This window comes from Anoplopoma fimbria, chromosome 1, assembly GCF_027596085.1.
Source record: "Anoplopoma fimbria isolate UVic2021 breed Golden Eagle Sablefish chromosome 1, Afim_UVic_2022, whole genome shotgun sequence".
In the NCBI taxonomy this organism is placed as follows: domain Eukaryota; kingdom Metazoa; phylum Chordata; class Actinopteri; order Perciformes; family Anoplopomatidae; genus Anoplopoma; species Anoplopoma fimbria.
Window position 1 is genome coordinate 19,042,756 of NC_072449.1, and position 131,100 is coordinate 19,173,855.

Consider the following 131,100-nt stretch of genomic DNA (forward strand, 5'->3'; position numbering starts at 1 on the left):
TTAACCAGCTAGCAAAGCGACACTGAGAGACAAGAGTCCGGTCTACTTCCATGGAGGTGAAGTATCCATGGCATATTATTATTCCAACTATGGTACAGCCGCTCTTGTAGTATTGTTGGTATTTTTTTAGTTTGTTTCATTTCACCTCTTTCCATCTCTGCTAACAAAACCGCGGTTAACTGATATGATATGATGATAAGCAACACTTGAAAAACTAACGTTAGTTAATTCTCCTGGTCGTTTCACTTGCAACGTTTGCTCAAAACTATGTTGTTATCATTTATTTGTGACACCAGAGTGTGACTGGCCTCACAGTACAGGTAAGAGAGTTTTTACTCCAGTAAAATGTCCATTCACAATTTCTTCATGACATGAAAGTTAACACACCTGGAATATTTCTCAACTTCACCTGACGTCCACTAGACTTGTCTCGACTATAACGGTGTAATATCACATTTGACCACACGGCCAGATCTTATATCTTAGGGGGGGCGCTGTTTCACTCTTTTTCAGGAAATTACTGAAAACGGTGCTGTGTGTTTCAAAATGCATTAACCCTTTCCTAACGCCATGTGTCGCTGTTGGCACGTGAGTGTAACCTCCTGTGCTGCTCCCTTTATATACAGGCTATTGCTGCTCCATCCTTTCCTAGATCGTGACTGGACTGCTGATAAGTAGTTGACATTTCAGAGGTTCCCCTTGAGATTCATAATGTATACAGTATAGGCTCAAATACCGCTGGTCACATCAATGTGAGCAGTTTAGACTGTTAAGGCACTGTTCAATTCCTACCTATTAATCAGTAACCTAACAGTCTAGACTTACATATCTTATCTAGGCTAATGGAAATTAAAATTCAGTAGCAGCAGTATGAAATGAATGTTTCTTTTTTTGCATGTGAAGTTCGCCTCAGGCTAGATAGAATAACTACAGTGCAATTGATGCTTTTACCCTTCAAAATAAATGCACTCTGGGAGTGGTGCAATCCATCTTCTGCTCGGGTTTGCTAAAGATGTTTTATTTGGAAAGACATTACCGGATGTACCGTTTTCTTTTTTCATTCAGTCTAGTTTGACGTCAATTTCGGCGCACAGGCATCCTCTGCACTGCGCGCGCTACGTGTGTGGACTGACGGTGTGTGTGAAGCGTGTGTGCGTGTGTAAACACAGCTCGGTAGGGTCTGCTCACGTTAGGAGCGAGGGGGGTGGGGGCCAGATCAGGTCGGTCTGACTGCAGCATTAACATCACCGGGGGCTGACTTGTGATCGGTGACCGCTCAGATGAGGAGATGGCAGCCGAATCGACCCGGAGATTCACCAAAAACCTGCTGAAACCGGGGACCGCGGCGGAGATACGACAGACGGCATGCAACGCAGTCAGACACTCCGCAGTGACGGTGAGCAGACCCGTTTTGAAATTGTACAAACATGGTGGTAGTGAGGGGGGGGGGACGCATCACCACCTGTGGGCCCCGACGCCTTCTTACTGCGCCGCGGCCACTAAAATCTTTTGCATCTGGAATTGAATTAGATTTGTTCTCATCTGCACCACTGCACCGCAAAATCTGGCAGATCTGACATTGACATTCATGCTGCATCTGTCTTTGCAGTGGATGAGCAGAGCGCAGCACCGCTGTTCAGCCTCTGTCTATTGATCTTGCAGGGGGGGGAGAAACAATTCAATACGTTAAAAAAAAAAATGGGTAATGCTCGCCACATTTCTTTCGACCATTGAAAAGAAACCCCTCTTATTGGCTGGTAATGTGGCTATAAAAGTCGTAGAGCCTATCGTATTCCCCCGTGGGTTGGAGTTTTTTTATTTCAGTGTGTCTGGCTTCAGTGAATGAATAAATAGCGGCTTGGTAGTAGGAGAGCGGGATGCGGCATGACACAGGCAGCGGTTTACATCTGCCCAGCGGTGCACAGAAACACGGAGGGAAGGACCAGGGAGGACGTGGATGCGACCACCGGATTGATTTATCACAAATTCTACATTCAGGCTATTTTTAATATCATGAGAACTCTTTGTGAAATGCATGGTGGGTGTGTCACGCCTTATAATGAGAGGCTCTGATTGACACTAAGATAATGGGAGGAGGGGTAGTCCAGGAAAAAACACATCCACTAGCACGCATGCACACACACACACACACACACACACACACACACACACACACACACACACACACACACACACACACACACACACAAGGAGAAGGATCTGTGTTTTGATGATGTCCTTTTGATTCATCTGGCAGAGGACAAACCCTTTACCTTACGTTTTGCATGTGTGTGTGTGTGTGTGTGTGTGTGTGTGTGTGTGTGTGTGTGTGTGTGTGCGTGTGTGTGTGTGTGGCCATGCTGTAGAGATTAGCATAGAGAAAGGTCACTCCACTCCAGACGCTTTGCTGCTACTCTGAATCCTCTTCACTCTGGTGTTAGTGTGTCAGTGGGACACATGCGTAACAGAGCGCAGTGAGAATTGATTGGAATAAAGAGACACAATCTAATATTACTGGGCCGCATGGCAGAATACATGATTAAAAATAGAAAAGAATTGAATGAATGAAACCTTTCTTTTTCACTGAAATATAGAAATTTGCCTTGAGCAGCCAGATGTTACAACCGGCGCTGGGTCAGCTGAATAGAACAGAGTACAATAGAATAGCATGAGCCTTATGCATGTGCCATGTCGCCAAATGGAGCACAACAGAGCAGTGTTTATTGATTCCTTTATTGGATGTAGATATCGACTGGTGAGTCACCTTGTGTTGGTATCATTTAGGGCACTGATGCACGGGTTTTACTGAAGAAATATCACACTGAGCTTCACTTGGTATGTGGTTTTTTAAGCAAAGATGCAAAAAACAAGTGAGAAGTTACATTACTTTACATTACATTACAGTCATTTAGCAGACGCTTTTATCCAAAGCGACTTACAATCAGTAGTATATTACATATCATTCACCCATTCACACACTGATGACAGGCTACCATGCAAGGTGCCACCATCAGACTCTAACTAACATTCATGCAACATCCAGTCCACACTGATGGCAAGCCTTCAGGAGCAACTTGGGGTTAAGTGTCTTGCCCAAGTTAAAAGAAAGGAAGTGAGATATGTATATACAGGAGATAGATGTAGAAAGATAGTCACTGAGTTTGAACATGTACTTGGCTCAGTATGTTTAGAGTTTATTCAAGAATATTTTTATTCAAGAATATAAAATATTCGGTGGATTAAATAGATGCTGAATGAGGGGCGGACACTATGGATAATCCTGTCTGTCCCCGTATATGTAAGGGTATGTCACTATTTTAATATTTTATATTTTGATGCAAAACGTTTTCTAGATAATCAGATCAGAATTTGTTAGTGAATAAGATATTAGCTAATACAGTGGATTAAATACCTGACAAGTCAGAGTACTTTATCACATTGGTGCGAAATCATATAAAAGTACAGTGTTGCAATAAATACATTTCACTAATTGATATAAAGCCTCAAAGATATAAATACCACAGTGTAAACTGTATGACAGATATTCCAAAGGTTAACATGTTCATATTCCCCACAGTTAACAGAATTTACCAGAACACCCAATCAATTCCTTTAAAAGGTGTGTTTTTGTAAAAAGTGAACTGAAATGGAAAGCCTGACTGACTGGTTAGTTTCAATTCCTTCCTTTAGCTTGAAAAACCAATGTCTCTAAAGATGAAAAAAAAAGCCTTGAACAATTACTCATAGTCATTCTATGAGCAGATATACGAGCTTGATGGCGGGATAGAAGAGTAAACATGTGTGTGTAAATGTGTAGCTGTGCACAGGTTTGGGTTAAGTGGGTGTGTAAATGTTCATAGGCGTGTTGTGCATGTGCATGGATGTTTTTTGTGAGTGTGTTAATGCATGGCCTTTGTTGGTGAAAGAAAACCAGGTCAGCAAAATCAGGCCCTATGGCATAACGCTCAACGAAGCGTGAGCCTCTTTATCTCTCCCTCATTGACCCCTGTCTCTCTTTTCATAGTTGCCCCCCCCCACTCACCCTTGACTTTACTCCCCATCTCTGCATGCCTTCACTGCTTTCAGATTCTTCCATGTTTGAGTTGCTTCTGACAGTTTTCCTTTGTGCTTCCTACCGTTCCACTGCCCTGCATGGGTCCTCAGTCAGCTTAGATCAGTTTTCTGAAGTGTGTGTGTGTTTCGGTTAGTGTATAGCATACATGATACCAGGTAAATCCCCCTGGTGCGTGCTGCATTTTCCTTTTTGATGAGGCGCTCTGTGAAAGCAATCATTGCTTTCTGACTACTTCACTCTTTCTCATAGTGGTCAGCCCACCCATCCCCAAATATGCATGCAAGGGTGGATGGATACAAGAACGAAGGATGTAACGGTGGTTGAGTTTTTTAGTTTTTTTTTTAAAGAGCTGCAGTTTGTTGCTTCAGTGACCATGAGATCTTTTCCATTACATCTTGTCTGGCAGCTATCTGCCTCTGAGCTGCTGGACAACAAATACTAATGGAATTAAATTATAAACAGATTGACATATCCAACATATGTTAAATATTAAAGATAATGAAGCAGGATTTGTATCAAACACACCTGAAGTGCAGCATTTAAATCACAATACCAACAAAATGAACACTGCATTTTAGACCCTTTACTGCTGCTCATTGGCACCAGAGAGTGAGAGTGTTTATTATGACTCTCAGCTAAAAGTGAGCAGCATAGCAGTGTGGACACAAGTGCCGTTCTTGTTGTGACTCTGGCTGCCTGCTGGGATGAACCACATGTCATACCATGCCTCGACGATGCCAGCCACACTAAACACACAGCCAGATATCGGGGCCAACATACCCACCCCCGGCATGTGGCATCCCTCTATAGCTCGGTGTATTGGCCCGGTAGCACAGGGTTGCTTGTAATGTCACTCTCACTGGCTTCCCTAAGGTCATATGCATGCACATACATTTTCTACATGATATCCTAATAGTTCTATCATCGTTGTTGTGTCTTTCCTTTGGCATCAGATCATGCTACATCTTGAACTTGGCGTCCTCGGTGCCCTTATGGTACTACCTTCACGCCTGATCAAGTATTGACTATTTTGGTGCCCAATCTCAGGCTTCAGGATTTTACTGAAATTTTCCGTTTTGTTACCAACCAGTGTCTGTTGTCCAGTCATGTAGACAAACCTGTAATCCTATAATGCCAAGGTATCTAGAATCATTATACATCTTTTTTTCATGATTAAGCTTATTAACTTCCAATCACTGTATGATATATATATATTTTTTTACGTTGCTACTGCTGACCTGACTGTTTACTGCAATTGTCTGTTTCAAGCAAGTTTCAAGCCTCTGCAGTTTTTCATACACATCATACTGGCTATGGCTGCAACCAACAACTATCTTTATTATTGAATCAATCATCTGTCGATAATTGCGTAAATTATTGATTAATATACTTCCTGTTTATTGATTAGTCTACACACAGTATGTCAGAAAATTGGGAAAATACCCATCACAATTTCCCGGTGCAAAACATTTGAGACACGTGCATGAGTATTTATGTTACTGTTGCTCGAAGAACTACTTTAGGAACTAATACCTTTAGTAAATTAACAAAATAATGTTGTGTCGATCAACTAAATGATCACTCAAAGAATGATTTCAGCACCATGCTGACACCAATTGCTGCCTTGAAGGCCTGCGAAACAGTCACCGAGATCATAGAGGCTCTTAATTACTCTCTGCACCAAAGACACTAAAAATTTAGATGATTCATATTAAGATCATTCAAATAAATCAGTCATCAATGTCTGCTCTGCTTTGAGAACTGCTTAAAAGGTAGGAAATCACAAAACACATGTAGTGCATTGGAAATTGTCTGACAGTGATGTAAAATATATGTGACTTATAGGTAATGGGCTTAAACATGCAAAACCGTTTGGGATGGTGGTTCTCTACCAATGCGGTTCACCTTCATGCTCGGGTGCATGCTCTCCTCGCCAGACACTCACACATATGCAACATATTGAAAGTAGTCTTCTAGTTCAAGTGATTTCCTTCCTGTATTTTTACCACATTTGATAAATGACCCAAAAAGCGTCTACAGGCCTCCCTTTAGCTTGTCCTTTTGATATTTCACTTACCTGCATGCTTTATTTGTTTTGAACTCATCTCTATTTAAACTGTGAGGAAGAAAGGAAGGAGGATGGATTTTTCAGTGGATTTGTTAGGGTCTCCTATCTTCTCTTCTCCTCTCTTGGAGAATGGGACTGTTTTTTGCTTGTCTCATTACGTTAGTTTAATTTCCTCTGCATTCTGTTAATCCGTATCTACATCAGCCTTAATTTCTCTTCCTTCTGGGCTTGTTCCAGCCATGCTCTGTTTGTATGTTTCTGTTCTTTCAGTAAAACACCACCACTGGGCACGTCTGTCTGTCTGTAGCTAAAATGTGTGTCAGACAGCGAAGAACAGTCATTTTTTGTCGGAGGGGGCATGTCTACCCAGCGTGCCCCAGCGATGTGTTGCCGGTGTACATGGTCGTTTGGGGGGGGAATGCTGTCAGTCTGGCTTTGCTCTCTCCTCATGACACATCACGTCATCTGCCTTGAATGCATTGTGCATGACCTGCCTATTTGTTCAGCATAACGTATATTGGGCTATGTGTGTGCGTGTGTGTGTGGTACTTGTGGTTGTTCTGAGAAAGACTTTCAGGCTGCTTATAGCTGCTTTAGATCTGTTTCATTGTGGTTTTATCTTGATTCGACCACAGTTAGCTGCTGCTCTGTTTTAAGAAAAAGAGTTGTCAGTCAGTGTCTCATTAATCAGTTGCTGGCAGCTTGTTACACAAACCAATACGCCCGTCACCAGCGAGTTAGTCAAAATGATAATGCTGAAAATCAATTGTCCCAGAGTCTAGAAAACCAGTTAGATTACCAGTGATTAGCCTTCTCTCCCACAGCTGTGCCTCTGTTACCACGGCAACAGACAAAGGTCAATTAGGATGGAATTCTAACAGGAAGCACTCCTGGTATCTCTGCTTTTCCCCTTCTAGTAAATCTTATTCATCTCATCTAGTGTTCCCACGCTACCAAGAGTTTGATAGATTAATTCACCTAATTTGTGTAGCTGCTTACATTATACACTTATTATTTTAATTGTCAAGTCTGATAAGGAGATCTGCAACGGTGCTTACATTTCTGTCACATGCTTCTTATTGCATCTGGACAGGGCAAGAGAAGGACAGGGACATGAGTGGAGCTGGAGACAGAATCAGCTTATAGTTGGGTCAGACATCACCAGTCTTATCATTTTAGAGAGTTGATCGTAAAGAGGGGAAACCCAAGAAAAGAATGAGGCAGGAAGGGAGTCGTTAGATCTGTCTCATCTCCCAGAGGAGTGGAGGCTTTACTGCAGATAACTTGTCCTCTTATAAACTCTGTCTTGTGCATGAGTTACAGTATCAAATCACAGAAGATATGGTCTATGTGTGTTTTCATGTACAGTATTTGTTTTTATGTACGCTGTCTCATTAGCATTGGCATGATCATCGTTTTGTGTACATTCAATTGTTAGTATCTTTGTGCAATATTCAGAAGTTTGCGTGCCAGCAACTTTACAGGTCCCTGATGATATTCATGTAAGTGTTCCAGTTCTTGAAGAAAGTTGGTTTCTCAGCACCCCAGGACAGAAAATACAAAGTCTGTGCTGTTGTATTTATTCCCATAGAGTCACAAATGAAGCTGCTTCACAAATCAACAGAGGTAACATTCCCCTGCCTGCCAATACAGTTATTCTCTTACATAAGTTGAAGTTTTGGAGATCATACCACAGTCTGATTGTATAACCATGTAAATAAGATTGAACAACAGAGACTCATGCACTGAGAACAATGAAGAAAGGAGCTGTGGGCCTTTTATCATTGCAATGAAACAATTACAGTAGGACTTTGCAGAATGATTTTCAGGCTTTTATGAAAGCTAAAGTCATAAAACATACAATATACCTAAAGGATATCAATATAAGCTAGATATCTTTTGCCATATTTTGTCTGTGTACTGTTTAGGCAATTATCTATTACATAAATTGCTCGCAAAACAAGAGTGATGATGATCCCCCTCTTCTAAACAATTAGCTCTGATACATGGCACTATATGACATTTTTCATGCTCAGTAGACGCTTCATGAAAGCAAAGAACTGAAGTAACAACAAAGCTGTTTTATAAATTTAGGATTCATCATCTCAAATTTGTATATTATTTGTTTTGCATCTCAGTCACCTCTTGGGTCCACTTGTATATGACCTTTTGAAGGCGATGGATGTGAAGAGTCACAGACATCTCGCATCGTGTTTCAGTTCTCCGTCTCGGTTTTTTGTCATATTTACACTCTGTATATGTGTCAAACCGGGTTGTGAAAGACTCACCTCCTAGATTAACACTCTGACAATGTGGGACAGGATGTCATGCTCGCTTTCTATCTCTCTCACACGGTTCTTTTTGTGTCTCTGAACAACTCAGCGTGCAGCTTTTCTGAGAAGCCATGTTGTGGAGTATTCTGGGGCGCCTTCATCACGGGGTGCAACCTAAATGTGTGTTTATTTCACTTTAGAGATTTCATCAGCAGGTTGATACATACTTATTCTCGTCCTTCTGTCAAACCTCCCCTCACCCTGTCTCCCCCTCTTGTCTTCCCTCCACCTTCTGCCTCCTGCTCATCTCCCTCTGCCTTTTTTTCTTCTCCCTTGCCTTTACCAGCTCTAAATGAATTCCCTAATTCCCTGCACTTCCTTTCTACTCCCTCACTCCTTTTCTAAATCAACTGGATTACATTCATCGCTCTTCAGTTCTCACTCTTTATCATGTTTGAGTGAATGCTTCTAGTATCTCCGGTGTGTGCGTGTGTTTATGCAGACAGGAGAATAGAGAAAAGGGATTAGAGGAGATGAATAGCTCTTTGACATTTGTTATGACTGTGCTGCAGACGACTCAGCCGTGTTTGTAGGAGCGTGCACTGCCAGGCCTCGGTGTGTGTCTGTCCCCATCTTCTCCATGACTCATTCAGAAAGGACCAGTGAACTATAAAGCAAAGAGAAGAGAGCACAGGGGGGAATCTGAGCCTGTCACTGTCACTACTGACACTGTCTCTTGCTGAATTCCCCTACTGTTTGAACTCTGCGTGAGGCTGCGCAGTGATCTCACTAGTGTGTGTCTGCTGGATGTGTGCACAGGAAATTCTTCCCCCCCCACCACTGAAATACATGTAACCTTGTAGTTTCACGCTGCCAGTTGTTGAATTGTATTAGAACACAACAAAAAGGCCTGTTTAGTCTAGGTAGGAAAACTTGACAGAGAAAAAGTATGTGTGTGCCTTTTATGCCAGTGTTTGTGAGAGGTCACATGAGAGGAGAGAGAGAGAGAGAGAGAGAGAGAGAGAGAGAGGTCCCCGGGGCTCCATGCATTGTGCCAATGTACGTTTACAATAGGCTCTTTGGAGAGGCAGTGAACTGCTCCATTCAGACTTAGCTGACCGGGCTTTGCCTCACTGGAGCTTAACTTTTATCCTCTCCCTCTTTCCCTAATGCTCTCCGTCCAGCCTCACCAACCTGCCCCATACCTTAACAGACACCATGTCTTTTCACGGCCCCCAGGGAAGGGGTGAGGGGGGGGGGGGGTTCCCACTTCACTTCACTTCACATACTGGACTAAGAATAGTTCAGTGACTCTTGGCGAGTGAATTGCAGTGTTGTGTCTCTCCCTCACTCTGCATTCCAGAGTAGGAGGCCTGAATATGTTACTGCCATTACCGTCCGACCCCCGTGCCCTGCTGCCCTTGCCCTGTTGTATCTGCACACACACACACACACACACACACACACACACACACACACACACACACACACACACACACACACACACACACACACACACACACACACACACACACACACACACACACACACACTGTGTTGCAGTCATGTGTGATGTGGACTTTCCCTCATTAACTGTCTTCACTGGCTGGACAGGGAGTGACAGAGAGAGATCAGGGTCTAATCAAGCAAGGATGTAAAGAAAGTGTGTCCACCATTTGTACGAGCCGTCCTTAAAATCGTATAAATCTGTGTTTTTGTTAGACGGTCGAATCCTCTTAAGATCTTTTTGTCCCTTTCTCATCTGCTGTCTAACTGTTCCCTCATGGCTTTGATCAGCCCGGCTGACCCGACAATAATCCCGTCTGACCGTGTCCGTCCTCTTGGCCCTGGTGTCAGAAAGTAAATCAGAAAGAGACAGAAACAAGTAGCCATTATTAATATTGCACCACCTGCATCCCGCTTCAGTTACCTCCATCCTTCCACACATACACACAAAGAGCCTGGGCCCCTGTGAGGAATAGAACAGATAGTTTTCAGTTACAGATAATGTGTCTTGTATAGCAGGCCACAAGAAGAAATAGCTGGCATAACTGGTGATAGCAGAAGATAACTGGCTGAAAAAAGCCCACAGGCTCAAGATATATCAACATACTCAGTTGGTGAAATGATAGATTAATACAAGGAGAATATATGCTTAGATTTTGTTACTTTTTGACAGGACCAGGTTAGCTATTTCCCCCCGTCTCCAGTTTTAGCGTTAAGCTAAGTGAAGCTTGGCTGTAGCTTCATATTTAGCATAAAGACAGGAGAGTGGTATCAATCTTTTCATCTAACTTTTGGCTAAGGATGGGACAATAGGATTTTATCGCAATAAACACTCAAAATAAATTGATATTGGTGAATTTCTATTATTGAGGTCTTTGGGAATATCGTCACGAGTGACTTGAACAAGGTGTCTAACTCGCTATCACGATAGAGAAGTGAAAAACAGAGCCTGATTTAAGAAATACAGGAATCATAATGTACAAAGAACAGACTTGCACAATGTTGCTAATTTATTTTACAATAATAAATTCTTTATTTATGCAGGGGGACCTTATGATTAAGGATTAAGCTACCAGTTAAGTTTTTTTTCATTATTTTTTACAAAATAATATACAGTTTTGTGTCTTCGCATAATTTAAGGTAAAGTAATTCCAGTATGTTTTAGTTCCACTTTAAGAGTTTAAAGCATTTCCTGATTGGGATAATATTGTGAACTGCAATTACATTGGCCAGGATATTCATGAAATTAAACTTTTATATCATCCCACGTCAACTCTCGGCAAGAAAGTTAATGAGCGTATTTCCCAAAATTTCGATTTTAAACTGGTAATAATGTAATAAAACAGCACATATAGGTGCACATCTGAATTTCAGTTGGAGAGGAGAGGGGTGATCATTGAGGAGCTGATCAGCCTTTTTAAGAATACGGTCATTGTACAGCTGTGCTACAGACACCCGATCAACCCAGATGATTCTACTCACTGTCTTGATCATGCGCTGCAGTTTGGCATGATCTTAAACACGCATATTTCCAAAGGTGCAGTTCAGGCCAAATGACAAGCGCTCTGCAGGACAAATTGGTTTAACATCTGGAGGACACGGCTGTCTACTCTAAAGTGATACAATTTCAACTGAAAGAGCGGCCTCTGTTGTAGTTTCATAGACTTAATCACTGTGCATTTATTGAATCTGAAGTGGTTGTCAGTTTCTACTCAATGCTACAGTTGAGAGTTGAGACCTGCTCAACTAAATCCCCATTAATCTCGGAGGATGGGACCAGTGAGTTGACATCAGTAGGAATACACAAAAATAATGACTGTTGCATTTATTGTTTTCATAGGAACTACGATTTTGTTTTAGTTCCAGTCTTTACTTCTCTCTCTCTGAGTTATTTACTTGAGGGTGTAGTTAGTAAATGGTCTCAAACTTTTTTTCAGCCAAGTGGCAGGAGTGGAGATAGATTTGATTCAAAGATGCCAGATCCACTCATTGCTCTTCCCCCTGACTGACACAGGAATACCCCCAGCACAGGAATACCCCCAGCCAAAACGCTCAATAAGTGAAGGGAGTTAAGGTGAAGAAAACCAGATCCATGATTGTCTGTCATGCTTGTGGATGCTGATGTTAGAGGGCAAGAGTCTTCTGATTTGGATTTAAAGCCTTTCTATAAGTCTGCGCTGGCTCACTGTATGCGTGTCATTCTTTGCGTGTACATCAATTCTGTGTGCCTTTAATGTCGGCCAAAGAGCTGAAAGGGGATCTGCAAAAGAAATAAGGGAGGGAAATAACAAAGGGCATAGAGGGAGACAGAGGAGGGATTTTTTTTAGTCTGTAAAAAGGGGGCAAGAAATCATGGGGGATGGAAAAAGGTAAGGGAGGATCATAGATATGAAAACACACAAGAAAAAAACTTCGGAACAGCTGCGTCCTCGGTCTAAACTGGGACCTTAGGGAGACGGAGCTGTGCTGAGTGGGCGTCTGGTAGATAGTTAGCGCTGGTATGGAGGTCACACAGAGGTTACATGTAGGCTTTGTGAAGGTGTCATGTAGGCGTCGCGACTGAATGATTTATTGCAAACTAGGCATTCTAGTGGGCTTTTTCTTCACTGTGAGGGTGTAGATTGGGGATTGGCATGAAGTCTTATGATTTCTTTTTCACTCGGGCTGGACTGATGTGACTATAGTAGCTTCTAATCATAGCCTCCATTGGGCTGGTATGTGATTCTGGCATGTCTGCGTGATACTAAATATTGGCTTGGGCCCTGATTTAAGGTGAATATGGCAGGTTCAGAGTGAGGACACATTTTTCAAGCAAACAGAGTTACAGGAAACAGGAATCATCAGGGATAATTGCCTGAGGAATAGCTACGGTTTCAGAGGATCAGAGGATCAGACTTGGAGTGGAAGCAGAGGAAGAGTTTTGAGTATTTCAGAGTTTGACTTGGCCAGCATTAAGGAGTACGTGAACTGTCTTATTGGTTGGAGATTCTCTTACCTGGACAGGAAACAGGAGAGGTCTAACAGCTGTGTAAATTACCCCGATACGATCACAGAGAAACAACGGATACATGGCAGTGCTGAGAGAGAAATCATGACTACCGTACTGGAGTGGTATTTATTATGTTGCTGCAGTACTCCTTCCAGTAATATCAGGTTTTGATGAACAGAGTAATATTGGCAAAAGTGACTTTTTCTCTTTATTATTAATCTACTCTCTCATGGATGAAAAAACACAATATGAGGAAAAGCTCAGTCTTTTGCTCTGCTTGCTTCTCTTGCCTTAAACCTCCCCTGTAGTATGTGCTGACTTTATCTGTGTTTCTCATTTAAACAGAATAAAACAACAGCACTGAATCCAATTTTAAAAGTATACCCCTGTTACCCCCCAAAAAACTTCACTACCTCATGAAGGATGGGTATTATCGGAAATATTTATTGCAGAGCACATTAGAAGCCGGTGACCTCAGCCGCCTGCGCTTCACTGCTGAGTCCCGAGCTGGAACGGGAGGGGGCGGGGGGAGAAACAGCAGGGAGATATGGGGAGATGCCACGTGGGAGAGTGAATTAATGAGGCACCAGCTCTGTGACAGTACAGTAGCTGTCTGTGTTTCTACTGCTTTTGCTGCTGAATGGATGCTAAATTATACCAGTCATCTGCTTTACATGTCTCACAAGCCAGAATCTTTATGAATGTGTGAGTCAGTGACTGAATGTTGAAACAGGTAAAAAAAAAAAACAGGTATAAGCTATAGTTTTATTGTTGTTATTGCCATTAAGTCATAGCTGAAAAGGATCGGTTCAGTAGATCATGGACCAATAACTTAGTGCAACATCACAATGTAGAAGTCTAGCTCTTTTCCCCACAGTGTTTTATTCTGGATGTGGGTCACGTCTCCTGAAACAGGGACCACCTTAACCAATAATTATGAAAACCTATCTACTTTTATAAAATAAAACATAACATTTTAGTGGAACATGAGCAAATGACATGCATTTAATGAGTGTGACTACTAATCTACTAGTTAAATTGACCATGATGCCAGATGTATCAACATCTGGGTGGCATACCACCTCGGCAAAACAGTTCCTGAGACGGATCCTGCTGATGTTGAATTTAAAACCATATATAACATTTGCAGTGTCCCACTTATCTTTCATATGAGTTCATAAAGTATGCAATAAACAAACAATGAATATTTATTTATTGCCTTTTTTTAAAAGATAAAGTAGAGTCTGCCCTTAATTTGTTACCATTTAAAGCTGCTCCTCTGTAAGGCTCTATTTGACCTAATATGCTGCCTGATTGTCCGTTATGTTAAATATATGCACATATACCATTTCCCATAAAGCGTGTATGTTTTTGTGTATCTGCATGTTGTGTTTAATTGTTGGAAAAAGTAAAAACATTGTAAAGAAAATAGTTATTTTCGATGGATGGACAGGAGAAAAGGTGAAGTTGGTTGTTGTTGTGGGTGGGTTGGTAAATTTTAAGAGGGAGGTGAGTCTAAGGAGAATGAATGGAATTTTTTAACAAAATCCAGGCAGTTGCTGCTCGCCAACTCCCCCTTTCCCATATTCTCCACCCCATCTCCCCCTCTCTCTCTCTCTCCCTCCCCCAGCATCCCTCCTGCCTCAGGACTTTGGTTCTCAGTTAAAGACATTTTAATAGCTTCCTTTTCTAAACAAACCAGCTGCCAGAGGACCAGATAGTATCTCTGGCACAGAGCGCCCCCTGGAGGTCCTTCATTAAAGACGTGGCAGTGAGGGTACACTGCTACACTGATTGGTGGAAACTGGCACCCTCTCATCCTACACACACCCTGCTGTGTTCAGTTCTCAGCACTAGATGGCATTGGCAGTGTGCTGTGGCTCTGAACTCTGTTCTTCCTGTTAACTCCTCCGGGGGAAGAACTCGATTCAGAGCCAGATATTACACAGTCTTCAGGTTACAACATGGTCTTGTTACAGTAAGGTTATACAAATAAGTCATAGGTTTGATTCATATCTGCAATTGCATTCTCACATGAAAACATTTTCTGCAGTGTTTACAGTAGTAGAGCGGTCCATTGCATTAGGTTGCTTCAACAAGTAACAGGACAACTGTGCATCATGTGACAGCCCGTGGCAGTGGGGACAGAAACAAAAACAAATCTAACAAGCGAAAGAGAAAAACAGAAGAATAACGCAATGAAAGCAAAAGCTCTGGAGAAACTACTAAATCAAGATGAAATGAGTCAGAATCAAAGGAAACCCTCCAGTTCAAACAGATTGTGTTGTGTTTGAACGGAAAAAGTCTTTCATCTGCTCAGAGGAACTTTTCAGAATGACAGTCAAAAGCACATACTTTTCTAGCACTATTTTGCCTGCCAGCTGTAGCACAGCAGGTTAACATCATAAATGTATACAACCACCTGAAACAACATCACAAAATACAATATGATGAAGCACTCAGGACCATAAAAATGACCAGAAAATATCTGCCATCTGACAATTTAAAGGTACAAGTATAGTAGACATACATAGGGATTTTCCCTAATCGATTCTTAGCACGGCAATTTTGCCTTCTTTTTATTGAATCAAACAGCAATACATTTATAGAGTATGCAAAGTTTACAAGGTCTTTCTTCCTGTTTGTGCAAGAGAATGTGTTTTGTGGTGTTGCATCCGCAGGCTGAGGTTTTACTGAGAACGGCACATCAGGATGAGTTTGAGACAAACGTAACACTATTATCACTAGCCACACTGGAGAGTTGCATACCTAGGTACACCCTGACCTGCAAACTCAAGTTTTTCAAGTTCTGAGCATTTGTAGAAAAATACTGGTTCGTTTGACCCAACAAATCAGATCACAGCTTTAGAAAATCATTTTGTACTTCAGTTGAGTTTCAAAGAAAATGACGCCAGATTAACTTTATCTAAAAGTTTGCAGATTACTACTCCTGACTGTATTTTTCTTCTTCTGCTCAGTCCTTTTTTTTTTTTACAGTCCAGTCAGTGAACTTTCTCCATCTCTGCAGCCTGAAACAAAAAAACACCATGTGTGTGCTGTCTGAGTAACGGGGGGGTAGTGCAGCCAGAAAGAGGTTGACCCTGTGTCCCTCTTGTTGCCCTGTGAGTGCCAGGGGCCAAACCGTAGTTTGCTGAGAACCCAGCACCCTTGAGTGACAGCATCCTTCCTGTTGTGGTCGCCATGGGAACAGGAGAGTGTTTTCCCAAGTAAACTCAGTGAAGCTCTGCACCACATCAAATGCCGCTGCCATGAGTCAGCCCTCCAGCACTACAGGGAACCTAACTATAGCAGAGCTAAATGCTTACAAGGCAGTGTGCAGAAGTTTTAATGGACTGTGGTTTCCTTCTTGGCCTAGTTGGCTGAGGTATTTGTAGTCAGTAAAATGGCTTATGTTTGTCTTTTGTCTAAATAGTTAACCAACATGCAGCATGCACACACATCAAACTCCTGCAAATCTAGTGTACATAACCACCACTTTGTCCCCGTCACTGTTGTTCAGCAGAGTAACAGAAGGATTACAGAGGCCAAGGCTGTACAGCTGGAAAACATTAAATCCACAAATGATGGCAGCACACCGCCACATACAGCCCAGTGATGTCATCCTTTGCAGAGGTTCAGACTTACACACAGTTTAACCCCATTAACACAAGGAAACACCAGCGAGCAAAGGGAGGACACATACTCAGGAATACCGTAGGTCCAAACAATGGCAAAGGTGCAAACAATTGAATGCTAAAGCTTTATTGAACTCGTCAATATGATTCTTAATAATATTGTAGAAATTACCTGATATAACTGTTTTTTCTGGGAAGTTTCCTATTATACAATTTCGGTTTTATTTGGTGTTGATTAGGTTGGCAGAGCATATTAAATTAAAAAGCCACTCTTCCATGTTTTGAACTTAACATTTAACTTACAAAATATATGGTTAGCTTATAAATGATGTAGCATTGTTGTTAATTACCAAAGTAGCTTTGCCTCCACATTGAAATGCTGCTAACTTGTTTATGTATGAGTAAGAATACCGACTCCTTTAAGTCAAGTTACATTTTAAATGGAGTATTATTTCAATGGTAGTATTGCTACTACTTTAACATAAAGAAATGACATATAAGCATACAATTTACAAATACTGTATGGGCAACAATGCATTTCCAATTCTTTATTTATTTATTCATTATCAAATGGATCCCCAGAAGTTTTTAAAAATATTGAAAATATATTTTTTAGAAATGTCTTTGTCACTACTGTATAATTTCTTTGTTAATTTTCCTGAAATCACAGTTTAAAAAACCACGTATTTACCAAGTGTACCAACTGAGCACTTTCTCCATTTTCTCAAACAAAGACCACCATTTTACATAGAACTTTCCAGGGAATGTCTAAGAAAAAGCATTTACTTATCAGTTGCTTGGGAATTATTTGAACAATAAAGAAAACATAAAATAATCCATGACCAAAGATACAGTTTGCATTTATTATGCGCCCAAGGGAGTTCAGGAATTGGATATGTCATGATGATGAATTGAGAAGATATAGGGAGTGACAGAGGAATTTAAAAGAGGTGGCAGAATGAAAACCAGACCATATTATTCCATCTCATTGTGTTCATGGTGTTACGGGTGTTTGTGGTTTTGTATGGGGATATGTAACTATCCTTGTAGAGGTTTGTTATCCCATTTCATTGTGTGATTTATTTATTCTCCTGACCGACTCTAACTAAAGGACAGGTGTCCTGGGATCTGAGATGCTTTACACTGTACCACTGTCGGTTTCCTCCTTCCCCTCCAAGGAAGATTCAAGGTCCTCATCACTTATTCAACACTCACCACCTCATTCGCTGAAAGTTGCCTCGGGTGTTTTGCTTTAAATTCACCTCTCCCTCTCCTTCTATTTAAAACAAAAAGAGGTGAAGTTGAGCAATATCAAAATGCAGAGAAGAATGTCCAATCAGAGGGTCGGTGGTTCGATACCCGGCTTCGGCAGTCGATGCGTCCTTGGGCAAGACACTTAACCCCAAGTTGCTCCCGAAGGCTTGCCATCGGTGTGGACTGGATGTTGCATGAATGTTAGTTAGAGTCTGATGGTGGCACCTTGCATGGTAGCCTGTCATCAGTGTGTGAATGGGTGAATGATATGTAATATACTACTGATTGTAAGTCGCTTTGGATAAAAGCGTCTGCTAAATGACTGTAATGTAATGTAATGTAATGTAATGTAACTATTGTATTTGTCCTCAGTGCATAACATATAAACTCAACGGTGAAAGACTCTGCATGAATGAGTGGTAAACAGGCGTTATCATAACACAATGACATAAAACATTTAAACCAACAGAGTACACCTTACCTAACATCAAATAAAAGTATAATCCTATTACTCTTAAATACAGTTTTATTTTGTATTTCTGCATATAAAAACATGTAGAGATAAAAAAAGTTATTTCCACTTTATACTTTTTGAATATATAGTAACAGGATTTGCTCCTGCTTTCTCATCTTCTTGTTTCTTTCATAGTAGTGTAGACACATCTTCAATATATTACTGCCACCCAGTGCTCTACCGCAATATACTGTAAAGATACAGATAAAAATGCCTTATAATGTATGTGGAAAGACCACATCAGCATCAATTCAATTCTTCAATGTGAGGTGCTCTGTAAACAATCCCATCTTGTCATCCTCTCTTGTAAATGTTTGTATGTCACCAGATAATGAAAACATTCATTGATTAGTTTGAACCTTGACGAACATTTGTATGAAAACATACTTACAGCGACCAGCGTGGTGATATAATCTGTGTATGAACGGGCGGAGTGAATGAGAGCTCAACACCAAGCGGGCTGTGTACCACAGATACTTTTGCTGGCGACCACAGGGCATGTCTGTGTGGGCATATTTGCATGATAGAACCATTGTGGAGGCCTGGCATACAAACAAAGCCCATCTCTGTGTTTCCTGTGTGTTTTAGCTGCTGCTATCAGGCATGTTGCACTATAGAGCCTTTAGTGAGAAGTAATGGTTTTGGAGGCGTTGTGTGATGGTGGTGGGTGTGGTTATGTTTCTCTCCAATTTGAACATTGCAGTAGACATATGCACTGTCATTATGCGTGTCGTTCTGTGTGTTTCTGCTGTTTATATTTAGCTATGTAAAGCATTATAATAATGACCATATATGTGGGTGGAGGGTGGGACTTTCTGCCACTTTGACATGAACACTATTGACCTTAATCATGACCTAACAACATCACCATGGTTACCTCCTACTCTCTGTTGGAAGCTGAGAGTGTGTTAATGCAATTGCCTATGCATTATGTGTCACTTGATTACAGCCTTTGAAAACAATGCAAACAGTCAGGCTAAATATGTGATGGGTAGATTATGTAAAAACCTTTCCTCAAATGACCCTTAGTGTGGGTCATTTCTGTGATGTTTTGGGTTCTGCATTTATTAGTTTGACTTTCTTTGTATTAATGTTTACTCATTCTGTTCCTTTTGTGGTTGTTAAAGTCAACTCTCATCGTTTATATGTAGGCTCGGTGGGGTCATGTGAAAACATGTATCTCCAAAACATCAACTTTCATAAGCTAAGAAAAAGAAGCCCTGTTTTCATCACTGTAAAGCTGCATTTTTTTAGATTGAAAAAAAACAAAAAATCTTAGTTTCTTATCTTAATCTGTTCAGTTTTGGAGATTATGTAATGTCATATTGCACCAATAATAAAGAAAGACACAAGTGATGACATGCGTTGATGTGCAGTTTCTCTAATAGTTGGGTGTAAACTCACTGTGACGAAGTCAATGGAGAGAATCTTCCAACTTCTCTGTTTTAATGCAAAAAAAATAATTTTATTTGGGTTTTTTTTTCACTTCCTCTATTGTGTGTTGGTGATGATTTTGACAACCATTATCCCATTTAGGAAATATTAAGGCTTATTTGAGAAGTATGCTTTGGGCAGTGTTTGATTGACAGTCGTCTCTGCCTGTCATATTCAGTTTGTTGTGCTTGTTGTCCCTGTCTTGCTTGACCTCCCCCCCATTAACTAAATTGAATTAAATTCCATTAACTGATAAAGATGGCAAACAACAGTAAACCAACGCTTCAACGTGTCCTTTCAGAATCCTCTAGCTGACAAAACTGGTGCTGCATACATCATTTTCTAAAATCTATGTTTCAGACAACCTCTGGTTGTGCAAGTACAACTGGCGATGAATAAAAAGGGGAATTTTATAATGAGAATAATCAAATGGCTGCAAAACATATGTTCTCAAAATGCACATTCCTTGTTTCTTTCAATTTAGCCACACACAGTGAAAATGGAACATGAGGACTAAAGCAAGACCAGATGTAACGGTGACGTGGGAACAATCAGAGTGGTTAAATGGACTGTCGCTGGCACTTGGGGACCTCAGAGCTGTTGTAATGGAATTTTATAATTTAAATACTAGATTTCAACCAAAAGCCCAGTCAGTGTCCCGTTGCCTGTGTATTTGCTGAACCAAAGTCACAGGTATTTAACATGTAAGCTCTACAGAACTAAAACCCCACATCCACGCTTCATCTATAAAGCCGCCCACTCCCCACTTTCTATCCACTTTCTGTTCAATAGCCTCTCTCACCACGCCCCAACACTCTCCCTGGAGCTGCACAACCAATCTGCCTACCTCCACTCTTGAACATTAAGCTGAAATTACTGTGGGGAACACATGCATTTGCATAAACAAACACATTTTAATCTTCTCCTTTATTTTTTCCCTTTTGTAAAGCAACAGTTTATTTGACCAAATCAGAGTGCGGGACAGCACGTCTGGGCTTCATGTGCATGTCTTCAGTGCACCAACCACGAATGCACAAACACAGCCAACAGAACTGCGACTTGAAAGGACTGGTGTTATTGGGAGAAAAAATGGTGGAGTAGAGTGCTGCATAATGAAAATCAGAAAAATGATGTAGGTTTGTATGTGTGTGTGTGTGTGTGTGTGTGTGTGTGCATGTAGCAGCTGGTTCTGGTCAGCTGACAGCTATTGCAGACTGTGATTTGTTGGGTGAGCTGGGCTGGGCTGAACCGTGCACAGCTGCTGTCAGTTTATGTGTGTGTGTGTGTGTGTGTGTGTGTGTGTGCGTGTGCGTGTGTGTATTAGAGAGAGAGAGAGAGAGAGAGAGGGAGCCATGTAAGGCTGCCAGTGTGTAAGCTCAGCAACATTAGGAGCTGGAGGCTGGAGTAGAGCAGTGCAGGAAAGAAACAAAAAGCTTGCAAAGCAGGACTGGTGAAGTGAAGTAAGACAGGGGAGGGCTGAGTAGGATGGAGTCTCAGTTCTCCTTCTGGGCTTGAACAGAACACAGCACCACTGGCTGGACCAGGGGGCTGACTGGACTGAACTGGACTGTGTCATCAGGGCAAACACTTGAGTTCAGGTCGACTGGGAAAAACAAGGAACCTCAGTGCAGGTGAAGCCTAAACTGCTGGACAGGATCAGGCTGGACTAGGAGTCAACAGCAGTGGATTATGGGTTGTTCAGCCAGTGTGGTCCTGCTCCTACGCTCAGTGGGCGGGGCTGACTGCGGTCACATGTGTTCACGACAGGACCAGATGTCATTGGATGCTGCCACTCCCACCTTAGAGGGTTACACCTCCACCACCTCACCTCTGACCATCATTGTAATGGTAACCAGCACTTATGCACTTGCAGCTCCCATTAACTCTTGCAGTTCTACAGTATGCATGTGTGGAACAGGTAGAGGGGGCTACAGCATGTGGGTGTAGAGTAATTGTGTGCACATGGCATCATATTTGAATTGCATTAGCATATATTTTTCTACATTTTAACTGCAATTATGGACGAATGGAAGTCCTCAGCCAAAAAGTTAAAGTAATTTTTACCATGTGAATAGAGTTTATTTTCTTAATTTTGGCATTCTGCTATCTCAACATCTCCTACTTTCCCTGTCAACTTCGTCTTCTTAACTGTCTCTTTCTTTTCCTCTTTGCTGAGGTTGATGTATGATCAGTTTTTGGGGCCTGGTTGTTTCCATTCACAGCTGAGCGGCAGAAGGACGGAAATGGAGGGAGGAGAATAGAGGGGGATGGTGGGGTCAGACATGAGGAATCTGGTTTCTGTGGGAAAAATCTGCAAACTCTGCATATGGTCAACAGAGAAGGTGATAAAAATAATAAAAGGTTATTTGCTTGACTGAGTGAATGAATGACTGGATAAAGGAATTGATGAAGGAGTTACTCAAAAGCACGTTTGTTTCTCCTTTCCAACTTTTTGTCTTTGTACAGTCAGTACATCTGTTTGGAATCTGTATCCACTAGTGTTGGCCAGATTTTTGTGTTCCCCAAAAGACCCTGGTTTCTGTAAACCCAGTGGAAAAATTGTCATAGTTTTTGCATGGTGGGATCTTTACACTCGCTCCTTCTGGTTCCCCTTTCTGTCTTTTCCCTCCATAAACTTTCTGGTGCCTGTTTTTCTGCCCTCTTTGGCAAACTAGAGTCATAATGGTTAACCCTCCAAAGTCATGCCTGATGATTCTTGTACTGTAGGCCAGTCTTTATTAGAATCTAGTGCACTAACTATGCCTTTTGCTGATCTTTTGTAGCATCAGATATTTTCCATCTTGGAGTAAAGCGTGATTTATACCCGCCGTAGTATAAACGGTGGTTATAAACCCGGCTGTTTTTTAGTTGCATTAGAAGTCGGAGGTCTTAAAAATCTACATTTTGAGTAAATATTATTTTTTCAGCCAAATCAAAATGGTGAAAGGATATTCAACCATTGTTTCATTATAATGCATTTAGAACCTTGATGGAAGGTTGCTGGATATATACAGAGAATCAAGTGAAATGTAAAGCTTGGTGTCATCCGCATAAAATTGAAAATCATGTAAAATTGTATAAAATGATGTAGCAGCAGCATGCTGACAGAGAATAGTAAAGGTCCAGGTATTGAACCTTGGGAACTCTAAAGGTCAAAGTCATCTTTGCTGATCTTGTTAAAGTTGACTCTGATATTTCTATCCATTGTTAAGATGATCAGGCTATTGATTGATCGGTACTGTCAAATGCAAAGCTGTGATCTTAAAGAACTAAAACTGCCAGCTGATAATATTAAGTAATTCATAACTCATGTGTGCCATCTCCTAACTTTGGTCATGAAACTTCTTCAACTCTGTTTGATCAAGGAAGGGTTTCAAAAGCGATTTTCAGTTTTAAACTGACCAAGAATAATACCACTGGTCTGTGTTTTGTTCACAATTGTCAGCATATAAGGTAAAACTGTTAAGAAAGACGGAATTTGGCTCTCAACCATGGCTTCCATCAAGGGCTCTCTAAAGAGTTTAAGTATAGAGGTCTAGCACATGCTACATTTAGTCCCCTATAGCTGTCAGGCTTGCAGTACACCTCCTTTACCTCCACCCCTTCAAGATTGACACTTTATCTAACAGCCAGTCACTGACACTGTGGTCAGAGAAAGAATGCAAATCCTCCAGTCTCTCTTTGGACACTGTCACTCGTCCTTGGTTTGACCTCTTGAGTGGCATTCCATTATGTGTTACTTTTATCGTTGACATGATGTGTGATTCTGGGAATTATTTGTCCATTCACTGCAGAAGGATGGCTGTTAATGGTTTTTGGAATAATAATATGTGTTAAGCAACAGCCTCTGCAAAGACTGCGTGGTGTTTGTTTTGGAAGAAGGCAGGAAAGTTAGAAAAAAGGTTAACTTTCTTTTTACCAATACTCAACAGGTCATATTGGCCTAACTAAATAAGAACAGTAATATTTATCAGATGAGTGACTTCTCTTTGAAGTATAAAACTGTGTGTCTTCTCAGACCTTGCATTACCCTAATGATGTAAAGCAGATGACGTCTGTCTGGTTTCTTCTTCTCATTTCTGTCCCAGTCGTCCCACTCTCTCCCCCTTTCTTCCTCTTTCTGTCTCTCTCTCTCTTACTCCCTATCAATATTTCACGCTCTTTCTCTTCCTCCAAACTCCCCCTCTCTCCGTTTTTGTCTCACTTTCCTCACATGTTTCCTTTAACAGGATGATAAATCCTTAATCTGTGCTTGAGAATGACACAGAACAGCTTGTGCGCATAACGTGCAAAGAATTGAACGCTGTGATTTCTCCCCATCTTTGTCTTAATCTTTTCCCAACTTTGATTTATTCTGCTCTTCTTTTTTCCTTCTGACCAATTCAGAGCACCCTACCCTCCTCTCCCTCTGTCTCGTTCTCTTGATCACAGTTATGCTGTGAGCCACCAGTCCAGTTCTCTTATTTGTGCCCTCCAAACAGCTGTAGTGTACCAACATCAACACCCACGCTATCTCACCCCTGCTAAGAGGGAGGGAGAAAAACAGAGGAGTGGTGGACTGAAAGAGTGATGTTAAAAGGGATGTTAAATAGGGTGAGAACAAGGGATCAGGGAAGAGACAGAGAGAGAATCAAAGGAAGAAAGAATTAAGGAGTGCGTTGCTGAGCATGTTTGATGAAAAGAGGGAGCGAGAGAGTAGGGGATGAGAGGAAAGGATGGAGGCAGCTGCAGAACAGAGGACGGATGGAGGGAGGTATAGCTTCAGACATTAAATGGCTTTGAAGGAGTGCAGCGCTAAGAGCGTAATTATGATTACCTGTCTCAGATGCAAAACATCAAAGAGCTCAAATTTATTAAATTAGGAAAACATACAATAGATTAAGATTAATGCTTTACTTAGAAATGTCTCGTCCTGGTAGACTTGCAGGTTGTTGTTCCACTTTCTCATGAACATCAGAGTTGCAGTCGTTATGGGACATACTGAAGTTTTATCTCTGATGAATCATAAGGCGTCTCAAATAGCAAGCCACTGGCTCTAAGCGAAACAGATGACAAACCTTTGCATTTCACACATCATTTTCACTTTTAACTTTTAACCTCAAAATCGCTGTCACTTCACATCGTTTGACCAAAACAAACTGCCATTAACTGCCGTAACCTCCACAAACGTTAAAGTACAGTAAAGAGCAGCCTCAGATTTGTATGTTAAAAAGAATATCTTTATTCCTAATGTACAGTTCTACATTTTCACATCTAATAAATCACAAATGTGCTAAAGGCTCAATTCATACAAAAAAACATTAAAACAAGAATTTATATTCTTATTTAACTCTTGTGTTATGGCCATGCAGATAGTTCTAGGTTTGTTTGTCCAGGTTTCGAGATATATATAACTGAGATTGCCACCTCTCCTGTGCCTTATGTCATGTCTTAACAGCAAGTTTATCAGTTTGTTGTATCATCAGGAGTTGTTTCCTCTTGTACAGATCTCTGTTCTGCTATGAGGTTTAATCTGGGGAAGTGAGCATTTGTGTGTTTACAGGCGAATATAAATGTTGTTGTTTATTTATGTTGTAATTTGTGCATTTATTTAAATTCAAACAGTGAATACTTTTGTATATGGCTTTTTTTTATACATACACCATCTTGCAGACAGTTTCATGTACAGGATTAGGACAGGTTAGCTTTAGAACAGGAAGTTGATGGCTTGCTTGCTAGTTCATCTGTGTGTACGTGGGGGTTGACGGTGCCCTATTGATATATTGTGACAGAGGCAGATAAGATGCTGAGAGTTTGACTTTGAGTGTGTGTGAGTACATGATAGTGTTTAACTGTAGAGAGGAGTTGTCTGTTTGTACGGCTATTATTTGAAGTGTAAAATGAATGATTGTTTGTAAGCTGTTACTCTTAAATCACTTAGTACAGATAATAGTGCATTGCCTTGTCTTGCTGAAAACGAAAGACATCGAGAGTATGATGTGTAGAAACGTCTGGTTGGTTAGTCTCGTTTGCAGGGGATTTCTGTGAGTGTGTGGTCTCACAGTGTGTGCTGAAGTGTGTGTTGGACATCAAACATCAACTTCCTCTAGATCCACGTGCACTGACACAAACTCACAAACCCTCTCAGCGTTAGTTCTGCTTCTGATATAGCACATGTCTGCGATGTGCGTTTTGTTTAGTTCAGTTTTAATTTAGCTTTGACCTTCTTTTTTTTTCACCAGATAGTGGAAGTTCTGGTGGTCTTTTGTGTAACATTGTACACACTTGCACTTTATTTTGCTCGCAATGAGCTTCAGGAGTAAAATCACCTTCAGGAGGAAAATAAAGAGCAAACGAGTGCGATCGGATTTCTCACGGCTGAGTATTGTACGTATTCTGTATGTCTCTTTCTGTCTCACATTCACATTCACGCTGCATTACAACTCTCAACCAGTATTTATTGACTATCACATGGCTACAGTTTACTATCAGTGACTTACACATGTTTATATGCTGTCAATCCTACATCTTAAATGATTAAAGGACCACAGTCCATTATACTGTAATGTAATGTGTTTCATGATATTGATGTGCTTTATTTCCTCCGCTTTTGAAGATTTACTGCTAAATGACTGTAATGTAATGTCATTTGTTTGTTACACTACAGTGAGCCAGGCTCTGTGACCAGATTGAAGAGAATAATAAAAAATAAATGGTGTGTGTATTAATGATGCACCTAGCAGAGCTAATGCTACATTACTGGATCTGTCAGATGTTAGGTTGTGAGGGGAAATCCAAAGACTTACTAAAAACATTTACGCTGACGTCACACGGGTCAGATAGAGTCACAAAACCTCAAGCTTTATCTACTCGCCCATATGTTTTCCTCTGTCATTTATCAGTTTGAATCTCATGTAATTTACTAATTACTGCGCAGAGAAGCATTATCTTTGCTTTACCCATTAGGTATTAGGGATAACAACTAATTCTCATTTTCCAGTACTGATTCATTTTTTCTAGTATGTTTTTTAAATTCATTGTTTCATTATTTGTCTATAAGATGTCAGAAAGTACCGCCCCAAACAATGCCCATTATGATTTCTTAGAGCACAAGTTGAAACCTTCAGACGCCTTGTTTTGTCCGACCAACCGTGCAACACTTAAAGATATTTAATTTACAGCGATGAGAAACAGGGGAACGCAGCAAATCTTCACATTTGAGAAGCTAAATGCTGTGCTTATTTAGCATTTTTGCCTAATTCATTTAACTGATTAATTAATTGGTGTGACTGTTGACAATTATTTTTGGCTAGTCAATTAATCGTGTACTTATTATTGAAAAAGCCAGTGTGTAATACTGCTTTACAAGTTTAAAAAGGAACTAGAAATTAGAAAATAAGATGAACTGTGAAGTAAAAATCTAGCTGTGTAAATCAGCATGCTAATTTTTAACAATGCATGGGCGTAAATATTAACAGTATATAGTATGGGTGGTAAGTACTTAGACAGATGACCTTCCTTAAACATAGATCACCTTGGATTGAGTTACATTCTTGCCTCTTTCCTCTGCGCTCTCTCTTGGTGCTGTTCCAAGAGGCCTGTTCTGACTGTTGAAGTAGCGGTGGTGGGTAAAAGCCCCGGCCTGCGCTGTATGCGTGTGAACCAAACCAGAGATCATTACTTCCTCTGCCTTTTTACCACAGCATGCTCTGGCTCTGACTTTGCTGCTTGTGCTGCTCTGTTGCTATTCTCTGAATGACAGAAGCAATTTACCATTGTCTGCTTTCTGTAAAACACATGTTTAAAATGTTTGGGGTTTCTTTTTGTATGTGACTCATTGACCCGTTGCATAATACTTCAAAAGAGAAAATTAGTGTGTCATGGACTGATTTGCCTGAAGTTCTAGTTTGGCAGTTTATATACTGAGCATGTAAAATAGGGTTGTGAGGACAGGCATTCACATATTGAGGCGACTGTTGAGCGGCAAATCTTGTATGTGGTGTTTTCATGTTTGAGGTCATTCAATGTCAATATATGTTGGTCTGGTTGCGTATTTAAGCTTTAATTTACTGTAAAATCCACACAACATGTATGACTGCTTACACAAGGCTAGTATCTGATACTTCTCTTTTTATTCTCAGTTCATTTAAAACAACTGTACATCATGTGTATTTTTAGGTGTGGTGCTTTATAGCCTCACTTCAGCTGTAGTGCTACTTCCTCTACATTTTTTAAGGTCCTAGTGATGTCATAGCAATACACAGGAAATGTCATGACTATTGCTGTCATGGAAACTGCTTTCAATAAAATATTTATGCTTTTACAGTAACTGGTCATAGATATGAGATATGCAAACTGCCCGCTGTTTAAGTGTTTAATAGAGATTTTCCTAAATAGAATGTAGTAGAAAGTTTGAATCTATTACTCATCAAGAAATGAATTTGACCAAGCATTTAATTGCAACTTACATTACTAGACATTTTTAAATGCTTAACGTATGGTATTGCATTGTGTCATATTTTATTGGATCTTATCATTTTGTATTATATTCAATCAATCAAAACATTATTACAGACTCAGGGTCTAGATAATTGACAAGAGGTTAAATAGAATAAAAAACATACAAAAGCACAAAAAATTATCATGGTTTAAAATGAATATACACCAATGTCTCCATTGAGGTTTGATACCCAACAACAAGTGAATACTAATTAAATGTCCCTGTTTTTCCATTTGCAGCAGGAGAAGCCGAAGCTGATTGATCCTCTCGACTATGAGACTGTCATCTCTGAACTGGGGGACGAGTTGAAGGAAGACCCTCTCAGAGACCTGCTCCTATTCCCCGACCATGATTTCACAGTAAGTGTGTGTTTGTGTGTACATGGACAGCTGATGGTCCAGTGGTTAATACAGTCCAATCCTGGTTGACCGACGTGAAGTCAGTATTTTTACATCAATTAAAAGCAAAACATTGCATTGTTGGCAGAAAGCAGTGTTCTGGCAATAGATATTACTTTTTTCTGTTCTATTGTGAGAACTTGTTAAGGCACTATATAATTCGGACCCTTTGCGGTGAGTAAATATAGTAAACTACATAGTACACGGGAACGTAGTACAAGTCATCAAGTCTTAATTTGATACATTGTTGTTTAAAATGCAACATGTGACTTCAGCATCACAGACTTATTCCCACTAATCATGAATGCTGAGCATTGAGGTCTTTTCATTACAGTAAACTATTTATTCTCCCCTGCTCCCTTTAGCTCTTTGTTCATTTGTACTTTTATCACAGTGCTAATGCGTTTCTGCAGACGCAGATCCACTGCACAGAAAGGTGACCTAATTGGCTGCTTGAGGTAAAGGGAAACATTGGCTTGTGGAGTTGCAGAGTCGTAGCTTTAATGCTTGACTCTGCTGGTTCCCAGCTCTGTCTGGCTACAACACAATCTCCTCTGATTTTTCTTTGTCTCTGTGTCAGTGCATTTTGAGGCAGCCTACAGTCAATTTCCATAATTGTAACTGAAAGTGGCTTGGCAGAGTATTGCTAATGCACAAAGGGCATTTACTAGATCTGCTTCTTTGCCAGTTGGTTAGTGAGCTCAGTGCTCCGGCTTATTGGGTTGCAGAAATCAAAGTCTGTCTCTGTGCTCACACAGAGATCTTTACTGCTGACTTATTTTCATTCCTGTTCTGCAAAATGACTTGGAAGAAAATATATTTTTCAATATGAATGTGCACCTTAAAGATTCAATATGGTTTTTTTCTGTTTCATTAATCATAACATATGCTTTTTATATTTAAAGCTGCATATTTCATAGTTTGGGTTATTAGTTCTAGATCTAATCAGTGTCTGAGAAAAATACATATTAAGACATTTGACTTGGAGTATCTATCTCCAATGCAATAATTCTTGCCAGAAACTATTTCTAGAGGAAGGAATAAAGTATGACGTCAATATACTGGACACGTTTTTGTATGTCCTCTCAAATTATCGCTCATGGGGTGTCTGCAATAAAGCATGACAAGGACTCCTGATAAGTAAAGCGACACTGAACCCCAAGTTGCTTCCAAATTCTTAGGATGGGTTAAATGCAGAGGTCTAACTTCATGAATGTAATGTATGGGACTATTAAAATACATTTTTAAGGTTTTAGAAACACGATTCTATCTACAGCTGTGCTAGTAGCTCTGTGAAGCTGTACTCAGACACAGACGGAATAAATAGAGTCCACACCCTAGATAATGGTGCCATGAACAATAATTGATTAACACCGGTTATGCCTTGGTGGTAATCAATTCAATGTTTGTGAGAGCGTTATTGTGTTTTTCCACCTTTTCCATACGTTTCTTTCCATTTTCTGTGCTGGACACAGCACAAAGTGCTTCAAGTAAATTCCAACAACAGCATGCTAACATGCCAATGTTGCATGCTGATGCTAAGCTAGGTGTTCATAATTCTAGTTTAGCGTGTTAGTAGGCTAACATCCGTTCATTAGAAACACAAAGTACAACTGAGGCGGATTATAATGTCAATCATTTTGGAAGTATTGGACAAAGTGAAATTTTGACCTGCTGGTGTTGCTAGATGCTAAATTTAAATTAAAATGAAAGTGATTAGGATGCATCCTCTGAGGACCAAAAATGTCTGTAAGAAATCCAGAGGCCATTGTTTCATACAGAAAGGATACTGTAAGGTGACTGTGTTGATCAAGAATCAAAATAATACATTGTGTTTGTTACTATCTGGTTAGTTAACCAGCAAGAGTTATGTGGTGAGAAGCAAAATTGTTGTGGCTGTGATGTCTACAGTTAAATATACAGATATTCAATATACAACAACAACTTTAAGTGTAGGGTAGCGTGTTGGGCCACCATGAGCCTCCAGAATAACTTGCTCTTTGTCATAGATTATCGACATGAACAGCATTCATACAAGAGATATTCTCTAACATGTCAGTTAGTTTGCACGTCTATTTGTCGGTCCTGCAAGAGGGAATCCTCCTCTGTGGCTCCTCCTGAGTTTTTTTCCTTTTTTGTGTGAGTTTCTCCTTATCTGAACTGAAGCGAGGACCAAAAACCAGAGGGTGTTGCTGGACAGATTGTAAAGCCACTTGCAGCAAATTTGTGATTTGTGATACTGGGTTATGTTTGTAAAATGAACTTGACTCGACATTTCTGTTGAGATCTGGTGTTTGTGAAGGCCATAGTATCTATTTAGTACATCAAATCATTACCATTTGATGTTTCTCCACTTATTTATTCAGGTTTTATTTTTAATCTGTACAATGTCTTGCGATTTACAACCATTGTTTCATTTTATGTGTATAGAGATAAATATTTTGGTAGCCATGCTTTTTTATTACCTGTGACCCTGCACAGAGTGATTGACCTAGAGAGTAGACTCTGAAATGATCTGATCCATCTATCTCTCTACTCAGTAGAGAGATAGATGGATCATTTCATTAAACCACCCAGATCCACAAACATCTTGTCTTGTGATCAATTAAAATGACAGCTTGGCATTTTCTTTGTTAAATAGCACCTCTACTCATGTTCCCTGGTGACTAATGTTTTATCTCATTTAAAAATATTATTTATATGTACAGTACCAGTCAAAAGTTTGGACACACCTTCTCATTCAATGGTTTTTCTTTATTTTTATTTTTATTTTATTTTTTTCTACATTGTAGATTAATATTGAAGACATCCAAACTATGAAGGAACACATATGGAATTATGTGGTAAACAAACAAATGCTCAACAAACCAGAATATGTTTTATATTTTAGATTCTTCAAAGTAGTTGAATGAGAAGGTGTGTCCAAACTTTTGACTGGTACTGTAAGTGTAGGTGTTTTTTATTCAAGCCAAGGTGACTTACCTCGCCATAACACATCTTTTGTCATGTTAACTGTCCCTTCCCTTTATCCCTCCAGGTATCCACTGTGCCTCAGGAGAGACGGACTCTCAGGTCGACTGTTCCAGAGGGGGCAGAACTACAAGCTGAATGTCTGCTGGTCAGACAGGTAAGGAGTGTGTGTATGTGTGCGTTTGCCCAGATGTATCCTCATGTGTGCAGGGCATAACTGAAGCCGCTGTGGTTTAGGAGGAAAAAGGTTTCAGTTGGTGGTGGTTAGGCTCTTCTTAATGTAGGAGATCCTGATACCGGTCGAGCAATTTCACCAGCCCCTAAAATAAAACAGATGTGCGTGCATGTCTTGATGTGTATTTGCGTGTGTGTGTGTGTGTGTGTGTGTGTGTGTGTGTGTGTGTGTGTGTGTGTGTGTGTGTGTGTGTGTGTGTGTGTGTGTGTGTGTGTGTGTGTGTGTGTGTGTGTGTGTGTGCTTGCTCGACCTATCAGATATAATTTCTCCACTGAGCCCTTGAGATTATGAATGGTCACTCTAAAATGAGCCCTGAGTAGACGGAAACTCCCCAGACAGTACTGTCACAGCTCACTGGAGAACCGTGTTTGTGTCTGACTTTCTTTGTGTTTGTGACTGCGTGTGTGTGCGATCCTGTCTGAGGTTGATATTGTAGCTGATAATATGTAACAGCAGATCGAGATCTTTCTTCACAAGGGATTAAAGAAAAGGGCGACGCAGCGTTCAACAAACAGACACATGAGGGGATGTGAAACTGTATTTGTGACGCGTGTGTGAGAGAGACAGACAGAGATAACTTGTGACAGTGAGAGCAACCTGTGCTAGTACTAGTTTAACGTGTGAGAAAGATAATAAATCTATAAAGATATCTTTATTTGTAGATTCCTTGAGGACAGAGTCTTAATTCAGTTCGTCTTTATTATTTAGATATTCTAATGATAAATCCCGGCATGCACATCAGTAACTAGGCCTCAGGAGAGCTGCTGTCTGGCTTTTTATTCACTGTAGTGTAGCTTTCTTTATTGTCTGCAGACGTTCCAGCTGCCCCTGGGCTCCCAGAGAGCCCATCATTTTATAAAGTTAATATTTAATCATATCCAACTGAATCTCCTTCCTCTCCTCCAGGCCTGTAAGTATTACAACTCTGACCTGAATGTGGTCCAGTTCAAGTATGACGACTATGCTGGAGACTACCGCCTGCTGCCCAGGTAATACACTTGGCATATACTCAATAACCCTCTTAACTTTGTCGGCTTTATGGGATTTAAAGCAATAGGTAACCATTTTCTTGGAAAGAGTGAGATGAGAAGATTGATATCATTCTCATATAATGTGAGCTCAATATAATGCTACATCCAGGAGATGGTTAACTTAGCTTAGCATAAAGACTGGAAGCAGGGGGAAACAGCTAGCCTGGTTTATACGTGCGTGACAACTTCATGACCTGGCACAGTGACTTTATGGAGTCCAGTGGAGATGCCAGGAAGTCACTACACCTGGTCCAGCGATAGTACGGCAAAAGAAATCTGTAAACTCCAAACAATATATAAAGTGTTAGTTAGTGAGGCTAGTTGTTTCCCCTTCTTTACAACAAAAACAATGTCTCCTGGTTGTAGCTCTCTGTTTAGCCTACACATTTGAGAGACGTAGCAATCTTCTCATGTAGCTCTCAACAGGAGGGCGAAGAAGTGTTTGTGCCAAAATGTCTGAACCATTTCTTTAACCTTTACCGTCTTCTTTGGTCACAACAACATGTTTGGTCTGAAATGCCAATCTTTTGAGGCTTGTGTTTGGGGTTGTATTTCCCATAGTAAGGTATTGAAAAGGTGATTTTCCTGTGTTAATAAACTGCCATGAAGCATATTTTCTCATGTACAGTTTCTTTTGTATACTCTATTTTTCCATTCATGACAATATTTAAGTTTTAAAAATGTGGATTCGGGATTGTTTAAACTTCCTGACTTGATTTATGATCAACCAGACCCAGAAGTAGCCCCTTACATGAAGGGTAACCACAATTTGTTACACTGAGGTGGGAGGACATTAACAAGTACAAGGTGGTGGCAGGTGTTGAGTGAAAAAAAAGGTCAGAGTGGAAGACTGATGATTTTTCCACCTTAACACATGTTAACTCTCAGTGCTCCCTCGATCTGTTTTCCGATCCAGTCAGGCAGCCATTCATTTAAATCAGGCTGTCAGTCAGTCAACTGGAGTTTTGTCAATCCCAGTGAGACTGACCCAGAGAGGCCCTGAGGTGTCTGCTCCCAACCACAGGAATGTCCCTCTTGAGTCCCCTGGGTTGGCACTGTACTCTTTGAGTCAGTTCACATGACCTCTGAATTGACATCCAGGCTGAACTCTAAAGTAAGATGTAGCCTAAACACAAGCTAGCACAATCATAATAACTTTATCTTTTTCTTTGCAGCTGTGGAATTAGCATACAAGCACAAACATTGTTTGTTTATAAAGCCGGCAAGCTAACAAACCATGAACTATAGACTTATGGGTTATATATTCACGTTGAAGTGAAATACGCCAAGAAGTACAATGGAGTTCTACAGCTACTGTATATGTGGTGTTGTCGCCACTGTGATTGAGTGGAGCGTTACTCATCTGTGGAGGCCAATATTAGCATTCCTCTGTCTGTGGCCAGCCCACAATCACCAGAAATCTTCTAAACTTAAGAGATTGTGTTCAGACAGATCTACGACAGTGACTTTTAGCAGAGGGTGGTTCCAGCGTTACCCTCCACAGACTGCAGCCTAACTGTCTCCAGCTCACAGCACACACACAAAGGCATTTTCTCCCAAGGCTCGCACACAAAGACAGGTCAAGCCTGTGAAATCAGTGGAGCGGGATTGAGTGAGGACTACCTATTGTCAACTGTTGACAGCGAGCGATGGAGCAGAGTCAGCTACCCAGACCCATTTGCACCACTCAAATAGAGTGGACGAATTTGATTCCGGAATCATTTTCTCTTTCCATCAATATATTTCATTATCGGAGTTTCACATATTTCTTTCTCCATTCCTTTATAGGAAACTGTACAAAGCAGAGAAGCTGCCGTCCCATTCGTTTGAGATTGACCATGAGGACATTGACAAGGATGAGGTCAGTAATGACCATCTTCTGACAAATGCTTTTAGAAGGAATGCATTACAACCTGGAAACATCCGGTTTAAATTAATTTACCTCAGCCTTTAAGCTGTTAAAATATACTTTGCGAGAGCAGTTAGCTGTTCAGTGGTACATTGTTTACGAACATAATTTGACTGACAAATGGCCTTCCTAAAAGAGAATGAGGCTTGGAAAGTCTCCCTTACTCTATTGATCTTCTGCTCCTATGTGTCAGAGGGATGAATGGAAAGTTAATGTATCTGTAACTGTGACTGTTTTTGCGTTTTTACAGGATACCACCTCCCTGTCCTCCTCTAAAGGAGGAGGTGGAGGTGGAGGTGGAGGGATCGGTGTGTTTCGGTCAGGCTGGCTCTACAAAGGGAACTTTAACAGCACCGTCAACAATAGCATCACTGTCCGGGTGAGGAAATGTTTGATGCACTCCCTTTTCATGCCTTTTCTTTCCATTTGACCTCAGATCCCCCCCTGTTTTCAGCTGGTTTTACCTAGTTCTCCTACCTCGTTTGTCATTAATTCAGTATTTTAACCTTTTTTTCCCTCTGTGCAGTCATTCAAGAGGAGATATTTTCAGCTCACCCAGTTGACAGATAACTCCTACATCATGAACTTCTACAAAGACGAAAAGATCTCAAAGGAACCCAAAGGGTGCATCTTCCTTGACTCGTGCACTGGTGTGGTACAGGTGGGTTATTAAAGCATTCATATTAGTAAGAGCCCAAAACAATAGAAACTATATTATAGATTTATACACTTGAATATTCAAAGTAATATACAGAGGCTTTTTCAGCCCCCTTCCCTCCAAAACTACTGCACAAAACAAGAATGTACTGTAGGACTTTCGGATGGCCAATGTCCCAAACCATCATTTTATTTTTATGATTTAAGATCTCCTTGTGACAAGTTATTTCAAGATATTTTTAGAGGTACTTTAATTATCCATTAGACATCCAGAAACTATGCTAATCAAGGCTAAGGTTATAAGTCAGCATTCAGTATCTTCAAAAACTGCATGTGGAAGAAAGAGTCAAATTTTCCGAAAACAGAACCAAGCTTTGGTTTTGTTGTGTAACCACATTATCCTATCCATCCTTCCATTCATCCCCCTACAGAATAACCGTCTGAGGAAACATGCCTTTGAGCTGAAGATGAACGAGGTTACGTACTTCGTGCTGGCCGCGGAGAGCGAGCAAGACATGGAAGAGTGGATTAGCACGTTGACTCGCATCTTACAGATCAGTCCCCACGACGGTCCGGCTCCTGACCGCAAGAGTCTGGACCTCACCGACCATCGGCAGGGTGAGACTGGTTCTGCTTTTGTATTTAGGAATACACAAAGTCTATCTATAATGAATGTAGAGAGGGAGAACTGAAAAATAGCTGGAAAGACTAAAGGAGATGGAAGCACAAATGGTAATTTAGTGGCGAAAGGGGTATTTAAGGAGAGGAAATTTTAGCATAATTCCATCACATGTATAAATTATGGTGCCCTAAAGAGAGTACGATTTTATACTCGGTGTCAGCAAAAATGTAACGTTCTGCTCTCCCTCTGACATAAAAATAATATCCTCCGTCTTGCCATGAACTTAATTTGGAATTCAGCTAGGTTAGGGCTCAATCCATAACATCACTATCAGGAAATGAAGCCTGACACCAACCAGTGACTCCACCTTTGTTTAATACATCATACCTGGTTATTAAAAAACTTTACATGGGAGCATAATTCAGAAAACTCAGCCTCATGTGCCAGCTCTGTGAGAGCTTGGGCATGGGACCACGGCCTGTAACATAACACACACACGGACAGACCTTTGAGACTTGGCCCAGTGAAAAGTGGTGGGATGATGAAATAGCCTCGGTTGTCATGGCTCTGTGGTCTGTTAGCATGCCTCTAAATCAGGCTGCAAGCGTGTGGCGGCCTACCATTAATGAGCCATTCTGTTCAGCATGGCCTTTGGGAAGAATTGCTCCAGGCACACGAAGGTAATATTTCTGCAGGAGCCTGCCTGCCTTATTGCCCGTAAATACCACAAATGGGGTCATATTTTATTCCAAGCTGGATATATGACCGCTGACTCTGGTTAGTGTGTATTGAGCTTGCTGCCTGTTTTAGAAAATATTATATGGCCTCTAACCTTTTTGGAAATTTCTCTGCTTGGATAAACTTTCCCATCCACTTAGTGTTGGCAGTCATCACTCATAAACAGAAGTCACTCTGAGGAGTCCTGACTGTGTTTGTTCTCCCTCCAGATGTGTTTGACCTGTCATTGAGTGACGGCTGTTTGCAGGAGAATGAAGATACTACTACAGAGAACGGCATCAATCCAGAGCTAGCAAAGGTTGGCTATAAGCTGTCAACTCTTCTCTTTCAAACGATAATGTACCTCTGCTGTTACTGCCTGCATTTACCGCTGTTGTTGTGAACTGTACGTGCATGCAAAGCACAAGTGTCAGTCTTTTTAAAGGTACCCTTTTCAGGTTTTGACCATTGCTGGCGCTATGGAGCAATATTTTGCATGAGGATGCACGACTATGCACACAAGCAATACATATTCCTGATATTTTCCATTGATCAGCAGTTGGTGATGTTTAACAATGCTGTTAGAGATATTTGAAAGAAGTTGGCTTTGTAAATATTTTCTATGAGAATTATTTCATGTTTTTATACACACAATGCATTTTGACGAGAAACGCAGAACGTTAACAATACTGTGTTTCTTCACAAGAAAACAACTTTAAGTCCAAGAAAACCCTTGCTGTTTTTATGGATGTCATAATTCATAATAATGTATTATTTGCATCAAGTTGTTCTTTAACTGCCTCTCTCTGTCTTTATCGCCATCTCTTCCGTAAAAGTATATCTCTGAGACGGATGAAGGGATTCGCTCTGCCAGGAGAGAAGAGAGGTTGAATCTGTTCTCGCTGGACCCTGATACTCCAGTATGTATAGAGTGTCTTCATAGTTTTCATATTTTTCTATTTGATGCAGTGTTTTGAATGAACACAATGTTTTGACCTCATGCATTGTTGTATTTTCTGACTTGAATCTGTTTTAACCAGATCTCATGAGATTATTCGGTTTAATTCTTCTCAATAAAAGTTTCAATGAAACTCTATTTAACCAACCACAGGTTCTGAGGAGCCCACGGACTGAACATTCATCAGTTGAGAACGCAGCAGTGCGTCCGTTTGAGGAGAAGCTGGGCAGAAGGTTTATGATAACCTGCCGATCACTAAACCTCATGTTACAGGGCTGCATCAACGAGACTGAAACTGGACCAGTCACTAATGTGAGGATTAGAAACGTGCTTTTTACACTTTCAATGCTTCAAAAACTGACTTTTGCATTCATATGTCATAATTAAATATATGGCAAAGCATCTCAAATGAGCTATTTTGGTGGGTGAAGATATGACAGATTTGATATGTAAAGGAACTGAGAATGACTCAGCTGAACCTGCTCCACTAGATTGAACCCTTCTTCGTGTCGCTGGCTCTGCTGGATGTAAGAGAAGGGAGAAAGGTGTCCGCAGACTTCCACGTAGACCTCAACCATGAGACTGTGCGTCAGATGCTTGGAAGCTGCTGTAACGGGATAGGTGGTCCTGAGACGGGGGTTGGAGGTCAGGAAAATGGCCTGTGCTCTCCTGCTGAGAAGAAGCCAGGAGACTGTTGCCTCAGCTTGGACCTGGAACACTGGCTATCTTTTCCCAATCAGGTACAAGGCTATCACTGCTACAGTATGTTTTATAGATGTAGAGCAGTCAAAGAAAAATGCATTTAACTTGCAGATGAGTCTAATATGCCTTTCCAATGCTCTCCATGTAGGCCATCTTCTCAGTCACCAACCCCCACACTGACATAGTGATGGTGGCAAGAGTGGAAAAGGTGCTGATGGGAAATATTGCTTGCGGGACAGAACCTTATATCAAGAATACAGACTCCAGCAAGGTCAGTCATTTTTTCATTGCGTTGGTTATTCTCACCTTGCTTCAATATTTGACATCATTGGCACCAAGTACATAGACAGTAACAGAATGAAGCTTAACCTTTTATATTGTCTTATCTCTTGAAGCAGGCTGGGAAAAATGGCTCATGAAATATGCTGTTAGGGCGTTTATTGAACGAGAAATGGCTTAATGCACTCCAAGAGTTTAATGCATGACATTTACAAAATGGTTTTCCTGTAAGGCCAGAGTTTATCTTAATCACTGAATGCCAGTCCGGTCGGATAGTTTAGAAATTAGGTTTTTCCGACATCCTATCCAAGACATTTCCTGGCTTCCTCGCTGACCGTGCTCCATGTGGTCCTTGGTTAAAATGGCTAAGTGAATCACCAGACATTCAACCTGCTGCCTGTATTAGCCAACCACTGATTCAGTCCGTCACTCTGTCTAGGTCAACTAGAATTTAAGGCTGATCCCGTAACATTGTATTTAAAAATATCAGCTGTGTTGTCTTGCTAACACCTCCCTCTGACTTTCTTTCTCTGCTTATGTCTCGTACAGACTGTTCAGAAGATATTGAAATCCAACAAACAGTTCTGTAGTAAACTGGGGAAGTACCATATGCCATTTGCCTGGTCCGTCAGGTCAGTGCCCATTTTCGGAGTTCAGTTTCAGTATTTACCATGTTCTCTCCACAGGATCTTATTGTTAACCAAAATTGGCATGTCTCTCCTCCTATCTATTACAGGTCAGTGTTTAAGGACAACCACGGGGCACTGGACAGAGAGTCTAGATTCTCGCCTCTCTTCAAACAGGAGAGCAACAAGATATCCACAGATGACTTGATAAAGCTGGTTACTGAGTACAGGAGGTAAGGCATATACTGTATGTCACTTCAGCTTCTCCTAGACAAGATAAACATCTCTTATGACATTTAACTCTAACCTTTGTTTGTGCAGGGCTGAGAAGACCAGCAAACTGCAGACTATTCCTGGGACGCTGGAAATCGCAGTCGACTACATTCCATTGGAGCATCCTAGTATGTTCACTTTTTGGGCAATACCTCCCCTCTGTCTGTGTTCATTTATGCTTCCCATTCTGCTGCCTTTATGTCCCCTCCTCCCTTTCTACATCTCTACTGTGCCACGTATTCTGAACTGTGCCTTTTTGTGCTTTCAGACTGTGTGACATCCTCCTGTGTACCGGTGAAGCCCTTTGAGGAGCTGAGCAAACACCAGCCTACTGTGGAGGTGGAGGAGTTTGTCCAGGACACCACCAAGTTCACGCAGCCGCACCGCGTCTACAGAAACCACATCTACGTCTATCCTAAACACCTCAAATATGACAGCCAGAAGAGCTTTGCCAAGGTATAGCATGGTAGCTTTTTAGCATCATTTGAGAGTAGCCTTAGATCCAAAAATCACTAACAACTTTCCTCCTGTTTTTTACATACTTCATATACTTTAGTTTTTAAAAATGTTATGTTTGTGAGCAATAATTACGCTACAATGGTCCTTTTGTTCACAGGCTCGTAACCTTTCAGTCTATGTGGAGTTCCGCAGTTCAGACGAAGAGGTTGCCAAACCTTTAAAGGTAGAAAGTTATTAAAAACATGCTGAAGTGACATTTATTTGCTTTTATACGACTCCTTTTTCTCCCATTAAACGCTGTCTATCATGAGAAGCTGGCTTAGGATGACTTTTTCTGTTGCTGCCATTTTTCCAGTGCATCTACGGCAAGCCGGGAGGTCCAGTCCTCACCACATCAGCCTGTTCCACAGTCCTGCATCACTCCCAGAACCCTGACTTCTATGATGAGGTAAATGGGTAGGAACAATCACCACATAAATATCAGCAGAACCCGGAAGTGGATTGACCGTGACATCAGCACTCTTTAAATAATAAACAGGTGTTTCTAGAAAACTCACCAATCTGTAGCATCCGTTACAGCCCATCACATAACCCAATACATTCTGTCGTGTCCCTAGGTGAAGATTGAGCTTCCTACTCAACTTCATGAAAAGCACCACCTTCTTTTCTCCTTTTACCACATCACCTGTGACATCAATGCTAAGACGAATGCTAAGAGGAAAGAAACCCTGGAAACGCCAGGTGAGTTGGCGGCAGATCTGGAGCTGTAATTTAGTGAATCTTATTATGCAGAGTGTTATTTTGTGCTTGGTCTTGTCCACCATTCAGTAGTCTGTGCTTTGCATTCGTGTGTGCCTTTCTAGTGGGGTATTCTTGGCTGCCTCTCCTCAAAGAAGGCCGTCTGTCATCCCAGGAGTTCAGCGTCCCTGTCTCCTGTAATCTGCCACCTGGATACCTGGCCATAAAGGAAGCAAGCAACACCAAGGTGAGAGAGAGGAAGGAAAGGGAAAAGAAGGAGGACAGATACAAGGTGTATGAACATTAGAAATTGTGATGAATAATGAAAACATTCATTTCTGTGAGAATAAGGCTAGTACGCATTGAAGCATGTGATAAATGGAGCGTTTAAAGAGATTAAACATGGGTTGATGACATCCCTTTGTTCTACATTTCACAGAATGGAGCAGATTTGAAATGGGTTGATGGAGGAAAAGCTATCTTCAAATTGTCCACCAATGTCGTCTCCACAGTATACACTCAGGTAAAACCATCATCAGGGTTTCTGCTGTCTCTCCTCTCTCTTTGTGTTAATGTTTACTCGTACTGTGATGGACTGCCGATGTGTCCAAGGTTTGATCTGTGAATGCTCAGATAGGTTACAATTCTGCATGAACCTAAACAGAAAAAGTGGTAAAGAAAATCAATGAATTGTTGGTTTCAGCGTCAACATCCTTGTTAAAATGAGCTTGAGTGAGGACATGTACTGTCAGGGTCTCAGCCTCAAAGGAACACTCAACCCTGAAATAAGATACTTGTCCATTTTTGTTTCCTTAGCTGTTCCATCTCAGCTTTCTCCATTAGAATTAAAATGAATGGGGTCTGCTTGTATGGAATGGAAAATGGACATACATTTAAATCATTAGATTTCCCTAAACAAATTAGAGGATAAATGGATAGTATAAGTCAGAGTTATCCAGAGGTCCAGTTACTAAATTTCCTCAAAGCTAAATGCTCACCTCATAATATCTCAATTGCTTCCTTTAGCCTACATCTATAGAATATAATCAGCATTGTACATATCATTTTATATGAAAGCCTATTTATTGTCAACTTCCAAACTAGGATACTTTTAAAATGTATGCAGATTAAACACATTAAATTAGTCCGAAATTAGGCCCACATTTCAAGTAAAAGGCAACAAGACAGAAACTTCTGAATAAAATGAATAACTAAGTGTCTCTTTAAGAAAAATGAAGGAGTGCAAACAGAGCTTTGATTAGCCCCCTTGGAGAAACGAGCCTGTGCCTTCTCTGCAAATAGTTTGAATCTTGGCTTGAATGGAGTTAGTGCCATCATTCTCATGCACATGTCTGTCATTGGTGAGCCTGGAACTGTACTTAGTGTTAATAATGGTCATAGCAGAGAAATCTGACTGACAGCTTTAAGCCAATCCAAACATGGTCAAGGTGTTCGGTTCTACTATGAATGGACCAGGGAAAGTCAGCTCTCCATGCCAACATCTCTCTTAAGTCCCTCTAATTCTGTTGTTCTCTCTAGTGAACTCTCCTCCCACGGTAAACAATCGATTCGATTGGCTCAATTGAGCGAAGCTATATCCGCACTAACTGGATCTATAGCAGCGACTGTCAACCAAAAACATCACAATGAACTTCATGCTTATTATATGTGCTTTTTTTAACTACTTACTTTAAAGTACTTCAATTGTTTGTAACAAGGCTGAGAGAATTAAATTGAAAGTGACTGATATAGTGAGGTGGTGAAGTTCACATTTCAGAATGAACTGTTACTTAAAAAGGAACCAGTCCTCTAAGTATTAGTGCAGATGCTTACTGCTGATATTCATGGTTCCTTCTGTTTGTGCCAGGACCCCCACCTGAACCGATTCTTCCAGCAGTGCCAGAAGAGAGAGCTTGACCTCTCGCTACCTCCTACCTCCAACTTCCTCAACTGCTTGAAGGTCAGAGAAAAGGCCCTTTGTCCCCTCAATTTAAATGTTTTTTGACAGAGACAAAAACCAAAGCCTTGACTACTGAACACTGCTACATGTCTAATCAGTGCAACACTGCTGTACTGTATGCCAAACATCATTTTTTTGGCCCTTTTTATGGTTTATGCTTCTTATTTATTTCCTCAATTTGTTTCCACTTCTCCTCCTACACTCTTTTTTTCCACCGTCCTCCAGGGTCTTCTCAGTATGGAGAGAATCCCAGTGATCATCAGATATCTGCCAGTGCTCTTCAACCAGCTGTTCAAGGTTCTGACTCAGAATGACAACGATGAGGTCACTATTGCCACCACCAGGTAGGCTGTGGTACTACAACGTCCGTAACAGCTGGACTCACATCAGGGTGGGGGCTCAGTGAATGTGTTAAAGCACACAGTGAGGGATATGTTTAAAATCCCTGTTAAAACACCATACTCCATTCTTATTGTTTTATAACAAAGATCTGCTATTGAAAAGAAACCACGAGCAGAAAATGTGACAGTGTTGGTGACTGGTTGATGATAAAGGCTGTAATAAATAAAATGCTTTGTTGTCCTGTGTTTGCAGAGTGCTGGTCCACATTGTTGCAAAGTGCCATGAAGAAAACCTGGATCACTACCTGCACTCCTACATCAAGGTATAATAACAAATATACCAGCAATACGAATGCATGTATGTTGCTGCCAGTAGCAATCCCTGGAATGCAGCGTGTTTATATGTGTGTTGTCAGGATGATCATATGATCATTCTGAAGGCTGTTGTGGACTGGAATCTCTGCACGGACTATTTAATTTCAGAGGCTTTATTTGTTTGTATGTTTTGTGTGTGTGTGTGTGTGTGTGTGTGTGTTTAGGCCAGCAGGAGCGTGGCTAAGGCTGCATGCCCAGAAAACTGTGCAAACACAAACAGAGAAGTAGGGAGAGATGAAGAAATCGAAGAAAGGGTGATTGAGTAAGAGGCAAACTAGGACATTCAGCCTGCTCAATCAGAAACACAAGGCGTGTTTGTTTAAGGGAGGGAAATCAGTAAGATAATTAGAGAAGAGAGCAGGAGAAACCACAAGACCTGTTTTATATTGGCCACAGTGAAGGAAAACCGCTGCGCTTGAAGAGGCAGTGGCAAAGACGAATGGTGGGAGGGTAAGAGGAGAGGAGTTGCTCGGCTAATGGAACCAGGGTTGCCATAGTAACAGATTGGCATGATGTTCAGTAGTACTGGTGCCCAATTTAAACTGCTGACTGTGTGTTCAATGAGAGGGAGAGGAAAGAGAGGGGGTTCAATTCATACAAGCATGAATTGAATAGTGTGCAGGAATATTATATGAATATGTTTTTCATATAATAACACAAATGGAAAATGTTTTATTTGCCTTATTTCAGATTGCTGTATGCTGTTAGTGTCTTTGTCCTCATGCATCTGCAGTATTTGTGAATGTGTGTATTAGTACATATTAGAGCTGAAACAATGAATTGATAAGCCGATGAATAGAAAATTAGTGTTTTGATAATCGATTCTTAGTTTAATTAATTAAAGAAAATCGCTAACATTTCCCAGTTCTAGCTTTGCAATTTTGAGTTTTATATAATTGGCTTCTTCACTTGCGTATAAATGTATTTTAGTCAGGACGTTTCGGTACGTAGACCTTCATCAGGTTATATTTAAGTAAAAGAACCTGATGAAGGTCTACGTGACTAAAATACATTTATACGCAAGTGAAGAAGCCAGTGTGCGGGAGTTTTTGTTCTATATTGCCTACCTAAGGTATTCTCCTACGCACCTGTCGTCCTACTGGAGTGCTTTTTTTGAGTTTTATATAATTGAAACTGAATATATTTGGGTATTGCTTTGTTGGTTGTACAACAATACTTTTTTAGACATCACCATGGGCTGTAGGATATTGTGTCAGACACTTTTCACTCTTTATTTTTGTTTTTTAATTTTATAGGCCAATAATAGATTGATTAATTAAGAAAATAATTATGTCAATCACATTATTTTACACCATGCCATTTAATATCTTGGCAAAAAGTCCAAAACCTCTATTTACTATAATGTAAGACATAGAAAAGGTGCAAATTCTCTCATTTGAGTACCACACATTATCAAATTTGTGGGCATTTGCTTGAAAAGTGACTTTAACGATTATCAAAATAGTTGCCAATTAAGTTTCTATAAATCGTCCTATCAATAATAGACTAGTCCTTGCAGCTCTAGTTAGAACCATAAACTGCAACATGCCTGGAATCTGGTCGTAGATCTTTGTTGCATTTAATTCCCTATCTTTCTCTCCCCTCATTCCCTGATATCGATCAATTGTTGCTTGAAAAAAAAAAAACACTACAAAATTAATTAAAGAAAATATAAATCGATTATGAAAAGAATTGGTAAGAATGCACCTTTTAACTGACTCATTTCCACTTTTCCTTGTGTGTAGTATGTGTTCAGGACAGAAGCCCACGGCTTCAGAACAGTTCACGAGGAGCTGGCTAAGGGAATGACCTTTGACCTGAAGAGCAATGAGCAGGCAGCAGTCAAGAATGTCCTGAAGGTTTGTCTCTCTCCTCATACCTACTCATCAGTTTATTTATTTTAAAAGGGAAAACTTTATTTTTGATTATGGAAACTGTTGTTTACGCCTCTAAAGTAAATCAGTGCAAAAATCATGTGTGCCTCCTCTGTTTTCATGCTGGAGCTGATTAGACGGAAAATATTGAAGCATGACTGACTTTGCTTTGACTTCTCCTGGTTTCAGTTCTCCTGGTTCTTCTTTGAGCTGATTGTCAAATCCATGGCCCAACATTTGGTTGACTCTGACAAAGTAAAGGTAAGGTGGCATACTCTACGTTTGGTCCTTGGTGTCACTCATAGTTATTTATGATTCAGTATAGTTCCTTTGCATTTGTATAATCTGACTTTAGACACAGTGCATGATATTGCAACGCTGACTCTGTGTTCCTACAGCTTCCAAGGCCCCAGCGTTTCCCCTCATCCTACCTGAGCCGCGTGGAGACCCTGCTGGAGACGGTGTCCGAACACATCTTCTGGAAAAACAAAGACCTGGCAGAGGAGACACGCAGTGCCAACTTAGCAGTGGCAGCTTTTGTCAAGGTTGGAGCAAAATGTGTTGTCTCATAGATTTAAATTATAATATTAAATTTAAAAAAGAGCCAGTAAATTGTGAGTACATGTGAACAAACTGTGCTTACTTTATAATGCTCAATACAAACTGTATAAACAGACTGCAAATGATGATTGTTTCCATTTGCAATTGTTTCCTATTGATTCAACCATCTATGTTAAATGGTCTGTCTCTCTCAATGTCTTGTAAGCTGATGTCTCTGTCTGTGTCCTCGTAGCGTTGCTTTACCCTCATGGACCGAGGCTTCACATTCAAGCTGATTAGCAACTACATTAACGAGATCACTGCTACTGACAGCAAGGTAAAAACAGCTTAATTGGAATTAAATTCAGGGAAACAGCAACTAGACAGGTATAAACAATACAATAATATATTTTTCTTGTCTGATAGGTCTTGTGTGAGCGGAAATTTGAATTTTTGAGAGAGGTGTGTAACCACGAGCACTACATTCCTCTCAGCCTGCCATTACCCTCCGCTCGCATCACAGGTAAGAGCCTGAGTCGTACCCTGTAGCTCAGTGACACCAGTGTTAATGTGGTAACTATCATACATCGAGTAGCTCTCACTCTCATTTGTCTATTAACACTCTGTCTTTCTCTCTTTCTCTTCCTGTCATTTTCTCTATCTATTTGTCCATGTCAGACCATGCATCTCCAGAGCCACAAAGTACTCATGGTAAATATGTTCACTCATTCCTTCGTAATGTTGCGTGTGCTACAGTGGTACGATGATACCACTTGGCTTGTCATATTATTTGCTCACAGTAACCAGATTTTTATTTAGCAACGGATTAATTAACTCCCTGATGGAGAGCAAATATTGGCACGAGCGTTATTTAAATCACGTGCAGCTCAGTTTAATTTCCGTTTTAAATGTGAATCTTGTATGCTCTCTCTCCTCAGTGTCAGTGCCCGAGTACAACCTGACTGGAGAGTTCTGCAGGAAGCACTTCCTGACTGGCCTGTTGTTACGGGAACTGGGGCTGGCCCTCCAGGACGAGCAGGACCTGAGACACCTAGCCTTGGCCACCCTGAAGACTCTCATGGCCAAACACTCTCTGGATGCACGCTATGCCACCAAGGTAGCCAGAACACATGTTTACACAGGAGGAAACTAAAAAGGCATGAACAATGAGTCATGAGCTCACAGTAGAAATTCTTCCTATGTGACTCACACACAACACACACACACACACACACACACACACACACACTGACATGTGATTGTTAGTAGCAGCTGCAAGCGGCAGAGACGATGTCTTAATGAATGCTGGGAAGTGTCCAGATCAGATCAAGTCAGTAATCTGTCCTCTGTTAAACAGAACCCAATACCGCCAACCACGACAGAACTGCAGGGCTGTATAGTCAAGACAGTCAAAACCAAATGTGTGCCAAATTAAAGGAAAATCATGTTTCCTTAAAGGCCACCACATTTTCTTGGCAGGAGAAATATTTAAATATTATGGAATTGCACTGAAATGTTCTAGGGACTACAAAAAGACTGGAGATTTATATTGTATCAATACTAAGGTATCAACACTAGCTTTAAAAATCAAACAGCATGTTGATTTGATGGGGTATTACACAAATCTTTTAAATGCGATACCCCCTTTCTTTGGCTGACCTTTTAGGAGAAGCAGGCAAGAATCGCATCCCTCTACCTGCCTCTGTATGGCCTGATCCTGGACAACATGCCTCGGTTCTTCCTCAGGGACCTCTTCCCCATCTATTTCACTTCTAGTGACCAGGTAAGAGTCAAGATGAAAGATACAATAATTGATTTCCTGTGTACTGTATTGATTGACGGTATCATACATTGTTGCAGTGTTTGAAGGTACATTACATTGGTCTTATTTTCATAGTTTGGGCTCTCAATCTTTTTGCTTATGACAACATGTTACCTACTGAATTACAAGGATTTCAGGAAGGTAAATTCATCTGAACACAAAGTGACACCAGCATACTGTACTTCATGGGCTGGACATATTTTTCCAACACACTGCAAACAAAAGTTTGTTTGCACATGAGTACTTTACTGTATATAAATCATCCTGCAACTTGAGCTGGAAGTACAGCAATGCAATGGCCAATCATAATAAAACTGTGAATGTTTAATTGTGTCTGAAATCTTGGCAACATTTGCAGCTTTTTATTAACATGCTCTCATAAATAATAGAAATAATAGCCTGAATTGAAAAATAATAAGACTCTCCCCTGTCTGCACCCCAACCAGGGCTCTCGAGACGACCTCAGTGTAGGAGGCGTTGTGGCGGGAGCTGTGATTCCGGTTACTCGCCATGGCAACTCTGTAGATGCTTCTTTTTCCAAAGAAGTACTAAACTCTATAACAGGTAACAATGTGGGACATGCTGGTATGTAGGTGCCTTTCTATTTCCAGGGTCTATATAAAAAAGCTATGAATGAGGACATTGATGCTAACACCCTTCCCCCACCCCCCCACCAGCCTTCTCATCCTTGGCAGTTGCCATGGGTAACCAGGCGGACTCTCGGGGTTCTCTGATCAGCGTGGACTCCAACCCTGGCAACAGTGACAGGAACAGTGAGAAGATGGACGGATGTGAGAAGGTGATTGAAGAGCAGAGTTAACAGCCATTACTGTTTTATGACACATGTGGTCTTTACTTCTTTCATAAATAAATAAAATCCTGAATACTAACAGTATATCTCTGACTGTATTTCTGTCTGGATGTTACCCCTCAGTTTGCACGGCCACAGTCCCTCATAGGCTACGGTTCTCGCTGTGACAAGCTGGACCAGGCAGAGACCCGCAGTCTCCTCATGTGCTTTTTGCACATCATGAAAACTATATCTGAGGGTAAGAAACTACATTTTACAAACATGTACAGAGGATTCACACAGTCCAGCCCAGAGCTTTGTCGGATTGTGTGTTTAAATGCTAATAAGGGGTTATTATTTTTACCATCATACTACACGTGATCATCAGAGGCCCGGTTCCTGTTTCACTCCATTACTCTTTCAGTATAAAAAAAACTGACTCTACGAAAAGTTTATTTTGCATTTGGCTGGCCCTCTGGACATCTGCCTTGCTCTGTGACATGTCTTTGCTTCCTGTTTCCAGATGTGCTGGTGTCCTACTGGCATCGGGCCATTCACCAGGAGATATCAGATTTCTTTAACATCCTGGAGTAAGTGCTCTTCTCTTTTCATTGCAGAGTATTACAACAGCTCATTTTAGGCTGACAAGTGATACTGAGCACAGAGGGAAAAAACATTGAGACAGACCGGGACGGGGTAAGAAGATTGAGAGGAGAAGAAAGGGGAAACATCTAGCCAGAAGGGAACAGACGAAAGTAATGACACAGCAAGAGAGAGAGAGAGAGAGAGAGAGAGAGAGAGAAGAAAAACAGACTGTAATTCCAATGAGAGCTCCCTCTCAACAGTGCAGTTAATTAACTGCCTCTTTCCTGTTTGTGTCAGCATCTAGACTGAGCAGTTGCAACTCAGTTTGATCAAATGCACTTAACTATGTTCTTTACTTACAAAACACATACAAACAGGTAAACCTTCCCCCTTCAACCATAATAGTGCTGCATTTTCTCTTTCTTCAGGCTGTGTCTTCAGCACTTCAGGTTCCTCGGAAAACGCCACATAGCCAGGTGAGTGTGTGCTCCGGACTGCTTTCTCTGACAAAGAGGTGGACCAGGCCTCATTCACATGCATTTATTCTAATGTTGCATCTATGGAAACAGCTCAACACAACATATATGTCGCAGCTTGTGGTTTTAACACCCCAACCACAGAAATCCTATAATTATCCTCACACATGCATGCACAAATGTGCAAATGCAGGGGTGCACATACAGACACGAATGCAAACACACACAAATAAATGAATCAGACACAGTCAGGCAGAAATACTAATATGTGTTCCGTATGTGTGTGCACGCACAGGGATGAGCTTCAAGAGGGGAAGAGGTAAAGTGGGGGGAAAAAAGGAAGAGAGGGGGAGGGGGAACTCCTGGATCTTGCTGTTGAGAGAGAAGCACTGCTGGATATTGTACTGTAGTAGTTGGCAAGCACAGGATGGGGGTTGATATCGTGTGTGTGTGTGTGTGTGTGTGTGTGTGTGTGTGTGTGTGTGTGTGTGTGTGTGTGTGTGTGTGTGTGTGTGTGTGTGTGTGTGTGTGTGTGTGTGTGTGTGTGTGTGTGTGTGTGTGTGTGTGTGTGTGTGTGTGTGTCTCTCTTACTGGAGCTGAGCCATTGGCACAGCTAGACTCTTCCATCTTCTGGTTCCTCCCAGCTAATTAAATTAGCTCTCTTTTTCCTTTCAGCAATAAGATGCTGAGATGTAAGCCAACAAAAGGCTGGGAGAACACACTGCTTTACTGTGTGTGGAGGCATAAACAGAATAAAGATAGCTGGAAGCCTAGCTAGTGCTCTCAGACGCAGTAGAGCCTGTCTGGGGCTGCAAGCTACTTAACATTCGTCTCTAATACAAGGCCATGGGGGATTCACAGTCTTACACCTGTGTCTGTTTCAGCGTCTCTCTCTGTTAGCTCTTTGATGCCTGGCTGAGCCAGTGTGGGCACCCATTGAAGTTCAGGAGAGATGCATTACACTAGCAGTGTGTAGCCAGCCAGCCAGCAAGCTAGGAGGATAATCAGTCAGCCAGCCTACCAGACAACAATAAGCCATTGAAGCCCCAGCTGAAAACTTGTTTAAAATTCCTTCATGATTATTGAATATTGTTGATTAAAGCAACAATAAAAGTTGAAGTAAAACTACTAATGTGCTTCATTAGGAATGTGTGGATGTGGTTTGACCAAATTTCTAATTAAAATAGCCAAATGTTAGCCAGAAATGCTGCAGTTTAGTCCCCGACATTCTTCTAATTTATTCTGTTTTGTCTGCGGTTGTTCAGGGAGTCTCACTTCCTTAACTAAGAACATATTTTAGACTTAAGCTAAGATACAAACACACTCATGCAAATGCAAAATATGCACTACATGACACAAAGCAATTACAATGAAGTGTAATGTTTTCTCCATGTTGGACGTTGCACTTGTAGTTTTCACCACCGTGCATGCCTCATGTCCTCCCCCTCTGTGCATGCTGCAGCTGTTAGTGGATTGTCAGTGTGACTGCACATTTATTAGTGTTCTGTCGCATTATGTAACCCTTCATGTATTATTCTGTGTTATTCATTCTGGTGCAGTATGTTAGTTTTGTTTGCTCTTTACATTCTGTAACACAGTCGCCTCATCGTTCCTGCATGTCGACCTTGTAGCCCTTTGTCTCCACGCCCTGCCTCATCACTGGCTGGACTCCACCTGCTGCTTAATGAGCTCTGAGGCAGTAGCGTTGATTGGCTTACGCAGTAGTTGTGTCCTCTTGCTTTTGGCTGGCCACTGCACCATGTGCTTAGTGTAGATCAAGCTTAATTTAGGCAGCATGAGAATATGATATGTTGAACATCTGTTTGTCACTGAGATGTTTTGTGCCGCAGCTTAACTGTCTATCTGTTTCATCATATCTATACATCCTAATCTCCTCGCTGTCCACCGTTAATGCTGACCTCAAGCCTCTGCTCTCCACTAACACTCTCAGGAGCTTATATAACATTCACACAATATTCTACTAATGGCAAACTAAAACCATTGACTCTGCTACGCCACTAACCTTTCTATCTGGCTGACCTCCCTCTCTATTCGAGTTGTTTGATCTTTCTCTTTGACTTTACTCGCTCTCATCACGCCAAGGGCAAATTGGAGAGCCTGTATGCTTTTAGCATTTCATTTGGCCTTACAGGGATACAATGTGACCTAGTTGCTATAAACATGCAACACGATTACAAAATTGCAAACATTTTGTACAGTGCTGTATTGCAATGTGTACATTTACGCTATAAGGTCAATTTTGTATTGATTGCAGGCATGCTTAGCTTTTAGCATGCCACGCATAGTTAATATAACTGACTAATGATGGACAACAAATAATGATGGTCTAAACTAGACTAACCAATGTTAGCTTTGATGTGATTGGCTCATGAACAGGAAGCTAGCAGCGGCAGTTAAGCTGGCCCAGTCCACCCAGGCCAATGGCACCCTGAAGGGCTCTAACCACCCCTCCCAGTCCTCTCATCCCTCAAGCCTCTTCCCACAATGGTAACCACCCTCCACCAGGAAAACACCTTGGCCACGTTACAGGGTTAAACTATTTAAAGAGTCTTTGGTGACTGAAATTGTTCTTAATGCTAATGATGTATGGTGATTGGCTCAACATGTAAATATTCTCTTTAATGAATAGAAACTCCAGATTATTTGAATACAGGTACAACCTGCAACAACATTTGGTTATAGATTAAGTCATCTTGTCATGCCCTGTGTATATTCATCATTGATGTGACCACCCTGTGTTTCCATTTTATAGACTGTAACTGTGTTCTCAGCATGTCCCTCCTCATACCTTCAGTGTTTGGTGTGATTTGTCTCTGTCTCTGACCCCTGATGTGTTAATAGACTCCCAGTAACAGTATGTCCTTGGGACATGGACGCCATTTATATTTACCTTCCTACTAAAATAGAGATGGTTTGCCTACAGTTAAGATGTACATTTACTGCAGTATGATTTTAAACAAGTATTGGATCAAACTGCTGATCGCTGCTGTTGCCTCCAGGATGGCGTCTGGAGGGGAAGGTCACCGGCATGCTCGCTCCCAAACCATGCCCATCATCAGGGGCAAGAATGCTCTCACCAACCCGAAGCTGCTGCAGATGATGGAGACAGGTAACACACACACACACACACACACACACACACACACACACACACACACACACACACACACACACACACACACACACACACACACACACACACACACGCATATTTGACTGAGATGAATATAAAGTCACTGACAATGATTTGACTTATTAATATCTGATTCCTGTTTCCAGATGGGAATATTCAGGATGGGGACACCCTGAGTCCTACAGATATCGAGGCAAACTTGTCCACAGAGGTGTCCCTCACTGTGCTGGATGTACTGGAGCTCTTTGTTCACCATCACAAGGTCTTTGGTCCTTTCATAGTTTACAACCTGCAACTAAAGTTCACACCACACACTTACTGTGTGTGTCTTCTATTTGTTAAGAGGAATCTATTTCAATCAATTTTATGTTCTGTATATTCAGTATTTATTGTTTTGGCCTCTGGATATCATACTAGCAAAGGTTATATATCATACCAGTAGTCTTTTGAAAAATAAAATATAAAGTTACATTCTTGCTTTGCAACTGTGAAATTGAAGAGGGAGTTTTCAAATCACAGTTTTATTTCTATTTCTTGATAAAAAAACAAAACATAATAATCAAATTTTTTTGTCCACATGGAATTTTCATAGATGTTTAGTCTCCATAACAATTTGCATTGTAAATCATTCACATACCAAGTTTCATGGACAGTCTAAAGCCAGCCTAATGCTACTCTACTGCCATCTGGTGCCCAAAATATTTATTTTTATTTATTGTCTGTGTGAAACCTTTTAGTTGTAACTTGAAATTAAAATGTATTTTATGCTTTTTTCTTCTCACATCCATCTATACAGAAGCAGCTGTTGCTGGATGAAGGACAAAATGTTTTGATGAAGAAGGTGCTGGACACCTACTTCCTCTTCTTTCAGATCAACCAATCAACCGCCACTCTACGGCATATCTTCGCTGGACTCAGGCTCTTTGTACAAAAGGTCCAGCAAGCTTTATGTAAACATACAATATCTACATGAAGAATCAAATCCTTATCCCTCGTGTGTGATTTCATCGTCATCTCTTTTCTGTACATGTAGTTCCCCAGTGCATTCTTCCAGGGTAAGGCAGACCTGTGTGGCTGTCTGTGCTATGAAATCCTCAAGTGCTGTAACCATCGATCCAGCTCCACCCAGACGGAGGCAGCTGCCCTGCTGTATTTTTTCATGAGAAAAAACTTTGAATTTACCAAGGGCAAGTCTATAGTCCGCTCCCATCTGCAGGTCAGTGAGACCGAATATATTTTTTTTGTATTGTGTGTTTTATTATACGTGACAGTGTCCTCACCTCACACTCCTCATTCCAATCCAGGTTATCAAGGCAGTGAGCCAGCTGATAGCAGATGCTGGCATTGGTGGCTCGAGATTTCAGCAGTCACTGGCTATCATTAATAACTTTGCCAACGGAGATGCACCACTCAAGGTATAGCAGGTTTTCAGTGTTTATCACAGCTTTATTGTCATTGTTTATGATTTACAGTGCCTTTTTTTTTCTTTTTTCTTTTTTTTTTGTAAAAAATGTATGTTCATTACACGTTTTCTCCAGAACACTCCATTCCCTGCTGAGGTGAAGGACCTGACCAAACGGATCAGGACAGTCCTGATGGCCACAGCCCAAATGAAGGAGCATGAGAAGGATCCAGAGATGCTGGTGGATCTTCAGTACAGTCTGGCGAACTCCTACGCCAGCACCCCCGAGCTTCGGTGCACCTGGCTGGAGAGCATGGCTAAGATTCACGTCCGCAACGGCGATCTCTCAGAGGTTAGAAATGTTATACTTATCAGAGTTTTACTTCAGAAACTTCAGAAATTGCCTTTTTTTTGGGGGGGGGAGTTAAGAATTGAATTTGATAGTAATGTGTGTAACTTTCCCATCAGGCTGCCATGTGCTACATCCACATCTCAGCCCTGATCGCTGAATCGCTGAAGAGGAGAGGTTGGTGCACACATACCACTGTGTTGACTTTACGTTTTGCATGTGTTTACGGATGTGCATACATTTGAACTTGCTGCCAGTGTGTGCATCTTCGCAGACATGGAAAGTCCGATCACAGCCATCTCCTGTCAATCTGCAAACCTCTCTTTCTCTCTGCTAACATGTTCATCACAACTCTCAAATGACTTAAACTTTCAGGCATCAGTCCTTCATCTCATCATGGGGGTTGATATGTATTCCTGAAAGTGAGCACGCCAGTGACTTGAGTGTGTTTGTGTGGTGGAGATTAATTAGGAACTCATGGGAAATGAAGATAGATTCCCATGTTGCCAACTAGTTGTGGAGATCTGTCTTTGCATCCAAATGCCATTCCCTACTATGTATTCTAGTAAAACTACAGATTGATGTCCACACATTTAGCTGTGCTGCATGTTCCTCAATCTGCAAATCTTTTTGCTTTACATGTGCTTCCTCACATAGACTACTGCACGTGTCAATCTTTTGCTGCACGTGTCTGACATCTCTTTGCATGCACTTGAAACACTGAGCCTGTGTGCTTATAGCTAGCATTGCATGTCAGCAGCTCAGCTGATTCCCGAGCCTTGTCCTTGAGCATAAAAGGCAAAAGCAAGTGGACTTTGTAAACCTCCTCCTCCTCCTCCTCCCCTCCGACCAAAACAGGCTACTGGAGAGCTGACAAGGCCAGGATGTCCAATGTGTCCCCTGAAGAAAGCCCTGTCTATAACTGTAGCTCCTTACTAACTACCTCCCGAGATCAAGACAGTGAGTGTGTGCGCCTGGGGCCTTCTGGGTGATGGGGATGAGAGATCAGAAGATCAGGAGTGAGAGACAAGGGAGTGGGTGTGCACTGACATGTTTAAACCACTTGCCAGGTTTTTATACTGACAGGTGGATGTGGTTTGGATTGAAGGGACTTTAGGTGCGAGTTCAAATCCTTACCATTCCAGCATTGAATAAGGTTCCTACACTGTATTATACTATACAGTTAAATATCTTGTTGACCGCTGTTCTTGCCTTTATTATGATTGTGTCCGGTTATCGCTTATTACTGTCACTGTTTGACCTTCACTGTTCTCTCACATCTCGCTGGATAAGATTTTTAGTGTCACTGAGGTTTGATATAAAGCATGACAAAACAGTTACAAACAGTAATACATTTTTCATTTTGATAGAAGAGTTTTTGTTTATGTTAACAAGCGGGGTATAAATGTAGCGTAAGTTGATTTAATTTTACTTTCTAACCTGCCTTTGTGTCACTTTCACTTCTTTCAAAACCCAGCATCGTTTTCTATGGGCTGGGCAGCGTTTATGTGCATCAGCCCCAATGTCAAGGAGGAGGGTGCCATGAAAGAAGACACTGGTACACAAGACACGCCCTATACTGAGGTCAGTGTTAGCCTTTTAGTCTTTTTTTTTTGCTTTTAAAGTAGCATTTAATGACCAGAACCATTATTGCAAGTTTTTGAAGATCCCCGTTGAGTTAAATAGCCTATTTGATTTGACATAATTGCGACTGGTTTGCAGTATTTCTTTCTAAAATGCTTCCGGCTGTCATTGTAGGACACTCTGGTAGAGCAGCTGGAGTTGTGTGTGGACTACCTGTGGAAATCAGAGAGATACGAGCTCATCGCTGACATCAACAAACCTGTGATTGCTGTTTTTGAGAAGAGAAGGGATTTCAAGGTAACAGTTAACCCTTCCACTCTTTGTATGTGTGTGTGAGCGTATTGAGCTAAGTTTGACCTTACATGTGTGTTGGTGCGTGACCGCAGAGGCTGTCCGAGCTGTACTATGACATCCACCGCTCCTACCTGAAGGTGACCGAGGTGGTGAACTCAGAAAAGCGTCTCTTCGGTCGCTACTACCGTGTAGCTTTCTATGGACAGGTGAGCGACACTTCCTCACTGCAGACAGCACACACACATTACTTCAGCCACAGCAGAACAACAGTAACTAGAACTTGACCGATTTGACGGAGAGAAATTGGTTCCAAATGTCTCTGTCTCTGTTTGATACTCAACCGTACAGATATTAATGTATTGGTCCAGTATCAAGACAAAAATGTAAACATGTAGGTGCTGCTATAGTCAAATACTGTACGTCTTTAAGGCCAAGGGAAATACAACTTGGCAAACACATGTCCTGCTCCATAACCAACAATGTTGTTTTTTTTGATACTCAAAGGAAACAATGTTACTTTGCATGAAATAGGACACAGTTTCTGCATAGAGATTTTGCTGTTTATTTTTTACAATGCCATTTTTTATTGCTTTGAGTGTCTCAAACAAAGGTGGAAGAACTCTCAGTAATAGAGATCAATACTTCTGCAAAAAAAAAAATTTGCACTGTTAGATGGCACCAAAGATTGAAACATGTTTTTCTACATTTTTCTCCATTGTTATTTTGGTGAACTAATTCTTTAGAATCAGTTAACGCACATGTGAAACAGACTCCAGGGTTTTTCTTTGAATGGCTTTGTCAGTGACGAAGTGCTGTGCAGTTCAGGCTTGTTTTATAAGAACCTGGATCCTTGACACAGATGCCTATTTGATAATGAGGGGATAGTATTTCCATGCAGCGATATCAGAGCTCGGAAGTCAGGTTTATTAAGCTGATGAGAATGTGAAATCTTCTCATTGTTGGGAAAAGGAGGAAGATTGAGGCAGGGAGATTAAAAGATAACGAAACCAGATTATTATTTTTTTATTATTGAGTCAGTGTCCTTAATTCTTCTGTCTGTTCTTTTCTTCTTTTTTTAAATAATATATTCTATATCAAGATTGTGGTAAGTTTTGTATGTCTTTGATTTTCCATTTTCCTCAGTGCTAACCACTTTTACCTCTCTTCTCCCTCTGCCACTATTAACACCTGCTGCTCTTACCATGTGATGGGTTCGTTTTTCAAGCTTGCTGTGGTCCATTTTACTTCCCATAATCTCCAATGAAAATGTTGTTTCCTCCGCAAACATTAAGAAGAGCTGGTGTCCAAAAGCCACAGTGGCAGGGAAAATAACTATTTAATCAACCTTATTCACATTTTGACATTTGCCTCCAATGCTGCTTTGAATATGACCTCTGAGTACTCCCATCCAGAACCTAACACTGACACCTCGAGCTGTTCTAACGTGCATTACACCTGTGTGTACAACCGGTGACTCAAGAAACCACTAGGGGGCAACATAAAATAACACTGATATGTATACAGCTTGTTTTGAAAGCAAAAGCAACATCCACATAGTAAACTTTAGTTGCATATGTATACAAACGCCCATATATGGAACAGGCATTGTTAACTAGAGTGTACATGTGTTCTTGTAGGGTTTTTTTGAGGAGGAGGAGAGCAAAGAGTTCATCTACAAAGAGCCAAAGCTGACAGGGCTGTCAGAAATCTCCCAGAGGTTACTCAAACTCTATTCTGACAAGTTTGGAGCTGATAATGTTAAGATGATCCAGGACTCCAATAAGGTAGGTGGCTGGTTTAAGTTACTTTTGAGACATTAAAACTGAATCATTTGCCTAGCTGTTATTATTACCAGTTATTGGTGAGTTGTGGACGTATAACTTCACTATTGCTTGCTTAACATTCTTTAAAAACAGGTAAATCCTAAAGACCTGGACCCCAAGTTTGCGTACATTCAGGTGACGTACGTGGTGCCCTTCTTTGACGAGAAAGAACAACAGGACAAAAGGACCGATTTTGAGAGACATCACAACATCAATCGCTTCGTATTTGAGACGCCGTTCACTCTCTCTGGAAAGAAACATGGAGACGTGGAGGAGCAGTGCAAGAGACGCACCATACTGACCAGTAAGTATTTGTTAACTACTTTTTCCTCCTGTCAACAAAAACAAAAATCACTAGAACATATGTTGGAACAATATCTGCCCTTTAAACAGAGGTAACTAAAAGGTAGAGTTGGTCTGACCAGTGGGTAATTGTTCCTCTCTCTGCAGCGAACTCCAGCTTCCCCTACCTGAAGAAGCGTATCCAGGTGGTGGAGCAGCAGAGCACAGAAATGAACCCGATTGAGGTAGCCATCGATGAGATGTCACGTAAAGTCTCTGAGCTCAACCAGCTCTGCAATATGGAGGAGGTGGACATGATCCGGCTGCAGCTGAAACTGCAGGGCAGTGTCAGCGTCAAGGTGGGGATTCCTCCAAAAATACTGATTTATGGTTAAAAACGTTTGATTTGTTGTGTCTCACCTGATCATCCCCTTTCCAGGTGAATGCTGGGCCTATGGCCTACGCCAGGGCGTTTTTAGAAGAGAAGAATGCCAAGAAATACCCAGACAACCAGGTCAAACTGCTCAAGGAGATCTTCAGGTAGGACATTGAAGAAGTTAAATGCACAAGTCAGCGCAAATAATTGTGGATTTTGTTCCTAGCATTACACTGTAGGAATGTATTAAAACGTTAAAAAATTCAACACCTTATAATAAGGACAAAATAGGTGGATTACCATAAATTTGCATACACATTTGCATAAAGTGTTCTCCAGTGTTTATAAGTCCACACACATCATGCTTTATTTAAGATGTTTGTATCGTCTTGAATGCTGTTTTAGAGCTAAATCCATAAACACAAATCAACACAAAGTAATTGCTACAGTGTCATACAGTTTGATAGTGTTTTGCAATAAAGATTCTTACCCAGATGATTAATGGCCAAGATGAAGGGTGCATTTTACAACACTAATACTGACTATCTCACAGTAACTCAAACTAAGTCAAATACATGTGAATAAAAAGGAAAGAAAATATTGCGAACAATACAGGAAAACCTTCATGAAGCTCAGTTCCATTTTGATTTATATGATTATGTTGATGCGTGATATGATCATAATTGACTTGCACATTAGGATTTATAAATGCAACAATCGTCTTCAAAGTGTAAACTCTTACAGTGTAAATAACACCCATTAGAGCCTTTTTTCAATGTTACTTCTTGAAAAAAACAAAACATACTCAGATAATTAAAGATCAGGTTCAATGGCATGATTAATAATCAGTAAAACTTTGTTTTCCCCCCTGCAGGCAGTTTGCAGAAGCCTGCGGTCAGGCTTTGAATGTGAATGAGCGTCTGATCAAGGAGGACCAGCTGGAGTACCAGGAGGAGATGAGAGCTCACTACCGGGACATGCTGACTGAGCTGTCTGGCATCATGAATGAACAGGTCTCACTATGCAATGACCAATGAGTGTCCAGACTCATGTTATCGCCACATTGTCACTTTTTTTTTCCGCATTGCTTGATGAGCGTCATTATTTTCATGCGTATCAGCTTCTGTTTCTACTTCACAGTTTCATCTACTTCTTTTCCAACTTTTTTCATTACAGCTACAAAAAAGTGTTCTTGCTGCCAGTACCTCCTCTCTCTCTAACAGCTCTTTGTCCACTCTTTCTAAGACTGGTATGTCATGTCATCAAATTCCTTCATAAAAGACGTCTCATTGTCACCTTGCTACTTGCTTAAACCACTTTATCTGTCTCCCATATGTCAGCCTATCGATCCAAGAGCCAAACTGCTAGTCTCAATACTTAACCGCCTTTCGAATTTTCCTGTTCCAATGCAAGCTTTTTATTCTCGCCCTTGTCCAGATTCCTCACACAAGACAACCAGGAACGGAACGGCACAGCGCCTACTGAATGGCCACTAGAATCAAGAAATCCTTTTTGCCGGGGAGGACACTTTTATTTTTCCCATAAATGGCTTTGAAGTGCCAATTCAAGTTTCAAAAGTGGCTCATTTGTTTGCTTCTGACTGTAGTTGTTTCCTGCTGCAAGAAGCAGCAGGTTAGTGGAACTGTGACTGATGGGGAGTGTAGAGAAAAAAAGGGAAAAGAAGTGTGTAGACTGTGGTCGTGATAGTCTGTAGTCCTGTTGTTGAACGTTGAATATCTACAGTAGAGGCCAGGCTGCTGGACTGTTAGCTTCTGTTTGTTATGGTTTTATAGACTCGATCCATGTGTCATATGGATTCCCCTGCCCTGCCAACTGATTCATCAGCTTACATACCGACAGACACGCTCACAAACAAGTACACACGATGCACATGTTCACATACACATGCTCACAACCACCCAACATGCGCCTTCTCTCCACAAACCCAGTCCCTTTAGAGAACAGTGACCTTACTGAGCTCGAGGTGCGTTCAGCTATGTATCTAACATACAGAGCCCTTGGTGGGTTTTGATGACAGTTTTTACATTTTTTCTGTGGAATATCATTGTACTTCAAACTATCTCGTAAGATCTTGTAAGATGACTAATGTGAAAAAAATAAAATTTGGATTACAGGTTTTTTAACTAGCGGAGCATCTGAGGAGTTGAACGCACCTCCAGTTCTTGTTTGAATGTAGAGCAGCTCCACATTGCTACTTTGTATCCTTGCTAACGTTCTGGAAATATCAGCTAGCCGATTTTAAATGGAAACAAAAAAAAGTATGTTTTGTAACATTTTTATGATTGAAATTGCATTGTTACTGTTATTATTTCCTGTACTGTTTTGAATTGTAAATAAGAAATATTAATATTTAAAACGTTTGAAATGTTTCTTTTTATAAAATATACAATATATAAATATTTGTTTAGCTGAATTAAAAAAAAAAAGAACAAAAACTAAAGTTTTATGTATAACATTTAAATAAAATTTTGTTAATGTCCAAAATTCCTCATTTTCCATTTCATCCATATGTTAGTGTACTATTCTTTCATAGGACAATGCACCTTACATTCATGTCACTTCCTCTCACTAAAAATCATGTTGTCACTATGTTAATTGCATTAATCCAGATTTGAATGGGGTAAAATAGCTTTCTAAAATGAAATTGTGCCTTGGCTGCAGCTGTGCACGGCATCCCCTCACATTCTCTCTATTGACTGAGCCAGAGACCAGACCACAGCTAATTATAGATAAGTGTGAGGCCCTTCAACTGCACAACGGATGAAAATGTGTGAAATGGAAAACTTGCCCTGAAACAAAGAACAAGAAAATCACTTTTTGCCTGGGTCAGTGGTGCACAAGATAATGGAAAGCAGCTGTTTTAATATTTAAATCCATCAGCTCTCATTGCCAATTACATTGTTTTTAATGTATAGAGGTAGTGGAGGTTGAACCACCATTGTGAAACTGCACTTTAAGTCCTTCATATCTTCAATCATCATTTGGTCTCTGTTTTGTCTGTTTTTTATTTTTTTTCAAGGAGTAAACTACAGTAGAATGACTTTATATATGCAGTGGTAGTTCTTAGCTGAGAAAGCCCAATGCAAGAGATGAGAAGGCTCTGCTGCATTTAAGCATCCGGATAAAGCAGGTTGGGGTTGTTTTAACCAGAAGAAAGGCATTCAGCTTGAGGTCAGCCTGTACAGGGACAGTACTTTGAGGCATATTTTACTGTTAAATAAGTGCATGCTTCTGTTAAGTTGTGCATGGCTAAAATATGTTTTTCTTTGCTTATCAATTGTTCTGTAGAAACTACTCGGGAAGGCAGGGTTACTGGTGCCGTACAGTAATCCTGCCTTAAATGAATGGATAGACTCCAAAAACAACAATCCTTTGTTTTGGATCATTGATTTATTTTCCGAAGTCAGAGGGATCAGAGCAAAGTCAGTAGCCAAATGAATCAAAATCTGTTTTTTTATTTTTTATGATGGAGCCTGGAGGCTCTCATCATCACTGCTACGAGTCGGTCTGTTTTGGTGTCTCTGTTTCAGACCTTCTCCGTTATATTTACCCAGAGGCTCTTGTTATCTTTGTGCTTTGCAGCTTCATTGTTGACTCAATATTTCCCTATATCCATATTGACATCCTACTCTACTAGTATGTGGGCAGCTAAGATGCCTTCTAGAAAAAGGAATAAGTAAAGAGAATGATTTTTGTTTTAGTTGATAGGAGGGAGTGATTTTCTTATAATATAGGCTTCTTTAAATTCCCTTAAATAAAGTAATATAGACAGAAACTTTATGATAAAATGTATCGTGAGAGGTCACCAAGTACAGAACTTGTGGTGGAAGTTTTATTGAAAGTCAAATGACTGGCAGTTTTCCATGGGATCTGGTTTCACTTTTTTCCAATAGTTGGGTATAATTACTGACCATGCAGAGAGCGAGTAGCAGAGTGGTTGTTTACTTATTGATGCTAAGCCTGGGGCTGTGGCATTGTGCATAAAAAGAGATTAAGTGGCCCTGAACATACAGCTGGTTGTAAACGACAGCATGCAGTCCTCTGTCTCTCACTTGTCTGTCTCTTCACTCTCACTCTGTGGTCACCAACACATTCTCACACCAATGCGTCAAATAATGCAACTTGGGATGCGGCAATAAGTTGCACACAGATAGAGTTTCACTGACCTGTTACCTCTTCTTCACAAACTCCTTTCCTTCCAGCCGATCATTATTTCTCCTCTCCTCTGTCTCATCTCTCTCGCCTCCCTCCCTCTCTGTAGCCCATTTTGTGAACCAGAAAGAGGGGCCTGATTGGGTTTCTCTCCTCCACAGAGCGGCTTATGTACACCTGTCTCCCTCCCAGTGGCCTGCACTCTGGCGGGTCAGGTTGCTCTGAGCCAGCAACATTCAGTCCAGGTCACGGACGACAAAAAGTGTCAAACCTGCTACCTGGTAGCCATCGGCTCATCGGATCAATATGTCATTTTTTTGATTATTTTGAAGTATGTGGGCAGTGTAAGGCCTTATTCATGTTGGAGTCTAAGCTACAGGTGTGCTCAGAGCTCGTCTGCTCTATTCAATATGGGTCACAACCTGTGTCCACATGAGCTCTCCTGCAGAACCGGACCATACAATCTCATCTGTGGAGGCCCCATTGAGTGTAATTATCCGTAATTTTCGTCCTTTATGTGCAGCACGCCTGTATTTGATACCTGCTGCAGTGATTCCTTCTCTTTATTATTTATCAAACGCCTGCTTTGTTTTCATGTTGGTTTTTTTCTCCCTTCATCATTGGGTTGACCTCAAAACCTCTGTCTTTATCCATTAAGATGCATATTCACGAGACAGAGGAACACATATTTTGTAGGCTTGAATTAGAGGCCAACCCACCCACCATGTGTCTCCAAACACTTTCTTCTGAGTGAAATGACAAAATTCTCACTCTGCAAAGACATGAATCCAATCTATACTTGTACAATTGATACTTTTTGACCATCTTTTGAAATGCTGTTTTATATAAATGATCTTCTACATTACGTCCAGAACAGAGAACAAACAGAAAAGTGTTTTTTTCTCAGTTTCCTTCCTCAATTTATCTTCGCTGACAGACGTTATTAATATTTTAGAGGGAGGATATTGTAATCCCACAACACAGACATGGGCATTACAAGAGGAAGAGTGAGGTGCGCAGAAAAAAGGAAAAAAATCTGATCTTGCCCATCTTCTCTTGTGCTAAAACATGAAGGTGTGCACATGTTATGAACCAAAAAGTTATTTTAAACTCAAACTATTTCAGACATCTTGCAGGTTTAGTAGGTCTCCCGCCATCCAAGCTCGAATGCAGTGCACATTTCATTTCCGACCCCTGCTTAGTTTTCCTGAAACTGGACGCCGGGGCTGATTAATAAAACATCCTTTGTGTGCTGCTGACTGATCACCGGAGCCCCTCCAGCTGTATAAGTGGTGAAGGGCGACATAATCTCCCCCATAACAAGATCTGGACTGAGATTGAGGCAAACACGACAGCGGGAGGGCAGAATGTTGAAACCCCAGCAGCACGGTGAGCTGCTCCTGCACGACTCCCCGCCGGTGTTTGGGAAGCCGTGGTACTGGCAGCGCAGCAGCAGCACCATGGAGAGCAGCCGCGGCCTGGCGCACGTTATCATGGAGATGCGTGGTGAAATCAATAAGCTGGAGGCGGAGAACCGAGAGCTGCGGGGAGACTACGGTCAGCGGTCATTTGGGGCAATGCAAGGGGGAGCCAGCACGGTATCTTCAGCAGCAGGACTGGAGGAAAACCCGTATGTGAACCTGAGGCGGAATGCGTCTGCGCCAGTCCTGGAGGGACAATACAAAGGTAACCGCACAGCTGTGCATTCACACTCAGGGGCGCCGAAAAGGGGGGGTAAAGGAGACGGATTCTAGGGGCCCATGATGGAGGGGGGCCCAGAGAGGCCCCTAATGATGATGAAATTATAATACAGAAAAAATAATGACACTAAGTTATTAACTAACATATAATCACACATGTTTTATTTTCCATGTCCTGGTAACAATTCCTTTATTTGTTTTGGAAGCATCAACCCCTGCAGGGCCCCCCCTTCCCCCCCTCTAAAATTTTGCCGCTGTGTTGGGGGCCCTGTAAAGATTATTTTCATGGGGCCCAAAATCCCTAGCGGCGCCCCTGTTCACACTATTAAACTAGTATAAGAATATGGGCTACATCACAAGTAATACAATATATCACGCACCTCAGTGATCTGTTTTTGTGTGAAGAGTTTAAAAAATATATATATATCTAATATGATAATTCGTGTCAATCAATTATTTTAAAGGTGCACTTCAACTATTAGGCATCACACTTTCATTACGTTGGAGGTCTCATAAGAGACAAGTTAAATCAGAGAATACTTCAAATCTATGAGCACGTTAAGAGCCGAGATATCTTGATGTTGGTCTTTTATTTACTACAACTGCAATCCAATAACCTCTTATTAAAGATTGTAACAGAAATGCATGTTATATTCACAGCAAAAACATGTGAGAAAGTATAAGAAAACTATGTGTTTATTTTAAGACATGGAAAGTTAGTACATTTTTAAAGTGGCGTAGAAACATAACATTATGTTTTGATTTGACATCAGAAAATGACCTTAGCTTGTTTTCTTTTCATATCTATCTCTACACTGTGTAAATGAATCTATTCTAATGCATCATGTTCGTGTTATTTCACAGAGAACGCTGTCATGACTGTCCGAAGATACTCTATAAGCTCCAATCTGTCTGGTGTGACCATGACAGAGGGAAGGACTGATAGGGCACAGCCCAGTTACTCTGGATGGGGAAGACTACATGAAAAGATCCAGCATGGTAATGGTTTCTTTGGTAACTCGGCCAGAGGAGAAATGGGAAAAGTAACCAACAGGCACTCTCTGCAGGAGTATGTACACCAAAACAGGTACAGACTGGCCTGACATGTATTTAAAGATATGTTGTCGCTACCTATAGCATAAACCTCTTTCTAAGTTCCATCTTTGTATCCATATAACTCCTGTGATTTCTTTTATATTTTAGGGCCAAGGTGAAAACTGTCACATTCCTTCTCCCTGTGGATGACATTTACACCAACCGGCCAGTTCTGGCCAAACACCAGGAAGTACCTAAAATCACTGAGCTGGCTCCCATAACTGAAACAGATTCCTGATAGAAGCAGAACTTTTGAACACTTGAACACATGAAATTAGGTCATTTAGGTCATTTGGCTCTTAATGAGTGAGCCAGCAGACTGATTTTTATCACACCTGACCAAACAAACAGAAGACTCTGGTTACAGGTGTTGTTTTCATCAGACCATTGCAAACCAGGCCCGGTTAACAGTGATGTGACACGGGGCCCTCTGCAGCGAGGATCCGATGTCTGGGCTCCTCTACTGACCTGGGGTGTCGTTTTGGAGTAAGACACACACCTGCAGGTGACAGCCCTTTTTACGGACAGTTTTGGTCGCTGACTCAGGCCCCGTGAGCAACATCAGACTCATTAGTTATTCATCTTTGTTTCTTTTCCCGATGTAAACTGTAAAGGGTAGTCAAGGGGCCACATGTGCCTTTAAACATGTGACCTGCTTCTTGACAGTGTTTCTAAAGAGTATTTTTTTAGTCCACATTGAACACTGTAGTCTCGGCTTTCATGTAAGAAAGGCTCCTCGTAAATAAACCAGTGTTTGGTATTCTATCATGAAAATTAATGTAAGGCACCTTCAACAGTCATTATAAGCTATTACTGCGCAAACAAATTCAACTGAGGTCTTTTGAAGTTCACATTTGTTGTCTCAGTAGTTTGGCATTAGCTGAAACTCAGGAGCTCATTCACTCAGAGAGGCATTAGCCAAAAACGTCCATGTTTCAAATTAGGGCTGTCATGATATCATATTTTCACTACACGATTATCGTGGCCAAAATAATTCATGAAAATTATATCATCACGATATCTATTGAAAGTTTGAAGAAAGAAAATAATGCTGTCAGTCAAATACATCTTAAACCTTGTTTATTGTGCATTTGTCTCTTTTTTGGTAAATAAATAACTTGTTTAAGGGGCTGGAGAGAAAGTCTGTTACCCTAACTGTATAAACGCGTGCTTTAAGAGGCACTGGATAATTTACATAGTATTATCATATGTGTATTAACATGGTATAAGTATTTCATTTTTAAATATCACGGTTATCATTAATATCGGTTTATCGCAACACCCCCATTTCAAATAAACCTCAAAATACTACTTTTGACTCCTAATATATTGTACCTTTAGTTTGATATACTGCAGATTTTTGTTGGTTTAAATGCACCAGGCAAACAAGGGTGAGCGTATTGATTCTTCACTATGTTGCATGCAAAAAAATGTATATTATATGATATTAACTGAATATTTTTACCTTCAGTGCTCATTGGAATTAGTAGTCCATCTCTGACAGAAAATGCATTTATTATTTAGTATGTCAGAAATGTTATATTTCATGTGCTACATCCAAAGTATGGCACATGCACTCAAGGGAGAATTTACCACGCAGAACCTCGTTTGGGCGTGTCTGCTTTGATTGTTGGTTTCCATGGCAACTGTTATCACGTCTGTGTCTATGTCACTGTCCATATATATTTTTTTACATCTGCTTCGCCAAATTCATCTGTATCTCTTATCCGGTGTAGCATTCCATCCTGTGACTGATCATCAGTGTGCAGGCCTCCGTAGCTCTCAGTCCTGGGGCTTGATGGCTGGGCAGGTCTGGGGTTCAGACCTACGTGATGACAGCTGGGGGTTCACTCAGGCTGTCTCCATATTTCATAGGGATCGAGCAAAGGTCGTCCCTGTGCTGCCTCTGAAAAGCTACAACAGAGGAACAAAGTCAGTGAGATTTGGAATTAGATTTATGTATAGCCGATAAAGGCTGCAGGGCCTTAAAAAGCAAACAATTGGCAATTATAAATCTTTGTTTCCTAATTTAAAAAGACAGAGTAAATCACTAGATGGAATGGAAGAGGAAATTGTCAGACATCAAACAGACATGGTCTGTGGAGACTTGACTGGTAGTTCATCTGGCTGTTCTGCTATCCAGCACCAGTCTGCAGGTCTGACAGACCCATAATCTGCTGCTCGCTGACCCCCATGTTCCTTTCAAGAAAATAGATGGTCATTCTGCCCTTCCCCTTCACCTTGATCTCCCCTCGCTTCTGCATAACAGCGCTTTTATTCTTCAAAGCCCTAGGAAATGTGGACAGGGGCTGGGGAAAGAGGGAATCCCAGGGATTGTGGTAAACATCAAAGTGCGTATTGATGCATGTGTTCACTCACTGATGGACAGTTGGGCTCAGACAGATCTTGTCAGGGAATAAATCTGTAACAAAAATCTGAATGAATTATTTAGTCACTTCAGTGTTTCTGGTTTGTTTTACAGTGAAATAAAGGACAGTTTACTAAAGGTATAAATCTTAATTTAGTCTAAAATGGTCTAATGAAGCATAAAGACATAAGATTGTGCTAAAACTGTGGCCAAAGCCAAAATAAAAATAACAGCACTGTAGTCATGTGCAAACATAAATACTTTATTCCCTTGGGAAATACATTTTCAAAAGTGGTTACCCATGATTCTTTAAAAAAAAAATCAACAAAATCCTATATATTTTTGTAGAAATAATACAAATTTTCTGATCATAACACACAACACATGCGTGCATATACACACATATTGAGAGTCTGCAATACAACACATCAAGGGGGTTCAGTTGTTATAACCAAATACAGCACAGTGTATCTTAGGTCCTTCAGCACAAAATTAGGCAAATCAAATTGCAGAAATATGTATCAAACAATTTCATCACTGCAGCAACTACCAATGGCTGCTGCATCTTCAATCATGAATATTTAAGCTAAGTGTGAGAATCTGTAACTATCAAGCAACCCAGGAATGTTTTAGGACCAGGAAATTTTACGATTTAAGGAAAGAAAAAAAAATATATATATATATAATTTATTTTATGAGACTCAGAAGTCCAGGTTGTCCGTTATTGTTTAAAATGAGAATTTCTTTTTCAACTTAAACATCAAGTAAAGTCTAGGGAGAGGTTTGAACCATTCTTAATAAAGAAGTCAATTATAATGTAGAAACATCAACGTCATTTGACAAGATGACTAATCAGACAACAAACTGACAAAATGCACTTCGGGCGGACTGGTAGAGAAAACGTAGGTCTTGTTTAAACAAAGTCTGTTTAGATGTGTTACATTTTTTTTTTAAATAGTGGCTGTAGGTAGATAGCACCAACAAGATCAACATAATGTAATGTGTTCATGTCCTGGTGGGTTTCAGGTGGGTCTGCAGAGCCCTCATGTCCCTCAGCAGCCTCAGGTTCCCCTTGCTTCTCTCTCCTGGTCTAACTTTGACTGCTGCAGCAGAGCGACCTCTAGTGGACGTTGTGGAAGTCACCCTCGCCTCACTCCCACTGTTTCGCCTGGAATTAGCTTCCTTTCTTAACTTCTTTATCTAGCGGAGAGAAGAAAAAAAAAAAAAGGAGGGAAAACAAAATCTTCATTTTGCAATTTAGTTTTGTGTGATTTGAATTGTTTCAGTGTGCAAACCTACCTGTGTTTTGTGTTTGTACAGCTTATTGATTTGTTCTCCTTTCCTCTCCATTTTCAGCAGCAGCCTCTCCTGCTCCCTCTGAAGTTCTTTCCTCTCCTGGTCTGAGACACTGTCCTCCACCTGCCTCATCAACTCGTCCTGCTCCCTGCAACACACAACCAGAGACTGAAATTCAACTCTATTCTAAGTACATCATTCCTTATAGAGCTCATACGCAAATACACTCACAAGCTCATGAGTCTCAGCTCCTCCTGTAGTGCTTGCAGCAGCTCTGACAGCTCCTCACCGCTAGCGGAGGAGGAAGAGGAGGAGCCGTCTGAGTGCCTGCGACAACCCGTCTCGTAGCCGTTCGCGTTGTTAGAGAGGACACGGCTGTTGCAGAGGTGAGGCTGGTGTCGCTTCAGGAGAGACAAAACCGACTGGACGTTTGCTCGGACTGAGTGGCTGCAGCCTACTGACTGAAAGTTAGGTAGGAGAGGAGAAAGAGAGTTGAATAGAGAGACAGCGTTAGGGAAGTGCAGCATTGAATAAATGACATTTTTATTCCAACGCTAAATCCACATATGCACGTATATGCCCATACTACCGTTCCAGTGACAAAAGGTACATCTCTGAGGCTCAGTCTATAGTGTGGCTGTGTGTAGGAAGACTGCTGGGGTGAGGATTTCTGGGAAAGAGAAAATCAACATAAACAATAGTAAAATCCATAGGAAAATGTAGATTTGGGATTATGAAGTAGGCCTGCAGCTAAGGATTGTTTTTATTATCAGTTAATCCATCAAAAGTATTGATTCAATCATTTACTGTTCAAAATATTCAAATTATTATTTTTTCTGACCAACCAACATTCAAAATGTATTATTTTCAAAATTACACTATCCATAAATTTAAAGCAATTCTTATTTTATTTTAATTTTTTTTGCCATTTTAAAAATATATCAAGAACAAATGCACTTAACTCCTTCCTACTCTATTAAATGTGACATAAAGAAATTTACTAACACTGTAGAGAAGCACTCGACTTCGACGGTCTTGTTACAAACAGTAGTTAAAGCTTTGAACCACCCCTGTGGATTTATTTACCTTTGAATAAGACTTCTTCTCTTTGGACTGTCTGCTGGACAGGCAGGGAGACACCGACTGCAGCAGTATCCTGTTGGTCTCCAAACCTGTCTGTAGCTGACACACACACACACACACACACACACACACACACACACACACACACACACACACACACACACACACACACACACACACACACACACACACACACACACACACACACACACACACACACACACACCATTATTTTTTTTTAAGTAAATGTGTGGGAATTTCAAAATGAACATTCAGCATAAAGAATGCAGTATGTTTAACAATAGAGTAAGCTTCCTTGAAAATATAGCAAACATTATAACTGTCAATAGCGGTAATGGTAGCTAAAGAGAAAAACAAATCCAAGCCTTGTTACCTGATTGGCCTTATCCTGGACAAGCTTTCTCTGGTGCTCCTCCTCCTGTAGTTTCATGTCCAGCTCCCGGATCTTCATCTGACATAATAACACATGTACAATCATCTTATTGTGGTAATAAAAAGAATAAGACAAATGATTTATTTCCTCTTGTCACTGCCCACCTGAGATTTAAACATAAATAATCTTGTCAACATAATTCTGGCTAAGTGAGACAAAACCCAGACATGTGATTTCTTAACCTATCTGAGGAACCAGAGCTAGATATGTTGCTTTTGACCTACAGCATTTGGTGCTTGATCCTTTAGAACTAATCAATTTCTACCAAATTACAAGTAGTCACACCAAAATTTGACTTTTCCCTCTCAGATTGGGCTGCGTCCTTGTCTGTACCTCAGCCTTGTTTTGTGTACGTGTCAGCCTCAGATACTCCTGCTCCAGTCGATCCAGCTTCTCCAACTGGGCATTCTCAGACACCGTGTCAGTCTGTTGATCAGCTGACCTGGTCGTCTCCATGGAAACCTGAAAGCGTATAGAACAATTAATAAAGTTCTACAAATCTACTCACTCACACATTAAAGGCCTTTACTCAAAAGCGTTACAGGTTAACCTGCTGTTGGAGCAGGATGGTCCTTTCTGCCTTGGCACTGCGCAGCATCCTCTTCATGTGATCCAGCTGTCGCTCCAGCTTCACACAGCGAGACTCTGCAGCAGCCAGGTGAGTGATCAACACTGGAAGACAATGAGATACCATGAGATATAAGGAATAGTGGGAAAAATAAACAAGTTATAATATGTTAATCATGCACCCACCTTGATTGCAGTTGGACTGTCCACTTATCTCTGTTTCTGGATTTATGTGATCCTTTGAGAGTCTCTGCGTGACTTTGTCACACTGCAGATGTGTGTATGATGCGTTTTCCCCCACAGTGTGCAGACTGCGCTCCGCATGTCCTTTCTCCAACTCCAACCTCTTGATCTTCTCCTGGAGGTTCCTCAAGGCGGATAAGATCTCTACACGTACACGACACATGGATTGGGTGGATTGAACATATTTGGGGCATGATTAAAGTCGTGGTGTAATAAGATATGATTTTTAGGTTTGGATGGAAAAGTTGCGAGGGTAGGATGGGAAGAGAGGGAGGATACAGTGAAAGAATGAATAGATGTCCGTGAAACTGAGACATTCAAGTAGTGCGGCATCATGTTGCACATGCTGTTACCATGGAGCTCTGAAAACACCACAATACCTCGAATGGAAACTTTGAAAAGGGAAAAACGAAACACAAACATGAATGAATAAATTAAAGTTACCTGCACTGCTGGTCTCTGGAAATGCCTTTCTGGGTGATGATGGGCGACCAGACTGATATGAGCGTGTCTGGGTTGTGTGATGCAAATGAGTGCTGATGAAGGGACGGTGAGAAGGGTAGTCCTTATATGATGGGAGTGAAAGGCTGTCGGATACTACTCCTCTGGGTGCTGGCGGTGGACAGAGCTCCTGCAGACAAAAAGGGCTAAATGTTGACCAGCATGCACAATATCTGGCGAATATTGATATTTGTAGTATATTTTTTTCAAGTACATGAGTAAAGGGGATATGACTGTGATAGTAGCCTTCTCATCATGAGCAATAACAGTGCAACAATGAAGTTAATATGAGCTAAAACCTAAAATGTCATGCTCTAACTGACCTTAAAGCTACATCATCATGCATTGCTCAAGTCAAATATAACACATTAAGGTGAAACCTCTTCAGGTCTGCAACATCAGCTGATCTGAGTTGTGAGGTATCTTCACGTAAAGTCCAGCAGGGGCGAATAGATCTTAAATCTGACCTTTTGAGTAAATATAAGCTAAATGTAATGTTAGTCATTCATGGTTAAAGCTACCTTCTCCCGCGTAGCAGCAGCAGCAGCATCACCGGGTGTTTTTGACAGCGTCTCCATTGAAATGCAGCCAACCCCGTCTGTAAGTAAACTATGCAAAATATGTGAATGTTAGTTTTAAAGTGTATTAACAGCCAAAACGTTTTGAATTCTGACTGACAGCCTGCTAGCTACGACTGTGGCTGCCACTGCTCATATATAGGTCATGAGAAGAAAACATCACTTGACAAACCACATCCATCCAGGGTTTCTGACTTGGGTTCGACTGATATCTACACCGGAGTAGCCCGTGTGGCGCCGCGCGGATACACGTTAACCGAACGTCATGCTCGAGTCAGCCGGACCGGCGTGACCGCAGCGAGAAAACAAGCGCACACCGTGTGTTGAGCGGAAATGTAGTTTTTCTTCCGTGAAGATTCCAGAGTTTAGAACGCAGTTGTTCCATTTTTAAAACTACAATAACTGTGAGCCACTTGTGCCACAGAGGCGGGGAGACAGAGAGAGAGTATGCGAGACTTGCCCCGGGACTTTTCTTGCACGTTAACCACGTCTTGGACTGAAGAGGAGGTGGGTCTGGATTCTACCACGTTTTAGCTATGCATGTGTGGTTGTAGTTTATAGCATTCACTTCAAGTAACGTTACTATCTAACAAAAGACACGTAGGTTAACGCGAGACCCGCCCAATATGTAAAGTCCTGTTTAGTTCCTGTTTAGCTATGCCAGTGATAACTTTCCCCTATCTGTTATTCGTTTCTATCTTAAGTGAAAAGCAAAAGAAAGCTGAACTAATCCTCGCAGTGTCGCAGGTGTTACTGCCGGATATCGCACAGTTTGTCGCAATGCTATCAACCGTAAAGTGTATCGTTCGACGACCAGGATATTGTAAACAATGGCTGTCTTTCAGAAGCTCTGACAATTTTTTTTATCCTGCAATATTTCCCACTTAATAGCTCACCGTCTATTTTTGAATGAACACTGTCTTCATTGTTGTGATCTAACTGTGACATGTGGTATTTCTATTGGCTTTTTACATATAAACATAATATTTGTACAACTGTGTTGCTTACTTTCATAATGTAATGATTAAAAAAGTTTTTCCTTTATGATATTTTTGAAGCATGTCTAGAATTTATCCCAGAATATATATATTTTTTAAAACAAGATGTTTTTGGTGCTAAATGCATTTTCCTGCAGGGGAAGCCTTTAGCTGACGTGAGATCTTCATTTCCCACACCATCATGTCCTCAGAGAACACCTTGTGAGTCTTTTGAAATATCTGCGAAGCATTTCTCAAACCAAATACATGGTTTATGTCAAGATAATTTACAGTTAAATCTAAATAATCTAATGTACGAGTTGTATTGCGTTCTGTTTTTTTCCAGGGATGACGAGGACACCTTCAAGATCCTGATTGCTACAGATATTCATCTCGGTTACCTCGAGAAGGATGCTATTCGTGGCAATGACTCTTATAACACACTTGAGGAGATCCTGAAATGTGCTAAGACAAATCAGGTACATACAAGTTGATAAATGTGGATGACTCGGCACGTTTATCTCTGTCAGCTTGAATGGATGTAAGAAAGTCTATCTGCTCTAAATGCCCACTGTTTTCTATTTGCTTGTTTGCTTGCAGGTGGATTTCATCCTGCTGGGTGGTGATTTGTTCCACGAGAACAAGCCGTCACGGCGATGCCTCCACAGCTCCATCACTATGCTTAGACAATACTGCATGGGAGACACACCCATACAATTCAACATCCTCAGTGACCAGACTGTGAACTTCAACACCACTCAGTCAGTTCTGCTGTGTGTTTGGACATTTTATTAAAACATTATTGTCTTGTTACATTAAAGTTGTTTTATGTTTGTTTGACGTGTTGTAGGTTCCCCTGGGTTAACTATCAGGATGAAAACCTGAACATCTCTATTCCGGCATTCAGCATTCATGGTAACCATGATGACCCAACTGGGGTGAGTTGTGAGTCCAGCATAAAATAAATAATTGGACACAACACAAGATCTTAATATCCAATATTCGTTTGTTTAATGTCACGGTTACTTTGTTTTCCTCAAGGCTGAAGGTTTGTGTGCGTTGGATCTGCTAAGTGCCTCTGGTCTTGTCAATCACTTTGGTCACTCCCATTCAGTGGAGAGGATAGAAATTAGTCCCATCCTCATGCAGAAAGGCAACACCAAGCTAGCCTTATTTGGTCTTGGTAAGACATTATTTGTATCACGGTGTACCTGGTTATATCCATTCCTAGAATATTCTTTGTCTGTGTTCTGCCAAGATTAGTAAAATGATTCATATTTTGGTTTAAATTATATATGCATGTGTGTTTAGGCTCTATCCCAGATGAGCGCTTGTACAGGATGTTTGTCAACAACCAGGTAACGATGCTTCGTCCCAAAGAAGACCAAGATGAATGGTTTAACCTCTTCACCATCCACCAGAACAGGTGTGGGCATGTTAATGGTTTAAGGATTTGAACCACTATATTTTCCCAATATTTCTCTACACTTTGTGATTTGTTCTGAATTGTTGTCTTTTCTGCCTATGTGTCTCTAGGAGTAAACACGGACCCACTAACTATATCCCTGAGCAGTTTCTGGATGATTTTGTCGACTTGGTGGTGTGGGGTCATGAGCACGAGTGTTTGATTGCGCCAACCAGAAATGAACAGCAGCTCTTCTATGTGACACAGCCTGGCAGCTCTGTAGCCACCTCCCTGTCCCCTGGAGAGGCAACCAAGAAGTACGAACAAATACACACATACTCAGACACACTGACAATGGATAATACACTTTATATTCTGAGGATGTCTTGAAGAGATAAAGTAGCCCTAACACTCTGTTTGTGTGGATAAAGGCACATAGGGCTGCTGAGGGTGAAAGGTCGTAAGATGAACCTGCAAAAGATCCCCCTAAAGACGGTGCGTCAGTTCTTCATACAAGACGTGGTGCTGGCTGACTACCAAGACCTCTTCACACCTGATACGCCCCAGGTCACAAAGAAAGTGGAGGACTTGTGCTATGCAAAGGTAACACTTAAAAGACACCAACAAACATCCAATGCTCATCTTACCATTCTCGCCCTCACCTGTCCCCTTATATCTGTGTCTTAATCTTTCCGTCATTCTGTAGGTCACAGAGATGTTGGAAGAAGCTGAAAGAGAAAGACTTGGATGTCCGCTCACCCCAGAGAAACCTCTTATTCGCCTCAGGGTGAGATGGACACACTTGCAGCGTGTGCACACACCTTCCTATTTCGCTCTTCAGTCAAATTAATCATCTTCATTGCCTTCCCAGGTGGACTACAGTGGAGGCTTCGATACGTTCAACACTTCTCGCTTCAGTCAGAAGTTCGTTGACCGCTTAGCCAACCCAAAAGACATCATTCACTTTCTCAGACGCCGTGAGCAGAAAGAAGACATCAAGGGTATGGCTAAATACACAGCTATGGATCTACAGAACACATCATTGATTCATGTGCAGCATTGTCTATTTGACATTTTTCAATCTTTGTGCTTTTCAGATGAGGTCAATGTTGACTACGGCAAACTGTTAAAAAACACAGCAGTTGAAGGGCTGAGAGTGGAGGACCTGGTTAAACAATATTTTGAGGCAACCGAACAGGTACTGCACGAACACAGATTTACATTCGCACACTTGCATGGTGCATAAACACTTATCTACTGTTTCTATTATTTATTTATTTTTCTTTTTAAAACGTGCGTGCATATCTTCACAGACAGTAAAGCTGTCCCTTCTGACGGAGCAGGGAATGGGGAAGGCAATTCAGGAGTTTGTAGACAAAGATGAGAAAGACGCCATTGAAGAGCTGATCACTTACCAGTTAGAGAAGACACAGCGCCACCTCCAGGCCAGAGGAGTAACCACGGAGCAGGATATAGACACTGAGGTAAGGGCTGAGGCTTGCATTGGAAGTGGGGCCGAGGATGCTAATGTTGCACGTCATTAAAAGAGTGCATGTTTTTACATTTTAAGATCCAGCGATTCAGAGACTCAAAAAGGAACACAACTGAGGAGGAGAATGAAATCAAAGAAGTAAGTAAGGATTGCACACAAGCCTAAAATACTGAATGGTCTGTTGTGTTACACTGTGTGTGCTTTATCTCTCCTTTCCTTAGGTTATCAGCAGAGCCAAAGCTCACCGCTTGGAGCGTGGCGATGAGCCTGTAGACTTTGATTTATCCAGTGAACTTACTTTGGACTCTGACGAAGGCTCGGCCCCTTTTGCTCCCCCCACACGTGGCAGAGGGCGAGGAGCCAGGGGGCGGGGTGTCCGGGGAAGAGGGAGAGGTGAGTTATCATATTATCTGTCACGGAGATGAAGTAAAAGTAGAGGTGCAGCGAGAGCAACACAGTGGTAAATAGTTGTTCCAAAGCTCTGTCCAAGAATGTAGGCTTGGTACAAGGCAATGAATCAGCAAATGCACCACTGAGTGGCAGGTCACACCAAACATACACAGTCACACAGCCTACCAGGCTATTGAGAAAGATTGATGCAGAAATATGCACAATTACCTAATTAAAATGTTAATGCTATGTGTATACACTAGTTAATTAGAAAGGAAATGAGAGATATCTGAATGTACGTCTATGATGGACAGCCTCAGCAGACATTGGAGGATTTAAGCGGCTAAACCTAGAGTGTGTGAGGTAAACAAATAAGTCATCTGATATCCTCTACAGGTTTTTGACATAACAAGAATGTATCACTATAGTGTGGGCTTTTACAAAGACAACTGCTTTTTGAATGGCATCTGACAATATATGTTCAACTGCATGAATATGATGTGCATTGCATCATAAATCCTTGTTCTGAGTTGTTCATCTGTCCACCCAGGTGCAGCTGCCTCTGAACCAAAGCCAGCCGGTCGGGGCCGTTCCCAGAAATCCTCAACAACAACCCAAAGCAGGAGCATTATGCAAGGTAGGAGAGTGTGACATTATGCGTGTGTTTGTGATGATCTATAGACACACAGTTAGCGTTCTGTATTTAACACTTATATGCAAGACTGCGGCATCACTTTAAATTTCTTCCTTGACTTCAAAGTGCCTCTCTTCCCTCTTCTTTATACCTCATTGTTTAGCATTTCAAGCTTCATCCCAGAGATCATCTCGGACTGCAGATGAAGTAAGTTAAATGACGACATGCACGTATACAGTATGTAAACTGTACAATCCTTTAAACTTGCTTCGCATCTCTATCCATCTCCAGATGATCATTGATGACTCAGATGAAGATGTGCCTGTAATGAAAGCTACCCGACCCCCTCCAAAGTATGTCTTTGTTCGCTCTACAATGTGGCATTTCATTATATTATGAAAAGAAAAACCTGCAGAGACACACCGCTGTCCATACTGGATTCAGCCTCTCTGTCCTTTAAATCTGTGATGCTTATTATGATCATTTGTTTTACCCTGGCTCCTTCCCTTTCTTCTCACAGGCCAGCAGCATCGTCGTCGTTGCCCTTCACCAAGTACAGCTCTCAGAGCCAGAGTCAGAGCCAGTCATCTAGAGGAGTTGCATTTGATGACAGTGATGATGATGATGATGAGGTAAAAACAAATCTGAGAAAAAGATGTTGCATGTATATGTGCTGGGGTGAAGTCTCTGATTTATTTTTCCAAGGTTGAAAAATGTATTGTACTGTAAAGTGGGACACCTATGTAATCACATAGTTTTCTGGGTATTTAAACACTTCTGAAGTCCTGATATTTTTTAGTATTACAATCTCAACAAAAATGTATACCCCTACACTTAATCTCCCATAATCCATTTTATATTTGCTTGCCAAAAATGAATTGAACTATACTTGATTATCTTAACTTGGCAAATTTTGTGATCTTTTTTTCCCCATCTGCTTCTTCTTTTTTTCTTGATGCAGGACCCATTCAAAGGCCCCAGCCATCGTTCACGGAGATAACATAAGCGCACCTATTATGTAACACTTGTTAATGTTGTAACGGTAATAAGCATTTGAGCTGCTGCAGCGTTGTTCTGAGGGACTTTTTTATTTTCTCAGCACTCCTAATGTTGACAATAGATAAGTTGATTAGCTACTAAAGGGCTAAAACTATCCAACCAATCTATTTTGGTAAAGGATAAAGGCTATAGGGGGCCATGGTGGAGATGGCTTTCAGACAAAATTAGCATTTGTTAGCCACCAGCTGAACCTTCCAACTAGTGCATCTGTTTCTGTACATCAACGCTGATGAAAGTTGGGTTTGTCATTAGCCTTTATAGCTCTCTGATATTCAGGAAATTATAAATGTTTTTTCATACATAACAACCGTCTCCTTGTTTTTTAATTATGGTCTTTGTCTTAGTAAAAAAAAAATCAGCTTCCTAAAAGAGTTCATAGATCAATGCATCGTCAAATGTGGCAAAAAAGTCCTTCTCACAGCTCACTTGACTCCTTTCATTGGCCCTCCACCCTCTGCTTTTGTCTTTTCCATTCTCCCCAAAAAATCTGTCTGGTAGAAATTGTTACATTTTAAGGGGTCCAAGCACCAGTTGAGCTTGAGTACCAGATTCTTTTTTTCCACTGCCTTGCTGCTAAAAACTGGTTTTGCAGCAGTTGAAGGTAGGGATGTAAAACAATTAAGGTTGGTGGTAAAGTTGGATCAATGGTCACGGACACAAAGGGACATCTATCCATGACAAGAGGGAAGTATAAGCCCAAGGCATTGGGAGGCAGTGGAAGAATACAACTTTATTAATCAATAATTGTTGTCTTAAGGAATGTTGCTGAAATATGAAATGACAACTGTCATTTGGTTCATCTTTTGTTCACAATTCATATAACTATTTACATAAAAGCTGTTCCCTGTTGTCTCCCTTGTTAACTTTGGGTCAGAGGATGTGTGCTTAGAAGGAGAGTAACACTGAATGCAACAAGGAGAGAGAGAGAGAGAGATCCAGTTTTCTGCACATACGTGCAGTTGTGTGACCAAACAATTGCCAAGTTGCAGAAGAATGTCTTTATTATATTTACAACCTATTTACAGGTATATAAAAATCAACAAATTGTACCATATATACAGTCAAATGTTATCAGCCACCGTGGCACGCACCAAGTCTTAGAATAAATGTATTCCTATATATATATATATATATATATATATATATACAAGTAATTAACTACTGTTTTTAAATTCCGAGGTGCCAATTTAAACTATTTTTGTGTAGATCTCCATAGTGAAGAGAATGATATATAAACCAGAAATACAGGTAGATGTATTCTTTTACTTTGCTACAAATGGAAGGATTAAATGAAAAAGGAATGACAGGGTTTTGCCTGAGTGCATACATTTTACAAATTAGCATTATATAATCTCTGTTGGTCAATTTTAAACTTTAGGAAATAAAATAGATTTATTTACATTTCAATTCCTTTAGCTGTGAAGGGAATAACTCAGTGTACCCCACTCTGAATATTCTGGCTGTGGTGTGAGTTTTCTGAAGGCACTTGCACTTTGAAACTCACTGTGGAGGCCCTATGAACACATAACAGTGTATATTGAGTTTTAGACTTCAGTGCATTATTAGACTAGCAACTTGAATCATCTGTACATACAGTAAGGTCCAGAAATTCTCACTTTCCACTTAAAGTGCTCATTTAAATAAATTTGCAAACACAACATATGTGTTGTATAAAGGTGCATTTTAACTGTAATCAGGACACACATCAGATCAACTGAATCAGTGCCATGAATGTCTTAAATTCCTGGACTTGGAATTACTTATATTGGTAATATTATCCTGAAGCTTCACACTGATTACAGCTGACATTAGCATAGCACATGTTTAACCTGTCAGTCACCTTTCCTAACAGCAGTTGTAGTATCATATGAACACTCCTCACACATTGCACACTGAAAATTATAGCACATAGTAATTAAGTGCATTATGGTTAAGGTCTGCCAGCCTGGTAAGGTCCAAAATCTTCCCAGTCAAAACAAGTTTTGCCCTTATTACCAAGTCCTCACTTAAATACCAATGACTTTTAAAAAAAATTGTATTCATCAGTAAATTTGGTCTGTCAAATTAAAACATTTTAAAAGCTTAAACTTAAACCATCCCAGACCAGCCAGTGACACATAACATAAATATACTTGTCCCCTGAGATAAGAACCTGAAATGGCCCAAACAACACCTGAAAAAGTTTTGTATGAAATGTGTGTGTGTGTGTGTGTGTGTGTGTGTGTGTGTGTGTGTGTGTGTGTGTGTGTGTGTGTGTGTGTGTGTGTGTGTGTGTGTGTGTGTGTGTGTGTTTGTGTGTGCATAGTGATCTTTCATATGGCTGCGTTTAACAGTTTTTCTGTGTTGCTGCTGAGAACGATCTTCAACTTCCCCTTTCTCTACTTCTGTCTCCCATCTTCAGTCAACCACATTGAATTAAAAGCTTTCTTTTAGTGTCACAGGCTGTCCAGGGTAGACTTGACGGGAGTCTTGAGGTGGCTGCTTGTCACGTTGGAGGACCTCAGGGGTTTTTCTGGAGGGATGAAGTTCAAATGATCAGGGCGGGTTTTGCATGTATTGCAGTTCTCATATTTTTGTATGTATCATATTGTATGCTGTACCTCAATGACTGTTTGAATCCAGTTTAACATCTCTTCAACGTTGCAGTAAACACCTGGTCTTCCCTCCCGGGCACAGCCAACGCCCCAGCTCACCACTCCAACCAGATGCCATTTAGTGGAGGTGAGGTACACCAAAGGACCCCCACTGTCCCCCTGGTGTCACAACAGCACAATAACATATTTATAACATCTGAGTATCCAAACCATTTGCCAGAAGAGAACACCAATTTCTGACCATTCTATTGAGGTATAACTGGTAATATTCTTATTTTTCTTTTGCAGTCTTAATCAATATTGTTTTGTAACTATCATCAGTGGACTGTTACCTGGCAGGCATCCACTCCCCCCTCCAGTAAACCGGCACAGATCATCCTTCGTGTTATGGCACTACCATACATTGTGGGGCTGGAACACTGAGCCTGGTCTATCAGAGGGATATAGGCCTCCTGAAGTGAAGGAGAAACTTTACCTGAAGGGACAAGGATACAACGCTTCAGTTATAGAGGTATGTTCTATTCTTGTTCACAAACTGAGAGTGGATGATGAGCAGGGGTTGTGTAGGTTTCTCACCTCCTTCCTCTAGGTATCCCCAGCCGGTCACAGCCATGGAGGCTGACGCAGGAAGGCCAAAAGCTTTAGGAGGTAGACAAACCGGCTTGCGGCTCTCTGAAGGACAGGGACAGGGACAGGGAAATCATTATGATATTTTTAGAATTCTTATATTTTTGCTTTTGTCAAAGCTTTGGCAAAGTGACTACTGTTAAAGCTAAAGTGTTGATAACACTGGCTGAATTTGATCCATGGGGAAGAGCGTGCTGTTTGACTTACACACCACAAGAGGGCAATAGAGTAAAGCCTACACACTCCTCACTTGCCCTTATCAGAACTGTTCAGGTTTCAATTTTAACTACAGACTCCACAAGGTCAGTTAAACAACATACTTATACATATACCAATCCATGTTAATATGGAGTAATGAATAAAACTCTAACCTCCCACTGCGATTGGGCTGCTGAGTCTCATCAGTGCAATGTCATAGTCGTTTCGTGCTGGGTTATAGTCTCCATTCAATAGGATCCTGTCCACATAGGAACCTCCAAGTGAGCCCATGTACGTCCGGCCTGACACCACTCTCCAGCGACTCAGCTCCTTTTTATCACTGCAAGGCCCAGAAGAAGAGAGTGAGGAGGAGGTGTGAGTATGAGTTCATGATGTTCATAACAAAGGATATTTATTAGAAATGGTATTTATGGAATCCACACTGACCCAGTAAAGCAGTGGGCGGCAGTGACAACCCAACGCGGTGACACCAGTGAGCCTCCACATACGTGGTTGCCCCCCTGTTGCAGGCTAACCTGCCAGGGCCAGTCCTCAATTGAAGCATCGGATCCACCGACAATACGCCCGTCAAAGCGCACCTGTCCACAGTCTGATAGACAAAGTTATCTTGTTAAGATCATTGGATTTACTGTATTCCATTTTAATCTAACTTTTATTGCATGTCTTTGTTGTTTTATCAATCTAGATCCTTCAATTCTAACAGTTAAGGTCATGTAACAGGAGTTTATTTTCCCTGTCCACAACTATTTTGTTATTTGTTGTAAAGAATGAAGCAAACTTCTCATATGTTGCTAAGAAAGATTTTCTGCTAGACGTGTATGGGCCTGTTGGTGTAAAACTGGTCCAACACCCGTGTCATCTTTCACTCACCACCCATGAGTCCTGCTCTGCCTTGTTAAAAAAAAACTGTAAACATTGTCAGTGACGGTGGTTGTTTTTCAAAAAAATGCTGCTCACCTGAGCAGGACAAAGATACCACAGATCCAGATCTGCATGCATTGCTGTTGGGAAAAAAATGCATTCACCAAATAATTAGAGTTGCAAATGTAGCACAAATGGCTACCCAACAATTAGTCAAACAGTCAAATGTTAACCCAACTTCTGTCATGTTGAACTTTGTCTCTGTTTCTCTTCTGCTTTGTTTGAGAAAACTACCTATATTTTTATACACTTTCATAGGGGATAAGACAGAGAGGGAACTAAAACTGTGGTTTTCTTTTTCCTTTTAGGAACAGAAACTCACAGCAAGAAGAGACACGAGGGGGGAGAGCGAGAGGAAAAAGCTGAGAGGGAAATTAAAAGAGAATAGAAGTGAACCTTTTTTCAAACACAGGAAGAGAGAAGTGTATAATTTGCCTTTCAAGACAAGGGACACTTTTTAATTCAAATGGGAATCAGCTCTCTGTCCATAGCTGTGTCTTTGTCTCTCTTGACATGAAAGTAATGTCAACAGCAATGGCAAATAGAGTTTCCTAAACAGCACTAATATTTGAGATGACTTCAGGTCTGATGATAACAGGGATTTTCCTATTTCATGACAGATGCCGTACTCACGTGTCTATGGTAGCCTGATGTATGGGTGTGTTCGAAGTACCAGGCCTGATAACTGTGAATGTTTTCAGGGAAGACATCAAGGTGTCCACTCGGACATTGGTGCTACGAGGTTTACTGTGCAGACAGGAGGGGCAATGTAAGACTTGATTTCACGTCAAATATGACATTAAATCAAATTTGCAACACAAACTATGCAATGGAAGCAATCTCATATTCATGGGTAAACTCACTTTGTGTAGCCTAGTTGTTTGCATGCTGTCTCCGTGTGCTGGTTGTTCCAGCTGTCGCTACACACACTGCGCCAACCTTTGCCACGATTGTACACCTGAAGGACCTGACTCCCTGTCATGAGACGCACTGCAGGGACAAAGGGCACACAAAGGGAGATAATAGGAGTCTTTTTTTTCAAGCTTTGTTTTTTTTGTCTGTGATGACAAAGTGACAGAGAGTCAGGTGTTTTGTTTTACCTGGATAGCTAGTGTTGACCGTAAAGCTTGCCACACATGTAACTTCATCCTCTCCTCCAGCACAGTCATCTTTCCCGTCACAGGCTTTGTCTATTGGGATGAACTTCACCGAACTTTTGCAGAAGAAATATTTGCTGTCAATCAGCTGCTTAACTGGAGGGAAACAGAGAGGCACATTTGAAGGGAAGGGCAGAACAAAGGCTAGGCATTGTGCTTGGATGATTTGAAATCTAGCGATGACCACTAAATCCTGTAATGAAATGTACACCTTTGCTAAACATGTTTCTCTAGTATCCAAGCAGCGACGGCTGATGGAAATATGAAGGAAGGGCCTGTTAAGGATGCCGCCCTGTGTGGTGTTTTGTTTGTCCTTTGAGGAAGAAACTACTTCCAAGAATTGTTACTCACTGAAGTATCCTGCAGTGGCCAGTATGCCCAGTAGGACCACAACTGTCAAGACAGTCAGCAACACTTTCTTCCTCTTAGACGCCTTGTCTTTCTGAGTCTTTAGAGCTGTCATGGGCTTTCTGTGTTGGCCTGGCCTTGGAACCACTATGAAGAAAAAAAAATAGCGAGAAACATAAGGGAGGAAATGATAGAAAAAAGGGTATGAGAGAAGAGATTTTTTGCCAAGTATAATACTAAAGTTTCCATCTATTTAACATGGTATTCATAAAGCAACATACATATATTCATATGAACACAACCCCAAACGACAGCTTACCTGCCTGCATGGGATTTAATGGTCTAGTGCTTTCTTCAGGCACCTGGGCGATCGTCTGTGGAAAGATTAACAGGGATACATAGGGAAAGGTTAGCACAGGTGTCGAAACAACAGTGTGCATTGCGTGGCTCGAGAGAAAATATACCATATGTTTATTTCTAGGTGGAGGTGATTGTGATTATGTAATTATGTAATTTTGTGTGTGAGTTTCCATGTTATGGACAATGCATATCCAGGGGAGGAGCCACAAAAGGATTATCGATGATTGAAGCGTGGAACATAGTGTCCTACAGTTCGTCACTCCACATGCTGCAGGCAGTTCCCATAATATGTTATCGGACTCAGATAAGACTCCTCAACCCCACCATGAAAAGAATAGACTCTGAAAGTACAATATCGTGTGGTGTAGTGTGGCAGGGTCTATTGGGACCTTGTGTGTTTTCCATTCAAATGCAGAAGGTATTGTGGAGCCAGAACACATTGTAATGTTGCGAGGTGGTATAGCCAGAGGGTGGCCGCCCTTCAACCAGGTTAAAGCCCCATGCTACTCATGTATCCTCCAGGAAGATATCAGCTGTACCATAGTTGCATAATTGCATACAGTACATTGTATGTGTGTAGGAAAAAAATTACTGACAAATGTTAAACCATAAAGGAAATATCTGGCTGCTAAATGCTTCAATTTGTTCACCAGTAACTGACTAAATGTGTCTCACTGCTGTCTGGTGCTGGGTAGGTAGTGTTAGCGTGCAGAAACTTTGATGACTACACTAAATGAGGAATTGCTAAAACCATAGCTAAACAATAGCGCTAATGGGGAACACTGTTATGCTGATACTATAGTTTTCAACTGCTTTAAAGTATAAGGTAAATTCCCTCATGTTTTACCACCAGGCACATTCTACCTCATTTAAAGGAAGTGCTAAATAATGAACTTTGATTGCAAGAGAGGTTTTGAAAGCTCATCTTTGTTTCGTGTCCACAGTCCGCTCTCGTCAGTCAAATGTAAGGAACAAGCAACGTATATAGACTCTCTAAAGAGAGAGGTCAGGTTTTTTTCAGAGGGGAGCTCATTTTATCAGGCTATGAATCAGCTGTGCTGGCTGGGACTGTTTTGCTGAGAAACTCCATTTCAGCTGTGTCATGTCCGACTGAAAGCACAAAAGCTGCATACTTCAAAGGCCCATACACTTTGTTCTCTACATGTTGTGACGTCCGATTTCTCTCAGATTTCCCTTTACCTTGAAATAAGGAATGTTTCGCTTGTGTGCATTAACCCCTGCAGCACTTTGGTATGTAACATAAGAGTTGTACTCAATTCAAGTACAAATGCTATTTTATATATTTACTTTATAGCCATATACATTTCTCTTTATGTAACAGGATGTAAGGTGATCCTGAGATGCCCTCTCTTTACATTTTCTCCAAGAGATTGAAAACACTAAATTATTTTGGATAATTTTTTGTGAGTCAAGTAAAGAGTTTTTGCCTCACATTGATGCCACACAGTATGGAGCTTTAAAAAAATCAGAGTTGAAAAGAACCGCACAATAGTAAGACCTCTATATAAACGAATAGTTTGATTTAAACATTTGCCGGTTAATAGAAACCCTCAAAAGAATCATACACAATCATCACTGATTCCAGAAATCTCAATAACAAAAACAGTAGGAGAAACCAGGTCATCATCCCCTGATGTTATGCAGTATGAACTGAATAAGCTAGAGAGAGGATTAAGGGCGAGTTGAATGACATTTGCATAAAAAAGTGGGAGGTCCACCTACCTGGAAAACCAGAAAGATAGCTAAAGAAAGTCATGTTGCCAAGAGTGGACAAACACAAACCTGAAAATACAAGTTCTGTTTAGTCATACATGACATATAAATTCCTTCTGGGAAACGTACCATGACAAATAAACAAAGTTTAATGAGTCAGAGCAGTATCTGAGAAACAATCAGATAGCCTAGGCTTACTATATCTCACATCTTACTTCTGCTGTAACAACTAATGTGCTAAACCTGATTTTGTTTCTTTTTAAGTCAGGCTGATCCATAAGGTGGACTCCAGCCATTAATCCTGTGTAAATCGAAACTGACCCTGCTCTCGCAAAAAAAGTACAACTGGGTCAGACTTAACAGAGAAAAGTGTTGGCATGGTAAACCTTTTGTTCATACAAGGTGTTCCCCTTGCTGCTTCTCAGCTTTGTTGGATTATGTTCCTCTGAACTGAACTGTTCACAAAGAGCTTTTGAGAAGCTACGCGTGACATATTGGACGAGCCTTAATCAAAGGCACAGATCTAGACCAGTGCAGTCTGCATGTTTAGATGACTTTGTGACTTAAGACTTTATCATCCTCATGTGGATGTTCCTTTCCACAGCACTGCACGTGTTATTTAGTTTTGAGCAGGCTTTACTCACTAACACACAAGCAGATCCATACATAGTATATCCTCATTCACATAATGAGGTGGGTGGTGCACACATACATTCTGAAAAAAAAGTTGCTGTCTAGTTTGATCTACAGGTAAAATAAACTCAGAACTGCACAAAAATATATATACAGGGGAATCAGCTGTATCAATATGAGCCAACATGGTCCTACCTGCACCAGAAGCTGCAACTGATCACACACCTGTGATACGATACCATATGAAGCACAAGTTAACATATGATTAGCACATGAACTATAGCCTACTGTATGTGCTCCCATTTATTGCAGATAGTATTTCAAACATGTAAATTTGTGAGCCAGTACCCTGCAGAAACTGGTTTAGCACAAGCAAGCAAAGAAACACAGGGTACTTTAAGTGTGAGTAGGAAGTGTGACCACTAGTTACCAGGATATGTAGTCGTGGTGATATTCAAATGGCCCCTCCTCCAGTGCAAACAAGTGACCTGGCTTGCCATCTTTACAACAAACCTTTTGATTCTACTTCCAGTTGCACTCACCCACATGATGTAGTTGTCCTTCTGGGTAAGGCCCAGATGCACCTCATCCAACACGGAGCACAGAGTAAACACTGCCCTCCCTCCCTGGAGCTGGGGCTCCCCAGTAAATCACTCTCCCCTGGATGTCCTTCGTCCTCTTCCTCTTACCTATCCAACCTCTCGCTCCACTGGCTTTAACTACAAAACCTGGTTTGATTCCGTCTCTCTCTTTCTCCCTCTATTGTTTCTCTCGACCTCCCACCCTTTTCTTTCAACAGCAGTGTAACTAAATCCAAGGAAGTATTAAAGAGAGCTGGTTTGTAGCCTTGTGATTCAACGGTCCGCAGATTCAGAGAGAGCTGTTTTTGAATGACCCTGCTGACAAAGCAAAACAGAACTTATTCAGGTAACCTGAAACTTGAACCCTCCTCTCTCTGTCACTGTCTCTCCTCCCACTCCAACTTTTTAAGCCCTCAGGACATAAAGCACAACATCCCTTTTTTGTGTCCCCCTTTGTGTCCTTAACTCCTTAGCTCCCCTCCAGTGCCTCTTTGCATCTCACATCTTTACCATAACACACACCCACACAGTCATGCGTCTGCACAGATACAAATACATGCAAAAAAGCATGTATTTGAGACGTGGCACAGTGCGTCACCTATATGCATACTCAAACCCAGACACAACATGAACAGTGTACGTGTTAACAGTGTGTGTTTGTGCAGTAACATGCCCTCAGGCTGAGGCGTGTTTCTCTTCTCCCTCGTATTGTTTTGACTGTTGATGATGAAGTCAGTTGGTATCTGTCAGGTGTTCCTGACATGAAATTGTGACTGATGCCTTGCCATGTCACGTTGCATTAGTAGAACAGGAATATGACAGTTACATTCCAAGAGCCATGCTAGCAGCTGTGAGGCTGTAGGAAGAGCTTGGCGCTAAATGCTATTGTCAACAAGCAAACAGGCTCACCATGACAATGCTAACGTGCTAACTATTTAGCAGGTATGATTGAGTGTTTGGATTGTTCTGAATTACTGCAATTCATCATGAGGAGAACATGAATGTCTGAACTTAAAATCATAGCAATCCTTCAAATAGCTGTTAACTGTTAACGTATATGTCAACCTCATGGCTAGAAAAGTCAGGGGGTTATCATAGTAATTAGCGTTTATCATATGGGAATCAAGAATGAACATTTTACGGCAATCTTTCAATAGTTGCAGAGATATTTCAGTCTTAACCAGACGGACCAACAGATGGCCACGTAGCTAAAATTGTAATGAAAATAAATATATATATATTTGAATGTTCCTTTCATCTAGAACAGAATTAAATGTAAATAGAAAACAGAATTAAACATGTCAGAAAAGTTATTTCTATAGGTTACTTAAACGATTGGATTGTGGCCAGAGGTGCTGCATGCCTTAACATTTCAACCCATAGAATAAATAAAGCAGAACTTCTCTGTCCTATGTGACTGAAGTGTTAAATTACCTTTAAAGGATGCAGTCAATGGTCAGTGCTTCTAAAAATGAAGCCACTGTGAATGTTATGGGACACTGAGCACAGACAACTGAGTGGGAAAAGCGCTTGATTGGGAGTGTGAGCAAAAGACTTTAGGCTGATAAGAAAGAGCCACTGTTAGAAACAGAAGCTGATTGTGTCGCTTGACCTGAACTATTAATGCAATGAACCTTACAGCTGACACTCACTCTGTCCTCACTCATAAAACTTGGTCTATGGACCCAGCAATTGTCTCAGAGTATACGTATGCGAAAATAGATTGACAGATAGATGGATGTATAAATGACAGTAGAGCCTAGTATTAAGCTAATGATGTCTGCATGTTTTCTCTAAACAAGGTCTCTTTCAGTCAGTAACCTTGGTTAAACCTGTTGATATTCAGGTTACCATAAAGTTGCAAGACAGAGGCTCCACCCTGGTATTACATCTGGTGCATGACCTCATTTTGTGTGTTTGCCTGACTGGATCTAGTTAAAGGCAATATAGTGTCATTTAGATACCAGTTTGTAAAATGATGGGCCACAATAAAATCATTCTGTATGTACGATAAATCTCCCATTTCCTATTCCCTCGAATATGGCACATTTCCCACAGAGTTTACACTGTAAATCACATGATTATTGTGCAGTCACAATGTTTCTCCTGTCTGACAGTCCGACATGATTGAACAAAGGCTGGCATGATGTTTGCACACGTTATAAAGGAGAAGATGAGAGCAATTCAGAGATCTAATAAATCTATTGTGCGCCCTTGTTTGACTCTAGGCTTTTAGTGTTCTTCTGAGTCAAGCTGCTTCGTTTTGTTCATAATCATATCAGCTCTCACAGCATGACAGCCTAACATGCAGTCCATATCAGCCTCATGAAGTTTATTTCACTTTCACTAGTCTCCATTACTTTGCCAGTTAAACCACCTGTTGCTGTTTAAATCTTTTTTTTTCTCTTTTCAAACTGAGTGCATGTGAGGCTCAAGGACAACTAAATAGACTGCTGACCTCTTGAACAGTTTATAGTCCGAATGGATAACATATTAACCGATCTATTTGGACTATTGCTGTGATTTTTTTTTCACAATATGATGAGGAATATGTGCCGACTTATAGAGAACTGAACCTAAAACAATTCTTACCTATTCTCTAACAGCATCTTTGGAAAATGGTGAACCCATTTCATTTACATTGCCTTGCAAACAATTCAAATTCTGTGCAAACTTCTCAGAAACCTAAGCATTTCATTTAATTTCAAGACCAATTTTGAATGAAGAAAAGGCATCATGAACATAGAAAACAACTTTAGTCCAATTCAGATACAAATACAGTCTCTTACGAGCAAAACATATTGTTAAGTCATACCAAGTCTTACTGCTGAATAACATCAATTTAAAATGTGGATCTTTCCTTTAAAGCCATATGCCTGATAAGGATGACCGTTCCTATTATCGTTATATTTAACAAAATAGAGAAGTAATGGAAAAAAAACGTTACTACACACACATATAATTCCCCACACCACTGTACTCTTCCTCACCTGTAAAGAAGCTGTCACTCTGTCACTCCTTGCCATGAAAGCATCTGAAGATCGGTGGGCACACTGACGTAGTATTCTAGATGTCTGATGTCTGTTTCACTCAGGAGTTTCTCAACCAACCTTTATTGCGTCAGCAGGGAACACCCTTCTGAGTTCCTTCATCCCACCTCTCTGCCCTCCACTGCCAGGGCAAACAGTTTCTCTCTCTCTCTTGCTCTCTCTCTCTCTCTCTCTCACTTACACAAATACACACATTCACACACCCTCAACTTACCATAAACGCCATTACACCACCATCTCCTCATCAGACAAGGCACCCAAACCCTCTTTTGTCACCACAGGTGTGCATTTTGTGTAATTTAATATTAAACCTAAGAAATGTTAGGGGAAGTGCAGCTTGAAATAAATACCTGGTTAATAATTAACACTTCCCCATTTTGTATTCCCTGGACTCTTAACAAAGTATGTTGTCCCTGTATGATCTGGGAGAACCACGTTTTGTTCAAAACTGTATGTGTTTTAAGTGTAATTTAAGATATGGAAAATGGGGAACACATTACATTTCCTGGATACAGGCATACGAAAGAGAAGGGGAAACAAACATGAATTGAACACTTTTAGAAGTGCCATTGTGTCAGCTGTCACCCACTTCACCTGGTAGACAATATCAAACAGCTGGAATTACAGTATGAGGAAGTACTTGTATTGTTTGCTTAGAATATGAAATACATCAGTTATGCATCTTAAATTGTCTGCATATATCATCAGTTCATTAGTCACGACATAGTGACTGATGATATCAGTGTAGATACAGGTTCTTTCAGTCTGATAATCTATTATTGCCTGATTACCGTAAAAAGGATCAGTTACATGTCTCTTTGTGATGTGATGGTAAAATGAAATTGTATCCTGGAATATTTCCAAGAAATCCCAGACATTTCCTGAAAATATACATTTCTCTGCTTACTGCTACTGCTCACCTAATGAACATACTGACACACATGTATATGCCACATTTGTGAAAATGCATGTTAAGACACAGTATTTAAAGTTAGCATATTTTATCTTTATTTCTACTGAGATTATATTTTTTGTTATATATATAGATACCAGGCTTTGTCAGGGATATATATTTCTGTTACATCTGCTCATGGGACATCTTCATGAGTGTCTCTCCCTCTCTCTCTTCAGTGTGTGTTTGTGTGTGTGTCGGAGGCAGAGCAGAGCTTATAGCTGCCACCCATCCCATAACCAAGACTTCTGCAAAGACTCAGCTCTGCCACATTCACCTTGCCAGATTGTAGTTCCTACTCAGTCAGTCTGCGATTCAAGCCATTCTTGTTAAATATTTGCTCTCACCAAACCCTCTTTCTACTGTCCCTACGGTTCCATCTGCTCTGTTGTGGCCCTTGTTCTTCAGATAGCTGTCCCATCATCCCTCGCAACAATGATTTACCCCTTGCACAGCAGAACAGACAAATCTCGAGAGCAATCAATAAATCAAAAGCCCTGACAAAAATAAAAGAACACATCTGCTATCTGTGGCTGTTGCAGGACTGCAGTAATCTCGTCCAATCATTTAATGGCCCACCTACACTCTCCTAAATAAAGATAGGAAAAATATCTTCATATCCTAGTTTTGCTATGACAATGTCATGTATTTTGTTATGATCAAAACAATTATTTGACTGTTTTATTTTCAACAATAATGATTAAGGGGTGTAGTAACTCAGTCATCCAGCAGGGGTCCCAAAGCACCACCTAATTCAGGTGCCATTACATGGCTGTCTGTTAATGATTTTTATAAAGAGGGAAAAAGGAGAGGCTAGTATTGAAGCTATAAGAGCCTGATTGAAAAAGGAAAGGCTTGTGATGCTGTTGCTTTGGTTTCAAAATAGTTATCTGAAAGCTTAAAACAAGACCAGAATGTTCTAGAGTTTCTGTGTAAGTTTCCTGTTGGATCTCAGTGAGGCTTGTAAAGTTGTTACAATGCACAGTATCAAAGTACTCCACAGAGATTTTCTTTAGCATGAATGTCCATGTGAGAACGACAGGCTGTCAGATCCACTTTGTTCTTACATTTTCGAATAAAGAAAGGGTAGAAGAAAGGCAAGATAAAGAAAGAAGATGGACTGGTTTGAAAGAATGACTGGTATGGGGATGTGGAGAAGCAGACGTAGGCAAAAGAAGGGGGAAGAGAGAGCACTCTGCCTTGGATCTTTAGATTAGAGACAAATCATTTAGTGAGACTGATTAAAAGTAAAAAATAAGTGAGTGACAGAGTTCATCACCAAACGGACAGGAAGGAGAGGAGAAGACAAGAAATAACATCGGTCATCCTGGCTGGTCGGCTATGGGGAATGGTGGTAAGAGTCTTTCAGCTGAGATGCTTCATTTCAATTCTGTTTACAGTAAATGTGAAAACAAACAACTTTCAAAAAAACTGCTCTGCTTAGTGATCCAGCTTTATTTTTCATTGTTACTTTTACAACATTGTTGTCCTTAAATTCCAACAAAATGTTCTCGTCTGCTTTGGAGTCATTGTCTTTTAAGGCTTTGTTGGGATACACATTTCACAAATCCCTTGTCATTGAGCTCTGCTTGTTTCCTTTAACTATGTATTACTTCTCTATGTGTTAGCTGGCAACTTAGAATGTATATTGAAAGTGTCTTTAAAACATGAATTGTCATATATTGTCACAATTGCCATAATGCATGTACATATACTCTTGCTTGAAAGGTGCAAAGGTAAAGCAGCAAATACAACTTTGAAACTTTAGTAGTAACGCTTACTCAATCTGCTGCTGCTGAACTTGTGCAGTTAGGAGAAAAAATGAAATGGCAATGTAATAGATGTCACCACTGTTTACATCAAGTGTCAGCTGTATTTGTGTCCCTTAAAGTCCCTCTGCACACGTCATTCCACATTCTTTTCAAAGGCTGATGGCAGAGCGGGCATCTTTCCCAATGATTGATTTACCAATCTCATTTCATCGGAGTGAATATTCACTCACAATGAACAGATACATATTGATCCAATTAGGCCAAGGCAGCCAGACAAATCACTATTTCAGTATGTAATCATTAATGTCAGAAATACAATACCCTATAAAACTAAAAGAGAATCATTCATTTGGCTTGTTTATCGTTCTTTGAATGTATGTAAAATGATCTGTGATAAATCTATGACTTTAATCTGATCACCTCTCTGTATTTGTGTTTGTAGGGAGCAGCGTAAACTCGGCAGCAGTCGGTGTTGCTGTGGGCTTTGGTATTTTGGCCATCCTCTTTACAATTGCCATTGTGCAATTCTGCTGCAAGCACAAGTGCAAAAAATGCTGCAAGAAAAACGGTGAGCATAGGTTCAGTGAGTCAGTTCACCACTTTTTATTAACCAGTGAACCGGCCCTTTAAAAAACTTTCACTTTGTTAACCTGGCATGCATTACATTACATTACATTACAGTCATTTAGCAGACGCTTTCTTGGTCTGTACTGAACAACTTAACCAACAATTAAGACTACTATATGTTGAATCTGTCATGCTATGTCACACTGAAATGTACATCCATTCTTCTCTTTTTCTTTCTGTATAGAGCCATCACTGAAAGACAAAGTGCTCAAGTAAGTTGATCTTTTCCTCACAGGCTGTTCAAATTCAAAGTTTTATTTACTCATATATCATGTTTCATGGTTGATTTCTCTTTCTACAGCAAAGTTGGCTTAAAGAAGTCTCGTCCTCCCTTCTCCATAAGCAGTATCATAAAATGACGGCCGACTTGGTGGCAATTAATTGTGGCAACAACTACCATGACAGAAAGCACACGGCTCGTCTGTCACTTTCCTACGCATCACTTATCTTGTTTTCAGTATGATATTCATTCCTGTTTGTATTTTGCTGCTATAACTCATGTTGATGTTTCTACCTGAATACTGAGGAGGGATATAACCATGTTATTTTCACATGACTTTGTGTGATGTCATGCTTTCGAAACATGTCACTTGCCAACTAAGACTTTTGATCTGAAAACAAAGTGCCCACTTTGAAACTGAAAGAGGGGCATTACATGCTTCTGTGTATGCAAAGTTGTACTCTTATGTAATTATAATGACATTGCAAAATAATGAATTCAAAATAATGTGGAATATACATTTTAAAATATATATATCCTTACAATTTCATGTCATTAGTTTTGCTTTATGTCATGACAACTGTCTCAATCAGTTTGACATGTTGTGGCTTTTCGCCTGCACGCACACCTCCGCATTCGCACACCTCCGCATTCGCACACACACACTACAGAGAAACAAATGCTTACATTCTGCTACAGATGAGAAGAACATTTGACGTGAAGGTGAAATATCAACAGCTTAACCACAGCAACCAGGCAGATCGTTTTTCTTGTAAGCTGCAGGTGGCTTCCCCTTCATGTATCTACTACCTTTTTGATACTTTCTATGGTTGGCGGAATTATGTCTCATAGCTTTTCCTTTAATCAAACTAAAACATGTTTTTCTGTATCTGATGTTTTTCTGATATGAGCTACCTACAAGAAGGTGAAAAGGTCAAATTCTCCACTTTGTCAAAAACAACAACTTAGCTGAGCAGAAAATAAGTGCGAAAACAAATTCAGGCCAGTCACTCAAAGGTGAGACATTCCACTTTCGTATGTCTGGGTACCATAAACATTTCCTGTAATTGCCTCGAAACTTTAATCAACTTCTTTCCTATGGGAGACACTTATTACGTTTTATTCACACATGTCGGATAGATTACTGTTTCCATTTTTGTTTCTGCAAAGTGATTAATCCTTTTCTTGGTTATTGCTTTGGTTAGCTGATTTCCACTCCCCCCAAAAATATCATGTGACTGTACACACAAACTGCAGTAACTCTCAGAGCTACTGGCAGTCACAAATTATCAGATATGCATGAATTGTAGTGCTTTATTGGGAATTTACGGCCTCAAAATAGCATGTAAAAATTGGTCCATATTTCATTTTAAGATATTGTTAATATCAATGAATAATTGCACAGCTGCCTGTCCTCTTCAAATACAAGCTGTTATGTTAATTAAGTGCAATTTATTTATTTATTTGGTCCCTCTTAAGTAAAATGTCAACCAAGGTAGGTCCCAGGTTATTAGTTAATCTTGTGATTGCATCTTGTAGAGTCCCTGCCTCAAAATCATCAAGGCAGAGGTCTGTTTTTAATCAAATTACAACAAAGTAGCACATAAAGTATTATTCTAGCATTGGGGTACTGGTAGCGCTCCACGTAGTGGTAGGATTAGCAGGGGCTCAACGGAAAACGTTTTCCACAAGGCCTCCTAACAGCAGCCAAACATGGAGTGGTAAAAGAAAGAAGATTAACTATGATCTCCATTTGGTGATCATCAGTTAACACGTACGTCAAAACCAGTAAAGTGAGTCTTTGCAGTTAGAAGAAGGTTTTTATTTTTAGGATAAGCCAAAAGCTGTCTCACTTCCCCTATAGTTAAGTATGTTTAGTAGGTCATATGATTTCCCCACCACTGGCAGGGATCTACTTTGTCAAGAGTGGTATATCCTAACAGCGTATGTGAAGATTTTACTTATAGTTCTAAGATAAATGTTGGGTATCTGAAACTTCAGCCCTGTTGACAATATTTGCTCTATTCAATGTGAAGCGGGATTTTCTTTAACTGAGTTTAAGCCTATAAGAGGAAGTGTTTGTTTCTTAGTTCAGAAGCTTCGAAACCACCGCTCTGGTTCCTGTACCCAGAATTTGCATATGGGGATCCCGAGAACTGCAAAGTGATATGTAATGTTTATTTTCTAGTGAGTATCACCCTGTTGTTTCTGGGCGTCTTCTAATCATTGTTTCTGAAATCAACATCATTTCATTTGGTTGGGTTTTTTTTGTGAATGTGTGACATTTGCAGAACATTCCAGAGAGTTTCTTTTAATGATAGACGAGTCACATTCACAATATTACACAATGAATATCAAATAAATAATTTAAGACAGACCTGCTGTTTAGGCTATAAGCACATGAATGTCTCTGGCTTTATATCTGTGACAACCGTCCTGCATGTCATTGAAAATAGCAAGAGACATGTTTGCTCCTTTGTTTGACACCCCTTGATATTCCACACATTTAAAATGGCTTACAAGTATTTTATTTTGTCTAATGTTTGGATATTGGAAAGATAAATATATACTTTTCAGAAACTTTACAGGTTGCTTACGGACATTGTTGGCGTAGGTGAGAGCAAGGAGTAGTTGCAAAATGTCCAAGAGTACGTAACTGTCAAACTGTTTCTCAGCATTGCACCCCACACCAGTTTCACTTCCGGCATACAGCAGTTAAGTCAGTTTTAAATATACCCAGTGTGATAGGGTTGAATAAGGTCTTTGACCTTATGTTCTCCATCTCTAGAAGCTCCTGAGACTCCAACCAACAGCTAGCAGCCAGCAGCTGTGTGGTCTAACGTCTATTTTCTTCCTTTGTTCAATAACAGCTTGTGGCTTGTTCTATTTCTACTCACAGTTTTCCCCTTCTTCATACAAAGTTTCATAATTGATATGAACCCCCCCCCCAAATACTGACTTATGCTGCTATTCCGTGACTCAAATTATTTATTTGAATGATTGTGTCATGTAAGGAAAGGAAATGATCAAATATAGTATTTAGGTATGGAGGTTATGTCAGCATGATTTTTATAAATAGCGTTGTTGCATTCCACATTGCTTCAGTCGGTCTTCAACTGTACGTCACAGAGAGAGAGCGATAGGTTGTTCATATTGAAGTCCTGTCCTCCGTCCTGTCCTCCGTCCACTAGGGGCAGTGTTGATAGAGCTGTTAGCAGAGGGAAAGTCTCCCCCAGTTGTACAAAAGTTGTTTCTAAGTCATCCACTACGACAGTGTCCATTTGTGATGTTTTAGAATAACTTGAAAATGTAAGCCCCGCCTTGTAAGAGTCCACAAAATCACATTTGCTGCTCAGTAGTCCATTTTCAATACACATAGCTCTGTATTGTTTGATAACCTCAGTTCCATAATGTCCTTGTTTATGGCACCAGGTACACTGTCCTGCTCCTAAACAAATACAGGATTGAAGCCCAGCCCTGTAGCCTGTGACCACTTCAGCCAAAACTGAGTCGGGAAGCATCTGTTTAAACAGCTCCTCATCATCACAGACATTAATCTGCACGGCAGAGGGGCTATGGCTGCGATAATTACACCCAGCAACCTTTAGAGATCCACTGTCCTGTCCATCCAAACTCATAGAAGAAGAATCAAGCTGGCAGCACAGCCCCAACCCACTGTCCTCCCTCTTCCTGGCCACGTCGGTATCAGTCCTCTCATCCTTTAGAGAGTAATCTGTCTGACAGCTAGTGGAGCTCTCTTGTTCTCCTAAACTCCCACAGCCACTGTCATCTTGTCTCATTGGACAACTTCCTCCGCTGGTTGTAGCAGAATTGGACTCCATGCTCAAGCCGCTGTCCATGCTGGTCCTCCTCTCCTCCTCTCTATCGTCCTCTGTTACAGTGTCATGTGTCACCGGATCTTTGACACAGTTTTTCACTTCTGTTCTGTCGGCGGACAGGAACCATCCTTTGTCTGTAACAACCTCCATAGTCCCTTCTCCAACAGAAAGTGGAAGCCAGCCACTTAAAGGGGATTTCTGGGGTGAGAAGAGTGAAGAAGGAGGCTGTTGTATTATTTATTGTCTCATAAAATAATGTGCAGGAACAAAGGTAGTTATGACCAACTGAACCATCTCAGCAAGGCTTGTATGAAGAATGTGCTGTAATTAAACAACCAACTTTTCGTTCTGTTTTCCGCATAGTTGACAGTTCAAGTTTGTATACTGTAATTTGCCCCAGTATCTGGTTTTTGAATGTACTTACCAATGCAGCAGGTGTTTTCTCTGGACGTCTCAGGTAACACTGGAGAAAAGTTGCCATAATAGCAACGCTGGCCAGTACACCCAGAATAGATAAGGATGACACAGCTATCACGAACCATTCTGTGGGGGAACAAATACAGGAGAAGGTTTAATAGGAGCAATGGTGTAATCTGTTTTATCAGTAGATTTAAACTTGTATATATATATTGCAACACAATCTTTCTTTCTTACAGACTTAAACAATTTGGCCAATGGATTAGTGACAAGAAATGTGCTTATTTTACTCTTACCAAGAGTAAACATGGAGCTACCACTAGCAAACCGTTAGCTTCGCACAGCACAAATAATGGAAAATGGTGAAAATATTATCTTGCCTTATCTCTTTAATGCAGTTTTGTGCCCTGTCTGTTGTAAGAATTGACATATGAATGTGTCTCATATTTATTTTATTGTTAGATTTATTTTAGTTGATATTGTTTAAACTTTTCATGGTGAGATGTATTTGAAAAACCTTTTATTGGTTTTTTTTGTATCTCACCAGCGAAATTATTTTTTATGTATTATGTCTTTTTTTTGTTTTACTTACATAAATCCACTAAACTAACCTACATTCTAACAATCTGATTGCTGTTAAAATATGCTGTCTCTTAGCTGTGCATCATCATACCAATATTTACTCACCTTGCTCTGGTAGGTGCAGACACTGTTTAGTGGACACACTGCTGGTGGACAGAGCTCCAATGCCCTCTACTTTGATGCTGACACAGTATTCTCGCCCCCAGCGGAGAGAACTGAAAGTCTTAATCCTCTGATCCTCCTCCTCGTTATCGTTCAGGTATGCTGTGGTGTTCTGTAGGGGAAAAGTCTGATTACCACGCAGGTCAAGGCATTGTATTGACCACATTTTACAATATAGCCTGGGATGCGTAAGGTTCAGACGTTTATTACATGACATTAAATATTGTAAAATTGTTTTATTGGATCATTAACCTTACCAAGGCCCAATAAGGTTTGTAAAACCAAAAACAAAGTTGGACTTTTTTTCAACTGAATTTAAAAAATGTAGCTACGTATAGCACTGATTTATTAACAAACAATACATACTACATAATACATATTTTAATGATGGGTTGGTGGGAAGTGTGGGTGCTGCCTTAAATTATTTCACATATTATACCTTTATATGTTGTCCTTTCTCCTCCAAGTATATGGTGTAGGTGAGCCCATAAGGAAAGAGTTTTTTCAGAATGGGTTTTTGGTGAACATAAATAGTCAGAGTGCTGGAAGTTGCCCACAAGGTGAAGGAGGGAGGCTGCAAATCACCTATAGGACCAGGGAGAGGTAAGAAATCAAACCTATAGCCAAATTACAATGTAACAACCATGGTACACTGAGGTCCTACCAAACTGACAGGTATTCTTACTTTTACTTGGGAGAAATCTTTTGGCTTTCCACGCAGAAACGTCGTCTCCTGCAACTAGCTGAACTTTGACCTTGTATCCACAACGATAGTCATGTATAAGGCTGCTAAGGTCACAGTAGGTCTTTTTGATCCCGGTGCAGCTGGCCACCTCGGCCCATTCATCAGTGTACCTGAGGACAGAAAACCCCAGTCACAAACTGGAAGGAGCTGAATATGATAAAAATATGAAAATATATATATATAATTTCAATAAAAGTCGATTCAGATAAATCAGTGGGCAATAATAACAATGTACACAGTGTAGATGTTAAGGAAAAAGGAAACAGAATGCTGTGAAATTTGAAATGCAAAATAATAGGACATTTGTGAACAAAACTGACAATTTAACTCTGAAGTAAAAGTTAAACATACTTTGCCATTTGTACATTGTAGTGGGAGTTTGATGGGGCGTCCGCAGGATGTTTCCAAAGTACAATTACCTCCCCATCCATAATATTCACATCCAGTTCGTCAGGCCGAGGGACGTCCAGTCCTGCCGTAGTAAAAGGGGAAATTATCATGAATATTCAGTGCTTATTATTACACAATCATTCACATTTCTTTAAATAAAAAACAGTTTTATATTATATGGTTGAGAGAGGAGACTTTTGTACTGTTTTTAATCTAGACTGTGAAACCATAAACTGCTGAAATGTTATCTTTAGATAGAAGGATGTGGTCGGAAGAAGAAAAGGAAGTCTGGCTAATGAAAAAGCCGCTGCCTTCTTGCTGATCATTTATGGGATGTTTGACGATAATGACAATGTGGGTTTTTCGTACAGGGAACAGGGTTTAACCCATTACCACTCTGTGGGCTGCATTCAACTGAGTGGAACAGGACATTTTGCAATAAATGTCTGATGCAATTCTTTTTTCCACCTGACGTCTTCATAATGAAATCATATTGTAAACATAGGTTTAGATAATAAGTTTCATTGTAACAACTAAACATTTACCAGAATTTCTGTATTTGACTTATGGTATTTGCCATGACAGTAACATTTCATGGGGAGTTTTTCCTGTGCCGATGTGAGGGAAGGACAGAGGATGTCGCATGTGCACAGATTGTAAAGCCCTCTGAGGCAAATTTGTAATTTGTGATTCTGGGCTATACAAAATAAACTGAATTGAATTGAATTGAAAATTTCCAGCCGTTAGAAATTCATGTGAAATTAAGAAAAGTGAAGACAAACATAGTAAAATTTATTTAAATACAAAACGGGATAAAATAAAACAGATAAGACTGAAGATATTGTGTAATAAAAAGTGTTAATTACCTGACACACAGATGATCAGGAAGACAGAAAGTAGTGTCTTATTGGTCATATCCATGTCTGGTAGCTGGAGAATCAAAATCCAGGCAGTAGCCACCAAAAAAGTCCCTTATTTCAATCATCAGTGAAGCAAATCAGACTGAAACATCTTTCCTCTACAGCGAGTCCACGTAACAGTTCAGATTAACATAAAAAGGTTCATAAATGTATCCAGTGGTGAAGCAGCTGTTCTCTCACTGATGTGGTGTCTGTTCATCTGTGGAAGAAATAAGAAGAGGCAGCTGGTTTTTGCCTAATTATTTACATAGTCCCCCAAAATATATCTGTCACTCTTGCTCAACCCCCCTCCCTCTCACATGATGCGCTTCCTGTTGTGACTACATCAGTGACGCTGCTGCTAGTTTCATCTCTCCCTTCTCTCCCACCAATCATTTACCTTCCTCTTTTGTTTTTTATTTTCCTCTTTCCCCACTCACAGTAGGTTCATGGTGTACAGTGAACTGCTGGGCTGTACGTGACTCAGAGACCAGAAAAGGGAAGTATTTAGGGATTCCCCTCTCACTTTTTGTGATTGCAGGCAGATGTTTGATTATATGGGCAACATGTTGCTTTTAATCATCATTTTTTTAAACTTCTTACTTTCCATCATCAAAAATACAATCTGCATTATAGCAGACACATAGCTTCTTTATTTGCTTCTGTTTAGTTCGTGTGTACAGCACCAGCATTTGTTTTTTTTTCCTGTGATAGTCTGTGTATTTTAAACCTCAGTTGTGGTTGGCTGCATTGCAGGTGGTTTTTGCAAAGAGCAATGATAGAGATGGCTGTGAGAACTATAGGGACAACTAAAAATACACATTTCTTCTGGGTTAGTTTGGATGAATATGTTTGACAAGCAAAACAAACATTAAAAAAAGGCAAATCAGGTAAAACATTATCTGATTTGTGACATGATTTGTGGCAGGCACAACCTTTTTAAAAATTGTGTGGAATATCATTAACTTTATCTTCACAAACCACAGTGACCATGGAACTTTATCTTTACATCTCATTTACTCTGCAACCCATAAGTTCAACATTTAGTCAGACATGAAAGAAAATGAGTAAATGAATGGTGTCCACCCACAGATAAGTTCACTATATTCGCAAATTACTAAGAAATGTAACCACTGTCTAAGATATTCACCTTCATATACTGACTGTTAGTAAGTGCAAAGCTTCCATCAAGGCCTACATTTTTATTTACATTTATTTTCCTCCTGGAGTCTGCTGGAAACTGTTCTATAATAAAAATCTGAGACAACAAGATATTTCTAATGCAATTACCCTAAAACTACAGGGTTGTTTACAGTTCAATCAACTATCTCACTTGTCTCTTCTGTTTACAATATAACAGTGCCAGCCTTTAGCCAGGTCTCTCACATGATCTTGTTTGGTAATTAAATACAATGTTTACGTCCTTCACAGGATATTTGTCGCATCGTTAAAAGACCAAACTCTTGCTGTTTGCATGCAGACCTGATGTTGATAATCAGTCCCATTGAAACTGCATTTAAAGTTGTTAGCATACTTTACATATAACACAGCTGCTGAGGAGGCAAAGTCAATTATTAGTTGAACAATTGCTTTACTCTGTTCAAACTGTTATACTCTAATTCTTGGATTCTTATAAATACACTTTAAATTCTGAGAAAGCACTTTTCTCTTAATTCTAGCCAAATATGTCACCCGGTTCCCCTCTCTGTTTCTCACCTCCTTTTCACATGAGACTGTTTAAGTTTTAGTTCCTGGTAAATGCAAACACACCAAATCATGAATCTGTTTGCTAGCGTCACTATTTGGTTTCTGTCTCACAGGCGGACAGAGAACTGCTGAGAAAAACTGAACCGTGGGACGCCACTTAAATGTCAGAGATCATCTGCCAGTGTTCACAAGGGGGACTTCTCTTTTGAGTCACTTGGTAGTGAGGAGTGGCTGAATGCACATTGGAAGTCTGTATAATATCACCCTCTAGTTGTGTTACAAGGTAAATGCATCTTCACATTGAATCTTGCGTTCGGTGCTTCTCATAAACTCATTAATGATTACATTAAGATAGACTTTAATGTGTGTTATAGTACAGAGTTGTGACAAAGGAAGGAAATGTGGAGAGAGAGAGAGAGATTGGAGGATAAAGTGCTACAAAGGTCCTTAGCCAGGTTCAAATTTGGTACATTGTGGTTATGTGGTATGAGTCATAGACCACTAGGCCACCTTAATGACCTATATTCATAATGATGTGTTGTTTCGTATGTTGTACATTCTAAAAAAGGAGGCACACAACACAAAGTCAACAGAGGCGCAGGTCCCACTTATCACACAGCACCTGCCAGCTAGATTGTAGGGCTGTAAAGTCCTAGTCGACTGGTCGACTTATTGGTCGATACGTTCTGGGTCGACCAAAATTCTGATTCTCTGAATTCTGATCCTGATAAGTCCAATATATTGTGTCAGGATGAAATAAGCAGGAAGAGCACACACTGAGAAGCTAATGTAAACTGTGGGAAGCTTACAAATGGAGACACAGTGAAGGGTTAGCCTTGTTGGATCTTCACACCTTGACAAGTACTGGTCCAACAGACATTATGTAAATAGGCAGGCAACACAAAAAGGTGGGGCACACATGAGTGGCGGATTAACAAATTCAAACAAACATGATTCATTATCTGTATTTCCAGTAAATGACAGAGTATTTCCTTATACGGCCTATGAGCATATTGTGATATTTTCAGATAACACATACTGCATTAAATTGCAATAATGTAGAATTTAAATTTATAGGAAAACTAGTCAAGTTCTCTCTCTGTGTGGAGAAGAAGACATTTTGGTTCAGGGCCCTGACAGCTCTTCTGGTGTCATTTGAGCCATTATGGAGCTCAACACTGCGAAACAAGCTTTGACTGTTTCAGTCTCTCCACAAAACTGGTCTGGCAGGTGGGAAGCTGGAGTACCGGGCACACCCTTTCTCTGTGAGCTGAAGAATGAAGGTCTGAAAGAATGATGGTTGCTGGAAGTGGGAGGTGTCTGGCAGGGAAGGGGAAGGCTGACCTACCTGTTGTTGTTTGGATGAAGGTCAGTGACAAACACACAGTAGAGTAGAAAGGAGAGGAGTAGGAAATACAGAGAAGAGTAGCTAGGTTGATGTGGCACCACCATACTCCAACCACTACTTGGTTAGTTAGTAAACGTCTGGGTGTGAAAAAGCTACACCCACCTGCGCTCACCTCCACTCTCCACTCTTTGCTGACCTGAGTCCGATGGAAAAGCATGACCCGGTTGGTTCTTCCTTTGTCTTTCTCTTATAACAAAAACTCCCTCTTTGTGCTACAGTGTGTATCTTGTCCTCTCCCCTGACTTCAACATTCCTCAAATCAATAGTTAAAATTACTGTCATGCATACTCTGAATGGTGGCTTTTGGTCTGTTTATCTGCCTCTCTGTTTGCTCTGTTTGAGTTTCAGTGTGTTTTTTTGTCCTTAAACTGGTGTTGTTCATTGCAGTGGTTATAGGCTGACCTTATTTGTTTCAATTTTCCTGCCAGGCAACAGGTTTTGTTTAAACCAACTGGGTTCTTTTTCTTAGGTTTCGATTACAACACTTTTATTTAGCCAATAATTCTCAAAATTAAATTGATTAATGTTTCTCATGTATGCCTTGTAGCTCCATAACATCAACTTTTAATGCCGTTAACAATGCATCTTTAATTCAATAAGTCCTATTGGATTTGATAAACCAATGGGTGTTAAAATGATTTAATTTGGGTAAGAAGTAGAAAATTTGTGTCCACCTATAATGGAAAACTTTGTCTTTAAGTTTATCTGAAAAATCTACAATTTGTATCTAAATTTGGAGATAATGTGTGTTTTTGTGGCTATCTAGCTGTTTTACTGCACCTATTGCAATTAACATAAACATGTAAAAGTGTTGGAGTGCCGTGTTTTCTAATCTTAATCAAGACTTTAGGGATAATGGGTGATGTGTGTTGGACAGATGCCATATATCCAATTATGAAAGGACACTTTAGTTTCCAGTTTCATGTCGGGTAGCTTTGTAACTTTATACTTTCATAGCTATTGTAAAAGTCAATATTTTACCTTTTAAATGTGAACCTAAATGTGAAACCTTTTTACAGTATTTCTCCATTGTAAAAGTAAATAGGCAAACTATGCAAGATGATCCAAGCACAGTGCTCTGCAGGGAAATATGAAGAACCTGCTCCTCCACCTATTTCAGCTCACCCATCTTCAATTAAGAGGGGTGTGTGCTCCCTATAGGCATATTTTTGGAACTTGATCAGCTTGCAATAGAAATGGTCTTATGAACAACCTTTTGTAGTGAGTCCATCCATAGCCAGTGCCAACTCAATTGAATAATCTCTTTCTTATTATATTTTTCCCTGTTTATGAAGGTGTATCCACAGGGTGAATGAAAAAGTGTCATGACTGCTATGTAAAGGCCATCCTCATTGTTGTTTAGAAACTAAATCTAAGCTTTCGCTGCTCTAGTGGTGAGGTTAATGCTCAAGCCTGCACAAATCAAGACCAATGTTACTGTTTTAATGCAAAGTAACAGATACTGATCATATCAAACCTATACGATGTGGAACTTCTGACTGTATTAACTCAGACCCAAAACTCATTTACAAAAAAGCTCCTCATCCTAAAGTACTGAATATAAAATTGAACCCAAGGTAGGTTGTGTAAACTTGATCAGTTTTTCTTATGAACTGAAGCATAACAGAAAAGACAGTCATGACTCACCACAAGCTTCCTTGTATTGTAACTCTCCAGGGTTTAGTGTCCAGGCCACATTGTGTTCAAACAAGTTTAGTCATATAACTTTCCCCATTGGCATTAACATTCCCATCTCTGCTTTACTTCTAAAGTTGCATACCACATACACTAACAGCTTAGCACTATAATAAGTGCATATTGCAAGTGGACAGTTGAATGTATTATCTCAATTTAAATTTAAATTAAAGAAATAGTTGGACATTTGGGATTTATGCTTATTTGCATTTTTTCCAAGAGAAAAATTAATTATTTAAACCACTTTCATGCCTGTACGTTCAATATTTAGCTAGAGCCAGCAGCCAGTTAGATTAGCTTTAATAAAGACTAGTAAAGTAACCAAATGCAGCATCTCTAAAGCTAACTAATTAACACGTCATATTTTGTTGTTTGAACTCAGACACTTCAGGAAGTTACTGTGCCTGGCCAAATAATTCACAATAACACTGTTGTTTTCACGCCCCGGTTTGAAATTAAATATCAAAATTTAAAACTTTTTCCTTAAACAGTGTGTAATATTTCCACGTGCAGTGCAAACAAGTAAAACCAAAGAAAGCTAATTCCTCTTTTCCTAATCACTGACATTTCCAATTCTTTCATATTCATGGAAGAAAGACAGAGCTACACAGAGAAGGAGATATCATTGGTAGTCTAAGAGGCGTTTTCTTAACAAGTGAGAGAATCTGACTAACCTATGAATCCGTTTATCATGAGTCATTCACAGAGAGCTCATGTAGAGCTTTAGCCAAATGGGTAAAAGTACTGTTGCCACAAAAACACAATTTTAGTTGTCTTTCTTCTCCCTATTACTTCTCATTTATGGACAGATGTTAACCTACATATGCCAAATACTCAAATAGTGATTAAGTCCTTAGTTCTTGATATTACTACTAGGAGCTGTGACTCAAATAGGGCAAAGGAAATTAGGAAATTAACTGGTAAAACCAGATATTTTAGACACTGTTGTCAGGAAACATCAAGTGTGTCTTTGTTGGTAAGGTTGTTACCCAGGTGTGGATTTAAACACATGCTTGATAATAGTGTTAGGATTGCATGCAGGACAATAGGCTACGTGCTCACTCCTGGCAACCAAAAACATGCAAATAATTTGCCTCTCTTGCCTTTTGCCTACTCATTGTCCGTCTATGTACTGAAATCATTATACCTAAATACAGCACGATGTCTTGTTCCCAAGGGAAATAGATGGCAAAATGGACAAAGACCCTACATCACATAGTGTGTTTTTTCAGTAAGAGGTTTATCTAAAACATGACCAGCTTGTTATTTACTTTCTATCTATCTTTTCTGTTTTTCCTCACAGAACGAGCCCCCTCCTTACTACTCTATTGCGGTGCACACCCAGCCCCCCCTCAAGTCCTATGAGGAGGTGGTGTATGGCGTGGGTCCAGGCCTGACACCCTCAGCCTATCCACAATACATCCCCCAGTATGTACAACCTGTGGTTGTTACCCAAGTCCCACAGTCAAGCATATGTGAGTGGTATCCGCAGCTCATTTTCCTCAGAATACAATGGATGCAGGTGTAGGAGCAAAACAAAGGGAGACTGAGTCGTCCCAAAGTTTATTAATGTGTGTTTGTGTATTTGTTTGTGTATTGTCTGTGTCCAGCCCCCAGCAGAAAGAGGAAGAGATGCTGCGAGGGTAATGCCCAGTGTTACGGAGGGTCAGGGGGAACTGTATTGGTGCTCGGACTGCTGGCACTGGGAATCTGGCTTGGAGGTATACTGTGTTTATCCATACAGATCAATGGCCATGTCATTAACATTAATTTGCTAATCTAATTTACTCATATTGCAACTGCATACAAAGTATCTATTAGTCACAATATTTCCTGTGTCTTTGTGGTTCTAATAACAGTAGATTTGCTTGCATTTTTGTGGTTTTGTTTTCGATAACATGCATACTTTAAAAAGGGATTGAATGGTGTATGAAATTGACTTTATTGCTGGTATATAATGCTTTATTTAGACATTAAAATAACAATATTTTGGTTTGGCAGCTTCTTAAAAATATGTTTGCAGTACCCTCCTCTAACATCTATTAACGTATTAAACCTTTATGAAGTTAACCTTTTATGAAGTATGCCTGTTGCTCCCCCCCATATCCATAGATATTTGTTGGCATTTATATAATATTGGTCATTTAAATTTGGTCTTGAATGAGTTAAAAGTTGTTATAAATATTGTACTGATATTCATTAAGCGAGAGAGAGAGGTAAAGTATTCATTACTGTTCTCATTTCATGTCTACATTTAGTAAGGTACCTTTACTTACCCACACTTATTACTACCCCAACGACAGTTCGTTATGGCACCCGGTGGGCAACATACCAATTCCATGATGAAGAGCACAGTGATGACAAAGATGAATATCCGTCTTTGCCACTCATCGACACCTGCCCCAACAATACTGTCCAATGTGATGGAATAAGGGACTGCCAGTTGGGCACTGACGAAACAAACTGTGGTGAGTAGGCACCTGCACACACAAGCACACACACACACACACACACACACACACACACACACACACACACACACACACACACACACACACACACACACACACACACACACACACACACACACACACACACATAGACCTTACGAGAACCAGACTAACACAATGACAGATGAAGAGGCATGGGTAGACACTTGACAGAAAAAAGGATATCCTCAAATGAAAAATAGGCTGGAGGATTTTCCTGTTGGGATCTCATACCTAGATTTGGTGATGGGGATAATATTCTATGGTAGGCTTGTGTATTTAGTTTTAGTATAAACAAGAGATGAAACTTAAATCTTTACTAATACAAATAACTTATGATACTCATTACTTTTATTTATGTGATACTTTATAACACAAAATGCATTCTAGGAGACAGCACATCATTTAAGGTGATATGAAGAAACAAGAGGGAAAATGCACACAGCCGCATGCTCTCATTGGAGTCGTGCCAAGTGAAGCTAATTTCTTTCAAATTGGATTTTTGCTTTTCCTTTGATTGTTTATAGTTGCAAAAGTAGCAGCACACAGGCCAAATACTCCACATTACTGTTGCTTGAGTATAACCCAGTGAAGAGACACCATCTAAGTTTACCTCTTTCTTTTGATTTCCCCAGTGAGATTTGGCATGGACAGCGATCTGCAGGTCAGGACATCACAAGATGGCCGCTTCCTACCTGTGTGCTACAAAGACTGGAACAAGAGCTACGCCGATCTGACTTGCGCTCAAGTGGGATTGAGAGAGTAAAGATCTATCACTCATAACTCAATTATAATTTTGTCAAACATAACCAAACGTGTGCTAAACAACATTTGTAATAGTCTCTAGAAGCAGATTTCCAACATCACCTTTTTTGTATAACCATTAATCCATTAATCCCAATGTAATCAGCAGCTAGCAAACATGTGGGCTTCTGTCTCCAACCTGTAATTTACCCACTGAGATCCATGTCATTTTTCCTCACCTGCTGCTGTGTGTTTAGGTTGAATTGATTCTCCACAGGGTCTCCCTGGGGTGTCTCAGTGTGACAGAAGCCGAATGACTTTTCAGACTCAATGATGCATTGTTTCAACATAATGATCTCTGTATCTGTAAGTTTATCTCTTTAGCTTTCTGAACTACTTTTTCCTCTATCTCCAGGTCCTATGTCTACAAAGCAATTACAGCCCAGGAGTCCATTGGTTTAACATTGAGCAACAGCTTATCTTCACTTATCCAGAGCAAGGTTAAAGTCAGGTAAACAATCTAGTCCTTTCTGGGGCTGCCCTTGACCAAAACAATTTTTAGTAGAATTACACTCATACTGTTTTTGAGGAATAATCATTAGTTAAATTAATCGACAGATCTGTAAAACTGAGTTTCTCCTCAAAGAATGACATAAAAGCACAACTTTAAATCATGTGTTCGCCAGAGATGATAAGTCTTCAGTGTGAAAATCCATAAAAAATGACTAATCGCCAAAATAAATCCTTGTCGAATAAGACCAAAACGACTAATTAATCGACTAATCGACCAAGAGGGGGCAGCTTTAGTCCTTGTCCTGCTTATGATCATTCCAATTTCTTTGTTATGAAGTTTATCTCATCATGTGAAACTTAGCAATATTTGTGAAAGCAGTTAAAAAAATATTACCCCTTATATTTTTTCTTATTACACAGCTCATCCTGTCCAAACCAGAAGAAAGTCTTCCTACAGTGTGTGGGTAAGGAGCGTGCATCTGTTCCTAAAGTCATAAGTCACACACAGACACTCTCACTCTCTTTCTCTGTCTCTGTCTTACACACACAGTATAACTATGACTGCAAATCCAGTTATTTCAGTACTTGATCAACATCTGAATTAAACTCAGAGACCTCAGAGTTGGGTGACAAGCACCAAGAATGAGATACCATATCCAAAATATGGCATATATGGAGTGTAGCATGCAAGCTAGTTGAGGCAATCAACTACAGTCATCGAACCTGCTGTTACTGTACATGGTATATTCCTGGCATTGCAGCATATATACAGCATACACTTTTTTATCATTACCTAGGCCATCGGTGCTTTGTGTTAGTAACCCTTTTTGCTTTGTAAGGTTGTAGGACGATGATCATTCTATCACCACCATTTTACTGAACCTCACCGAACATTAATATTGAATTATCTCTCAACCTTATTTTCAGATATTTTTGGCCGTTTCTTTGGCATTGTAAAGTATCTAACATTGTCTCCCGTTCACAGATTGCGGTCAGCAGGAGTCTACATCTCGGATTATTGGGGGCAGCGTAGCTAAGGTGGGTCAGTCACCTTGGCAGATGTCACTGCACTTCAAAAGTTCCCACGTCTGCGGAGGAATCCTGATCTCTCCTGACTTTGTGCTGACCGCTGCCCACTGCTTCCAAAGGTGACTGACTGACTGAGAAAACCTGTCTTGCATATTTCCCACAACTTACTCTATGGATTTATGTGTGTTTATTTGTGTCTCAGTATCCATGCTGTACATTGTAATTATAAAAATGAATATTGTTGATACATAAAAGAATGTACAAAGCAAAGATTCAAAGTGCTGAAAATACAAGCACCAATTCCATAATGATATGAGCCCATTGCTTTCCATTGAACAGTCTTTTTCTGTGTCACACAAGCAACTCTTTAGCTAACGTGGAGAAGGACTGGCAGGTGTACGGTGGCGTTGTGTCTTTGGATCGACTACCTGAACCCTACCGGGTTAAGAGGATCGTACTCAATCAGAACTACAACGGCAAGACTAATGACCAGGACGTCGCTCTGATCAAACTTAAATCTCCAGTTAGATTAAATGGTTAGTCACATCTTCAATTTATTAAAATAATGTTGATGTTAATCCTTCTTTCATACCTGAGGCTGCGTTCAGAATTAGGTTGTAAGGTCAGCACCTGGTTAGCTGTCATGGTCTAAATCTGATGCAGAAAGAGAAGACTCAGGAAATGAAACAAGAGCTGTGCTGTCGAAAGGGAATATGTGTTAATATAAGCTGTATGTAGAGTGAGCTGGTGGAAGATGGAATGGCTTGAAAGACAATCCTTCTCCCAGCTGACCTGGGTTCAAGAGTCTGTATCACCAAACATTCACTCTACAGCTGAAATGTCCTTAAACAAGTCACTAAAGTTGTAAATCCTTCCAGCATTGTGTCATTTGGAAAAAACAATACACAGCTACTGCCATGGAAATGTTTTTCTTTTCATACTGTTAATCTGATTTGCACAGCCCTGTGTGTTTGTGTGTGTGTTTGTGCATTCGGCAACAGTCCTATCCTTTTAAGAGCACAAGGTCGCTGCTGTGTTCGCTTAATTAAAACTCGTCTTTTTGTGTTATCCAGCTAAAGTCTGGCCAGCTTGTCTGCCAGGTTTTAACTATGAAGTTCCCCATGCAACCAAATGCTGGACCTCAGGTTTTGGCACCACTAAGGCCGGATCAGGTAAACTGGAATATTGAGCCACTGGGTTTATTAGAAATGTAACAAATTATATAATAAGGTTTATGGCTTAGTTTATGTATCAGTATTTATTTCTTGAAAGTGTTTGTCCTTTTTGTTTTTTTATATTAATCAGTCAATGTAAGCTCAATGTAAATGTTCCCATTTATTCAGTCAATATTTTTGACATATTTTAGAGCCTTGTTATCAAAATAAATGAGCATTTTGTTTACTCCAATATAGGCACTATCTCCAGGGATCTAATGGAAGTGTCTGTGGTCATCATTGATACAAAAGTGTGTAATAGCCCCAGGGTGTATGCAGATGGCGTGACCAAGCACATGTTGTGTGCCGGGGACCTGAATGGAGGCAAAGACTCCTGTCAGGTGAGCAGTCAATTACAATGGACAGGTTTATCAGATGAATGTGCATTGTGCCCATACCATCCAGCTAACTTTAGAGTAAAAACGCATGTTAACTATGTATGAACTATTCCAGGGTGACAGTGGTGGACCTCTGGTGTGTCAGAGTGGCAACCGTTGGTACCTGGTGGGGATCACCAGCTGGGGGCTGGCTGTGGTGGAAGAAACAAGCCTGGCGTTTACACCAAAGTCAGCAGTGTTCTGCCGTGGATCTATAGCAATATGCAGGTAAGAAGACATGGAGCAAAAAACGGAATAAATATTCTAAGATGCATTTAGATTAAGGCTACATCCACAATACTACGTTTTCGTTCAGAACGGGGGTTTTAGAAAAAAAACACAGGCCTTTTAGCGTCTTCTGCTAAATAAAATTTCGGTCCATGCTAGCACGCATGAAAACAAATATACAATGACTATTCAAGTACAATGGGCATTGCAGATGCCGGTGTAAAGAGGAAGTAGATTGGGAGCTTCGTTACAAAAAATACGACAAAAAGCATAAATGCTCTACTGTACGGCAGAGCCTTCAAACACCAGCAGAGCTACGAGTGTGAAAACAGACAACAACCAACCGAGGAAACGAGTATGATTTGTGTGTTGATCAAATGTATTGACCCATAATCTATGAAAGTGTTCATTTCAAAGTAAATTGTATGTCTGTGTGCAGCCTTTTAACGAAGTCTGAAAAATAAAACTTCTAAAACTTTCCACGAAATTTGTCTGTTTGAGTATATAGAGGAAGACTTTAGAGGAAGATCTTAAGTATCAAGAACTACCTTTTACCATGAAAAAAACTTCAATACTCTGTTGTATCTTCTGTAAATAAGCAACCAATCTACTTCCTGTTTACACCGGCACCCGCCATCCTAGTGTACGTGAATAGTCATGTAATATTATCTTTCAGGCGTGCTAGTGTGGACAGAAATAATTTGGTAAACAATGCTGAAACGCCAGTGTGTATGGAGATCGTTTTTGTTTTCAAACCACTGTTTTAAATGAAAAAGTATTAGTGTGGATGTAGCCTAAGGCTAAAGGGTTTCACCATCTTTACACTTCCTGTGCCTCCTACAGCTAGAGATGCCATGATGTCCCTTTGTCTCCTACTGGAGTTCTACTCCCCCACCCCCTTTCCCAATTAACCCGGCATTATGAAGTTGAGACATGGAAGGATTTACACATTAAAAATGAAGGACAAACAGGTGAACGGCTTGGCGGATAACAACACGATAAATTGCACAGCGTGAACACAGGACATCTTTCTTGTGTTCTGCATTATCTACACTTTTCATCCTCTGTCATTCGGCTGTGATGTTTACTACCTGAACCTGATTATCGATACACACCAATCAAAGCACTGATTTCAGTCTTGCATTCTTGATTTGCTTGTTCTGCCTGTTGGTGTCACAGTCATACAGTATACTTGTTTTTACCTTTGTGTTAAGCAAACTTTAAATACGAGTGGCCCTTCCTTTATGTGTTCTGTGCCAATGAAACACAGTCCACTCTACTGTGAACCCCCCTCAAATGATACTCTTTAAAATTATTTATAATTGTAGAGGTGTGTTTTTTATCCTCTGGGACACATTGCAGGGTTATGCTGACTATTGTTTCCCATATTGAAATAAAAAAGTACACTTTATATTCACTTTGTGAAGAAAGCAAGTGTCACCCTCTTATTGAGCTGGCACTCCGCCCGTGCACCTTTAGTTTTTCCGAAATTATTCTTCTGACATTGTATGTCAATGTGTATGTTCTCTTTATGCCAAATGTATGTGCATTGGCCATGTTGTTTCTAAGATTTTGTATTTTTCTGTTTCTAATGTGGGGGATCACTGAGCATACATAAAATAAAGATCAACAACGATTCTTATTATGGAGGTGATCCATTCCGAGCTGTCAATCCCACATGGCTGGCTTAATGCTGGGGGTATATGATGTCTGAGAGAGAGAGAGAGAGAGAGAGAGAGAGAGAGAGAGAGAGAGAGAGAGAGAGAGAGAGAGAGAGAGAGAATTCAACGCACAGAATAAGCAGTCACTCCCTCCAGGAGTCACATTGTTATCCATCACATCTATTTTTTCCAGGGCAAGTAGGTGTGAGCAGTGTGCACATATTGACAGATGAGAATATTTGGAAAAAGCCTTGTGAGACAAGCTGACAGATTTTTTTAAGGGTGGATATCAGTTTGTTGACCGACGGTCCGCTGGAGAAACAAGTGGTAAGTTGATAAGCGCGCATATTTCATGTCTTAAATGGTGTTGTCCTTATTTTGTCAGGAGGCGTCATAATAGCCACGAGAGATGGCTTGAAAGGGAAAGCAAATTTTTTAATATTAGTGAATTAGTATCAGACAATAAATCGTGTCATTAGTAGGTTAAGATAACGCGCACATTTCTAAGTGAAAATATTTGACATTTTAGTTTGCAATATTTAGGCTACACGCCCCTGGACGCGGTCCTTGTTCTCATCAATGTGCAGTGATGCCATTGCTTGTTGTTGATCAGTTATATATAAAATAGAACCAGGGTGTGTCTGCTGGCACTGATCACTGCAACCTTCACCGGCTGCGCTGCAAAAAATAAAAAATAAAAAGAATACAATTTGCAAATGCGAGTCAAAGCCTTAAAAGGAGCGTGGAAGATCCACTCTGCCTTGTAACAGTAAACCAAATGTCTGATGGCGTGCGTGACAAGCACAAGGCGCAATATGGCTCATTTTTTATTTTGTGCTCCATCAGGTGATCCACAGGTTGAGCGACGCACAAGTGGATGAATGCGCAGACGTCACGCATCGGGTGCTGATTTTTTTGGGCTATTGTGCCAAGTGTTCACATGATAAAGGAGAGGTTATATCTGCGTTATTGAGCTTCGGTCTTTGTTGCCGGAGCGCAACACAGGTAACAAAAAAAGGTGCAGGATTTACAATCATTATCCCCTACGTTAAAGCTGATGCATTTAATTAAAAAGGGACGTTAAGATATTGCGTGGAAACGTCTAATTCTGTCCTAAAAGCTGTGTGCCACACCCCTTTCTCCTGTTTATGTGCGAACTCCGGCCCCCATCTCTCGTTCGGCGCCAGAATATTTTTTTTTTAGATGCAGACTGTTACCATGGAAATCGTTGGACACTATGGAACGACGCACATTGTTGCCATGGGGATGTAACATCATTATGGTGAAAGATATAGGTGGCCAAGCTGTTGCTTCTTCACAAAGGTTGTGGAGACCTGTTGGTGTGACCTATTTAGCTGCCCTACATTATATATTAATGTTGAACAAATTATTTTTTTTATTTAAACTGGGACTTTTGCATTTAATTTGTTTTAATACTTACTGGAGAAGCCTCAGGTTCATTGGTCACCAACCAGATGTCCTTCACACACACACACACACACACACACACACACACACACACACACACACACACACACACACACACACACACACACACACACACACACACACACACACACACACACACACACACACACACACACACAGAAGCATAGAGTGAAATATGGTGATTTGGCACAATGATACAAATCAACATGACAGTTTAGACACACACATAAATAATCATACAACAAAACTGATTTATATAATGTCTCAATGCCACAGAAATTTTAAAAGGGCAGTATTTCACTTGAAGCTGCACGTCCAAGAATTACAGCAATCAGACAGTAAAACATAAACAGCAAGCAAGGGAGAAGGACCACAATTTAATTTAAATATTATTATATTCCTTTATTGATCCCCATGGGGGAAATTCGAGTGTTGCAGCAGCTCAACTACACAGACACAGACAATAAATACACATATTATACAAAATATCACTCAATCTCTGTCATTGTGGTGAGAATAGGATCCTAAGCAAATGAGCGATAACAGCATTTGGTGGGGTGTGGTCCAATGTAAAGAAACACACATACAATCAAAACTGCAGGCACATCAGTCATTTGAATATAGTTTTTCCTTTGTGACCTTGTCCACTTTAAAGGCATCAGTGAAACTGTCATTTTTGATGTTTGTGTCTCGCTGATCTTGTGCTTGTCTGAGACTCACACATAACAAGTATGATGTCAAATGTTTAATCTATATTTTATTCATGTCTCAGCGACTGTTCAGCACTCTGCTGAAGCTGCACGTCCAAGAATTACAGCAATCAGACAGTAAAACATAAACAGCAAGGAAGGGAGAAGGACCACAATTTAATTTAAATATCACTCAATCTCTGTCATTGTGGTGAGAATAGGATCCTGAGCAAATGAGCGATAACAGCATTTGATGGGGTGTGGTCTCATGTAAAAAAACACATACAATCAAAACTGCAGGCACATCAGTCATTTGAATATAGTTTTTCCTTTGTGACCTTGTCCACTTTTACTTTAAAGTCATCATTGAAACTGTCATTTTTTATGTTTGTGTCTCGCTGATCTTAAGCTTGTCTGAGACTCACACATAAATAGTATGATGTCAAATGTTTAATCTATATTTGCTGCCCTGTAGTCCACTTTATCATCTCACTGCTCCATTTGCTTTTGGTTGTGTTATCCCTTTGATTGGCCTCCAATTTTTTCCTCTCCCATGTCACATTTGCCCCACCACATTTCCTGAACTTGCTTTTTATCGCTCTGTGTATCTTATACTGGAAATGCCACTATCATACAACAGAGTGCCCTTCACCTGCCCTTACTCCTCTGCATGCCCTTTGTCTGCACTCTCCTACTAGACAATGTGTGTCCCTGTCTGCTCTTCTTCCATTCCTGCTTTCTTTCAACCCTGCCCCTTTTTCTTGTCCCCACATTACAGAAAACAGCCTTGCTGCCTGCTATTTCCTTGTCCTCCCCCAAACAGATACTGTCACTCTGCCTGCCCATTTCTTGTCCTCTCCTCACAGACAAAGGGGAGCTTGGCTCTGGAACTTGATATTTGCTAAACAATAGAGCAGTTAAGGAAAGATGGAGTGGCATCTGCTTAGGTGTCATGTATGATACCAGGGCGGAGAAAGGCTGCAACTGAATAGCAGCCTGAATCATTACATTTGGCAGTGCCTTGCTGCCAAACACCCTAAAGGATTCTCAAGGGAGAAACGTGTGACACTGACCCACAGAAAAGAGATACATATTACATCCTAACAACAGTTTTATTGTTTACTGGGATCTCATTATTTCTTTATTAATGTGAGGGTCAGAAAAGTATGTTTTAAAAAATAAGAAATAAAATAGAACTAAACTGAAAAATGTGGTTATTGGTGTATAGGAAGAAATTGTTGTACAAAATTGTTAAAGGTATGTATAAATGCATTTAGCAACAATGTCAACATTACAACCAGAAAACTTTTGTTTTTATCTGCAAAATGCTCCCACTTGGTTACATTTCTCAAACCAACTTGTATAACATATCACATGGTATTTTGTTGTCAATCAGGATGAAATTCTCTGATATTATCTAAAATGATATTACTGTCAATAATCAATACAAATCTTCTTTTAAACTGATTTTTTTTATCGCATAAAGGTCTGCTTATTTGTCCTTGAAAAGGGATCAGGTATTGCAGTGTGAATGGAAATACAGCGTTTTGAGTCTGACTGATTGTTTTGCCTTTAACCCCGGACTATCTTTGGTTTTTCCAGAACCAGTGGAGGTCGTCCAACAATAACCCTTACCACTCACTGTCTTATCTATGCCATTAAGAAGTGTCTTCATGAGAGGAGACACAATAGGGCATCATGTAATTGCCCTTCCATTAGTATCAGATTAACAGAGCTATCTTTAATGTTATTTAGGAAAATTTTGTAGCTGCCCGATGCAAATTCATGTTTCTAAATTAAGTTTTCTAAATTAAGTTTCCTATCAGCGATGGAAGAGGGTTATAGTTAGCTAATGGAGACTTTATTCGAAGCAAACCATCTTTCAGTGATGCTGATGATTGAATAATGATGGAATCAATTAGTCAGTGAAATTTGTTACTTGCAGCACTCTAAAGCAGTACAGATAACACTGATGTAATACTTGACTAGGTCCACAGTCTCTCACAGGGCGGACACAGACAGACAATCTTACTCACATTTACATCTACAAGCAACTTTAAGAGTGCTAACTAGTGAATGTTAAAGCTGGTTTTGTGAAATAACACAATGGTTTTGTCAAATAACTAGAAAAAGTTATATGTTTTTATGAGAATGGTTTCATGATTTTTTTTTTTGTAATTTTGTAACTTGTAATGATGAGAGAATGTCATGATAACATTAGAGACATATTTTGATTGGTGAGAAGAATCATAAGACAAGAAAAGTTTGTTGTTATTGTAAGAACAAATTTCCTTCTGTAATGGTGGCAGCAATAATCTGCCGTATAAAGGGCACACCTGTCTAAGCGTGAGCAGTTTTGCCACCTGCTATTCGATCTGGATAAGTGTTTATTATGTGTCTGAAGTGATGTATAGTTTGGGGACGCCATCAATTATTTGATAGACATGCCTTTAAAGACTATATTTTCATAACGGATTATTCATATATTGGCCTTGTTTTAACTAGACTTATTTATTTATTATTAATAAGGTATTATTCAGAGTGCCACTCTGAATAATACCTTATTTTTCACAACACCTACACCGTGACGGTTAAAAACACCTTGAGAAAAACTTCAGAGATGTCAGTCTTGAGTGAGAATAAGAATCCTCACTGAAATTTTCTATTGTCACCATATTTATGAATGTTGATTGACTTTAGTATTTCAGTACATATACATATATGGAGTAAAGACTACTGCCAATTTAGAAACAAAAGAGTTTCTAATCAAAATTTGGGTCAAAATGTCGGTGTAGGAACCCAAAAAATAAAAACATATCAATGCACATCCACATTCATTCATACATATCAAAACTAACTGAGAATAATAAATTCCAATTAAAGGGACAGTGTGAGAGTTTTAGTGGCATCTAGTGGTTTGTGGCAGGTTGCAACCAAAGAAATACCCCTTAACTCAGCCGGAGGGAACATAGGTATCTTTAGGATTTTAGTACAACTACGGACTACTCTGATCAATGCTATTTTCTTCTACATGAATAAATAATTGTTTTTAAAAAGATATATACAATTGAAAAAAAAATTCAGAACATAATTGAAAGTTATTTATAAAAGCAAGTTAGGATATAGCTTAATATTGTAGACAGTTATGTTTACAACAGTTATTCCTCCTGACTTCTGTCCTTCTTGCTGCTTTGTATCAGCCAGCAGAGAAATTTACAAAAAAATATTTTGGCCGATCTTTCATGCTGTGCTTGTGTAAATATTGCAGCGGTGGCCGACTGTCATAACAATTCTTACTTTTGGGTGATTATACACTGGTTAAAAGTTGTGAATATTATATTTAATATCTGCCAATAACACCCCCTAAATGTTAATCACTGTCCCTTTAACTATTCAATCCAAGGTCAGATAGGGTTTATTTTCATTTTAAGGTTAGATGCCATTAGTCTAATGGATGCCAGAGGCTTTCGTTTCATCTGTTGTCATCTTGTGTCACATTATTTCATAAATGTCCTTGTTAGCATCGGTTGCTCAATGACTCACAAACCAAATATTCGAAGCGCTAACATACAAACGGAAACTGGGCAGGAATGCTACCCTGGTATTTCTGCTAATTACTATAATGGACTCATCATTTAATTTAAGTGCACTTTGTTCTCTACAATTGATAATCACATGGACAGTCAGTCAGATGCCATGTAAGCGGAGAGGTAGGCAGCCAGGTGGCACTGTCAAACAAGAGTGATAAAGCACCAGCTAAAGACAACTTTTGGACTTGTTTCAAATGCTTCCATGGCCTGAGAACACATGTTTTACTGCAGATTGTTCAGTTTTCCTTTTGTGTTTGCCATGATCATTTTGTAGATAAGTTAGATCCTCACATTTTGTAAGAGACACAGTTTGCATGTGTGCACTGAAGCCTACATGGAAATAGGCCAAGGTTGTGTGATTCCCACAGGGAGGAAAGAGTAATCTCTGCCAGGAGAAGAGAACATGTGTGCAGGCTTTGAACATAGATCGCTATGCAAGATAAAAACTACATCTGTAGGCCTTTTATATCAGTTAAACTCCAGGGGGTTAGCCAGTGCTGTCTGATGTGACTCCCATTTTACACATATTATATTGAATGTCTGCTTGTGTTGTGTGTATAAACTGGATGTGTACATGTGTTTGTTGTTACAGGGAAATATATTTGCTGGAGTAGTGCAGCTTACTAAAACAGACCTCTTTCACTGTATTTTTTTCTATCCTTCTTTCATTCACTCTCACCCTCCCTCTTTATTACTCTATGTCAACAGTTGCCATGGAAACTATTTTGCTCTTCCTCTCTTCACTCCTGGTGTGTGTGGCTGGTAAGTCCCCCCCCACCAACTCACACAAGCACACACATACATGCATACAAACACACATGCTTGCATGCAGCAATTGTCCACAGGGAGGCAGTGCAGCGAGTGACGTTACATGAAAAGGCACTCTCTGGGTGTGGGCTCGCAGAAAAACATCAATTACTGCTTTGGGGCTTTGTGTGTGGGTTTCACAGGTTTTCTGTGGCACTGACTGTGTATGTGTGAGGTCTGTTAAGAGTGTATGATTACATGTAAAACACATAAACACATGCTCACACAGTCACACACTTCAAATAGATGATGTGTTGCAGTGCTGTGACCTGTTATATTATGACACCTGGAGTTTGTGTTAGAAAAAAGCAAAGATAGATAAATACATGATATGTTGATGTATTTCTCACTCACAGTCACCCACTATTTTCTGTGTTTCTCCTTTTCTGTTTTTTTCTTCCACCCTCCAACCCAAACCACATCCTCTGTGCGCTGCCTTTCAGCTGAGTCAGACCCAAGTGCGCAGGGTGAGTACACTTGATGTCGTCTCTAATGGGGTCACACGCAGTCCGAACAGCCACATTGATGGCTCTATTGGTTTCCAGATCAAATCAGACCCTTATGGATTGCTCTACTACAGCGACCAGTCAGATATATGGATTAAGCCCAAGAATGACCAGACCCAACTGTGTGTTGTATAGATTATTTTATAGATTGAAATCATTGCTGAAGAGATGCCCGGGTTGTTTGGTAGGAAAGAGAGCTGATAAGTAATCTGTATTAATACATTACAATATAATAACTTGTAATGCATTGAGTGTTTGCTATAGCAATATGTTTTTAACAGTAAAGCTCATCAGGAAGGAGTGGTAACCGGTTAAATTAACAATTTAGACCTCATCCATATTCTTGGTAATAAATAACTGAAATCTAAATGCTCACCTTATTCTATAATATTACAATATTGCTCTCCTAGCTACCCACACAAGCTAACGAGCAAGTTTGGTCTTATATCATGGGCGAGGTAAGCTATTCACCCCAAATCACAATTCATTGGGAACATTTGTGAAACTGCCTCCAAGTTCAAGATGAGCCGTCCAAAATTGTTTTACATTTTACAGGAGGAAGAAAGAGAGGGAATCTTTTGTAAAAGTACAAAAAAAAAATACATTTTGTATGGAACAATTTCTGTGTTGAAAAAATCAACACAGAGACACAGGCTTAGAATTTAGAAAATATAGTTTTCATCTAACTTGTCTTTTGTTGTGTTTTTAACCACATTGATCAAATTTGAACACATTGGTTCTAAAATTTTGGTTTATTACTTGTTTACAGATGGCAAGGAGACAGTTGAAAACCCATTTATTTACGGTAAGTTTAGAAAAATCTGTGTTTTCTATAAGCGCTGTCCAGTCTCTACACATAAAATTACTTTTTAAATGAATGGCACATTGATTTAATTCCCCCCTTCTTCTCCTGTACTTCTAATTCTGCCATAATTTTCTTCCGTAGACTATGAGAGCCTGAGGATTTGGGGATTGGCATTTGCCGTGGTGCTGTTCACACTGGGCATTCTTCTCATCCTTAGTAAGTTAACCTCTTTTGTGTCGGTATCATTTATTACTCAAAGTATTTGAGTGTTACAATCAAATTAGAGATAATTATCAGTAATTGAATGAATCATTATTTCCACACTATGTTACAACGCCTTCTTGTTTTCACAGTTTATTTTTTATTAATTATAAGGTATTATATTATATATATCTTTATCATAGGGTTAACAATGATGACACATACTGTAGAATTAATCCAATTTATTAGACCTCTGCTGAAAACAGCTAATGATTTCTCAAATTTCTAGGTCGACGATGCCGCTGCAGTATCAACCAGAAGCCCAGGTATGTCAGTGTACATCTCTGATTATAAACAATAAAGAAAACAAAGACTTGGTTTTGTAACGTTTTTTTTTCATACAACATGATATGGTTACTATGACTTGATCCTCTCTTCAGGGCCCCTAGAGATGAGGAGGTCCAGGAGGAGAACCTGATTGTTTCCAAGGGTAAGATGCACATTTTAACTCTCCGTCAGCTCCTCTCACCTCTAGCTCACCCCGAGACACACATCCATAATTGAATTTCCCTTTGGGAGTGCGCCTAGCACAGGGGAGGAGGGGGGCCATTTGCTATGTGTGCATGTGTCCGTACAGTTTGAACTGCATTGTATGTGTCTGTGAGAGAGAAATAATAATAGTAATAATAATAATAATTAAGCCTTTATTAGTCCCACAATGGGGAAATTCGTTTCTCTGCATTTGACCCATCCCGGAGGAGCAGTGGGCTGCAATGAAGCGCTCGGGGAAATAACATTGAGGTTGTATAAACTTTAAGTAACTGCTGACCTTTCTCCAAGGCATATCACAAGTTTGACTTCATACCTTCCAAGGTTAAAACTTACTTTAATAACGTAAAGAAATCAATCAGCAAACAGCTGTTGAGAACTTTGTCACCTTTACATTTTTAGTCAAAACTTTCTCAAAAAAGTGTATGATAACATTTTAGGGACATTTCACCCCAAAATCCAGAATACATATTTTCTTATCTCTTACCTGTAGTGCTATTTATATATAGATTAGTTTTGGTGTGACTTGCCAGGTTTTGGAAATATCGGCTGTGGCAATGTCTGCCTTCTCTTGAATATATTCCGACCATTTCGGCTTATGGTGCTCAAAGCAGACCTTGTCGTGAACGGTTTCATGGAGAAACTTTTTTCTGTCACCTATTGTTCTGACATAAAAATGTTTATACCAAGATCTTTGGAATATTTTGACTAACAGGTATTGATGTATATTTGAGAAAAGGCAGACATCTCTGTGGCCAACATCTCTAAAACAAGGTAACTCACACCAAAACAATAGATTGATAAATAGCACTACAGCTAAATGGAAATATGTATCTTACCATTTTGGGGTTAACTGTCCCTTTAATTGTTGTTTAAAGCATGGACTGTTTAATATCCCTCCCAGTTGCATTTGAAGATAGTCCTAGTTGTCATCCCTTTAAATGAAATAAACTTTCAAATGCGACATCAACATTGTCAAACTGAAAGCTCTGAGATTGCAATAGAATATAATAGTAGAGTAAAATAGAATGGGGGAATTTAAACCTATAATCCAACAGTATTTGCATAAGTATTCTTAACATTTCAAAGGTTGAAGACAGAAAGCAGGATAAGTATTCAGATCCTTTGCTCATATAAAAGTAGCAATAACACAATAAAAAAAAAGAACTTGCTTGTATTTGAGTAAACATTCTTAGTGGTAGAGGGTTATTAACAAAGCTCATAGAGTTCTTTAGAAAAATGTCACAATCTTAAATATTGTGTATTACCAACTCTTAGTGAGTAGCAGGGCTGTCACCAGTCCTTCGAGTTATTTCATTTAAGTGAATGACTGAGAGAGAGAAGGACTGAAATATTTAGGCAAGTTTCATATTTTTCACCAGTGCTTCAACTAAATTGCTCGTCCTTGACCTCTTTCAGTTGCTGAGGCTGCCAAAGAGACTCCAGCAGAGAACTGAGGCAACTCCACCGGACTGAGCTGCCTTCTGAAATGACGATGGGTGATTATTATAAGTGGTTATATGGAAGGGTAAGAGGGAAGGTATATGTTTGTAATAGATGTAATATGTACTGTATATAAAATGTTGAGCCTCTGAGACAAACCTTTAGCTTGTTGTGCTCCGTTGTGACCGTGCCAGTCCCTCAGTGCTTTTGTCTGTTCCTGTGCCTTTCTGTGACAGTCTCTCACTCCGGTTCTTTATATTAGCCAGTAGCACCTTCGACACAAGATTGTCTTTGAAGCCCGAGAAGAAGTTTTAATGTTATGTGGTCTGCTGTTCTTTGTTTTGTATTTATATCTATTTATTGCCTTTCGGATTTTAGAATATGTTTGTTGTTTATTTTGTCAATTGTCCTGGATAATGTTTGTCATTTTGGATTATAGCATACATGCATATATACTGTATACATATAACAGTTTACATATATAAATACAGATAGGTTACAGATAAGATTTACAGTTAAAAATCCACCGTTTAGGTTGACCATTGAATGGTTGGTTTGCGTGCACATGAGGGTATCTGGTGTGCATATCCTGTATATATATATATGATTGTGTATATATCGCAAGTGCATGTGTATCTCTACATGTAAATGTGATGAGCCTTACATAAGACAATCTTAGCTGCCACAGCTCTCTGACTGAGCACAGTAATGGTTTGCAGGTATCTGCATGAGCTCCTCCACTGCAGTGTTTTACCATCCAAAATGGAGGGAGCTCTTGCATCAGCTGTTTCACTGCCTTCTTCTCCACACATCTACTTCATCGCTTTGTCACTGGCTCCGCCGGGATTAACTACTCTCCAGCAGACTATGATTAGTTCCCCTGCACACACTCACAATTGCCGCAAATCTACTATGCCTGGGTCTCTGTCTTTTCTCTGTCTTGTTTGTCTATTAAATTGCTTGCAGTCTCTCTGATGCCATTATGCTTTGAGTGGCCATACATGTATTACATTTCTGAGAAAAAGAGGAAAAGATTTGTTACTGAGTTTGAGAGAAGTGAAATGTAAAATTGACAATATATATGTGGAAGACTACATTAATAGTAGGCTAATGTAAGCCGAATCATAGCGAAAGAAAAAAAAAGAACAATCCTTGTTGTGAATATCCTGTCAGGTCAGGCTTTCACCAATCTTAATTCTAAGTGTTTTAAAGACGACTTCTGTAAACTTAAACGTTATGTTCATTTTACGCATGAGGCCTTGTTGTGTAGCCACCTGTTGTGCTTTTGGCAGAAACAAATAAAAGTGTCTGACCACTCACAAGAATGTGTTTTTGTGTTCAATTAAAAGAAGACCATACTTTAGTTTAAATCTTAATTATTTATCTTTCAGTATTCTCTTCAGGTTATTTATACCTGAACATTTTAGCCTAGAAAAGCAGATTTCCCAAGCAGCTCTTAACACTACTTGAAATCAATCTGATAATTTCCCATCAATGTCAGTCAAGGTTATGAGCTGCTACTTGGATCCTTGAAACTATATCAGCTAATGTGTTCCTCACCAACAGAGCCAGTATTTACTGCCCATTCTGCTATGATTCCAAAGGTTGGCTGATATACTATTTATTGGCATCAGAGTACAAACCTTTTGAGGCGGTACCGTCAGTATGAAAATGAGCGGCTAGACTAAAATATGGCTCTGGGCGTGGAAAGGTGGTTTGTGTGTGTGTGTGTGTGTGTGTGTGTGTGTGTGTGTGTGTGTGTGTGTGTGTGTGTGTGTGTGTGTGTGTGTGTGTGTGTGTGTGTATGTGTGTGATTGTGTGTGTGATTGTGTGTGTGTGTGTTAGAGGGTGGATCTGTTAGGTAGGGAGCACCTAACTGTTGCACATACGGCGACACACCTGGGCAGAAATACACAACCTTCAGCAGCTAAGGTGAGTAAAAACTTGATTTTCAAAATTAGACGTGCAGGTCATGAAAATAAATCAGTTGTGTGCATTTCAGATGCCTATTAATTGATATTGTTGATGATGATTACAATGTTAATCCATGTTTGTTTTTTTAAATGTTAGATGATGTCTAGAAGGTGTATTTCCATGTCAAAGAGAACATATTGTCATTCTGACAATGCAAAGTTTAACTCTCCAAGTTTCTCCATTGTTTAGTTCTGTCAGAATATAAAAGCACAAAAGTTCGAAATAATATTTCTTGTGAAAGTCGGTAAGATGAGACATTACTCTGTTGTCATAGTTCTTGTTTATTTGAACCCATTGAAGAAATGTAGTGATATATTGCTGCACGTTAGGGGTGGTGTGGTTATTTGCCAAAATCATTGCATATCAATTCTGCATTATCAGGTGGGTGTCACCACAGCTACTCTTCCTTGTCCCATCTATAACCTCTACCAAACTGTGCAAGGTTCAATGTTAATGGTTATTGGAGCTGTAATATATTAATGAGTAACTGTCCAGTATGCCCTTATGCTCAGTGGTGCATTGAAAAGGCCCAGACACATAATAAATGAAAGCACCGAAGTCCACAATTCATAGTGGCATGCTTCAACTCAATGGAGACAGCAAGGGAAATTTTTAGTCTGTTAATCTGTGTAAGTTAATGATTATAGGTCAGGAGTTGTAGATCAAACGAGAAGCTTGTGTGTGTGTGTATGTGTGTGTGTTAGTGTGTGAGTGTGTGTGTAAAGGATGGGGAGAGGAATGGTCGGGTTGGAACGAGGATCAATATCGCCATTAGCCTCTTAAAGTTCTCAGTGAAGAGCAACACAATCACTTTGCTCCTAAGTCTGTAGTGGGGGAACCCAGTGAGGCAATTTATCAGGACATATAGAGTTTCAAGCTTTCAACTACATCTCATCTAAAGTGAATAAGCCCATTTAAACAAGTCTACATAATTAAAATGGAGAGACTATTGAAACCAAATCCATACAAATCTCCCTCCCTGCAAACAACAGTTTTCAGATACCAGATTTGATGGAGAACATTTTTATTTTCATTTAAAAACAAGATTTAAAACAGCAGACACAGATAGATTGCCAGCTGCCACCTGCTGTTATCACCAGCCTTTGTTAACTGTTTGCATTATGTCCCACTAGTTTTTTCAACCGAACACACAAACAGACCATCCATCATGGCTTCTCAAGGTGAGTTACGCATCGCCTGAACTGCTGATTATCTACGGACAGGAGTGTATGAGAGGGCCACTTTAATATGACACCATATGAGTAACATAATATTTGCAAGGTCACAGCCATTCTCGCTGTTTGGAGTTGAGCAACAACAAAAAAGTACCTGGGTAGAGCAAAATTGAATTATTACCTTTTAACTGTATTTTGAGTAACATAAGTATGCTGGAGTCCAACAGCCTCACAGTTAAGGCCCACCTTCTAATCTTTACAAAATCAGCTAGTGCTAGTTGCACTGCACATGTGGCAATATAGTTACAAAGGTACAGTGCTGGGTGGTAATGGCAGATTACATTTGCATTATTCGTTGGAACATTTGTAGTTCTAAATCTGATTAACAGCCTAGCTCAAACTACCCCAAAATAGCCCGGTGTCTGTGTGAATTACACCTGCAGGGGATGGAACAATACTGATTATGACCTATTTCCTAGAATTAGTTATACAGCGAGCCATTCAGCTGGAAGTGTGTCAGTATTACTACAAGTGAATTGGATCAATTAAATGAAGGCTAATTAATTAAGTATAAAAAAAGGATTTTAGAATATATTTCTCTGCAGCAGCTACGTTTTGGTAGAATTACTACATGTTTACTATATTTCTTTTAACCTATGTCTATTCTCTGTCAATCCTCAGGTGCAGACATCGACCTTGATGCAGACTTTGTATATGGTAAGTAACTACAACTTTGAAAGTGTATGTGCGGAGAGCTAGATTGTGGTAAGTGAAAAGGAAAAGGCAGAGGCAGAACTTTAAAAGGTTTGAAGGAAAGCAATGAATAAAAAAAATGGGGGTTACCATAGGTGACAGTGATGATGGTGTGGTGACATTGTTCTATTTGAATCTGTAGACTACTATACACTACGTGTTGGAGGTTTGGTCTTCGCTGGGGTCATCGTGGTCCTTTCCGTCTTTCTGTTGGCAGGTGAGTCAACAGCTGAGCGCTAACAACAACAACAAATATGAATTTGGAGAGTCTGATACAAGGACACGGAAGACAAAACAGTGTGAAAGAGCAGATGATCTAAGTCGTGTGTGTGTGTGTGTGTGGGGGGGTTAAGATCATACAGCATGTTGCTGGACAGACAAACGTGCGTGAGTGATGGGGGATAAAATGTATCTATTGCTCCAATCCTGCAGCTCTTTTTCCATCAGGGTTGTTATCAGAGCAGCTTTGTTGAAAGAAAAGGGCAATAGTTTTGAGCTTTTAGAAGAACTAATATCGCAATCTTATTTTTCACTAAAGGCAACAAGATCTTCAAATGTGGAAAATCCAAGGTAAGTGAAATGAAATCCAGCTCTAAAGTGACATCTATAGGCCATGAACACAATTTCAAAAATCTAAAAAGTTTTAAGTTATGCATTCTTTCAGGTTAAACATAACAAACTATCATTAACAGTTGATATTAACATGATATGAAAAAAAAACCTAATAATATTTTTTATTTTCCTCAGCCAAAACCTGTTGAAGAAGCCTGAACCTAGCCAGGAACCCAGGAGAGTGCTGCAATGTGCTACAGTGTTGTTATGTGTAAGGAAATGAGGCTTTTATACTAATAAAGTGTGTGTAACCTTGCTGTGTTTATGTTGTTTGACATCAATTCATCTGGATTTTGAAATATATTTAGCAAATTAACACATCAATAATTACATAAATTCACTTCCTCCAGTGTTAAATATAACACCTGACTTTACTTTTTTTGTAATTTTCTCTGACAACAAAATCACAGTTGGATATACAATCAGGGGAAGTCATTAAGAGGAATGACATAACAATATATAGCATAAAAGATAAAACATATCATATATAAATATCAATGTGCAATAACAAATGTAACATTGCGACATCTACTGAACGAAAATACTTTGAGGTACAGATATCATACCATAAATACCAAAATGCTGTTGTCAGAAATCCCCAGCAGAAGAACCACGTGAGCATGCCTCTAGCAGAAAGAAAACAAAACAAGAGCTCCTGCCTTGAGAGGAACCGCCCCTCTCAGGTGCAGTCACTCCACCTTGCTGAGAGTTCCCATATGTCGCCTCCTTCCCTTTGTTGTCTTGGCTTTGACTTCAGCCACGCGTTGAATGCTTCCCATAAGTGGACTTCCTCGTGTTTGAGTTGGTTACTGCACCCAGTTTCTGTAAAGCATTTGAATAATGTTCTTGTCTCATTGCAGAGCTAAAGCCACACATGGATATCAAAATACTCTCTAACAAATCGAATACAATAAAAGTGCTCTGAATTGCAAGTTCTGCATCACGTCTCATCTGTCTATGGCTCACACATTCTTCAGCTGTAGTATATATAGAGTTATATTGTTAAAGTATGGCAGTGATATTTGTGGGAGTTTGGATACTGGACAATACACACCCTCTGAGATGGTGTGAATGTATTTAGGTTTGATTACAAAACATGTTTTAATACTTTCCAATAATAAGGGATGGAGAACAGCGGATGTTTGTATGGTTCCTTTGACTTGTGGTAACCAAAGCGCTCACAAGGTGGCGTCATGAGATCAACATGAGCACAGGAAGAAGAACTGCAACTTCCCTCATCAGGCCGATAGGAAGTGATAACTGCTGACCAGAGAGAGGGAAATCAAATACTGTGGGAAAAGAACAGGTAGGTGGAAAAACAACAACAACAACAACAACATGTTAATGCAATCAAAAGTTATGTTATCACGAGCTCTGAATGAGACAGCGGTGTGAGAAATGTCACGGCTGCAGATTACATCAGAGATAAAAAATAAAAAACATAAACAGGGGGCATTATAAATGAACGGAGACATTAAACAGGGACAAACAGGCCAGCAGAACACCATAATAAAACATTATAAATATATAATAAAATATTGTTTTTTAACAGTGTTTTCTTTTTTTTTTTGTTGTTGTTGTTGTTGTTGCAGAAAGGGCCCACATCGAGTTGCATTCACTATTTGAAACAGGACGTCCCGTTTTGCCAGCTCCATCCGAGCAGTGCCATCACGCACTGCTGTATTTTTCATCGCTGCAGCACAGATGACAAAGCGCATTAATCATACCGAAAACTGCGCCTGATTAATTATCCCTGAATAAATAAGTCGTTACAGGCAGAGACAGGAGCTGTCAACTGGGTGAGTCCCAA

The 131,100-nt window shown here is 40.2% G+C and overlaps 7 protein-coding genes across 11 annotated transcripts; 4 read left to right on the forward strand and 3 right to left on the reverse strand.

Moving 5' to 3' along the window:
• The first annotated feature begins 1,074 nt into the window (after positions 1-1,074).
• dock10 (dedicator of cytokinesis 10) lies at positions 1,075-61,313 on the forward strand. Of its 3 annotated transcripts, none has more exons than XM_054604306.1 (56): positions 1,075-1,396; positions 28,467-28,586; positions 31,663-31,752; positions 32,737-32,819; positions 34,650-34,722; positions 35,021-35,149; positions 35,297-35,431; positions 35,859-36,045; positions 36,997-37,085; positions 37,603-37,686; positions 37,878-38,036; positions 38,216-38,464; positions 38,575-38,697; positions 39,255-39,337; positions 39,442-39,564; positions 39,653-39,732; positions 39,873-40,060; positions 40,221-40,286; positions 40,419-40,511; positions 40,681-40,804; positions 40,927-41,048; positions 41,241-41,324; positions 42,669-42,761; positions 42,987-43,105; positions 43,356-43,425; positions 45,223-45,336; positions 45,541-45,612; positions 45,750-45,896; positions 46,145-46,228; positions 46,318-46,414; positions 46,570-46,602; positions 46,830-47,008; positions 47,558-47,674; positions 48,160-48,277; positions 48,391-48,512; positions 48,648-48,762; positions 49,027-49,093; positions 49,517-49,564; positions 51,962-52,072; positions 52,585-52,694; positions 52,865-52,980; positions 53,515-53,652; positions 53,752-53,934; positions 54,023-54,133; positions 54,257-54,472; positions 54,589-54,646; positions 55,328-55,429; positions 55,947-56,053; positions 56,228-56,350; positions 56,440-56,553; positions 57,985-58,131; positions 58,264-58,474; positions 58,621-58,811; positions 58,892-58,992; positions 59,703-59,841; positions 60,266-61,312. In XM_054604306.1, the coding sequence occupies exons 1-56, from the start codon at positions 1,289-1,291 to the stop codon at positions 60,311-60,313; spliced, it is 6,513 nt and encodes a 2,170-aa protein (XP_054460281.1). In that variant the 5' UTR covers positions 1,075-1,288; the 3' UTR covers positions 60,314-61,312. The 3 variants fall into 3 exon arrangements, with proteins under 3 accessions (XP_054460281.1, XP_054460275.1, XP_054460289.1); XM_054604300.1 differs by lacking the exon at positions 1,075-1,396 and adding an exon at positions 21,147-21,596 and having other exon boundaries at positions 60,266-61,313; XM_054604314.1 differs by lacking the exon at positions 1,075-1,396 and adding an exon at positions 26,018-26,114.
• A 7,174-nt stretch (positions 61,314-68,487) lies between these two features.
• Positions 68,488-72,943, reverse strand: cep57 (centrosomal protein 57). The gene is made up of 11 exons (XM_054602432.1): positions 72,830-72,943; positions 72,252-72,438; positions 71,751-71,951; positions 71,548-71,669; positions 71,331-71,459; positions 70,938-71,015; positions 70,547-70,642; positions 70,050-70,130; positions 69,692-69,921; positions 69,464-69,608; positions 68,488-69,364 (listed from the first exon to the last, which is right to left on the reverse strand). The coding sequence occupies exons 1-11, from the start codon at positions 72,884-72,886 to the stop codon at positions 69,170-69,172; spliced, it is 1,521 nt and encodes a 506-aa protein (XP_054458407.1). The 5' UTR covers positions 72,887-72,943; the 3' UTR covers positions 68,488-69,169.
• Positions 72,944-73,212: 269 nt separating this feature from the next.
• On the forward strand, positions 73,213-79,525 carry mre11a (MRE11 homolog A, double strand break repair nuclease). 3 transcript variants are annotated; one of them, XM_054597546.1, is made up of 20 exons: positions 73,213-73,393; positions 74,022-74,085; positions 74,210-74,342; positions 74,464-74,624; positions 74,714-74,801; positions 74,905-75,046; positions 75,175-75,289; positions 75,400-75,585; positions 75,700-75,871; positions 75,975-76,055; positions 76,140-76,269; positions 76,366-76,466; positions 76,582-76,752; positions 76,839-76,898; positions 76,982-77,153; positions 77,701-77,787; positions 77,948-77,991; positions 78,076-78,137; positions 78,305-78,416; positions 78,746-79,525. In XM_054597546.1, the coding sequence occupies exons 2-20, from the start codon at positions 74,066-74,068 to the stop codon at positions 78,782-78,784; spliced, it is 2,076 nt and encodes a 691-aa protein (XP_054453521.1). In that variant the 5' UTR covers positions 73,213-73,393; positions 74,022-74,065; the 3' UTR covers positions 78,785-79,525. The 3 variants fall into 3 exon arrangements, with proteins under 3 accessions (XP_054453521.1, XP_054453537.1, XP_054453529.1); XM_054597562.1 differs by lacking the exon at positions 73,213-73,393 and adding an exon at positions 73,399-73,486; XM_054597554.1 differs by lacking the exon at positions 73,213-73,393 and adding an exon at positions 73,667-73,837.
• Positions 79,526-79,757: 232 nt separating this feature from the next.
• On the reverse strand, positions 79,758-91,175 carry tmprss4a (transmembrane serine protease 4a). The gene is made up of 13 exons (XM_054600548.1): positions 91,008-91,175; positions 85,029-85,083; positions 84,713-84,856; positions 84,305-84,457; positions 84,068-84,194; positions 83,838-83,951; positions 83,241-83,284; positions 82,710-82,872; positions 82,436-82,602; positions 82,014-82,109; positions 81,770-81,912; positions 81,444-81,596; positions 79,758-81,355 (listed from the first exon to the last, which is right to left on the reverse strand). The coding sequence occupies exons 1-13, from the start codon at positions 91,041-91,043 to the stop codon at positions 81,344-81,346; spliced, it is 1,407 nt and encodes a 468-aa protein (XP_054456523.1). The 5' UTR covers positions 91,044-91,175; the 3' UTR covers positions 79,758-81,343.
• Positions 91,176-96,001: 4,826 nt separating this feature from the next.
• Positions 96,002-101,885, reverse strand: il10ra (interleukin 10 receptor, alpha). Its single transcript, XM_054599278.1, has 7 exons — positions 101,640-101,885; positions 100,735-100,855; positions 100,324-100,493; positions 100,078-100,223; positions 99,582-99,750; positions 98,902-99,020; positions 96,002-98,675 (listed from the first exon to the last, which is right to left on the reverse strand). The coding sequence occupies exons 1-7, from the start codon at positions 101,692-101,694 to the stop codon at positions 97,740-97,742; spliced, it is 1,716 nt and encodes a 571-aa protein (XP_054455253.1). The 5' UTR covers positions 101,695-101,885; the 3' UTR covers positions 96,002-97,739.
• A 2,982-nt stretch (positions 101,886-104,867) lies between these two features.
• tmprss13a (transmembrane serine protease 13a) lies at positions 104,868-114,362 on the forward strand. The gene is given in 14 exon segments (XM_054603675.1): positions 104,868-104,950; positions 107,786-107,957; positions 108,093-108,203; positions 108,786-108,950; positions 109,607-109,733; positions 110,131-110,226; positions 110,649-110,692; positions 111,214-111,376; positions 111,618-111,793; positions 112,331-112,429; positions 112,670-112,812; positions 112,925-112,994; positions 112,997-113,076; positions 113,920-114,362. Coding segments are annotated over 14 exon segments (1,479 nt in total). The 5' UTR covers positions 104,868-104,932; the 3' UTR covers positions 113,935-114,362.
• A 6,816-nt stretch (positions 114,363-121,178) lies between these two features.
• Positions 121,179-124,822, forward strand: fxyd6 (FXYD domain containing ion transport regulator 6). Its single transcript, XM_054605162.1, has 7 exons — positions 121,179-121,227; positions 121,716-121,739; positions 122,548-122,583; positions 122,725-122,799; positions 123,074-123,110; positions 123,225-123,274; positions 124,753-124,822. Exons 1-7 carry the CDS (start codon positions 121,179-121,181, stop codon positions 124,788-124,790), a joined length of 309 nt encoding a protein of 102 aa, XP_054461137.1. The 3' UTR covers positions 124,791-124,822.
• The last annotated feature ends 6,278 nt before the right edge of the window (positions 124,823-131,100 follow it).

Coding starts and splice junctions, on each gene's coding strand:
- tmprss4a (XM_054600548.1), bottom strand. CDS start 91,043: ATGGCAAGGAGTGACAGAGTGACAGCTTCTTTACAG. Junction 84,857..85,028: donor ATTAAATCCCATGCAGGCAG/GTAAGCTGTCGT, acceptor TTTTCTTCATAG/TGGTTCCAAGGCCAGGCCAA. Junction 82,110..82,435: donor CAGCCCAATCGCAGTGGGAG/GTTAGAGTTTTA, acceptor CCTGTCCTTCAG/AGAGCCGCAAGCCGGTTTGT.
- mre11a (XM_054597546.1), top strand. CDS start 74,066: ATGTCCTCAGAGAACACCTT. Junction 75,586..75,699: donor CCTGGAGAGGCAACCAAGAA/GTACGAACAAAT, acceptor GTGTGGATAAAG/GCACATAGGGCTGCTGAGGG. Junction 78,138..78,304: donor GCTACCCGACCCCCTCCAAA/GTATGTCTTTGT, acceptor TTCTTCTCACAG/GCCAGCAGCATCGTCGTCGT.
- cep57 (XM_054602432.1), bottom strand. CDS start 72,886: ATGGAGACGCTGTCAAAAACACCCGGTGATGCTGCTGCTGCTGCTACG. Junction 71,670..71,750: donor ACAGTCCAACTGCAATCAAG/GTGGGTGCATGA, acceptor ATTGTCTTCCAG/TGTTGATCACTCACCTGGCT. Junction 69,922..70,049: donor TACCTTTTGTCACTGGAACG/GTAGTATGGGCA, acceptor CCTAACTTTCAG/TCAGTAGGCTGCAGCCACTC.
- fxyd6 (XM_054605162.1), top strand. CDS start 121,179: ATGGAAACTATTTTGCTCTTCCTCTCTTCACTCCTGGTGTGTGTGGCT. Junction 121,740..122,547: donor GTCAGACCCAAGTGCGCAGG/GTGAGTACACTT, acceptor ACTTGTTTACAG/ATGGCAAGGAGACAGTTGAA. Junction 122,800..123,073: donor GGGCATTCTTCTCATCCTTA/GTAAGTTAACCT, acceptor TCAAATTTCTAG/GTCGACGATGCCGCTGCAGT.
- dock10 (XM_054604300.1), top strand. CDS start 21,438: ATGGGTTGTTCAGCCAGTGTGGTCCTGCTCCTACGCTCAGTGGGCGGG. Junction 34,723..35,020: donor AGGACATTGACAAGGATGAG/GTCAGTAATGAC, acceptor GCGTTTTTACAG/GATACCACCTCCCTGTCCTC. Junction 37,086..37,602: donor TCAATCCAGAGCTAGCAAAG/GTTGGCTATAAG, acceptor CTTCCGTAAAAG/TATATCTCTGAGACGGATGA.
- il10ra (XM_054599278.1), bottom strand. CDS start 101,694: ATGGATATGACCAATAAGACACTACTTTCTGTCTTCCTGATCATCTGT. Junction 99,751..100,077: donor AGAAAGGACAACATATAAAG/GTATAATATGTG, acceptor TTTCCCCTACAG/AACACCACAGCATACCTGAA. Junction 98,676..98,901: donor AGAAAACACCTGCTGCATTG/GTAAGTACATTC, acceptor TTCTCACCCCAG/AAATCCCCTTTAAGTGGCTG.